This window comes from Astatotilapia calliptera, chromosome 6 (genome assembly GCF_964374335.1).
Source record: "Astatotilapia calliptera chromosome 6, fAstCal68.1, whole genome shotgun sequence".
Lineage (NCBI taxonomy): Eukaryota > Metazoa > Chordata > Actinopteri > Cichliformes > Cichlidae > Astatotilapia > Astatotilapia calliptera.
The window spans coordinates 7875254-8019432 of record NC_137427.1 but is presented as its reverse complement, the minus strand read 5'-3'; the positions used below and the strand labels follow the sequence as shown (position 1 = coordinate 8019432).

Below are 144179 nucleotides of genomic sequence, written 5' to 3'. Positions count from 1 at the left end.
TAAGATAGAAAGGGATATTCTGCAGGAGATCTCTTGAATAGACGAAGGATGAAGCAACAGAAAGGAGGACTGGGTTGAACTGCTTTTAAACCTGGCCTCAGAAAACACTAATAAAGCTAAACAGAAGTAGTGCGACACACGCGCCTGCAGCGGATCAAAGGGAGTGATTCACATGGCTCACCCTCAGTCCTGCTGACGGTGTCCATGAGGATGTTGTACTCGTGGATCTTGTCCTTGTGGTGCTGGAACTCCCTCTTCAAGTTCAGCAGCTCCTCATCAGAGAACTTCCCCGAGATCTTAGCCTGGTGGGGGAAGAGGCATTAGAGATATAGTTAGTTTCAAAGGCATCAGAAGAACGAGGATCTTTTGCATGGGAAAGAATTTACTATTACAAGTAGCAGTAAAAGAATCAACGCTTAGTACAGCAGGACTGTTTGGTAAGAGTCTGAGAAGGTTTAGGCTTATTAAGTGTAGTGATTTTAATGATTACATTTATATGAATATTTTAAAGCCAATCAACTATATTGGACATATAAAAATAGTCAGAGATTGCTCATTTTCACACAAAGACTTTAGAAAATTGGGGAGTTGGTGTCTACGGTGTGAATGCTGGGGTGGAAGAGAAGCTGAAACAGTGATGCAAGGCAGCAATCAGCACTTGCATTAGTGTTGTCAGTGTGTGATGCAGCTCGAATTTCCTTCTTGAACTAGCTCACGCTGCTCCCTTTGTGACTGGTTGGCCATTAAACAAGTTTAGATCTTACAGATTTGATGTAATTTGATCAATGAGTCTTGAAGTTCTGATTAGACTGAATGTATCTGTTGACTGTGTATGGAAGAATGTGGCAAAAATGTATTTGTCACGCAGTAGTGGATTTGCTGTGTTCAGTGAAAATGATGAAATCAGAGACTCACTAAACATTTTACAAGCTTGTTACCTTGTAAAGTGTTTAGTTCTCTTGTTCTTTGTTTCTTGGAAGCCGAGTGGCACTAAGCTGATCTGAAGTTCATGTCCATAAGTTTTTCTTTTTACTGGCTGTGATAAGGTTTTTAATGAGGAACAGCAACAGGGTTGGCATTGAAGTCTTACAGTTACACTACAAACAATGCAAGCATTAAATCAAAGCACCTTACATAAAGCAATACTTCAGCATTTTCAGAATTATGCACACAAACACAAACCTTGTTCCAGAGTTTGTCCAGTCTGGGATCCTCAAATGCATCTTCCTCCTTGATGTCGTGATCTTTCAGTGAGTTGCTCTCCAGTGGCCGTGTGTCCCTTTTCCCATCCATCCCATACTTGGCGAGGATCACTGCATAACACAACCACAAGACTTTAAACAAACGCTGTGTTGAATTATCCTGACATGAGCCTCTAAGGAACAACAACAGAGGCTGTATCTTGGGAGGAAGCGGGAGATAGGCAAGAGAATCTAAAGTGACTAAGACATGCATATTAATCATTTAACAAGACTCTAAACCCCTTGACAGTAACTCATAAATTTCAAAGGAAACATCAAGGGGAGTAGGATCCCTAATGAAGGTAACGAAGAAGTAGAGCCAGACCAATATTTTAGTCAGTCGATGTCGGACTATAGATATATTTTTAGTGGTTATTTTATTTTCCTGGGGCCTTTCTGTGTGGAGTCCAGCTTCTTCCTAAAATCCAAAGACATGCAGTTAGTAAGGTTAAGTTAACTGGTAATTCTAAATTGTCCATAGGTTTGAATGTGAGTGTGAATGGTTGTCTCTCTCTGTGTTAGCCCTGTGACAAGACTGGCAACCTGTCCAGGTGTGTACCCTGCCTCTCGCCCTATGGTAGCAGCGATAGGCTCCAGCTCCCCCGTGACCCTGACAAGGATAAGTGGAAGAGAATGGAATATGCATTTGTTGTCTAATATAAGCATATACTCTTTTCTTCCCCTGAAGAAAAGCAAAAAAGATGCTTGGTGTAATTTAAAAACTTTGTAATCACATAGTTGCTGCTGACTTAATGCATCACTGCACGTAATTTTCTCCCAAATGCGAAATTAATCACTTTCCACCAGCTTCATCCAGTTATGAGTTTGTCATAGTTTCTATCATATATCAGCCAAATCTACATAAACTGTGACTTAGCAGCAAAACACAGTCAGATGTTACCCTGACTGACATATGATGACAGCCTTCTCTGCTTTCTTTATAGCAACTAAATACCAGCCAAACAATAACTTGGTCAACTCTACTGAGTCAAAGACCTCTGGGAAATCATTTTGGGCCAGTAAGAATAAGTCTGTGCCTAAGTTAATATGGAAAAAGTGAGCAGTAAGTTCTGATCTATTATAAAGCTATAGCTCTTTGGGGGCAGGGGTGGGACATGGTAAATGGACTGGTTCTTATATAGCACCTTTCTACTCTGAGCTCTCAAGGCTACTTGTCTCACTCACCCATTCACACAAGCACTTTCTTCTATGTAAGTGCTTTCTATCTAACACTCACACGCATTCATACTCGGATGGATGCACTGGAGAGCAACTTGGGGTTAGTATGTTGCCCAGTGATATTTGGCATGCAGACTGGAGCAGATGGTGATCAAACAAACTTCTGATTAGTAGGTAACCTGCTCTGAGTGAGCTACAGCCACCCTGGACAAAGGCCAACTTCATTGGATTTATAGGTTTCCTTTCAGGATTGTTTGAGTGCCCATGTCTGCTGTATTATATTATATTTCTGTCTATATAGCACATGATAAGTAGGGGTGCAACAATACACAAAATTCTCGGTTCGGTTCGATACTTTGGTGTCACGGTTCGATATTTTTTCGATAAAAAAAAATGTTCATGCCTTTTTAATTTGTCATTTATTAAATTTTCACGGCACATTCCGCACCACATCTCTGTGCGTTCATCATTTGTTTGAAGCCAGCTCACCTCCTGCAACTACTTTTCCGAGAATACGTGCTTCTTTTGTGGTTCGGACTCCTTCTGACATTTCTTTGGAGGTGGAGGAACATCACAGCAATTGCTTAAAGGAGCTTGCTTCTTCGACATCTTTAAGAGTTCTAAACAAATGTCTGTCCTCCTTCTGAAAATCTTATGTATGTAAACACGCGTTGCAACTTCTTATCTTGTGCCCGTTTTTTATTTTGACAGCGAATGCGCACCTGCGGACCACTTATGTGCAGCCCTGGTTATTTCGCTTGTCATATTGCAGCCACAGAAATTCTTTTGTCCGTGAAACCATAAAGCTGCACTTTCTTTTTGCCTTATAGTCTGATTTGTCATAACTTTTCCGTTTTGTGGTAAGCTTTTCTTTGGCTGTCACTTCTTCACCCTGACCTGTCTTATTTGGCTCAGCAGAACTAAAATACTGTGGCGAGCTCAGACAAGGAGGAGACGGAGGTGTCGTTTGGTCTTGCTTCCCGTGAGCTAGCCAGGGAGCACAGCCGTTTGTTGACATCTGCAGAAGAACACTGCCGCTAGCTAACTGCTCAGCGCGGCAACAGCACAGCAACAACAACAACACCACACAGGGCGCCCTCTGACCCCGGAAGGACACACCGTCGCAGTGAGAGGGCGTCACCCGTCACTATGGCAACATAAACAAAACATAACTGTACAAACAGAACCCCGAACAGCCCTGACCCGCTACATAGTCCCCACCTAAGGGGTCAGTCGTCCCCGACGACCCCATTACCCCACACAAAGTCCTGCAAATGTCCAGGTGCCTTCTTTTGGCGCACCGGCCGGTCACGACCGGCGGGGGAAAAGTCACTCGGGTCAGAACATGGGGTGCCACCATCATCCCACTTCTGACACCAATGTGGCGAGCTCAGACAAGGAGGAGACGGAGGTGTCGTTTGGTCTTGCTTCCCGTGAGCTAGCCAGGGAGCACAGCCGTTTATTGACATCTGCAGAAGAACACTGCCGCTAGCTAACTGCTCAGCGCTGCAACAGCAGAGCAACAACAACAACAACAACACCACACAGGGCGCCCTCTGACCCCGGAAGGACACACCGTCGCAGCGAGAGGGCGTCACCCGTCACTATGGCAATAAAAACAAAACATAACTGTACAAACAGAACCCCGAACAGCCCTGACCCGCTACAATATATATCCTGCTGCTTTTACACACGCACTCACATAACGCTCAGCGATTCTCTGCGCGATCAACCTCTCACATGTCTAAGCTTGCTGCAGGAGATTTCACTTGTCATGTTTGCATAGTAAGCTAACGATTGATAAGACGATGTCAGAGGAATTGGTGCGCAAATTATCATCACTCACCAATCAGTGCTGTCGCTCTCTATACACAGTGCGCGATTGCAAAGTGATAGCAAAAAACAAGCGCAAATTCAAACGCGATTTCAATATGTCACATATTGGCAGTGGCTCACCGATGCCAATGACATAATTACCCAGCTACATTTCCGAAAGAATGCAAAAGCATTGACATATATTTTTCCTTCCTACGATAGGCCGACGGGCAGGGCAGAGATAAATTTTGGTAGCCCGAAAAATCGCTAGCCCAGGGACGTTGGGCAGGCGATTTTGCGAGCCCTGTATCTGATTGAGGAATCACTCATCTTTGGAAAAGAGAGTTTATTACAGAGAAATGGCTCTTTCCAAAATAAAAGCGATACTATACGCTTCTTCTGGGCTATATTCTCAGCAGCATATTAAACATATCAGGTCCCCATAAGGAGAATCATGTGCTAACGGCTGTCTAAATGACTCGGGTAAAGTTTGTAGCATGCTGCTTGTTGTTTTCTGCTTCCACTTGTCTTTGCACTAGGATGATGTCGGTGTAAATGTGCAGTCATATTCGTTGTGTTCCCACTGGTGCTGTCAGCGTAAATCTCATTGAAATGACCTTAACGCCACAACGGCAAATCTCCGTTAACGAGCTACCGCGGATCGCCCGTGCATGGGGCTGGACGGCCAACACGTTAACGAGCTAACTGCGCTAACACACTAGCTCCCACCCATGTAATTGAGCATTGCGTGGCACATCCAACATACTGTTTTACTTTAGTCCATGACACGCTTACCTTCAGGGTCATACGTCACATGAAAACCAAAATAGTTCCAAACGCCAGATCTGAATGAGGGTGGGGGAGGTTCAATTTGCCATGTTGCAAGGAGAGCGTAACTTCTGTCTCGCTAGCTTGCCCTGCCCTCAGTGAATCTGCGTTCGACTACTCCGCCTAGGCTGCACTGTCGAGCGCAGATCCACTGAGCGCTCAACACAGACAGCATCGTCAGAAGGAAAGTTGATAAAATAAATTAAAAATTTATTTTGTATTCGATACATATGCGTACCGAACCGAAAGCACTGTATCGAACAGTTCAATATCGATACGAGTATCGTTGCACCCCTAATGATAAGGCTGCCAATGGCTTTTAAAAACAACCTAGAATGAATATTTTTTCAAGACATTAAGTAGTATTTGTCAATTAATTAATTTAGTAGCAGTGGCATCGTGAACAACCCCACAATTTTGCAGAATGTCTACATCATAAAGTGAATAAGACAAGAGATAATAATAATAATAATAATAATAATAATAATAATAATAATAACGATAATAAGCACATTCAAAAACCTTCAGGAAAGATAACTATTATTATTGGCAAATAAAAAGGTAAATATTTGTCAGTGACTGTTAACCGGTCCAGGGTGTACCAGCCACGCTCCAGTTATTCTGTGACCCTGAACTGAATAAGTGGTCAAAAAAAAAATTTGATGAATTTGGCAAATTGAAAAACAAAGCATATAAAGATGGACTTGGGACTGAGAAATCTCTGCCCTCATTATTCTCCAGTAAACGTTTATTGTAGGTGCTGATTCAGCACCATCACAGCATTTTTGCAAATCACCAGTGTCATTTATTAACTTCAATAAGTGTGTTTACATATACAGCATGCTAGTTTAAAATCTTTATTAAGACCGTAGAAAATCTCTGTGGTGCTGGAGGAGTTAAACAGTTTACATTGCACACTTTCATCGTTGTGTGTTTACGTTCTCCGACTGACCGGTGTGAGGAGTGTCTTTTGACATATAAAATACATCAAGAACAAGCGCAGAGGAAATGAAGGTAATGAGGGAGACAAAATGACTGTGAAGCTCAATTAGAATGAGTTAAGGAGAAGGACAGGATTCAGCATGGAAAAGATGACTCGACATGCTCCTTAAAAAATTATATTTAGCCAGCTAAAGGAGGGACTGTGTTGCTCTGCCTGTAGCAGGAAGGTCACTGCACCACAGGGGAGCGAGGAAGGAGAGGAACCAGAGCAGGTGGACTGCTGGCCGAGCTCTCACAAGGAATAAAGGGAGATACAGTATGCCTATCCTTTAAAATCATACAATAGGACCTCAGTCTAAACACTGCTAAATACTACATAAAGAATATCTAAAGTGTAATTCAAAATACAGAAATATCTTTTTACCCACAGCCTGAATAGCACATAAAATAAAATTGGTATGCTTTTAGTAACTCATCTGCCAGGTGACAAGTGAACAGATTAAGTGAGATATGAAGAGTGCTACTGATAACAGCAGGAAGGAGCAGTGGGGGAATCACTACCACAGCTTAGAAGTATGACCTTCAGAGTTTATTTTAAATGACAAACCAGTACATCAGAATGTTTACTCCGGTTAAACTTTTACTTTTATGGTCAAGTATGCGATCCTTAAACTTTGCCATGTTTAGCACATATACTATAAAAAGTACATGTACTTAATCTATCATTAAACATTTTCTTTGTCTTTGTTCGATTGACATCTACAGTATATGCCTTGACTAAATTAGACCTACCTAAACAATCTGTCTTAACATGTCTCTTTTTAGCACTGGGTTTAAATGACATTGAAATTCAGAAAGTTTGTAAAAGTTAGATTCAAGATTATTATTATTTTCTTACACCACTAGCAAAGCAATTTAGGACCCGTTTCATGTCTACAGTGGCAAGAAAAATGGAGGATCTCAGACAGTTTTACAAGATAAAACTTCTGTAAAGTCTTTTGTTTGTGTTTTTGCATGAGAGGATTTCGTTTTATTATTTTCCAAGGTTTAAAACAAAAACTAAAGATGCTGTTCTCAAGCCAGGTGTCATTAACCTTCTGCTTTCCCATATTAGACAAAAAGAAAATTAAAAGGAATAACTTTAAATTCATTAACTCTAAAAATATCTGTCTTTTTGATGAGAGAAGATGGCTCTTACCAACGCATCGTGACCCACTGATTAGAGAGGCAAGATAAGATGCTGAAGATGGAACTACTATGCAGGAGAGAAGGAGGCAGATCACAGAGGGGGTTCATAAATGTAATTGAAGAGGACATACAGAGGGTTGCAGTGGCAGAGAGGATGGAAGATGATGCTAGGGATAGGCTAGATGATCTGCTGTGGTGGCCCCTAAAGGAAGCAGTGAAAGGAGAGGAAGAAGAAGAAATCCTGTGATACTCTCTGTTCCTGTTTTTTTGTTGGCTTTAGTGACTACCAGTGTGTTAGGATACGTTGCAGTCATTATTACTAATCAAACCCATAAAAAATGTCAGTACAGGGATTGTTAAAGATGGTGATTAAGGATCTAGAGGAAACTGACTCAGGACAAAGCTCTAACTACTGCTGATTGAAGCAGTCTGCAGTTTGTCTTACCATGGAAGTTGCGCCTGAGCTGGGCCTCCTTCTCCCCATTTTCATCGAATCCCTCCACCTTCATTTTTTTCCACTGCAGCTCATCTTTCTCCTGGATCTTCAGGTCACTGTGCAGCTCAGCCTGTCGGACTGGAGACAACTGCATCTGTTAAATCCAAAAGAGTAGAAAATGTTGGCTTTGTTAGACAGGCAGAGGGAGAAAGTTTGCAGAAACAGAAAAGTACACAGAGAGATATTTTTTTTTCCATAATCCTACTGGAGAATTTTGCTCACAATAACAGTCTATTAAATATTGACCAAAGGTCTGATGAGGCAGCTGAAGAGGCAGTTAAATGCTAAATGATGCTCACTGGGATTAGCCGCAGTAAAACGCATTTTTCAACAATTTTCCAATACCAAGCTTGGCCCACCGTCTTAGCTGTAAGTACCAACTTCACAATGAACAAAAGACGCCTGATTTTTTTTTCCAACTAAGGAAACGTCCACCTGATCCCCTGGGTCTGTGCATAGCTCAGTACGTCGATCATGTATCTCTTATTGCCCTGTCTTCATTGTTTCAGCATTTTCCTCAAATTATTTGTGCTACATGAATCGTGCTGTTGATCGTCTTAAATACATACCCTTTGAGCTTTCTCCCAGACCTGGTTTAGCTTAGCTATCCTGAACTCCACTGCCTGCCCATCTCTGTCATTCGGTTTGGGCTCATTCAGCTCCCGGGAGTATTTCCCGGCCATTACACCAACGCCGAGACACAAAGCTGCGAACAAACACTGCAGCCTCATTTTCAAAACAACTCTGCGCAACTAACGACAGAAAAACACCACCAAAATACTTAAATGAACCACACAGCACCACAAACGGGGTATTGTTGTGATTCACTGGAGTACCGAAAGTCATATGCTCAAAAGAGGCGGGCATTTCCGCGAGAAGTGCACTGTGGGATATGTATTTTCTTGGCGCAGCCTTTCTGTAGCTACTAAAGCGGAAAGAGCGTTCCTTGAACTACACTGGAAATGCCGCTCTGCGCTGTTACCTAGCAACAAGGCTGCAGACTCCGACAGCAAATAGAAAGCCTCCACGCGTTTACTGTACTAGTATGGATGCTGTCTCTATTTTCAAGTACCCGTTGAAAAGACCAAGTAACTTTAAAACACTGGGATGACGGAAACACCGCTTTCTTAAAGGAGATACCAAAGAAGATACCTGTTAACTGGATGCGAAGTTTTTCTAAAAGAAAACGAAAAGAATTTGATATCCATTATTATTATTATTATTATTATTATTATTATTGGATACTGTGTAAAATATAAGTAAAAACAAAAAGCAATGATTTGCAAATCTCATAAGCCCATATGTTATTCACAAAACTACACAGAAAACATATAAAATGCATAAGCTGAAAAATGTTTTTCAGCTTATGCATTTTAAGCTGAAAAACATTTTTTCAGCTTAAAATGAAAAATGTTCTCATTTGTTGTTGGTACCTACAGCTAAGAAGGTGGGCCATTAGTTAACACTTCAATAAAAATGTTAACTAATGTTAAACTTGATGGCAGCAACCTGTTTTACTACTTGTGTAGCATCGCCTCTTCTTTTAACTACAGTCTCTAAGCATCAGTCCTGGGTACTTTTTGTGTTTAATGATACAGCAAATGTTTTCAGTTGGTGAAAGAACTGAACTGCACACAGGCCAGTTTAGCATTGAAAGGCTACCTAAAGATTTGACTTTTTGTTTTATTACAATAAAAGGTAAAACATTTACAAAAATCAAGCCTGTACATGAGTGACACCACCTATTAACACGGTGTGGTAGAAAAAAAAGATAATATAATATAAAACCCATAAAAATAAGCCAGCAAACAAACAGAAACCCTGCAAATCAAACCAGAACAAACAAACAAACCAAAACAGGCAAACAGATAAAAAACTAAAAACTGTGTCATCCTTCAAAATTGATCTAAATGCCAAAAAATGTATAAGGAGAAAAGCTTTTATCGTTTGAAATCACTGAGAAACAGAAGAAAACTACTTTTACAGTTTGGGTCAGTGGTCAGTTACCTTATAAGTTTAAAGGAGTTAAAACACACACACACACACACACACACACACACACACACACACACACACACACACACACACACACACACACACACACACACACACACACACACACACACTATTATTAATAGTTGGTTTTGCTCACTACATATCAAAAAAAGCTGAGATAATCAAAATTATTGAGAGACAAAATACATTTTTTATTATTGATCCGACCTTGAGTATATTGTTTCTATAGCATTCATGCTTATATACCACAATAACTGAAGTGAATTCAGTTAGACTATATTAAACTGTGAGGACAAAAAAAGTGAGACAGAAACACATTATACTGCACTTCTTGATAAAATTGTTTCAGAACTTTATTGTCAATAAATCTGATCCAGCTGAAACTGAATTGAAGTGAAGTGAGGCTGGGAGAGAGAAAAACAATAATGGGTTTGTGGGCGCGTGCTATGCAGCATCTCACAGGCGGCATCAAAAGTCCAAAACAAATCACACAGTCATTTGATCAGAAATCTAACACAGTCCTTCAGGATGAATCCAGTCATATTCCCAACAGAATGTAGACATTAGTGTTTAAAAGTTAGTGGTCTGTGTCAATTTGATCATCTAAAAATGAAAAGATTTACATGTGCATATATTGAAATTTGAAGACACAGCCTGCCAAAAGCAAATAAACAGATGTTTCTGTGATTTTGCAGGGTTCAGTGCATAAAGTAAGAATCATTGCCACAACACAACAACAGAATATTCATGCAATAATGGATCAAACTTACAAGCAAAATTAGAGGGTGCATATAAAAAGAGGAACAGAGGCAGAAAGCTGAAGCATCTAATGTTTGATGAATGCTGATGTATTCATGCCTGGATTTAATTGCAATTTCCTACCCGGTTGTATAAAATGTGAAAAACAAAGTCAGACAAATGTTCAATAAATATCCTTTCAGGTTAAAACATTTTTAGCACCCATTTAGAGCACTGTTAATCAAACGGCGTTTCTACAAACTATGTACCCCTTTTGATGAACCAAATTAATTCATAGTTAGAATAATTTGGCTGTTATAACTCTTTACTTTCATCAGTTGGTGTTCATTTACATATGTAAGAAACTAAAAAAAGAATCAAAACGTTCTTGAAATTTTCAGCCCTTATTTCTCTCTCAGCATTTTTTTGTTTTTAATCTCTATTTACAGCTTCTACAGCTAACAGGCGTTGGTATTTAATGAGCAGAAATGTCCACCAGGAATCTGCTACTGATTGAGCCGCACTTAATTAATCTGTCTACCTGCCAATGGACAGCTGGCTAGCATGAAAGGTCAACACCACCCAGTAAAAATATCAGAAAATTGCAAAAAAAAGTATACTTTTCATTCTCTGTCCCATCACAGTGGTCTACCTCACCTGCAGCATCCCCTTATGCATCTGTGCACACTCAGTGAGCAATGTTTGAGTGAGTTAACTGATGAATAAATAACTAAACTTTCTCTTCCTTTCTATTTTGTTGGTAAATTTTTAGCAAGAACGGTTTGTGCTGTTGCACTGAAGTAAGAGTCTATGCCTTGTGCAAGTTTTATCTGAGTGTCTCTAGTTTCTTCCCATAATTCAAAGAGAAAATGTTCAATGATTATAACTGTTAGGCTGGCTATTGTAATTCGTTATTATTGATCCAAAATGCTGCAATGAGAATACTGACAGGGACTGGAAAAAGAGAGCCAATTTCTTCCATATTGGCTTCTCTTTAATGGCTCCCTGTTAAATCCAGAATCAATTTTAAAATCCTTGTGTTAAGGTCTTGTATAATCAGGTACCATCCATCTTAAAGATGTCATAGTACCATATTGCCCCAGTGGAGCACTTCCCGTGCAGACTTCTGGTTTACTTGTGGTTCCAGGATATTTAAAAGTAGAATGGGAGGCAGAGCCTTCACTTTCAGACTCCTTTTCTGTGAAACCAGCTCCCAGTTTGGATTCACTGAGACAGACACCCTCTCTACTTTAAAGATTAGGGTTAAAATGTTCCTTTTTGATAAAGCATATAGTCAGGGTTGGATCAAGTGAACCTGAATGAGTAATGCTGCAATAGGTCGTGGCTACTGAGGGCTTCCCATGATACAGTGGGTGGACCTTTTTCAGTCACTATGTGCTTCCACACCACACTGCATGTAATCATGAATCTCTGGCTCTGTTTACAGTCTGTCTGTTATTCTGGCTTCCTCATATCATCCACAGCCTGTCGTGCCAGATGACTGCCCCTCCCTTAGCCCAGTTCTGCAGGAGGATTCTTCCTATTGAAGTGGAGTTTTTCCTTCCCACTGTCGTCAAGTGCTTCCTCAAAGGGTCTCGTTTGATTGTTGGATTTTCTCCCTAATATTCTAGGATCTGTACCTTAAAGCATCTGGAGGTGACTGTTGTTGTGATTTGTCTCTCTCTCTCTCACTTTCTCTGTTGCTCTCTTTAATTGAACTGAAAATTGAATAATATGAAATCGGCCATATGGGCACAGGCATGTATGAATGGTCTCTGTTTCTCTCTGTGTGCAGCTTTGTGATAGTTTGGGGAAAAAAAGCATGTGTGCTCCTGTAAAAACGTGTCAAATGAGATGCACACAGGAGTATTGTAATTAAATAAGCAAGAAAATCAAGTTGCCAAAACTCTTAGTAAAGTCAACAGCAGTCACAAGAGAAAAATCAAATGAAAAATGATTCAAAATGTACTCTTGCCTTGACATTTTATCTTTTTTTTTAAACAGTGCACAAAGACAATATGTCTATAGATTAAAAAATATGACACTGGGCCAGAATTTCTGGCCCAACTCTGGCAAAAGTCCCTGGAGAGGTAACTCAAGAAGGGGAGAGAGACATTAGGCCAGTGGGAAGCTGTGTCACAACAAGGAGCGCCACAGTGGCACGACTGTTATATAAAGCATGCTTGATGATGGCATCATTTTGTCTCCCTTCAGCTTCCATTAGGTGGAAAGACAGAAATTGTTTGAGATGTTGTATGAAAGCAGTGAGACACAGGAGAAAAAGAAGAGTGAAACAAGTGAAGCACAAACTGAAAAATGGAGAAAGCAAAAAGGAGAAAGGAAACGACAAAAAAGGGAAAAACTCTCAGTTAGCAGACATTTGATCAGCAGGGCTCGATGTCTTGTGGGTGTTAAGGAAAGTCATAATGAAATAAAGAGTATATTCAATCAGTGACCTGAAACAAACACAGTCGTTAAGACCAAGCCACTGCAATAAACAGGCTTCGATTATCTTATTACTTGTGCTAATACAACCACAGAGAACAACAGGAGCAGGCATCGCATTAGTGTGGAGTATAGCTCTGCTTGGAAAAGCTCCTCATCAACAAAACTTTCAACATATTAAAATCTGTCGACAACTATTTCAAGGTTGTTTCAACAGAGCTGGCAATAATTTTCTTATATATGAACAATACCCAGTGTCCTATATAGTATGCTTTTCTAAATAACTCTTGGTGAAGTAAAAACTGTTGTTAAGTGTTAATGCATATTTAATGGCTACTGAAATTTCAACTACGTTTGCTGACAGAGAAAACAAATAGAGTTAATTCCCCCCGCTATTTGTTTTTAATTATATATTTTTCTTTTAATTATCACTCTATGCAAACCAGATGAACCCTTTGATTTAGCAGCTCTTTTCACATTCTCTGGAAAAGAAATTTACTTGGATTTTCATCTTTATTTTGAATCCTGTTGTAGGAGGTGAAAATGAAATAAAAAAAGAATCTTAACCTCAACGATGTCTAAATTAAAAGACTATATTGCTGAGTCAGTTTGTGCTACATAAAGATAACTTGCTGTGCTGTGCAAAACACTTGAGCCACGCTTCATTATGAAAATGGGAAAGAGGTGGAGAAATGTTTTAAAATATGTTCAAGCAATCACGGAAAAAAGTATATAAAGCAAAAAAAAAATTTGGCCAATTCTAATAAGCCTAAAAGTCGATATTTAGTATGACGGCCTTTATTCTTCAGCAAAGCCTGAACTTTAACCCTGTAAAGCTGAAACCATGAAATAATTGAAAATTGTGTTTATTGAAACCTCTGACAATTAAAAACAAAAAACAAGAAAACAAAACAACTTTGTGTTCATATCCTCCTGAGAACCAAGAAAACTGCCACTGTTACGTGAGGCTTTTCTCGCTGTTTCAGCCACCCTTCCACTGAGGCCATTTCTGATGAGACTTCAGCAAAGCACAGACGAATCAACTCAAGGTCCAGATGTATCGCTCACGTCTTGTGCCAGTTATTCCTATTTCTTAATAATATTCAGATACTGTTCATCTGCCACTACTTCTTTTGTCCCCCACTTGTCCAATTTCCTCAAAAGGACACACTACACACCATCCTGAGATATGCGAAGTTTTCAGTTAGTAGCTTTTTAGGAATCACCTTGTTGGTAGAAGACAAAATACGACTCTATGTCTGTCAAATGTGTTTTTTCTCTCTCTCTCTTTAAAAAAAAAAAAAAATTACTAAAGGAATGGGAATAAATAATATGTTTTTGTGACAGGCTGCCAGTAAAAAAGTGGCTAAAGACACAACTTAAAATTGGTTATTTGCTAGGTTGATAAATCACGGGTTCATCTCTTGAGTTAAGTGCCTTTATATGCTTGAATGATTAATAGAGCAGTTTTAAGTGGCTATACTATAAAGACACATCTCCTGGATGCACTGGTACGCATCTTCAGTGATGTATCCTAGGGTCATCAGGTGTTTCGGGTCTCACAACATCATACACCCTCGCCCAGGCAACCCAGCCGGTGGTGATCAGGCCCCGACTTGTGTACCAGTAGCTACCCACGGATCAGCCCTCTTGATCCACAGCCACCTTGTGGCTTTCTCTGCCGCTTCACTCACAGCCTGGATGGCTCTCTTCTTGGCTGCCCCAGCCACGCCCAGCCGGCCTAGGACTTTGCAGAGTGATCGTCCTGCAAAGCCCCTACAACCCACTTCTATGGGCTCATAGAAAGTCTTCCAGCCCCTTCCCCTGCACTCCTGCACTAGTTCCTGGTACTTTCCTCGTTTCCTTTCATTGGCCTCCTCAATCCGCTCTTCCCAGGGCACTGTGAGTTCCAGCATGATCAGCTGTTTTGAGGCCTCAGAAATAATTATCATGTCTGGCCGGAGTGATGTTTTTGCAATGTTCTGAGGGAACTTTAGTTGTTTACCCAGGTCAGCCTGTAGCTGCCAATCAGAGGCTGTGTTGAGGAGGCCAGTTGTCAAATGTGGGCGCACCTGGGGTTTCTCTCCAGCCTTAATAAAAGAGATTACCTTCCTCGGAGCATGATGATGCTTGCTGGTGCTGATTGCTGAGGCAATCTTTTCAGCAACTACTCTGAGCACCTGGTCGTGCCGCCAACGATACCAACCATCGGCCAGGGCCCTTGGGCAGCTGCTAAGGAGGTGTTCTAGGGTCCCTCTTCCAGAGCACAGGGGACAGGCAGGTGTCTCGCTCTTTCCCCACAGATGGAGGTTAGGGTTAGGGCTTAAGAAACAAACAAACAAACAAATAAAACACAAGTTAGAAAGCGGGCAACATCCAAAGAAAAACTTTGAAAGACCATCAGAAAACATGGAGAGCTAATAAATAAACTTGCAAGAAATTCTGGCTCTTTGGATGCAAGATATAATGAAAATAAAGGCAACTCAAGATTTTGCACAGCACTCTACATGAAGTTTAATGAATTTTATTTAGGTTCAACTGAAAAGAATGATTGAATTATTGTCATACAGTCCATACATGCACATCAGATGCATATTTAGTGAAACATGTTCAAAGTCAGCATTTGTCTTTCATCTGATTTTCTCTGTACCAGCCAAACCTGAGCTTTTGAAAAAGATGAGTAAGACAACCCAAAAGACAAAAAAGGGGAGTGCAAAACCCCCATCTTGGTTGGCATTTGCAGCAATCTTTGTACTATGAAGCAGATCTTGTGCAAATTTGCCAGATGTCTGTGTCCAAGCACAGCACCTGGTGCATTCTGTCTGAGCAGGACTCATGTTCAAAATGTTGTTGGACTGTCTCTTCTTCATCTGCATAGCTCCATATAAATGAGAGCTCTGTTGTAAAGCAACTGCAGCTAATTCAATGACATGAATCATGTATGGAACTATACCACATTATATTTTGGGCTTTTATTTTGTTTTTCATATATTTGTTACTATTTGAGCCATCATCATGTCCTCTTTCCTGTTACTTGTTGTTATTGCAGACTTCCTCTCCATTTCTACTGGTGCCTACTGCCTATTTATAGCAAATTGCATTAAAGTAATTCAGAAATGTCTGTGCTAACTTTAGACACTGGCTGATACATAAAATCTGCGATATGGATTTTTCCTCATGTCTGCAGTGCAGAGCTTTGTTTGTTCTCATTTTGAGTAAAATAAAACCTGTTTTGTTGGAATGTTCAGCTTGTCAGTGTTGGCCCGCGACCTCTGACATCATTGATGTAGTTTCCAGCCTGAAATGTCAGCGTGAAATTTAAAAATGGATGTGGTTGAGGTGCCACTAATAGCACATGTACTAACATGTAAAGTGCTGCCAGTAATGTGTCCTTCCACCATACAATCAGCTTCACTGATCTGAAAAACTCAATTCATTTACACCAGCAAATGCTGTTATTTAAGCCATATTTCACTTTTTAAATTTCAGCTCCAGCTTGGTACACTATTATGGATAAACTATTCCTGGAGCCATTGTAAGGGTAAAGTAATTGGTTAAGGACCAATGAAGGGAGAGTGGGAATTTTCTCAGAGTTTTAGGAGAGTTTTCTCTGTGATTGCAATAACTTTATGCCTCCATGTTATATACAGACATAAAATCTGTTTAGCAAGGCCTTGTTTGACGAATGAGTTGACAAAACTTCAGACATACAGTATAGGAAAGGATCAGTGTGACACCCAAATGAGCAAAAAGTTAAACTAACCATAAATGTAAGTGCTGATAAGGATGGTTTGTTATCCAGGTTTACAGACGGTGTATGTGCTGCAGACAAACACAACATGAAGAAAACATTTCCTCAAAAACAAATTACAAGATTAAGAATTAGCATACTAGTTATGAACGTTTGTTGATGGTTAACACTGATGTTATCAAAGATAGAAAGATAGAAAAAAAGCAAACTGCAGATAAAATAATTCGTAAAGGTTAGGTTTAAAGTTTTCATCAATATAAAGAATCTAAACCTCCACAATAAAATGGACATGGATGTCTACAATTCCAGGGTCAATCGGGTGTTTTGTTTTTAAATGTTATTATCTTTCCTATCTCTGTTGTTATGATTTCTCCTTTTTTCTTTCGTTCTTTCTTTTTAATAAGAATATAATGAGTAAACACAAGAATATGATTTTGTTCGCATAAAAGCTGTAATTGCCTTAATTTCTTTTTGATTGCATAATGATAATAAAAAGTCTGGAATGTTGAACCTTGAATCTTTTGATTCCAACCTTAATTAAATCCTTTGTCTGTTGTCTGTCAGTACAATTAGCAATCGAGACTTTGAGTTTTGATGTTTTGTTTTTTCCCCCTGACAACAAGAGAAAAAAGTTATATTACTATACAGTGAATAGAAAAGGGCCTGTCTGCTGAGAAACCACCCAGTGTATCTAAAAAACACAACAACAAAACTAACCTATTGAAATATTTAAATACATGAAGTATGCAACACCAGATCGTAGCAGAGGAATACCAAGAATGCATGCGGGAGGTCAAAGAATGGTTCCTGAGTAATTCCCTCGTTTTAAATGATAAGAAGACTGAGATTGTGGTGTTCAACAGTAAAATCCCTCGTGCCCAACTCTGTGCTGCCCTGGGTTCCTTTGCTAGTTTTTCTTGTGACTATGTCAGTAACTTGGGTGTACTGCTGGATAGCTCGCTCAAACTCGATAAGCAAGTGTCTGCTGTAGTGAGATCTAGCTTCCACCAACTGAGCCTTATCTCTAAGGCTAGGCATTATATTCCGCATGAGGACCTGGAGAAGCTTATTCACGCTTTTGTGACCTCCAGGTTGGATTATTGTAACTCCTTGTACTATGGTCTTCCCTCTTCTCTTCTTCTTAGACTGCAAACAGTCCAAAATGCAGCAGCCCGCCTTTTAACAGGTACCAGGAAATTTTGCCATATTACCCCTGTCCTAGCTAGCCTGCATTGGCTGCCCATAAAGTACCGTATTCAATTTAAAATATTACTTCTTACTTTCAAAACTATTAATAAATTAGCGCCAAGTTATCTTAGCGAACTTCTCAAACCACATACTCCTGCTAGAACACTCAGATCTGCCACTCAACTACTTCTGACCCAACCCAGATCTCGACTGAAGTCTCGGGGTGACCGTGCGTTTGCTCTGGCTGCCCCGGTACTGTGGAACACCATTCCTCTCGACCTCCGCGCATCTGATTCCATTGCACTGTTCAAATCACGATTAAAAACCCACTTATTCAATCTTGCCTTTCCCTCTAGTTAATATTTCTTTTATGATTTTATATCACACACTTTTATGCTCATTTAAATTCTTGTTTGCTCTGTACCTGTTGCTTTCCTATGTATTAGTGGCAGTTATCTGCTTGCATATTTAGTACTTGCTTTGGTCCTATTTCTATTATCCTCCTCATATACTCTATTTTACTTGTTAAGCACCTTGGCATACCCTTGGTTTTTAAGTGTGCTTTAGAAATAAAGTTTATTATTATTATTATTATATGGTATCTTAGTGAATTTTTTTTTTAAATTTCACACAGTGGGCCACAATTAATGAAAACTAATGCTACATCTGTAATGATGAAACAGAAAGAATAGCATGTGCTGTATCAGTTCTGCCTGTGAAGCCGATTAATATAAACACAGAGGGACTGCAGATGCTTAGATATTTTTTTACTGGTCAGATGTGTTCAGCCGTAAACATGACAGAAGTGGGATGATGTTAGGAGGCAGAACTATGACATATAGCATACAAAGTATTTCAGTTGTTATTGTCTTTTAAAAGTTTACATTCTTTCCCTGAATTTCAATAGTTAGCATTTTCTTTGCGATGATTTCACTGATGATGTGAAAGCCAGCAAGCATGACTCACAAGAGAACAATGTTTGTCATGTTTGTCAGAATAGATGTAAGAGTGCTTTTTGAGATGAGAAGATATCATAACAGTGAAAAAGATTGTGAACATTCTGATGCTGAATACATATCTTTACTTATATGCACGTGTTTTCCTGCCCCTATTTGTGTGTGTGTGTTTGTTAAAAAAAGAGAGAAAATGGTGGATTCAATATTCATTAAATGTTCTCAGTCTGCTGACCTTTTCCTTCCTCCCTGAGTCCATGCTTCATTTGATTCAATAAGAGACGTTAATTTTCAAAGCAAACCTTCACTTACAGATTTATTTCCTGGGGGCATTGCTTTGTGTACAGACAGGAGAGAAAGGAAGAAGGACAGTATAGATCAGCTGGAAAGGAGATGGATGACAGTTGATCGGGGAAAGGAAAAAGAAAGACAAAAGAGGCACGTAAATGACCCAGTTTATGTTGTAAGAGTATCCTTATTTTGTCATTTTGAGGGTTGGAGAGAGAAAAATCACAATAATTTATGTTCTGATAATTGTCTTAATTCTATACCAGTGTAGTTTTACAACTGCAGGCATGTACAATAAATGTACACTGTTTATGTTTAATCTTATTGTTGGATATATTTTTATTTTGGTTTTGTATTTTTCTTAATTGAGTAATTTTGCTAATGTAAATAATATAGCTCTTGTCTTGCTTTTGTGAAATGCTTTGCACACATATAATTTCTAATTATTATGTTGGTTTTATGGCCAATTTACTGAGTGTTTCAAAATTTTTCCACAACTATATAAGAAGTTGTTTTTTGCTCTCTTTCTGTGTGTGTGATGCCCGCTGACCAGTGCCAAATGTCTTTACTGCTGTGGACACGAGGATGCATTCAAAGCTGACACAACAAGCAGAGACAGCCAAACGCAGTAGACTATTGCTCGCAAAGAGCGTCTTTGTCCACAGCAATCTATTTCTCAAAGACCAGCTAAGGCCCGGGGCTACAGACCTAAGAGAGAAAATGTGATTTCTCTTGTTATCTGAGAGATCCTGCTGCTTGTGTTGAAACCAGCACAGACCCAGACAGACAGCCGAGAATATTTCTGTTGATCAGGGTGTTGATCCCACAACTGCTGTTTTTTAACACCTACAGTGTTTTGTTTTTATGATTTCGTTTTTCGTACTGATACACTGGACATAGTGTTAAAGATTCACATCCAAGTGTTGAATAAGAGCAAATAATAAGTGATAAGTTCTATTAAATCAGTGTGGATTAGAACAGTGGTTACCAAACGATGTGATATAAGGTAAGCCCAGGTGTGCCATAGGATGTTTTTGACACCATGCATATGTTATGGTTTGTAATTAAAATAAATCCTTCAAAAACTCTTTGGAGGATCCCAGTGCAGTCACACGGCTGCCAGCAGGGAAGTAGAACAATGTGACAGATGTCCTGACATTAATGACATTAAGTCAGCTCATAAGAGGAGAAAATTGATCAATTTCCTGGGTTTAAGCTATTAAAAGTACTTAATGCATAAAAATGGCTCTGTGTACACAAATCAGGCAAAACATTATGATCACTGACAGGTGAGTTGAATAACAAAGATTATCTCATCACAGCACCTGTCAGTGGGTGGGATATATTAGGAAGCAAGTAAAAATTTTGTTGGCAGATGTAATGTGTTAGAAAAAGGAAAAATGGGCAACCGCAAGGATTTGAGTGAGTTCGGCAAGAGCCAATTGTGATGGCTCGACGACTGAGGCAGAGCATCTCCAAAACTGCAGCTCTTCTGGGGTGTTCCCGGTCTGCAGTTGTCAGTATCTATTAACAGCGGTCCAAGCAAAGAACAATGGGCATATGAGCAATGAACAATGGAGTTTGATGAATCACATTTTCTTTTAAATCATGTGGATTTCCAGGTGCATGTGTGTTATTTCCCTGGGGAACACCTGGCACCAGGATGCAGTATGGAGAGATCACAATCCAGTCAGGGTAGTGTGATGGTTTGGGCGATGCTGTGCTAGGAAACTTTGGCCATCCATGTGGATGTTGCTTTGACAAGTATCACCTACCCGAATATTGCTGCAAACCATGTGCACCCTTTCATAGATATGATATTAACTGATGGCTGTGGCCTCTTTCAGCAACACAATGAGCCCTTCAACAGTGCAAAATGGTTCACAAACGGTTTGAGGAGAACATCAGTGAGTTTGAGGTGTTCCCCACATCTCATTCCAATGGAGCATCTGTGGGATGCGCTGGACAAACAAGTTCATTGAGGCCACGCCACCTACAGAACTGTTGCTAACATCTTGGTGCCAGATATCACAGCGCACCTTCAGGAGTCTAGTCGAGTCCATACCTTGACAGGTCAGGGCTGTTTTGGTGGTCAAGCACAATATTAGGAAGGCAATGTTAGGTGGTTAAATGCAATTCCTGATCAGTGGATATCATTATATAATTGATTTTACTATGAAAGTACATAGTATGTAAAAGTATGTCCTTAATGATTGTTATTTCTTTAAAAAACAAATCATGGACTAATCTGCTCATTATTTTCTCCAGTGACAAATAATAGCAGATTTACAAATAGTGAAAAATGTGGAATGATTTTTTCATTTGTCAGATTGATTACTTAAGCTAACATTTCAGCTTTGCTATAATAAACTATAAACTTTGTTTTATAAACTATAGGTTTTTTAATCCGCAACACAACATCATATTGTTTTTTTGTTTCCACATGTTTTTTGCACATAAATCTTAATTTTTAAAGTAATTAATAACAAAGCTGTTAGATAAATGAAATGCAGTGAAAAGTACAGTATTTCCCTCTAAAGAGTACTTTACTTTACTTAAGCACTATATTATATTGATCTTCTAACTTTATACATTGTGCAACCTGTTATCATTTCCTAAATAAATACTCTCTGCCAGTGTTACCCCTCAGCCTTCTAGTAGATGCCCCTATGGTATCATTCTGAAAATCCTACAGTACCTAATTCTAACATGTATTTACAAGATTTTCACAGAGCTTGACCTTTGACCTTGAATCTGAAGGCTTTTAAGGCTAAAGAGTGAAAATTTATGTCTTTTCAATAAATACTTTTATTTCTGATTTTACTCTAAATTTTTGGAGTAAACGCTTTCCTCTGTTTAGCCAGCTGAAAGCAACAGGGAGTTGGAAATATTTTGTCTTCATAGAAAATAGTTTCATACAGAGCTGATGTGAAAGGTTAATATTAGTGAGACACAGCTACAAACATTAATAGTGAAATACACACACATAATTAAAAATACTTGAATCCAGAACAGGAATGGGACACTCTGCCAATGACGGTCAATATTGTAGATACACGGTGGCCTGAACTACACTTCACTATAATTTGAAATTTTAATCTGTAACTACGCATCACATTTTACTTTATGTACTTTTTTGTTGGTTAATTTTAGTTTACCTTTTACTTTGTCCTAACTTTGATCGTGACATTTATTTGGGCTTCTGACTCTACATGCCATGTAAAACGAGCTATCTTCTATGTCTCAGTCTTTCTTATCTAGCAGACATCCCTAAACTCACCTTCAAGTCTCCTTAGGTGTTTTGCTGAATTTTGTCAGGTTATGTAAAAGCCTCATTCACCCTGTTGATGAAGAGAGATAGTGACTTTCTTAATAAATTATGTGCCTTTAAGTTGCAAATGGCACTATGCTTCCCACACTAAATGGTAAATGGCCTGTATTTGTATAGCGCTTTACTAGTCCCTAAGGACCCCAAAGTGCTTTACACATTCAGTCATCCACCCATTCACACACTGGTGATGGCAGCCACAGCCACCCTGGGGCGCACTGACAGAGGCGAGGCTGCCGAACACTGGCACCACCGGGCCCTCTGACCACCACCAGTAGGCAACGGGTGAAGTGTCTTGCCCAAGGACACAACGAGCAAGACTGTCCAAGCCGGGGCTCGAACCAGCAACCTTCCAATTACAAGGCAAACTCCCAACTCTTGAGCCACAATCGCCCCAACACATGACAAAATGCTTAAGTAGTAAAAACATTTTGTCTGTCTCTCACTTTGTTAAGATTTCTGTGATTATATTGCTGTAGGGAAAAACATTCTGTTCTATTAACGTGGTTTCAAACGTTGAGCAGTAAATTCAAGGACGCTACATTTTTTTTCTAAACATAACTCTCTGGGATCGTGTGCTAGAACGAGGTAATGAAAAGCCTCATTTTCACGACACGATTTTCAATTAAATACTGGCCTTCTGAAATTCATTTGGAACTTTTTTTTGGAATGTTTCAATAATTAATAATACTTGTAGCCTACAGTTAATACAATTAACCTGCATTTTCTTTTGCTTCAGAACAATTGACTAAGTGTTTATTTGAATAAATTACTTAATGAGTGCCAGTGGAAAACAATGTAAATTAGGCAAAAAGGCCAAGCCAAAAATGAGTAATTACAACAATGAATGTTTTTAAGCTTGTTCCTTATGCGATCGTGGCTCAAGAGTTGGCAGTTCGTCTTGTAATCTGTCGTTGTGTCCTTGGGCAAGATACTTCACCCATTGCCTACTGGTGGTGGTCAGAGGGCCCGGTGGCGCCAGTCTCCGGCAGCCTCGCCTCTGTCAGTGCGTCCCAGGGCAGCTGTGGCTACAATGTAGCTTGCCATCACCTGTGTGTGAATGTGTGTGTGAATGGGTGGATGACTGAATGTGTAAAGCGCTTTGGGGTCCTTAGGGACTAGTAAAGCGCTATACAAATACAAGCCATTTTAAGGCACCTCTGGGATGATTTTCTGAAAACATAATTTCAATCAGTAATACATCAGTCATAAATATTTGAATTAGCAGTTTTGGATTTGGCCACCTACACAAACAGATCCTTTTTACAAGGCTCGGGTTTCAATAAATCCCCAGCTCTCATGTACAGAGGAGAAGCATATTCACCCAATGCATGTAAAAGCATATAAGCCATGAACCTGCCCTTGGAATTTAAAAAGAGGAGACTAAGAATAAAGGTAGAAAAAAGGGATCCCGGTGTGTCGCCAGGTGCCAGAAAAACATAGGAATAAAACTGTGAAGTGGTTCTCTAGGGAGTCTGGCACTGAAAACAAAGGACTATGGGATTCCAGGTGGCCATGTAAATGGGAACAGAACAACATATACCACATACCACCACACAAAACCAAATACATTTGATATAGACACGACACTACAGACGCTGTAGACATTAAATGAGTGATATTGTCCTTCAAAGCTATTTTCTTGGATAGATGAGTGGGAGGATTCTTTTTCCTTTATCTACATTAATCATTCATTGCTTTTGAGCTAATCCTAATCAGATTAGGATAAATGTTCCTAAATAACACATGGAACCCAATCCAGGTCCACGGAGGAGCAGCATTCTGAATTACCACATTCATCCTGCTCAATTGTGAAGTTGGGCTCAAAGTATTTACAGATCCACCTGCTGTGATGGTATACACCCTGCTGTTTGCAACACATCAAAAGGCTCTTTAGAAAGCTTTAAATCTTCAGTTTGTGCTTTTTTCCAATAACATATAGTCCACTGGTTTAAAGGTGCACTTCATTAACTGCGGGACTGTAGTGTAAGGGTTATATTGTTAACTGGTAATTATGAGACCGCGTGTTTCAAGTAATGATGAAGTGATGCAACAAGCAGTGTAACAAATTACTTTCTCCCATGAGTACTCTATCTTTTTTTTTTTTTGAGTAATGACCTCAACACTGTTATTGACATAACTTATCACACATTCAGATTTGTTGTCTCCCTGGAAAATAAAACAACTGTACCTTTAGCTCATAGACAGACCGGAAAACTTGCAAAAGTTTTTGTAAAACTGCACACAAAGAGTTTTTGTGCTTGCTGATACTTGTTGAGTATCTGTACTGACATCTGGAATGACAAAGAAAAAACAATGTTTTGAATGTGTAACTGTAACTGTAGGGTGACATTACTGTTTAGAGCTGGAAGGAACACCTGGCTGCAGCGCAACTTGCTTTATACCACTAACATGTCCTCATTAAGCCTTGGTTGTATCTCAGTTTTTATGGCCCTGGAAGAACTCAAGTTTTAAAAAATTACCATAATTTTAAATCCTGCCATATCTCTAAACCACACAATCACTGTAACTGAGTGCATGAAACAGAAAGTCTTAAATCATGAACAATCTGTTTATGTAAATATATAGCCTAAATAAATTTTACACACTCCTGCTTAATTGTTCAGGATATGCCTCTTAAGTCTAATTCATCACTGTTTACAGCTCCAACCCCAGCTTCAAAACACAACCCTAACCTTTATTTCAAGAGAAAAGCAAAAACAGAAATGCAAATAGTTGTTGATGTGTTTCACTGAGACATTTATTACAGTTAAACAAATGTTAAATTACACATGAAAAGCGTGCTGCAAGTCATACTGTAGGACTCTGTCAGTGTCTTACCTATTTCTCCAAAGAAGCAGATGCTAGGCCTTCTGCTGGATTGATTTTCTTCTCTCCCCCTGTCAAGCTCTTCTCGTGTGGTCCATCTCTGCCACACTGTTGAAACTGCGTTGAGCCACAGCAAACTGTCTTGTAATGGCACAGATGGATGTGACTTCCTGGTGGAGCTGGACTACCTGTGCAATCAGATTGGTCTGCAGGTTTCACGTCATGCCACTGGTGACAAGGACACCAGAAAAATCAGAGAGAAAATCAGACGGAGGGTTTAAGGAGAAAGCAATGAACTGTGGCCACCGCAGATCGTCTCGTTGTTGCCTTTCCACTAAACATGTTGTCACTTACAAAGTGAAATAAAATGGTTTATGCTTCTTAACTTGACAGATTCATATTCCTGAAGTTTAACTGACTATATTATACTGTGATTACCAAGTGTTCCCTTTATCTTATTGAGCAGTTCAGATTATGTGGTATAATAAGGTACAACAAAGCACCCACAGCTTGTGTCTGCAATCATTTTGACTTTTCCTTGTTCAATCTCTGCGATTGTAACCAACACAGAACTCTGTCACTAATGTTCTGTATTCAAACCCTTTGTTAAGCCTGAAGCTATAAAAAACCATTTTGGAATTACATAAAAGCAGAATGTTGGGTTATGCATTATTCCAAACAAATGTAATTCACAATAAAATAAGACAAATACATCCCTCAGGTGAAAACACTGTATTTGTTCTCTTTAAGCATTCCCTTTAATGTCTGATTATTATGGTGTTTTTCTTGTTTTTTTTCTGTAATTTCTGTCTTGGGAGGTAACCGAAGTCACAGTTCATCCTTAAACTCTCTACAACAACAGGAAAAACACATCACTGAAGATTTACGTATATATAGGATACCAAGCACAGTGCTGCAGGCTATGCTGCCTGAGAGATGTGTGAATCAGCCTCGACATTATGTTCTTATTAACTTAACTACTACGATATCAGCTTCTGACGGCATCCGCTGTGAAGCAAAACATCAATGTGGCATCAAATCCCAAAATACATTTGCATTTATTATGGTTTGCACTCTGCTGTTAATCCTGTTCTGTATTTAAGATACGAATAAGAGAGTACAGTGAAATCAACAGAGAGCAGACAGCAATTAAAATATTTTCATAGGCCAGAATAATAGAAGTACAAGGAATCCATTGGTCCAGGGGGTTTGAGAGTCTAGGTAACTTTTAGACAAGATTGAGCAAATCTCCAAACCTAATGGGAATGAGAATGCAGGTGAACTAGGGACTAAGGCAGGGGTCCAAAATGGCAAGCCAAGGCAATCAAATGCAAGCTGAACACAAATACACTGAATATACAAAGCAACAGTCTTTACTGTAACAAATGACATCAGGAGATTAGCTGCTTTATACTTTATGGTTAGAGATAACCAACCATAATTTTGTTGTACATGTACAATGACAAAAGGGCAGCTCTGTTCTATTCTAACTGGTGCATCAGCAGAGACCAGACCACAACCCATGAGTATCACCCCCAGTTAACCAGCTGTGTAACTTTTATCTTTTCCATGGGCCACAAGACATTTTTATGCAACATCTATCTACAAAACTAACAATGGAACTGGAGAGAAAAAAATCAAATAAGCAATACATACACTAGCAGGCATGTAATAAAACAAAGGTCAACTTGATTCCAATTAAATTTGGATCCAGTTGTTATGAATACTCACTTAACCAAAATGAAAACCCAATGTGGAATTTTAGTTATTGCTATAAACAGTTTAAACCCACCTGAAGGTTTTAAATAGCCTTAAAAACCTTCAACAGCCCCCGCAGTCACTTTATAGCAGAAGCCTATTCTTGCTGCATTCTTGTGATAAAAAACGCGCATTTTATAAATGCTACTGCATTTTATTTGATTTGGAACCAGAAGGTCATGTCGGTTGAACAAGATTTTAAAACCTGAATATCATTCATCGCCCTACTAAAGGATGGGCAAAATCAGTTTAACAAACTTTGCAAACCTTGTTGTGTTGGAAGACTATTCAGTCAAATCTTTGTTAATAATGTGGGATTCATAATAAGTCAAAAAGATATGTACTTTCTAAATTATACATAATTGCTTTGGTTGTAGAAATGTTGTATTAGTAAAAAAACGTAGGAAGCATGAGAGCATGAGGGACACCCTATAACTGTAGTAAAGGAAGAGCGAGTGTGTTCATGTGTACAAAGCAGCTAGTGTTGGGAAGTCTGTATTTGAAATGTGACATATTACAGAAAATTATTAACCCTTTTAGTTTTTTGACATATTTGAAACTAGGCAATAAACCAGAAACATGTGATACAACCTGGATATCCACGGGTTTGAACATCAACCGTCTTGATGGTGACAGTATTTTCAACACCAGTGAACATGCTCCACTCTGCAGAGTAAATCTACAATCTCATTCTCATTTCAGAAGAGAGAGTGTTCTTGTCTGATGACACGGCCGCTTGTCTTGATGTACAGTTGTTGGTTAGTTGCACAGCAATGCACATTGATTTGACTGGGAGACATTAGAGGAGCAAATTCAAATAAGATGGTAGGTGCAAAAGGAAGCTAAAAATGTTTGTGCAACAAATTAACTGCTTGTTTGCTGAAATTGAATGGTGCATAAATAGCAGAAGGATATATGTTTCTAATATAGAAGTATAAGAACGTATTGGTACACGGGTAGAAAATGAAAAACAAAATAAATGTTATATTTTGCATTTAACTTTTGGCGAGCACACCATATTCATACATACCCTTTCTGAGTTAAGTAAATGTTACTTGCTGCAGTCACATTAGAGAAAATAGTGTTTGGAGGCCTTATCAAGATTAAAATTACAGCAACAACTTAAAAACAGCTGATTTCAAATGTTCTATGTCTTTGAAAACAGGGATGGTGATAAAATAGCAATATGACAGAATCAGCATGCGAGTCTGCTATCTGTTGTGAGCAGAGATGGGCAGTAATGAACGCTTTACTGTAATCTGATTACTTTTTCAAGTAACGAGTAAGGGATTACTATTGCAAAAACGGTAATTAGATTACCATTACTTTCCCGTAAGAATGCTGCGTTACTGCGTTACTAAAACCGTGATTTTTTTGCGAGAATGTCTCTTGACAGTGACGTAAGCGAGTGCAACGTTCGTGACAACAGCTGTGCGCTGATTAACAATGGATAATATATCGAGTGCGGGAGAGAGTATGAGCGTGCAGCGTTTAAAGCTGCACGCACTTTTTATGGAATTTGATTCCATAAAAAGTGACAAAAACATTAGCGTCCGTTGTGTGTGAGAAGAAAACTTCTTTGTACACCGAAAAAAAAAACTCTAAACAAGCACCGAGTGCGCTACGACGTAATGAGAAATTCACAGAGAAACTCGCGGATTCTTCAACTGACTGCTGCGGCACACCTGCACCAGAGCACACCCCCACCTACCCCACTCCTGCTTTACAGGTGAAAATAGAGCAACAGGACCGCTAGTCTTTGACTTTATTTATTTTCTGCTGTGTTTTACTTGCATCTATTTGAAAGAGTGAGTGTAAACACAAAAAATATTTTAATTGTATGTGCTGGAATGCGCAGAAAATAGTTTAAATGTTAAACTAATTTCTTCAAGTCAGAGAATGTTGCATATAATTAAATTTTTGCTTGATGCATAGAGTTAAAAGATTAAAACTGATAAAACAAGTTTTAAAAAAGAGACTTTTCCATTTGATTACATTTTGTATGATGGATATGCAGAAAAAGTAGAATTGGGCTGAAAGATATATCGCTTTATCACCTATTCAGGTTGTAAATCGTGTTTTTAAAAAGTAACTAAGCAACTAAGTAACTAAGTAATTAATTACTTTTGAAAATAAGTAATCAGTAAAGTAACGGGATTAATTTTTTTGGGAAGTAATCTGTAATTAGTTACTGATTACTTTTTTCAAGTAACTTGACCAACAGTGGTCGTGAGTCTGCTATCAGTCTGTCGTTAGTCTGCTATCACTGAATTAGATGGTGTCAAGTCAGTTTTTACATCCATTCTGTATGTGATAATAAAGTGATTAAGTGTGAGAAGTTGAAGAAAGTCACAAATCTGTCACTTTCTACATAGATAGAAATTCAGATTAACTACTTAGATAGTCCTCCACTAGTAAAATAGTTGCAGCAGAATGGCACTTTAACTCCAAAATCATAAAGGTGCTTGTAAACCTTACTTTTATACAAGCAAATAGCCAGTTGAGTCTGTAAAGAGATGCATTGATAAGTTACAGTCATCGGTGTAGACTGATTCAAAATGTGTTGGCAAGCTGTGTTTATAAATTAGACAACAAGCTGTTTGGGAGTGATTGCAGTCAGTTTGAGTTGGGCTCTCCCACCCGTCAACATGTGCAATCACCTTGAAATGGAAAGTTGTTGCCCGGATGTTGAGGGTTTTGCAGGACCAACCTCTGAGCGACTAGTCACCACAATTACTAGCAATGTGAAAAAATCCATTGGAATCCCTGGGCAATCACTGATTTTCCCAAGTCATAAGGAGGTTGTTAAACTATTTTTACTCTAATGTGATGGTGCTATTACCAGCCCTCTGAATATGTTTTTGTTCCAGTATAATTATGTTTTGTTTGTAGATTCTGTTTACACAGAATGACCTGCACAGGCATATTTAAAGCATATTTTCCATTTATAAATATAATACTAAGCGTGTTTTTGTTGAATTGCTGTAAAATAAAAGTAATCATTGCAATATTTCCCAATTGAATTTTCTTTGGATTTAATGCTTGTAGTCAGTTTGTCAGTTTGAACATCAGAAAGGGAAAAGAAAGTCAGTAAAAACACTGGACTTTCCTTGACCATTACTATCAGAAGATAATTCAGTACTGAATGAGGTAAAATGCATTTCATGTTTTGACAATGCACCACATCAGTGTCACTTCTTGCTATGACTTGTAATAAATGTGAAAAGAAATTACAATTGTGTACCCTTTTAAGAGCTGTTTTCCCTGCTTTTAGGATGAATGGATACTTTTATTCCATTGAAATAGTTATCTAGTCAACAACAAAGAAGAGGTTTGTGTCTTGAGGTAAAACAGCTTGTGACTGATATAAATATAGATATTATGCTGCACCTTCACATGCAAATTGACAGTGTTATAAACAGACAGACTGACAGAAAAGGAGAGTGGGAAATGTGAAGGACAGGATAAATGAGATAGGACATGCACTTACCAGCACTGATGTGACACAGGATGTTAGCTAAAATTTTATTTCAAATTTAGATGAAGTGATTTTTTTTTTAACAGAAGCACAGACAACTATAAATCTACTATTTGGTATTCTGGTCATAATTGTGAGACAGCCTGCTCCACTATAAAAAAAACCCACGTTGTTAAAGGTCAGAGTACAAAACTGTCGCCAGACAGAGCTAGTAAACAAATATTGGACACAGAAGTGACAGAATATTATGAACAAATTTCAATACATTTGAAAGTAGACACAGTATAGACTGCCATACTTAAATTAATATATATTATAAACACAAGTGGGTGAAAAGCTATTTCTTCACTTGGTGTTTTGATGATCGTTGTGGAGAGTGTTGTCTTAACACACTGGTCAAATATATCCCATAGGTGTACTGGGTTGACATCTGGTAAATCACACACCCATCAAAGCAATCACTGACACCTTATATACAGACAGTGTCATCCGGGAGGAGTCCAGCCTCATGAGGTGATCCCTCAAAACAAACATACAGCGATCTGTCCATCTAAAGATACAAACAGATCCAAAAATGCCAGCAAAATGTCCCCACAGGGTAACAGAGGGTAACTAACTGCTCACTTATCTGCATGTAAGGGTTCATGTCCTGCTGTCCACAGGTTAATAAACATTTCCTACCTGATAGTGGCCATATTGTGTGCTGTCTAATGTGTTTCAGATTCTCATTGAGGGATCAAATTGAAACAGATTAAAGGAGCCTGATCCTCTTATTAGACAACAGGAGACCTCATTACATCTTATCAAGGTTAAATAATGCAACAGAATCAAATGGCAAGCTCACAAATGTCAAATTAGTTCACAGGATGTCGCCCCTGAGAAATGTGTTCAGGGAATTTATCAGGACATGCTTTGATTAAACTCTTTAATGGGCCCAAGAGAAAACAATTTTAAATTAATAATTGCAATAATTATCATTTAGTCTTCACAATGCTGCATTCAGTTTTGACTCTCACATTAAATGACTGAGGATTTGCCTCCTATAAGCTCAGGATTTAGTCACAAATAAACAGTTTGTCTTTCAGATTAGAGATTTTGACGAACAGTATATAGTACTCAGAAGCTATTTGTCTGCTCTACACTAGCACAACTTCACCTTTTGTAAAGATAGTAGCAATATGAAATGTGATGTTAAATTGCTGCAGTAATTGTGTATTAAATCCTTGGGTTCCATCTCAAGAGAACGCTAAAACAGCAAAGAAACTCAGGGCCTCTCGTATCAGGGTTATGACACCTGGAAAGAGTGCATGCTTTACAGACTAATGACTTTAATCATTTGAGTAAATGAATAAGAATCTATAATGAGGGTGTGGATGTCAGGTGAGTTCCCAGTTAGATTATATAGATTATATATACTGCATGGTTGTTTAATGCTAATGTTATAACTACTGGACTCAAAATGGACTGGTTTAAAAAATGACCATTGATGGAATGCTGGAAAAAAAAAAGAGGAGATGTTGTTACTGTACTGGGTTCATCGTCCTTGTTGAATTATAAACCATCACACTGAAATTTTGCGGCCAGTCACATACAGAATAATATTATGTCTGAATTGGCTTTGATGATACCTGAAATGGCAACATCCTGACACGTTTCTAACATCATCTAATTGCTCTGTGTATTTCCACCCATCATCGGTTTCCACACTTGTCTGCCTCCCCCCCCCCCCCGAATACAATACAGCTCTGCCCATTTGCATGATTTCTTGGCACGGTGCACATGGCTTGAAATTGCCTTTGAGTATTCCTTAAAAATTCATTTGACTTGTGTGAGATGAAAGATGGAGGTGTGCAGCGACAGCATGTTTGGTAAAGCGTTTTCTAAAATGGGGATCATTCAGATTATCCTTTAACATCCATGCAAAGTTAATGACAGACTTTAAGTTGTGTGCCTGATTCACGTTTTATTGTCTTTATTAATATGCAGATTTGCTGTCTTACACCACAAAACTGATCGTGCTCAACAGAGGATAAAGGGAGGCACACTCTGCATCATGAGAATAAAATAATTTACTTAACACCTCTATTTCCATGTATTCATGTGCATAATGTAATTATAGAGCTGAAATTTGAGGATTAATCTGAAAAAACAAAAAAGGCTGAGAGGAGCTTAATATCTGAATTTGGCCCTATGGTTTGTTTGCATGCATTTGTGTGTCTCCAGCATGGTGCCATGTACTCCCACTGGCCATCTGTACCTGCTGCTCACTTTCTCTGGTTTGTACAGGTAGAACATGGTAACCAACTCTGTGCTTGCCAACAGAACATGGTTACCTGGCTAGGCTGTGCTTATTATGAACAGAAGCACATGTGCTTACAAATGTCACAAATGAGCATTTCACCAAGCCCAGACCATTAAAGTAACTTTTAATGGTCTGAGCACAATCCAGCCCTCTCACAAAGCCAGCTCATATTTATGATTTTTTTTTCATTGTGTTCTGTTTGGTTTTTGCTTTAGGCAGGTGTAATGTCAGGCAGCTTGCACAGCAGATGACAGATGCTCTCTTTCACTGAGAAATATTAACGATATGTCCTCCACCTGACAGGACAAATGCTCAAGTCTTACGGCTGGCACATGTCCTTCAGCCATAAATCTAGAAACATATACATACATACATATATATATATATATATATATATATATATATATGCACGAAGAACAATCAATGCCAAATGAACACATCATAAACCAGTTGTGTACCAGCTAATTGCTAGTTTTGTCTGCCTGGCGCTTGGAGCTGGGCAGGTAAAAAGGACATTTGGCTCTTAAACCCCCTTTTTCGCTGAAAACATTTTTGTTTGCTGAGTGTGGTTATAAATGATATTATGAAAATGGCTAGAGGGATGTTGTGAGCTAATGAACAAAATCAATGAGCTTAAACATAAGCTACAGCTTACAAGAGCTGAGAGGAGCCGCAGAGTAGGTCAATAACTTTCTGGGGCTTTCTATTTAGATGCAACCTCTTTCACATATAAGAAGTCATGTGGCCAATAAAACATTTGAGATGGTACAAGTTGTCATGGTCCTGAGTCTGAGGACTCAGCGTTTTGTGTTTCCTTATGCTTTTGTTCATTCCGAGTGTGTATTCTGTTGTGATTTTGCCATTTGTTAGGTTTCTGTTCTTTGCCTGCCTGCTCCCACTTCTCTGTGTTCCCTCTGTCTGTCCATGGTGTTGTGTCTGCTCATGAGTCTGCCTGTCAAGTTCAGTGTCCTGTCTGGTTCTCTGTGTCTGTTAGTTTCCTGTTTTATTCTGAAAGTTCATGTCTCATGTCAGTGTGTTCAGTTTTACCTCTCCCCTGTCTCGTTAGCCTAATTGCTCCCAGCTGTGTCTCCCTCCTGTGGCCCATTCCCTGATCACTCCCCGTGTATTTAAGCCCTGTGTTTTCCTGTGCTCTCTGTCGCGTCGTCTGTTTAACGCCATGTCTGTCTGCATCATTCTGTGTAACCCGGTGGTCAGTCTGTGTCTCTCCGCCATCTTTCATTGTGTATTTTGTTCCTCCTCCTGTGCGTGTTTGGTTTAAGTTGAGTTCTTTAGTTTTCCCCAGTTTAGGTTGGTTTACTCCCCGCTCTGCTCCTCCTGTTTTTGTCACCTTATCACCTCTGCAAATAAACATTCACTCGCACCCCAGTCAGTGCCTGCATCTTGGATCCTTTTCTCAATTCACCACACGACTGCTGTGCAGCCGTGACACAAGTCATGCCAATATTGAACACAGTTCAATTTCCTGATTGATCTGTCTTACTGTTTTCTGGATCAATTCATGCTTAGTGCTTGTTAAGCACTCAAAACTTAACGTCAGTATAAAAATTGATTTAAGCTATTTTGTGCATTGGAAATTTTCCTAATAATTGTTACAACCACTATGAGGTGGATGGAAAATTCTAGCTGTGCTCCCTTCGGTGTAATCTGATGTAAATAGAAGTGTGCATATTTCTCAGCTGAATTCGCTTCATTCACTCTCTCTGAACTGTGCTGAGTGCACAAAAAGTATATGTTGGTATGTTGTGTAATATGCACATGTGATTGATGGATGAAGAGATCTGTGGAACTGAGGGCAAGATGCATGAAAACATGACTAAATGCAATACAAGACCTTTAAAAAATATAGATGAAAACAGAGGATTCAGAGGGAAGAAAGAAAATAACATGGAACAAAAAATAGCAGGACGAGATATTTGGTAGTTGGAATTTCATCATTTAACCAAACCCGCCTACTTACTCATTCAATTCCCTTGCCTTTAGATGGTGCAAATCTAATTTAATGCTTTTCATTCTCAGGTCATTTACAGCAATCAACCCTACCGAGTCTTGCCAACTCTCTTGTGAATTCAACAGTAATTCATTATGTATGCACATTTCAGTGTATCTGTATTCCCCACGAGACACTTTGCATTTACGCTATGCTCCTTTTTCGCCATTTGTCCTTCAACATTTCATGCAATGTCTGCTATATCTTTTTGTGGGTATCTGCATATGGGAAAGATGCAGCAAACAGGAAAAACTGTGTATTGTACAATTGCAGGTTCACATCTTGACTCTACCCTAATGATATAATTACACAAATTATGTAACCTCTTTTAGTCTCTTAATGGAGGCAGATAAATGGATTCACATTTCAAGCCTGAATACTGGACTTCAAAGAAAGACATTAGTAGAAAAGATTTCAGTCAAATTTCAAAACTCATATATTCATTTATTTATTTATTTCTAGTGAACCAGTATCAAGCAACTGGGATTTATTTTCCCTCTTATTTTAAGTAAATACTTAAGATATATATTTTTTTAAATTAGGATCTCTGTATGACCTTTCTATGAAGAAGAGAATAGAAAGTGAAACTGGTTTGTTGGCTTTTCAAAATCTCCATGCTATAAAATATTCCTCCTCAAACGCAGGGTTTCGAGTGCCACTCCAGCCATGAATGTGCCCACAAAAGGAAGAGGAAGAGAAGGAAGCTGAGGAGCGATGGAGATGGCAGAGCTTTGACGAACTGAAAAGGTCAATGTGAGTGACTGGGCTCAGAAATAGAGGGTCACTGATGGGTTAGTGAGCTTCTGCAATACACTGAGTAACTGAAAATCTGTGATGCACATGTGGAAAGAAAGAAAGAAAGAAAGAAAGAAAGAAAGAAAGAAAGAAAGAAAGAAAGAAAGAAAGAAAGAAAGAAAGAAAGAAAGAAAGAGGACTTGTGGCCAGTAGATGACAGAGCCAGATTTCCCAGGGCCTGCTTACAACTATACTTGAATTTTTAAAAAAAGGTCTCTAAAGCAAGATCCCAGTAATAGAAAATAGCAGTTATTTATAATATACAGGTGTTAATCTGTATCTTTTATAGGGTAATAATGTTAAGGGTACTTTAAATCCTTTTAATGTTGAATTCTCAGATTCTGCAAAGCACTGATGTATTCATATACCCCAGTGGCTATGAATGCAAATTGCTTGCCCTCCATTACTAGGAAACAACATTGTGTCTTGGTATATGTGTCATCTGTATACAATGTCTGTGCTATGTTTTTGTAAGAATACACTGATTGCATGACCACAAGAAGTTGTAAGTGCTGGGGAAAAAAGAGTTGGGAAAATTTTTTTTTTGCCTTTGGAAAAATCTTTTTGGCATAATGCTCCTGGACTTGTAGCAAAGAAAGCAACATCAAATTGAGATTCCTCAAAGAGGAAATACACATAATTCTTAAGTTCTTAAAAAGAAACTTTATAATAACTTGGATAAGTATTTCTAGCCAAAAAGAAAGGACATTTACAATACAAATCCAAGGACTCGTAAAAGCAAAATGAGCTTGAAGGAGATGGTTGGGTTAAAACCAGTGTTGAAGGGGATTTGCATCATGTCATCTTTTATTCAACAACAGATTAATTTTTCAAATTATTTTAAATTGCATCATTTTAGAAAATATCAAATGTAGCATTAGCTCTGCTTACATTAGTGATGTAAATTTTATGCAAACTTGATCCTCAGAAAATCACATCTATTTAACACCTGCTCACTCTTTCCGCCTACAGTTACAAGATATATTGTTTGAATGTGTGCATAACAATTTATCAAGATCTCAAGGTTTTAATCTGTAATAATATCATATTATGACTCGTTACTGTCATTTTTGCAAGACAGTACATGCACGCTTTGTTTTGCTCACCACACAATTTTTTTGTGTTTCTGTGCATGAACTTCTTCATGCTGTTCTGTGTGCGCTCATGTGGTAAACATTGCGTGCGGTATTTGCCTGCATGATGCATTATTCCTATATGAAGTCTGGCCTCGGGACATACAGTAGAGTGCAAAGTTTCCACTTTAAACAGGCTGATGGCGGTCATGGAGAGAGATTCTTTTTATGTTTGTATTTTCACAAAGAAAGTTGTTTTGTATGGTTAATCTTGCACTAAACAGATATGTAGAAAGATTTCTAAGAAGATTGCTTTTGAAGCATTATCTGTACTATTAACTACCTACAGAGAAGAGATGCTAAAAAGCCACTCATCTTTATCCTTGAATCTATTTTTACAACATCTCACAAACTCCATAATTATTAATGATTTCCTGTTATTTCTTCCTGTCACCATAAATCAGTTTAATTAAAGTGTGGCTTTGTAGAATCACTCTACTGTAGTAATTGGAACATGGTTCTTCTGCATAATGAGATGCCATTTGATTCTGTTATATTATTAATCCTTGGTATGACGTTAATAAGGCTTTCTGTTGTCTGATGTCAAAATCAGGCTGTTTTAATCTGAGTTCACTTTATCACGCACTGAAAATCAGAATGGCTTTAGGAACCACAGGCAGTCTAATCTCTCAAGATTGTTGCAGGTTAATTATAGAAAACAAATAATTCAAACACTTTTAGACCATATATATCATATATGAGATAGAAGCGTGCAAAAGAATTGGGAAAAAGAGTGAAAGTTAAGACACCCAATCAAAGGAAAGAAGATAGTTGATGAACATTGAAGGAGAAGATTAAAAGAAAGAAGCTCACACAGAGAGAATGAGCCATGACAGCTCTATAAGACAAAGAAGAGCTGGAGGTCCCTGCCCTTAAAGGGAACTTTACCTTTTATCCCTGGAGGTTTGAGTAACTGTACAGTAGGTTGGAATGTGGGCACATCAACTATAACTGCAAGGCCACAGGTCCCTTTCCCTAAAGGAATTAAAGCTTAATACCTTATTAATAATCACTAGAGGCCAGCTAAGAGTGACATAGCAGCTGCGCTGTATATTTAAGTGAAAATGCAGTCTCTGCCTTGACATTTTTTCTATTTACACTGATTCAAAAAAAAAAAATCTGAAGAACTGTGCCATCTGTTAAATACCTGAGCTGCAGTAAACATTGATAGAATATGTCTTAATTAAATTTTCAGATTGGTGGATGTAAACAAAATGTCTAAACAGAACACAAAGATGCAGTTCTGTGTAGTTTAACGGAAATTGTTTTGCGTCTGGTGGATTCTTCGAAATTCAGATGAAAATCAAATAAACTATAAAAAACCCCAGAAAAAGACAATAAAGAAATGTTGTACAGAACACTTTCAGGTACAAGTTTTTATTTTCTGTTAATTCTCAAGCATAAAAAAAGCAAATAGATTGCTGTAATTTGGCAAGACTCTTTTTCCATTTTAAGTGTGGCAGTGAGAGAAGCACAGGTGTAATTAATAATGTTAATGATGGCTGCAAGGCTGTAATTAATTTCAGTGTTATAGTGGACTCTGGGACTTTGGTATTGCACCAACCGGCTGATATGGATTACTTGGGACACCTAAATGGATCAGAGCCATTAGCAATCTTTTTGCTTGCTATTACATGACAAGGGCTTTGTTAAAGTGATGCTATTCTGTCATTAGGTCACTTAAAGGTCACTTAAAAGTCAATCTCTCTCATTGCTTCTTCCTTTCAGTCCCACAGCAGTTTGCAGCTGTTTTTACACAGAGCAAAGTCACTTACTAAATTTTATGCAGTAATAGGAAGAAATACACAAATCAGCCTTTTTTTAAAAAAAGATAACCTGTTAGGCAGTTATTAAAAGGCAGTTTAAAAGCTCACGTCTGAAGTGCAGTGCATTTGCTGGCAGATCCTGATCGATCCAGTCTCTGTCAGGGATAATATATTTTGAATAATGAATAAAGTAACTGATGTTTGCCTGGTACATAAATACCTGCATGACAATGTTGTGTGTAAGTAAAGACTGAAAAAGACGGCGTCACAAATGTTTCTTTTTTGTCCTCATGATAATACTTTGGGAATTGTCCAAAGCAATCTTATATTTCTTTGTGAGCGGAAAAACTTAAAATGTAAGAAAGCATTGAAACCAATATATAAACGTAACTGTCAGGAAGATTTTGTCATTTTGCACCGTGGGCTATTTGTAAAAGTGACCAGGGGGCACTTTCATAAAATAAACCAGCACGTTTAGATGCTATTGGATTAAGGACAAGGAGTCCATGTTTGAAAGGGGCTAATGACACATTGTGAAAATGGCTGATGAAATTCTGGTACTGAAAGTTTAAAGTAAAAGCAATATGTTGTCTTTATACCTGCCTGTACCATGTTTAATATAAGATACTGTATACAATGCATGTGATAAAGCCAAGTTTCTCTGTGTTCACTCCATTGCAGTTTGTTTGGCATGCAGAGCGAGTGATAACAGTAGGATCATGTGGAAGTGGGACATCAACACATGCACTCAAAAAAATGAAACGTTGACTTTAATTAAAATTATTTTGTCAACAGGTTCCACGAAATTGAATTATGTTAGTTTAAAGCAAAAATCTTTAGTTCATCTAATTTAAAAAAAACTACTTAAGATTAACAAGACATATTTAAAACTAACTAAATCAAGTTATGTTGTATGAACATAGATGATATATTTTCAGGTTAGATAGTTTAGATTAGTTACTTCAACACATTTCTTATTTGTGGCAGTAAAATGTTAAATTTAAGTTAGATTAATTCAAATATTATATTTTCAGCCACCTTGTGCTTTATTAATTAGTTTTACATAAATCTATTTTGTCAACAGGTTCCACACAAATGAATTAAGTACATCCAACTTATTTTTTTAAATTTATTTTATTGCCAACACATTCAGTGAGCATTTGTGTAAACCCAGTCCAAAATAAAACACAACAGCTCATTAGGGTTAGTAATTAACAGTATGTAGACAGATGCAACATCAAGACTTTAAATTAAATGTCTGTATCTACCAGAAATAGAAGAGAAAAAAAACGCATTGAAGATCACATAACACATTGATAAGATGACACTTGAGTTATGCACATGTGATGCTAGTAAGGTCTGTGAGTGTTTTTTTCTTTTAGTGTCTAAAATGGATAGCAAAGTTGCTATTTGCAATGATTGCTTAGGGTCAGTCCAGTAACACAATGCCAATGAAGTGCTTTCCTTTAACAATGCAAAGTGAAGTGTCCACCTCAACAGCCACAATTAAAAAAAAAAAAAATAATGTAACAACAACAACAACAATAATAATAATAATAATAATGATAATAATAATAAATAGTCCACTGATATTAGCAATCAAAGAAAATTACATCACCATCCCAAATAAAACTTTAACAAAACATGCCAACATTATGGTCTAACAATAAAACAGCTTGTCAGCGTTCAGTTTTTTTGCAACAGCACAGCAGTAACCATTTAACAATCGCCACTGTCAACATTTATTTTACCAGTGTTTGGGCAAAAAACTTCAGATGTAAACATTTTAACATGGAAACAATTGTTCGTCTTTAAAAGTCCACAAAATATACATTCATCCTGCATTCCCAACTTGGATGATCTGATATCCTCGTGTTGGTGTTGTTCCCAGACCATCATGAAAATGTTGTTCCAGGTTCAACATTGCAAGTGACCAATCACATTGTTGTGACGTTATTCTATTCCAAGCCATTCGTGCATTTATGAAATTCCAATGTTGCAAGGACAATATCAATTCTGCTTACTGTTTATTAAAGGGTTACGGTTAGGGTTAGGGTCAGTTGATCGGCGGACAGAGGCGGTTTCACGCAGCTTAAGTACAGTTTTTTGTTTTACGCCGGTTTTTCCCGAAGTCGCAAAAGTATGACGTCACAACATTCTGATTGGTCACTTGCAATGTTGATCCTGGAACAACATTTAGTATGATAATCTGGGAACAACACCAACACGAGGATATCAGATCAACCTCCTAACTTACCCTTATTTTTAGTATGTATTGCAATTACCTTTACAATGCACACAATGTAACACAAACTGAATATGAACATATTTCCACCTCATAACAATATGCCTTGAACGCTAATATACACACCACCCTTCAACATTTCTGGTGCAGTATCATCTCTCAATTAAATCCTTTAAATCTCAATACTTTTGATTGTCTCTTAGCTTTCAGTCTTGAGGTTAACTGAGATTCAGTGCATATATCCCACCCATTAAGAGTGCACATGCAGAGGCCAGGTCTTCCAGGTCATGCAGGACACACTAGATGGTTATACCCACATCGGCTGGAGGAGTGCTGGCATCAGCTCTTTCGATGGTAAAGATAGCAAGGGTAATTTGTTCCAGCTCCCTCTGAACAGCTGTAGCTTAGACACAAAAACATAGAAAAATGGCATCCAGTTTTAAAAAAAGAAAGAAAAAGGGCCAAAGCTACCCTTTAATGACGTAAACACAATATTAGGAACATGCACCCCAGTGCGCCACTATTTTAGACTACAGATTCAACGATAAATATAAATAGTTTGGGTATACAAGAAGATTTCCCAAAACATTTAAACAGGTTCCATGCAAATTACAACAACAACAACATTACAACATGCAACAACATTAGTTATTCAAAATTTGGTTTAATACAGATAAAAAACTAAACTAAAATTACCAACCAATTATTCTTTGAAGAGGATGCTTGGGTCTTCATTCAGGTAAAAAGGTAGTGCCCTGAGGACACACTCCCTCCCCTTTTCAATGGTTTCCTTCTGTAGAGAGTGGCAGAGATACAGGAAGAGAAAACAGATATACTTTAGGATGACAGAAACTCACATTATACGCAAAATGAATGACATATCCACTGCACAGATAGACATGTACACAAGACCAACTAATCATCACATGGACATGAATAGTTAACCTGTTGGGCAGGGTTTCCACCACATTATATATGTCCATAATGGAGGTAAAGACAAACTAATACATCATCTTTTTTGCATTCAAAACATAACATAAAAACATTCACTTCTGGTTTAACCTAAATCAAGGGATCAGATTTTACATATGTTTAGGTAATTTAAATTTTCCAACGTTTTGAGTACCAAACTTTGTCTTGCTTAATATAAATGTAAGTGCACTGTGCAGCTACCATACACTAGCTGTTTAAATTTGAAAATGATCTTATTAGCCATAATATTTTGCTACCAACAGAATAAACACCTGTGTGGCTGGGGCCAAAGTTTGTCTAATTTTCTTCCCTGCAACGCCTCCTTTTTTCTTGAAGACTTTTATGAGCTGGTCAGTGTATTGGTCAAGTTGTGTAAAAAGCCTTGGAACATGTGCAGCAGTAGTAATCCTCACATATTCTGCTTCCACCTGAAAATATGTCAACAAACACAACATACTGTACTGTAAATATACATACTATATGTACACATATACAAACTAAAACTAATGTAGTAAGACCTCATTAAAGCTATAATTTTAACACAAACATTTACACAAAATGCTAATGGAGCCATTACAGCTTTTATTGTTATTTATCAAGTTCCAAAAAATATTGATCACAGCTGATCTGAAAAGAATTTCATGCCTCAGGCCCTTGAACTGCAACCATGGTTCAGATGTGGAGAAGAAATAACAGGGGCATGGGATGGGTCACAAAAGAAAACTTAACTTATAAAACAGTTTTGTTTTTAAAAGTATAACAGTTCACATACCACATACAAGCTCAGCAATACCACATACACCACATCAGTATAGGAGGGAGCAGGTAAAGGCAGGATCTGAGATTTATAAAGAAAAAAAAAAATTAATTCCTTAATTTCAAGAAGCAAATTATTGTTTGAATTACAACTAAATAAAATACTACTCAGAAGAAAAGCAAGAGATTGACACTGCCATGTGCTAACTTTCTATAGAAGCAATTATCACCAGGTCTGTCGACCTCCATTGTCTGTCCACTCATATGTCTTGAATAATTTTATTAAAAAAAGTAAGTGTGTACTTTCACAAACTGTAATTTATAACTACATTGATATGTATAACTCCGCTAGGAAACATGCTGTATTTACAGACCATTTTTACATAATACAGATTACTGATAGAGCAGAACAATGGTGTCACAGTGGCTTTCGCCCTTGACTTTTTGGATTTTAAATGTCACTTTATGCTATCCTTGCTATCCTATTCGATATTTCCGACTCTCGGACTACAGAAAAGGAATCCCAAGAAAGCAAATGGAAAAATAACCCCTTGAAAGAATAACCCCATGAACCCCTGTAGCTAATCCCTTAATAAAACAAAAAACAATAAAAATGTTTCTTACACAGTCCACAAAATAAGCATGTCCAGGACCCAGTAAAACTAATGTAAAACAAGCGCACGCAAACGATATAACATGTCTTGTAAGACAAACGCAAAATATAACCATGCTGGACATATAGATACTACACAACATAGTCAAAGAAAAAAGTGGTCTTACCTCTCAAAGAAACAGTAGCTTGGCGCCAAAACAGCCTTTTTCAGTTAAATTTGAAGTCTTGTGCATGAGCAGGCACAAGCCGTGAAACCTTCTTGTTCTGCGCGGTTTCATTACAACTGTTTTTGCATTACTGCCACCTTGTGGATATACAAGGTATATCGATCCTAATTGACTTAACTTAAATGTTATGCGATCAAGTAACACATTAGTATTATGTACGTTGAATAATAGACACAATTACGTAGACTTGATTAGAAAAACATATGTTAACTTAACAAAAACATATATTTTAAGTAAAATGAAAATAAATAATTAATATACACTGAACAATCCACCTCATTCATTTTTTTGAGTGTGAGGCAAAAGACGTTATATATCAGTCACACAGTGTGTGTGTCTTATAATTGCACTACAGTAGCTATCTGTTAAAATACACCAAAAATGTATTCTCTAGTTCTGGTTTCATGGTTTTCTACTCGCTTTCTGTTCGCTGATGTTGGGTTTTTCTGTTTACGGTACAATTATTTGTGTATTATTTATGAGAGACTGTTAACCCCCTCGTGTATTTCTACTATGTTCCTTCTCTCTGGTCTCCATGCCTAGGGTTCTGTCTCCAACAAGCTTGTGTTTCTTAGTCCGGGTCTCAGTGTCCATCATTTCCTGTTTTATTTTGGTGTCTGTTCTTCCCTTTAATCTTAGTCTAATTTTACTTCCTCACTAGTCATTATTTTAGCTACAGCTGTGTTCCCACCTGTTTCCTATCCTCTCATTATCCCATGTTTGTATATATTACCTGAGTCGTTGTCACGTTCTCCCTTGCAGTATGTTTTTCCTGTTGATTTCTAGGTTTGTGTGTACTTGTTTTTTTTTGGATTCACATAATTTTGTGCTTAATTTAGTTTATCCCTCATGTTTCTTGTGAGTCTTGCATTTAGGTCCAACTCTGTCAGCCACAGTGATGTTAGTCCTGTGTAGTGGTTAGTTTTTAGCATTGTGGTGAAGTTTACAGTATGTGGAACTAGTGCAGAGCAGGTTGTGAAATACACGAGCAGTGTTACATTAATGTCTCTTTAATGTAATCTATGTATTTAACATGATAATGCTGCTTAGATTTACTCATCAAAAGGTTTTAGTATCTATGGGTTGGAAGTCAGCCATGATAGTACCTAAAATATCTGCTTATATCGTATTGAATTAAATTGAATAAATCTGCAAAGCGCAATGAACACCAGCAGCAAAAGTCAGCTGATCACAACATGTAGAAAAATTAAAATCTAATACAAATTGTTATGTGACTTATTTAGTGTTTCCCCCCTTAGACTGCAATGCTACACCTTAGGGTCTTAGGGTTCTCTCACCTGCCAAATGCAATTTATCCCCTGCCTGTACTAGCTTTTGCTTTAACTTAACTTCAGTAAGCTTACCTCTAACATCCCGAAGGGAAAAGAAGTCACGATTCAATACAGGAGAGTCAGAAAATAAGTATTAAAACTTGAGCAGGTGAGCAGCACAATAAGTTTGCAAAACTGAATGAGCTGGGCTCCAAGGCCGTTTATGATCTGCACAACAGTCTTTCATTGTCAGGCAGTAATTATGACGCCAACTCCTAAAAATACTTGCAATGACCTCTGGGTGAATGAGTGATAAGACAAACAGAAAAACAATTTTATACAAATTAATGCAAAGATTGCTGCTCTATTCGCATCAGATGAAAGATAACGATCTTTGCTCCTGCAAAGTATGAAAAATATTCCGCAATGCCCACACATCACCACCTACCATTGAGAGTTAAAGGCTTGCATTTATATAAAAAAGAGAGAATTATAAACTACCCAAAATATGGTTCTTTAAGATTTTACCTTTATTTTTTAAAATTAGATTTGTATAATAAACCAGTTTTGTATACAGTAATATTAAGTAAGACTCAAATATGTAAAATGAAAACTATAGGCATCTAGCAATGGATAGTTAAACCAAAAGTGAACTAGACATATGATCTGATGCGTAAGTACATATGCACACACCCATCCACATCATCGCCCAGCTGTTATCTCATCTCTTGCCATACCTCCTGTTTATTCAGTCATTGAGTTTCCCTTGTGAGCAACTTTCACTCGCCTCTATCGCTATCTCTCCTGTTGTTTACACTGATGCTCATTATTGCTGTTTTTGTCAAATAGAAGTGTTGCACTGGAACATCTGCCCCTGTCTTGTCGACTTGTTTTTCCTGCATTCTTTTCTCTTTCTGTTGATCTGTATGGAGAGCTTCTGAGAACAAGGACATTAAACTAGAGGTGTAATGTAGTCTACTGTATAAAGTGGATGGGGGGATTTCCCTCCCAGCTTTACAAACATTGGTTCCACAGAGAAATCCAGTGTGGACCATTACATTCACCACTGCATCTTGAAACAATGATCACTAAGCAATACACAGGAATTCTTTAGATCAATGCATCAGTTTTAAGAACTCAGCCAATAGATTTCATTGAATTATGTATGCTGGTTCTCCCAACATGACATTAAAATAAACAAGATTTCAATGAACAAAATTGACTCAGAGGAAAAATATGAACCTTAACCCTGTATGATGCAAATCCTTCAATTTAAAAAAAAAAAACAAAAAACTACTTTTAAATGTAAAAGTAGTGAATTAGCTAATAACCACTAGTTGCCAATGACTTGTGATGTCTGCCTGCTTCTCAGCGAACTCATACAAAATGTGCTTAAGACATCTAGTTTAAAATCTATGGAACATGGCATATAGATAATTTATAGGCAACATAAGTCAATTTATTTTTAGTTCTATAGTGGCAAATTACATTAATCGTCCCCTCAAAATATTTGGCATTAATGGGAAGGAAAAACTTCATTTTAACAGGAAGAAACCTCTGGCAGAACCAGGATCAGGGAGGGACAGCGATCTGCTGTGACCGGCTGGTGGTCAGGGGAGGATGATGGGATTAAAGAAAAGATGCACTGTGGAAGAAAGTCACAGATTAATAACAACCGCCGAGTGGCGTACAATTTTTAATTCAGTGTATATACATATCAAATGACAACAGTGGTTGCCTCTTAATACAAAGAAAACATATATTAATTATAAATGCATAGTGAGTGAAGAAATGCATCATCGAAAGCCCTCAGCAGTCTAGGCCTATTGCAATGTAAGGAAGGGAGGATTCAGGGAAGATATGTATGTATACAATAAACAACAGTAAAGCAAAATGGTAGCTGTGTGTAGTAGAATGCACTGAAAGTGTTTTAAGAGCCGTAACAAAAGCAGATGCAATATACATGCAGTGAAAATGTCCATGAATATTTCGAGAAAAATTGTCAGCATTCTAAAAACTTAATAAAGTAAATATAGAAAAATATATTTAATGCCACATGGGTAAGAAATTATGACCTTAAGTGTAATTTCATATTAAAACCACCTGGCTGATCTGTGCTGTTGTATTTGGAGAATTATGGTTGATATGTAAAATCCATCTGCTAAATTCAGCTATTATACAAATCTCTGATGGCTGCAAATGGCTGTAAAGAACCTCTCAAATACAACAGACGAGGTATTTGGATCCACAATAAACCGCTGAAATGCGTCATTTCAGAACAAAGCAGCGAGCATGCTTGTTGCTAGTGGACTTAGAGTTGTGTGTACAGCATCATTAGGTTCCTGGTGCTTATATAAGTGTGGGTGATTGCTATAATAGTAAGGCGTAGCGGTCATAAAAGCGTGAAGAGGCAACACTGCCACCTTCTTTGTAAACACCTAATATCTCATAATTAGCAGCTTCATATTTAGCTTCATTAAATGGGATACAACTTTGATAAAGTTAACTTGGTGGTTTTGTAGACTCAACACAAGCTCCTCTGAAGTGAGCTCTGCATAAAAAGGAAACAATTTTTATGCTTTTCCACTGTTATGAAAGCCGTGCACAGGGGACAATAATGCACAATAACACTACAGGCAGTATGCTTTGTTGACATTTACAGCTGCACTTTAGACTCTTGAATATAATCATTAGGATGCACTCACGGTGTTTCACTGAATCCCCAAAGTCATTTTGCCATTTTTGTAACATTATACAAAACAAGCTAATATTGACAATGGCAAAACTCCTCTTTTAATACTTCTTCAAACAGCTCTATTATTGGTTCTGATTTGCTCACACATTTCCAAATCGGGAAGAAAGAAACACATAATACTAAAAATACCTTTATGATGACAGCAACACTAATACACAAAGACACTTTGAAACTGCAGAAGTATAAATTTAGCATGGGTCAGCCTTTGACGACATAAGCACTGCAGTTTAATTCAGATAAAATCTGTCATTTATTACTGCTGACCCCCTGAACTCGAGAGGCATCTTGCACAGAACCAGTTAGGCTAAAGCAGCCCAAGGTGATCATGAAAACTAATTACTACACATCTAAGAGAGGTCATGGGTTAAAAGCTGGGTCAAAGGGCTCTTGCATCATTGACAGGTGGAGCTATTCTATCAGCCAAACACAATTTCAGACTTTTACCACCTTTCCACTGTGAATACACTTCAATTACAGAAGCTACACTGGAAGGCGCTGTGATGTTACATTTTTCAAATCTTTATCTGAATATTTCTTCCCCATAACATCAATAACCATCAAGCCCCATCAGCTAGCTTTTTGACATCCCATGATTCTGACCCACCTTATCCATCAAATGTTTGATGGCAGAAAGTCTGCCCTCAGACATTCTACTATACTTTTCTACTTTTCTCCTTGTTTTTGAATACTGTATTTTTCAGACGATAAGGCGCACCGGATTATAAGGTGCATTGTCAATGAACAGGTCTGTTTTCATACATAAGGCGTATTAAGCGGAACAAAACAGTCAGATAAGTCAAACTCAACTCATTCTTCTTGCTTCCTCCACTTCCATACCATTAATTCATTAATGTTGAATTCTCTCGCAGCTGCTCTATTCCTATGTTGTTGCAGTATATTAATGACTAACCTTGTATTGTGGATGGATTATCTCAGTTGTTCTCCTGACTAAAGTTTGGTCCATTTACAGCATCCTGTCATGCGATTGCATTTGTCCCTAACCATTGGGAACCCCCACGCTACCTTTTATCAAGTGTTATGCTAACATAGTTGTGTTGCTAGCAATCACGTAGCACATCATTATATACCAGCTAGTCCAACTTCAGTAACCCTACAAATTTCACTGCCATTTAGTTTTCTGTCTTCATTTATGTCAGAAGTGATAGCAGAGCTGTACATTTTAATATTTTTAGAAATTTCTCAGTCAGAACATGCTATATCATGTTTAGGTGGAAACTAGCAAGCTAACTTCCTGCTAACTTCAAACTCCGTTAAATTTAATAAATTCTGTTTTCATGGATGTGAAGGATATAAAAAAAACAACAACAGCAATAGAATAATATTAAACACAAAGTGAACCCGTCTTCCTTCATTAAATAGGTTCTTTTAGATGTTAAGGAGGAATTGACTTAACCAGGCTGGCGGAGAATGAAGACAACCGGACACCTGCAGCAGATGGGGGAATCAGTGAACTTTTATTGAGACAGAGACAACCTCTCAAAAACAGCTCACATCAAGAGATTCCTAATATTTTCTGTGAGGATGGGTATATATTCTCTAAAACCTAAGGAGGGGGTTGTGAGGAAAGTGCTGCATTAGCAGAAAAACAACTCCATAAAAGGAAAGCGGCCTTGAGTGTTCTAGTCTCTTCGCTTGCAGATATCTTTCGCCTGCAGGATGAGGCGATCGCTTCTTATCGCTCTCAAGGCCAAAGTCGTGAGCACACAGTTGCACAGTAACTTTAAAGCTGTGAGCACATTTTTATTACACAGTTGCACAGTAACTTTAAAGCTGAACAATATTTAAAGCTGAATAATGTTTGATCAGATTATATTTTCTTCAAATCCCCCTTTTGACCCATCTTAAATGGGTCAACACACAAAAATAAGTAACATTCAAAGGAACACAGAGACGTGTCGAAGCCTGGCTCGAAAAACTCCTCGGGTCTTATCATTTGTATTTATCTGTCATTGCAGATGAGGAGAAAAGAGTCCAGGCACCACCCTGCCCAGGGGTCGGCTGCAAGCAGTCTCGGTTCCCGATGAAAGCAGTAACAGCTGTCCTGCACACACGGATACAACGAGTTAGTGCAACCAGGGTAGTGACACAAAATTAACAGTTCCTGTAACTCAGCAACCAAAAAGCATAAGTAATGATAAAAATGTGGAGAGTACAGAGTATACTATAATAATGAGAGATATAAACGTGAAAATGTGAAAGAATAAATCAATCGTAAAATAAACTCAGAACGGTAACTGCTAAGGACATTCAAAAGTGAATATGTTAAAAAGTGAGGAAGGGGTGTGGAATAAAACAATTTATATCCAGTGGTGGGAGTACACATTCGCTCAGGCTTAAGTCCGGAGACCCTGAGAACATCGCTTAACCCTCACAACCCGACCAGACACAGTTCAACCAGATATATCCTTCAAGAGGAAGTGGGTGAGGGAAACAATTAATAACAAGCCTAATACAAAACACCACAGAGAAACAACCATTCTAGAAGCATTTAAACAAGAGAAAGACGATAATGTTCGTCACCCTCACGATCAGAGTTTTCATCATCCGTTGGCGAGGAGGTGGGAAGTTGACTAGCCAATAAAGGCATCTGCCGGGCGAGATCCTTATCCTCAGGAGTGAAAGCTGTAACAATCAGTCTCTGGAAGAGGGATCGAATGCATGGAATACAACAGCAACCGCAGGTGACTAGGATAGCAACAAAAACTGAGATGGAAACTAGGATGGAAGCTACAAGGGCCTTATATTTGCCAAACATGTTAAGCCAAGAGTCCCACATGGCAGTATCAACGCCCGAGTGTTCCTTCATTTTGACAGTAAGAGCTGTGAGACCAGTAATAGCTTTAGTGAGGGAACCATCAGGAGCTGTGTTATTGGGGATATAGGTACAGCACTCCTGACCAAAAAGGCTGCAGACTCCGCCTTTTTCTGCGAGGAGAAAATCCGTTGCGACCCTGTTTTGGAAAGCCATTAGGGAAGTGGCAGATAACTGTGCATGCACAGCTTCAAAACCATCTCGAGTGTAATTAGCCAACAGTTGCACATTAAAGTGAATGTAGTTAATTCTGTCTACATTCGCATTTATTTCAACCATCCAAAGTATCGAGGCCCATCCTGCTTTAACCTGGTCTCGCAGTTTATATTCATCGGGGACCCCACGGGGTATACCTACAGCATCAATATAGGTTGGATTATGAGCTGAACCTGGGATTAGAGAACGTTTAGAGCGGCGTTCAGAGGAGGATGGGAGGCTAACTTCGTGTACTTCTATAGAGAGATCCACTGGAGTGACTAAAACAGGTAAAATAAGAGTTATGAGAGCGCAAAGACCTGACGCATCCCGAGGGAAACCATCATATAACTTGTTATTGCCACACCACCACCACAAATCAGCCCTAGCCGTAGGTCGGAAGTTTGGTTTCATAACAGTCATCTCAGTGCACCAAGAAGAGTTCAAGCTACCTAGTTTTACTGCATTGCCAGTCAGGTTAATACAAGTGAAATTGTTCACAGCTACATCTGAAGAAAAGAAAGGTGGTTTATTAGAGACTGAGCGTTGAGTTTTAGGAAAGTGATTTTCCAGATATGAGCAATGACCTCGTTTTGTATTGTTCATAAGATGCAGGAGGCATGCACTATTGACTGGCGCCGGTACAACTCGTAAAGTGGGGCGGGCTCCCATACATACTATGCAGTCGGAAGCCGTCGTGTCAGCAGCTTGTTCAGCTAGTAGTAACCAGTTGTTTGTTGCTCCAGAAATACCGGTTAGAATTTGGAAGAGGTCATCTTTAGACATTTTATTTGTGTCTACAATGCGTATTCGGCCATTTCTCCCCCCGTTTGTATATGTCACCGGAGGGCCATTAAAGGTGGGATTATCATCTTTAACTACAGAGCTTGGAACTGCAGCAACGCTAGGGCATATTTCCATTTGCCAATACAGGGCGGTGCGATCAGTCCAAGGGGCAATTATAAATTGTTGACAGGAGGTCAAGGCCAGATCCTTTAGGGTAAAAATTAAGCCTGAAAGATCCGGTTTTTTTGCTATTCTGAGCATATTTTGGTTTCTCCAGTGCAAAGCCTGACCCCTAGAGTACTTTGACCAATCCAGGTCCGTTTCTGACACTAAACTGGACCACTTCCACTGATGCCAACCTCCCAGGGTTATATACCACACTGAGGAGGAGAGATGTACTGCCAGGTTAAAAAGATCCCCCCCTTGGTCTTTGGTGACGGGAGTGACTGGGAAGCTAGCGAAATCTATTTCAACTACCCAACTTTTATTGTTGGGGACACAAAGAGTAATCATTCTAGTCGTGCTTGGGGTACAGGAGGTAACCGTGTCTCGTTTCTTTCTAACTGGATCGGGCGTGGGCAAAACTGGAGAGGAAGTGGTGGGCAAGACCCTAGGGGCTACATTTGTCAGATTGGGACTTTCAGAAAGGGGCGAAGCTTTTGAACTTGAAGGTGTCAGAAGTGTCGGGGGCCCTTCACAGATCAGGATTATGCCAATGGGAATGAGACCCAGGGCCAGGAAGGAAACAAAGACGCAACATCTTTGCCTGCCTGTCATTTCAGGGGGAAAGGGCCAAGACATGTTTACTTAGCTTGGATGTCGTCCAATAGAGGATGATGGGGCAGAGAAAGGTGGTCCAGTTTCCCCCACCTCGCCAAGGGCGTGTTCTAGGAGTTAAAGAGCAACAAAAAGTATCAGTGACACAACTTTAAATGAGCTTTCAGCGGTTAAAACTATTGCAATGTAAAATGTAAATCTTAAAAACTCAAGCCAATATAAAAGCAAAGTCATAAAAGATGTTAAAAATAAAAAATAAAAATGTTTAGTTCAGTGTGAAGAACACCCCCTTTTGTAACCAGCCGGCTTGTAGGTTGAGCTTTGGCTCCCTCAAGTGGTTGGTGATGCTGTTGCAGCTCCTTCTGACAGGTCCTTCTGCACCTCTCTCAAGGTTCTTCCTGGTTCGGTGGCAGCAGCGCACTGTGTGTAATGAAACCAGGTGTCACCTTTACCTTCGAGCCTGACAGCGTGGGAGGTCCGCTCTGTTATGCGGTAAGGGCCTGTCCAGCGAGGCTCAGCCCACTTTCTCTTTGTGACTTTCAGGAGGACGTAGTCCATTCCAGGTGTAGCCGCCTCTTTCAGCTCTTGCTGGTTTCTTTCAGCGACCTGTGAGGAATACTGGGCAACAAAACTGCGGAGCATGTTATAATATGTCCTCGGATCGAGGTCTGAATCAGCTTCATCCGACAGTAACAGGCGAGAGGAGGGGCCAGGAAAAGGCCTGCCATGCTCCAACTCAAATGGAGTGTAACCAGAGGTTTGATTTACTGAGCATCTTATGGACATTAATGCAAGAGGCAATGCTTTAACCCAATCTAATTTGGTCTGTGCACAGATTTTAGCCAATTTAGTTTTTAGAGTTTGATTCATCCTTTCCACTTTCCCCTGGGACTGGGGGTGGTAAACTGAGCCAAACTTATGTTTCAAACCTAATGCGGCTTCAACCCTCTGCAGATCGTGGTTCCTGAAATGTGAACCATTGTCCGACCTTATGACCTCGGGAAACCCATGCTGTGGTATATAATGATTAATCAGACACTTCACCACAGTTCTACTGTTTTCACTTGCTGTCGGCCAGGCTTCTGGCCAACCTGAAAATGCATCCACAGCCACCAGCAGGTACCTGTAACTACCTACTCTGTCCACCATGTCTGTGTAATCAATGATTATTTCTTTCCCTGGGCAAAGTGGGATGGGGAAGTACCCTGCTATTGGCTTGAAGGCGGGCTTGATTCCAAATTGGTTGCACTCCTTACAGGTTTTAACCATGTATTTTGTCATGTCTTTTAAATAAGGGTGCCACCAGACGGCTAAATTTCTCATCATTTGTGCAGGTCCCACATGCCCCACTCCATGTGCCTCTTCCATTGCTGTCTGTCTGACCCCTGGCGGTAGAATGGGCCTTCCATCTGGGCCACGCCAGACGTCTGTGTTTGTGGCCCCTCTTGTTACCCATAATGATTTTTCCTGGGGGCTGGCTTTGTCCTGTAACTCTCTGATTGTGGCTAGGCCTAGTTGTATGGGTGGTCTTTCTGGAGGGGGTGTGGCTTCTGGGTCCATTACCATAATCAGGGAGGGTAAGTAACCAGCTGTCTGCTTAGCTACTAAGTCGGCCTGTTTGTTACCTAATGCCACTAAATCCAATCCGGCACTGTGTCCTTTGCATTTTACCACTGCCACCTTAACAGGTAACAACAGTGCTTCCGCTAATTCCCTCATTTCCATCTCATGTTTAATAGGCTTTCCGCTGGCTGTCAAAAAACCAGCTCTTAGCCACTGCTTGAGCTCCACATGCACTGCTCCCACAGCATAAGCTGAATCACTGTATATATTCACTTTCTGTCCCTTTCCCATCCTTAAGGCTTCAATCACCGCTCTCAGTTCAGCTCTCTGTGCAGACTGTTGTCCTGTCAACTGCTCTGCCTTCACTGTTTTCCATCTCATGTCTGTCTGTTCCACTATTGCCCATGCAGCCTTCAACATTCCACTTTCAGTTCTGAAACAACATCCATCTGTGAACCAATCTTTTTCTGCATCCATTAGAGGTTCTGCCTGCAAATCTGGCCTGATTTTCTCCTGTACCTGCACAACCTCTTCACACATATGTGGTTCTCCTGATCCCATGTGATCAGCCATGTTTATGCCTTCATGTGAGTAGGTGATGTGTGGTGCTTCCAAAATGGTACTGAGGCGTCTCTGCCTGAGTGACGTGAGTGTGAAGGCCTGTGAAGAGACGTAGGCCACCACACTGTGTGATGTCAAAATTTTTAGTGGGTGGTTCATTACTATGTGTGCTGTTTTCTGAATGATTTTTGCAAGTCCAGAAACGTGTTGTGTGCACGGTGGGTGGCGTTTTTCAGTGTTGTCAAGCATTACGCTTACATATGTCAACACTTTTCTCTCTCCCCCTTTTTTCTGGAACAGGATACCATTGATATGGGTTCCAGTTCCAGAAACATCAAGATGAAAAGGCAAAGCATAATCTGGCACAGCAAGGTCAGAGGCGACAGAAAGCTGTTGTTTTAACTTTATAAACGCCTGTTCTGTTTCTGTAGTCCATGAGAGGGGAGCGGAGAGGTTTCTCATGCCTTGTTCATTTACCAAAGCGCGCAAAGGGGAAGTAAGGCCAACATAGTCTGGGACATAGGTCCTGCTGTAACCAGTCAGGCCCAAAAATGACAACATGTCTTTTACAGTTAGAGGTTTTGGATGGTGCAAAATGGAGTTCCTGTGTTCTGGGGACAAGGAAATACCGGACTGTGAGACCATGCGGCCTAGAAAAGAAACCTGTTTTCTTGCAATCTGTAGTTTGGTTTTGCTCACTTTAAAACCTGTGTTGGCCAGGTGTTGAAGTACCACTCTGGTGGCCTCCAAACAGATGTCAGCCGTGGGAGCAGACAGCAAAAGGTCATCCACATATTGTATTAACATACAGTCAGATGGTAGTGGGCAGGTTTGTAAAAGTTCTTTCAAACACTGATTAAACAGACCTGGGGAGAGGGCAAATCCCTGTGGTAAGCGAGTGTAACGCCATTGTCGGCCTCTAAATGTAAATGAGAAAATGTCACGCAGTGACTCACGAAGTGGGAGGCAGAAAAAGGCATTAGCCAAGTCAATGCAGGTGAACCAGGCATGAGATGGTGGGAGGTTGGTCAAGGCAACATAAGGATTAGGCACAGGCAAAGTAGGAGTGCCAAGTAAGGCATTAATCCTTCTCAAATCATGTGCCATTCTGAACTTCCCCGTGCCTTTTTTCTCAACGGGTAGGATGGGCGTGTTCCACTTAGAGCAGGAGGGCTCCAGGACACCGGCAGTGACCAAACCAGAAATTGTTTCTGCAATCCCAGCCTCAGCCTCCGGTTTGTGTGGGTACTGAGGCTGCCACAAAGGGGTAGCAGATGACAGTTGAAAAGAGACTGGCTCCACATCAACTAAACCTACATCTGTGGGTCCAAGGGACCACAAACAATCTGGAAGAGAGTCGAGTAAAGGCGCAGCATCACAGTGGTCTGTGTGTTCTCTGCCATGTGACCCGCTGACCACTCTATGTTGCAGTGTTGAGGAATTAAAGCAATCATTTAAAATTTGGTATGTGTTGGTAGATGGAGAAAACAAAACCTGTGGGAGTTTTGTAGGTGTCCAGTCAGTGGCCGCAAGGGAACGTTTAACCATTCCACCCAGCTCCTTAGCCTGGTGTCCAGGATGTAAGGCCAGTGACACATGGGGAGCTGCCTCATCAGACATCATGTACCACTGTAATTGATCTGTTGTAAAAGTAACCGCTGCTGCCACTCCCTCCGGTGCCGCAAAAATGCATGACATGTTCAAAGACCAAGCCCGCCCCTCACACTGCTCTTGGAACATGTGCTGGTACCAGGTGGTGTCATGCCTGTCATAAAACAGTGTAACATGAGGTGGGTCAGGGGGAGGGACATAAGGATGCAGGAGTGAGAGCCACGGCCGCCATTGCTGAAAAGCAGTCCAAACTCCTGGTTCAGCAGGTGTTTCAACTTCCAATAATGCCCAGTAGATGTCAGCAGAGTCCGCTAAACAGGAGGAGGGTTGCAGCAGAAACTGACCACCTCCCTCTGGCCCATTAGAACAGGGAAGCACAACACCAGTAGGGAGAGTCACAGTTAGGCCTTGTGAAGAGCAGAGTATTGTGGCTCCTAATTTAATCAACAAGTCTCTTCCCAGTAAATTCACAGGCGCCTGTTTTGAACAAACATAGCTGTGTAACAAAGTCTGATCTCCAACCGTTGTGGGGAGAGGCACGGTGTAAGGCAGAGTTTTAGGTTCCCCAGATATGCCCACCACTGTAGTCACTCTGTCAGTAAGTCTTTCACGAGCAACATCCTTAATGGTGGAGTACGTAGCTCCAGTGTCCACTAAAAAGCTGCTTCTTCTTTTATCTACAGTTACGGACAGCATAGGGTCCGCCGTTGTCCCTTCACTGTCCTGGGCAGTCTGTGGGGTGTCCTATAGCTGGGGACCACCCTCGTAGTACTCCCACCCCATCACAGGCATCTGTGGGGCCGGGGGCACTTCAACTAAAGCACCACGAGGTCCACCTCTGTGGCCAGGATGCTGATAGGGCCCACCACGGGCTCCCCTGCCTCTTCCAGCAGCCGGGTTCAAAGGGCACGCTTTAGCCCAGTGTCCAGGTTGTCCACACCGGAAACAAACATACATCTGGCCTCCCCTACCACCTCCCATCTGACCTCTTCCCCTGAAACCACCTCTGTTTCCTCCAAATGGGGAACCTCTCTGCCCATAAGGGGCCGGTGAGTGATAAGCACCATACTGGGGGGGCTGTGGATCAGCTGGCCACGGGTTCGGATACAAATCAGGGGCAACTGGACCAGGAGGGGGAGCCGCAGCGGCCACAAGCTGCTTTTTAGGCTTGTCACCTTTTCCACCCAGGTCGTTTTTCGCTTTCTGCAGCTGAACCTTCAACAGTTGCAACTGTAAATCTTCGACGCTCTCCGCTTTATCATCAGACTTAATCTGCACTTTGTTAAGATTAAAAATCAAATGTTTCTTCCAGATTGCAAAGTCACAGTCCTGCAAATCAGGATTATCCTCCATTTTCTGGCTTACTGACTCCGGAATGCCCCTCAGCACCGCCCTTCTAAACCACATGCTCTGTGAACAAGTCCTACTGGGGTGATGACCTGTATGGTTCACCCAGTCTTCAACAGCCTGATTTAGATAATGGGTGGGATTTTGCTTTTCCTCCCATTTAAATTTCTGTAAGGTGCCTTGATTTTTGGGTGGGAATTGTTTGCGCAGGGCCGGTCCAATAAACCTCAAGGCCTGCATTAGTGGCACCTCGTTCTCATGCGTGGTAGTACCCGCATTTTGTTCCAGATCCGCTGCCTGAGATCGGGATGTGCACCTAGTTATAATAGCTCTAAAATCTCCCAGTGCGAGGTCCTGTCCAGCTGTGTATTTATCCAAACCAGCTAACCAGGCATTCCCTCCCTCCATTATGTCAGGGAGTTTGTCCACTAGGGCCTGGACATCTCCGAATGAATAAGGTTGATACACTGGTCTACGTTGCGCTTTAGTCTGGACCAGGGGAAACATGCCTGGAGGCTGAGGCACAGGGCCCTTAGATCTAGTCTGATATCCTAAACTGTGAGGGGTAGAGGGGGGTGTATTGTTAAGGTCACTGAGTTCATCATCAGTATCCTCAGTTTTTCCCCCGCCTGGTGGGGTAGCAGTGTCAGCAAAAACGTGGGCTAAACTCATCTGTGTTTCCGGATCCTGACGGCCCACCAAAGACATGTTAACTGTGACATTTGGTGAAGTGCCAGGCTCAGTTTTTGCAGTAGCGGTCAGATCTCCTTTAACAGCGACGGGAGTGCTGGCAAATGGGTTGGACCGGGAAAGAGGGGCTGACGCAACACGATTATTCACCTGGACCACTGACCTACGTTCATTTAAGCAGCTGCGTAATGCTGCTTCTAGATCAGTTAATTGTTGTTCAGTGGGTTCCTGTCTGTTCATTCGAACCGCAAATGGTGCGCTCGCAAATGGGTCAGTTAGGCCCTCAGATCCGGTTCCAGAACAATGGGAGATGGAAGAGGGGGCTCTACTACTAGCTGAGGGTGTCGCCGACAGAGAGGAGCTTCCTGGGCAAAAATGCTTGGTATCTATGGGAGTTGGAGCTACGGGCGGTTCTTCTCCAATAGTCATTATTCCACCAGAGATATTAAGTACCGGATATATGCCTGCCGAGGGAGGAGTCTGGACTGAGGCAGAATAGGGAGGTGGCTGAGACCTATTTTTCTTCATGTGTGGTTTTGCAGTTTCCCATAAACACACCCAGTGATTAAATTTAGCTTTGCGGCCTGCGTGCTTATCTGCTTCCTTTCTGTGTCTCACCCCGCTTATCACACCTGCACCTGCTGCTGCTGAGTTGGCTTCTTCCTCTTTCTCTTTTGCCTGCATAGCCTTATTCTGCCAAATTATTCCCCAATTACCACTACTCCCCTCATTCTTTCCCTTTTCTTTCATTAACCTTTCAGCTGTTTTCCTCAATGACTCTTTCTGCTTTTTTGCTTCTTTAGGCTGGTGTGTGGAGTTGATGACTGTCTCAACACATGTTAATTGTTCTCCCAATGTGCTAAGAATAACACCGGGACCCCAACCATCATCATTAGTTTGTCGATCTAATTCTCCATCCATTTTTCTGTCAATGGAGGAGTGTTCTTTTATTGATTTTAAAGGAGAATTTGGGCCAGCTGGGTTTCTGCCTCTGTTAGGCACTAATCAGCTGGGGCGCTGCTTTAAAGGTGAGTCAGCACTGAAATATCCCTTCAGGTGTTACCAAGCTTCTACCAAACCGGAGTCTGGCGGGTAACCTTGCCTAGAGCTTCCTGATAGGGGTGCTAGTTGGTTGTCACCTTGTTCACACGTCTCATTCACACTTCATACATTACCTGCAGTCACTCATTACCCTCCTTATGTATGTAATAAATGTGTAAAAAAAATTCTATGTGTGGTGTATTATTTTAACCAAAAGAGGAACCTAGTTCCTTTAATTGTGTAATCTGTGAACACGGAGAACCAAACTGTCCTGCCCAGTGTTCCACAGCAAGCATTCAGCGTGTATTTATGTGTGTCCAATATCAAACAGAACATCAAAACATTTAAAACACTAAAATCATCGGGGTTTTAAGAAGAGATCCGTTTTCTCCTATTGATCAAAGGGACCTCTCCTTTTGGACTCCAACCAGTACTTCTCTTTTTTAAGTTTTAGAGGATCTTTTCTAATAAAGTCCTCTGGGCCTTCCTAACCCTTCTGTAGTTTAGAGAATATTACTAAAAAATATTCTCAAGGCCTTTAACCTTTTAATTTGTTTAGAAAGGCGTTACTAATAAACCCTTTCAAGGTCCCAGACCTGCTGAGGTATTTATCCGACACCGGAGAGCGACCCGTCGGCCGCAACCGTGGTCAGACCTCAGTTCACTCTTATCTTTATTCACTTATTCACTTATTTCTTATTCACTTATCTCTTATTCACTTGTCTGATTCTCAGCAAGCCTTAAGTAAGCCAGACAATTTTGGTTATGAATTACTAGGAGTTTGGACACTAAGTATTTTTATAATGTTCAATATAGCAGAAATAAAAGGTCTGCTTACCTTGTTTTTGTGTGCACACAGCTTTTGTCCAAACTCCGTTCACTCAGACCACGGCCGATGTCCTCCCCCCCGTTCCAGTTTGGCCTGGAGCGGATCCTGTTCGTGACGCCAATTGAAGGATATAAAAAAAACAACAACAGCAATAGAATAATATTAAACACAAAGTGAACCCGTCTTCCTTCATTAAATAGGTTCTTTTAGATGTTAAGGAGGAATTGACTTAACCAGGCTGGCGGAGAATGAAGACAACCGGACACCTGCAGCAGATGGGGGAATCAGTGAACTTTTATTGAGACAGAGACAACCTCTCAAAAACAGCTCACATCAAGAGATTCCTAATATTTTCTGTGAGGATGGGTATATATTCTCTAAAACCTAAGGAGGGGGTTGTGAGGAAAGTGCTGCATTAGCAGAAAAACAACTCCATAAAAGGAAAGCGGCCTTGAGTGTTCTAGTCTCTTCGCTTGCAGATATCTTTCGCCTGCAGGATGAGGCGATCGCTTCTTATCGCTCTCAAGGCCAAAGTCGTGAGCACACAGTTGCACAGTAACTTTAAAGCTGTGAGCACATTTTTATTACACAGTTGCACAGTAACTTTAAAGCTGAACAATATTTAAAGCTGAATAATGTTTGATCAGATTATATTTTCTTCAGATGCAAGGATGTTAAACTTAATTGTTACAGCTGGTAAAGCAGCAACACTGATCAATTATTATTAAATATGAAAGACAGCTTTAAACTCTCAGTGATGCCGCAGTGTTCGTTTGACTTTGGGCCCTGAAGCGGAGTTTTGGACCCAGATTACTCTGCGATTCTCCTGACTACGGTAGCTGTAATGCTCTGACAATCCATCAAGCAGTGCGGCTTCATAGCTTACCAAAGTTGTGCTAAAACATTTTTTTGACAGATTTCTGCGCGCTGTGTACCACATAAAATTGGTTCAAGGTCAGTAAACACAACCAGAATTCATATGTTTGATTAAAAGGCGCACTGTTGATTTTTGAGAAAATTAAAGGATTTTAAGTGTGCCTTATAGTGCGGAAAATACGGTAGTGTCTAAATTCGCAGATACTTGGCATTAGTGTAGTGACAATTATTTCCCTTGACTAAGGTACAGTGAAATAAGTAAACTAAGTTGTAACTGAACTGGAGTAACCCCACCGTTCCCTTATTTTTATTTTAAACATAAATATGTGGGAGGCATATCTGAAATTGGGCATAAAGAAAAAGTAGGCTGCAATCTTTGTTCATTCAAAATAAGTCAGCTATTTTCTGTCTACCCCATTGGCAACTGCAGTCCCATGGGGTGTGCTCAGTTGGAAATCACTGATCTAAATAAAATTCATGTGGTGATTAATTGTTGGTTTAGTTCCTTTACTAAACACAAAACAAATAATCTCCAGCAGAGCTGATGAGTGATCGAAGCAGAAGGCTGTAGTTGGCATGCACATGTATGTTCCTGAGAATCTTGTTACATCTTACTGTGCTCCTCTGCCTTATTAGCAAACATAGATTGCAATGTAGCCTCGTCAATGTTTTCAGTGATCACTGTGCTTAGGAACTACACATCTTTCAGCAGCTCTGCTGCTGCGTTCTTTCTCTCTCTGGAAATCAAAAATAACTTCCTTTGTTTAATTGACATTTAAGATCAGATTGTTGTCTTTAACAGCTTGTTACAGCCTTTTCTGCTGTACTTTCTCCCTGTAGCATAGCTCATCTTGACAGATTCAGGTCTTACTTTTGTAATGGGGAGGCTTCAGTCTGGGTGAGCATGACTTTGGAAGTGAGCTCCTCTTTCTGGACAGTCTGTGATTGGTGAGTCTGACATCCAGTTGTGTGTAGTTCCATGAAGTTTGCAGAGTCTGTGGTGAGATGTATTCAGAAGGTGTTAGCAGCAGTGTAGAGCCAAAGTGTGATGATCCAGCAACCCATCATCAAAGTGCCCAAAGTTCCTCAACATTGAATACTGGATCAAATTAACGCAGATTAGAGAGTCAGTGCTGATAAACCTGTTTAAAGTGACTTAATACAACCCCTGTTTATATAGTTTGCATTGTTTACAAGCTTTTAAGTTAAGCGTGTGGGTTCTCTGAGTGATTATTCAGGTTTTTTTTAGGTTATTCCACGACTCACATAACAAGACAAGAAAATAAGCCATAAAGAACCTGTACAAAATACAGGATAAGACTTGTAAATGTGAGGGAATAACAACAACTCAATAAACAGAAAAATAAATAGTGACCAACCTAGATACACAGAACCGCAATCCAAGGATAACTTCAAATGAATGACTTCTAGCAATAAGCAAAATACAAACAGAGACCGCTGGAAGAGTGTAATAAATGACACCAATAAAAAATATAATAATATTAAATTACAAGAGATATAAAACCAACAACAGAACTTGAACACAAATCACTTAACAAAAGCCCAAAGGAATAATGAACTAACAAAAAACTCAATCTAGTGTCTGACACCCCCGATTTAGGAACATGCAAACTAAAAAGCAACTGACTCCTCACTCTGCACATCAAAATGCAGGCTGCACTTTACTTTTGTTTTTCTGATTGTTATGTCCCATGAGCCTAGACTGTCTGGATGAAGGAGAACTGTGGTAGACAGATGGCTCATCCAATCACCTGCCAAGTATTGTTTGTATTACTTATTTTGAAATTGCACATGTTGTTTTTTCTCAGTTTCAGAGAATGACTTCCCAGATAGTTTAGTGTGGTAAATTATCTGGAGCATAAGGTTAGTGCTCACCAATCCCTCCAGCAATTCACTGTAATCCACTCAGCATTTGTATCACAGTGCTGTACATTGGTTCCAGCTGTCACTTTTTATATCCCTCTTCTTTTTCTTCTTTTGGCTGCTCACTCTAGGGGTTACCATATTTGATCCTCTGCCTCCATTTCATCCTACCCCTTGCATCCTTTTTTGTTACACCAACACTATCCATTCATTCACTCCATGAATCTTCTCTCACTCCTCTTTTCCTCCTTATTGGCAGCTTCATCTTAGCATCCTTTACTTAGTATGTCCACTACATGCACATGTCCTCAGCCTTGTCTCTCTTTGGCTCCACACTGTTCAACCTGAGCTGATGTAATCATTCCTAATCCTGTTCACCCAGGTCACTCCCAGCAGAACTCTTAGCATCTTCAACTCTGACACTTCTAGCCCCACCTTTTCTCTTTTTGCCAGTGCCATTGTCTCCAAACATACATCATGGCATAATGTCTTGTAAACTTTCACTTTTGTTGCCATCTTCTGTCACAAATCATCCCTGACACTTGAATCCACCCACTCCACCCTCCCTACACTCTCTTCCTAACTGCTATTCTGCATTGTCCATTGCTTTGGATGGTTGACCCCCAGGTATATTGTTTATTTAAATTAAAAAACAAAACAAAACAACGGAGAGAAAATTATATTACATTTGTATAGTGTTTTCTAAGAAGCCAGGGTCACATTTCCCTTTTGGTCAATTGGTGAAATACAGATTAGTTTTCAAAAAAATTGCATTTAAGCTTTTCAAGATTCACCTGTTGAGGACAGATTAAGCAGAGGGGAAGGCAGAAAAGTTTGAAAGGCAGAAAAGTCATGATGATGCTGTAAACTACTGCACCAACAGCAAAACAGGAAGAAAACTTCATTTCAAAGGCCAGTGCACTCAGCAGAGTAAAGTCGTGTTTGCTGTTGTAGAAGACGTAAAGGAAATCATACTTTCCATCAATAATCCGCTAACCGCAGATGATATTCAGCTCCACATTTTCTTTTAATACTTTATTACTTTTTATTCATTCTGTTTTGCAATTGCTGCAGAAAAGACACAAATATTAATATTTGAGGAGGATATGTAAGCATTTATGCTTAATAAATTAAACATTATCAGTTATAATTACTTTTGCTAATATATTTTCATACGTGCATCTTTCAAATAACTAATTAACGGATTCGGCAGTTACTGAAATGCTTCTGCTCACATATGTTGATCACTGTTTTTGATTTAGTCTCTGTGATTGCTGTTTCTCAACAAGAGCCTGCCTTCATTTGCCCTCTGTGAACAACCTGAGCTCTTTGAACTGTGCTTACCAAGGTATAATTCTGCTGTGTTAGCACAAGCACAGGGGGTTCGACAAAATACTTCTTCTGAATCCCCTCCAAGCTTATTTACGCTGAGTATGCTGGCAGTATAAGCACACCCAAACAAACACTCAGTGAGAAACCCCGATGACAGGTGATCCCTCAGTGCAGGAGAAGGTGTTGTTTGCTGAATGGGCAAATCCATCACAGACCGAAAAGTGAAAGAGATGTCAAAAAGAAGGAGGGTTGAAAAAAGATGCATGTTTGGCAGGTTGGCGTAGAAGTAATCAGGAAAGCTTAGGTAGGGTTGTGAGGTTGTTAGAGTTCAGAACCTCAAATTAGTACCCATCCCTAGTCATGACAAATTGCTTCTGCCCTCATGGATTCACCTTCTTTCTTCTCTTTTCCAAATAATAGTTTTAGAAATTTAGATGGATGGATTCTGTACATTGCACAGTACAAAAGGTGGAAAGCATCTCTCTATGAATCCTGTCAAGGAAAGCTGATAAGTGGGGACATTCCAGTTACACACAGATAAAACCTGCAGTATAAACTACTGCTCATTTGAGCACAATGGGTGATATAAAAAGCAGGGTCTCAATTCGAACCCATGCTTCATGATTATTAAATGCATGACCTGAATATGAGTACATTGTGCAGCTGTTGAATAGTCTGACTACCCATATGGAAAAGAAATAGTAAAAACTTATATGTGATTACTCATGAAAGTGGCCACTTCCTCATTACTTTCATATATTGTTTTAGTAAGTATCCAAAACATACAAGTTTCATTATATAATTTTTCAAGGGATCTTATATCTGTTTTCACTCTTATATGCTTTTCATACAAGTTTCACACAAGACAGATACAAACTTTATAAGATTTATATATATCTTTTCCATATGGGATACACTTGTGAAAGTGCTCACTGACAGCATCACTGTTACTCCAAGTCAAACGACAAATATAATCAATGTTCTTCACAGCTTAGTGGTGTTATTCTGAGTCAAACACAGAGCTAAATTGAAGCCTAGTTGTTGCACGCGCAAACACACACACACACACACACACACACACACACACACACACACACACACACACACACACACACACACACACACACACACACACACACACAGTACAGTCATTAATTTGTGATGCAAGTGCAATTAAATCATAAAACGACTCCCCACCACAGTCTGTCCTGTTAAAATGGCGCCAAAGTGATGAACTTAATCTACTGACCTCTATTGTTTCTTTTTCAAAGCGCTTGAACAGATTTTATACTGTGGGAATAAAACGAATCTTTCCTGTCGACATTTGAAGAGTCTGATACACAGGAAATGAACTATTATTCTATAGCTGGGTTTTTCCTGCTGTGGTCTGTTGTCAGAGATGTTAAGTGTAATTAGAGGTGTGATTACAAGAGCAACAGATTACTCTTCCAGCCAACCATAGCCACTGTAGCCATGTTTTTCCTCTTCCTAAATCCAAATATAGAAACCCACTCTGTTCTTGCAGTCATGTTGTCAGTCTGTATCACAGTGTAAAATTCTTGCAGGAATTCTAAGATGTGCTTAACTCCAACAGCACTCAGTATGAAGCCAGGTTTGTTGCTTATTTGGCCAGATGTGAGTTTTTATTGTCTACCTACCACCTCTGGCTTGTATATCAATTTAAAAGCTGTAATACACTAAAGGTTCACTAACGCAATGAATAATCTTTATTTAATTTTATGATTTTTGTTTTATTTTTTATTTTCTGACACACTACATAAGATTATGTTCTCAAAATCTTACACATAACTTCATCCATACTGTCAAATGTCTGAGCCATTTGGTCATCTCTGCCCTATGTTGCTGTTCTTCCTTTCTTTTAAACAAAATATCATTTATGTAGACAATCTGGGTCAATGGCACACAGTTAGGTTGTGGAATTTGTACTATTGCAATTTTTAGAAGGATTTTGATATTTCTTTACCTTAAGAAATAGAAGCTTAAAGTTTTGCGTTTAACTGCCTGTAATATTCCATAACAGATGTTCAGAATCAAATATTTATGATTAGTCAGCCATGTTGGACTTGGGAAGCTACTATGAATGACTGTGAGCTGAAACTATTTTAAAAAAATTATTACAATTACCAACAGAAACAGCAGCTATCTGTTAGCAAGCTAACCAGATAAAGCTAACCTCCTCTCTTTAAAACCTGAAGAGGTGATAGTGGGTCAGTGTGGTGGGTAGTGTGCCCTCATTTCATCTTTAGAGTAAGACGTAGTGCTCTCCAGGTATAATTCATATTCTACTTGACATTTAACGGGCATCAGAGTAATTGGTGTTGCATCAACCATTGTCTGATAGCAATCGTAGGAATCGTCAGCAACCAACTTGCAAGATGATCTGCTGGAGAAGCTATGTAAACTTACTATTTACAGGCATCAGACTTCCAGTCCTCGGCATAACCTGCTGTTCATGGTTGGAGGACAATGCATCACAAGATAGCAAGAAATGAGAGGCATGGGGAAGGGATTAGGCTAAAAGGTTCCAGGTTGCAAACACACTGTAGCCAAATGGATTTTAAGTCAGTATTCTTCTCTATCATTGTCATACTAAATGTTAAACTGGAATATACCTTACTACAGATTGCAGACTGCTGCAGCTATACACATTTCAACCTGATATTACGGCATGGCGTAAAATAGACATGCATGTCAGTTTAGCATCTTGCCTCTCCAGTGTGAAATGGATAGTAATTAATAGTTTCATTAGTTTCAGTGTGGGATTGTGTCTGTGTATTTTAAATTGTGTAAAGACTGGTGCTTAGTTACTTCTGATTGTTGGTGGAGTAGTGAATCAAATCCACAGCTCCTGCTTTTCACTGGGCTATATATGATTATGGAATATTGCCAGTTTATAAATATAGAATATTTATTTAATATATTTATTTATTTAAAATATAAAAATGAATTATTAGAAATAGTGGTTGAAGAATAGGCGAGGCTACACAGTGGTAAACATGCCTCTTGTCTAAAAATCCCTTCAGTCAGTGTTAAAACAAAGAGAAAACGCATCACGATGAAAGTGACTCAAGTACAGCTTGGAGAAAATTCAAATTGCCCCTGATTTCAGTTGCAATTTGACATACCTCAACTATTTCTCCCTGTTTCCTATCTTATGAATGGCTTCTTGACAGTCGTCCTTCAAATGAGACAATTTTTGAGGAGACTTCAGTGAACGGATGAATCAACTCTTTGTCAGCTCCTAAAAGTTCAGCTGCTGGACTTTTTCCGATTCTTAACGTCATGACTTTTAGACACTGTTCATCTGCTACAGATAGTTTTGTATGTTTCAACTTTGTTGTTCACTTGTCTAGACATACTAAGCCAACATATGCCAAGTCTTCTGCTAGTAACAAAGTGCCTTAGGATACAATTTGAAATTAGTTCTTTTCTAAGTTGTCTATTATGTGTAGACACGATGCTGATTCATTCCTTTTTTAATGCCTGAATGACTTATAGGTTAGTGTTAAGTAGCTAAACAAAGAAAATATTTCTTTTGAAACTGTCAGGTATAAGAACTGCACTGAAAATGAGTGAAAAGCAGCTGATATTCAGAGAAAACTGGTTGAAAACTCCTCAAGCTGCTGTTTATTTTGAGCATTCAGTTTCAGTTCTGTTGTAACTTATATATGGGAAATAAAAGTAATGAACAACTGCACGCTTGTCTGGACCAGTGTTGGTCAAGTTACTTGAAAAAACGAATCAGTAACTAATTACTGATTACTTCCCCAAAAAAGTAATCCCGTTACTTTACTGATTACTTATTTTCAAAAGTAATTAATTACTTAGTTACTTAGTTACTTTTTAAAAACACGATTTACAACCTGAAGAGGTGATAAAGCGATATATCTTTCAGCCCAATTCTACTTTTTCTACATAATCCATCATACAAAATGTAATCAAATGGAAAAGTCTCTTTTTTAAATTTGTTTTATCAGTTTTAATCTTTTAACTTTATGCATCAAGCAAAAATGTAATTATATGCAACATTCTCTGAGTTGAATAAATTAGTTTAACATTTAAACCTATTTTCTGCACATTCCAGCACATAAAATAAAATATTTTTTTTGTTTACACTCACTCTTTCAAATAGATGCAAGTGAAACACAGCAGAACATAAATAAAGTCAAAGACTCAGCGGTCCTGTTGCTCTATTTTCACCTGTAAAGCAGGACTGCGGTAGGCAGAGGTTTACCCTGGTGCAGGTGTGCAGCGGTCAGTGGAAGGATACGGCAGTGTCTCTGTGAGTTTCCCATTACGTCGTTACGCTCTCGGTGCTTGCTTGGAAGTTTAGGGGTTTTTTTCGCTGTAAAAATAAGTTTTCTTCCCACGCACGATGGACACTAATGTTTTTGTCACTTTTTATGGAATCGAACTCAAAGTAAGGTCAGTACTTCCACGCTGCACGCTCACACTCTCTCCCACAATCGATATGTGATCCATTGTTGATCTGCACACAGCTGTTGTCACTAACGGCGCACTCGCTTACGTCACTGTCGTGAGACACGGTTCACGGTTTTAGTAACGCAGCGTTCCTACGGGAAAGTAACGGTAATCTAATTACCGTTTTTGCAATAGTAATCCCTTACTTTACTCGTTACTCGAAAAAAGTAATCAGATTACAGTAACGCGTTATAAGTAACGCATTACTGCCCATCTCTGGTCTGGACCATCTGTATAAATCTCTCTGTCAACTCGTGGAAAGGAAAGTATCAAACCCTATCAGGGTTAATTATGATAGACCACATCTTGACCGAGCTTAGGCATGCTGCAGTTATGAAAACCAGTTCTCCTCCATCTGTTTTCCTAACGACTCTTCTAGCTTCACTTGGAGACTACTGGGAAAAAAAAGAATATCCACAACTTAAATTTTTCTGGTAAACTTTCCAACCTCAAACTAAACATTGATCTAGTCAATAGTAACATAGTTTCTACATTTTTCAAAACAATAATCTTAAAATAACAATCAATACAGGCTGACTTATAAGAGTGACCTAGTTAAATTGGTATGTTATGAAAAAAATAGCAGATAATGATGGCGCATTTTTGCAGTCCAGATAATGACTAAATACCAAATGTTGTCATTTAGAGAAGACGGCGCTCCTAAATTTAACCAGATTTATGAGATTGATTCGATTTTCTTTTCATATTGTTATATGAGTAAACAAACCTTCTTGTTATATTGTTATAACTGGATGTCAGAGCGATCAATGTTTATATCACTAAATACAACATAGAGAATGAGTAAAGGATAATAAACAAAATACCATGTAAGGCTGAAACAGCACTGGGGCACAATTTATTCTTGACCTTTTTAACACTTCTCAAATTCAAGCTTGAATTAGTCTCTTTTTTTTGGAGAGAAAGTATGAAATTCCTTTCTTAATGATGAAGATTCTGGGGTCACCTTGCTGCTCCGATACAAATTACCACCGTCTTCTCCTCTCTGACAAACACACTCACAGCAGGATGACGAAACAGTCTTTGAATCCCAGAGGAGATGGTGCATTTTAAGCAGGTCAGAGGTCAGTGTGGAGGAAGAAGAGGAGACTGCGAATGATTTAACCAAACTCACTCTGAATGATGAACAGCCACCACAGCTTGACTTGGGTGGGAAATCAAAATAAGACAAACTCGCAATTTAACCAAAGTTTATAAAATGTAGCCCGCCCTGCAGACACATGAGCAGGTTCATTATGTAGCTTGGACTTTGTTCCTGTGTATGCCCTCTGCCTGGAAACATATCTGAAATTTAGTAATTTTTGTTACCCGATGGGAGTAATATGTAGAACATAATGATTCATCTGAATATTCCATCTTGATGCGATTTGAAAAATATCACATTTGCTGCTGAGAACTGCATGCAAAGTGGTTTCACATACTCAAGATCAATTTAAACCACAGCACAATGACATGTCTAGAGCAATTGTGCTGAGATGCATTATTGATCTGACAACAGGTGACGAATCGACAGTCTGTGGATGACTGGAAGATCAAACAAAGAGAGGATGAGGATGCAGAAATAAATTCAGTAATTAATTTGTAACTAGTGTCACCTATGGTGCTACCAAGTTTCTCTTATTTAAAAAAAACAAACTTTTTCACCGGTGCCCGGTGAAAAAAACAGAAGCAAGAAAAGGGAGAGAATGAAAAGGTGCAGGGGTCAAAACAGAGGCAGTAGGAGGAGTGGGTGAACCCAGGCTGAAATTAAAAAGTGATGACAAGAGAAAGACAAGTGTGACAGATTAGAGAGGAGACGAAGTGATCAGGAGGTTAGATGGAGAAGCGTGAGCTGAGAAGACAGGGAGAGGTAGATGGTGCAGGGAGGGACACAGCTGCAGCACAGTCCTAGTTGTAATTCTTCACAAGGCACCAACGTTTTGTTTTTTTTGAGTGAAAACTTACAGAAAGTTTTTCTCTTATTTCTTTATAGTGTCAATTTGAATTCTGAAGAAGCACAGCAGTCGCCACAGAATTTGGCAGTATATTGCATCATGCTGAGAGTCTGCACAGATAGCCTCCCTCTGTTTTTTTTAGAATACTATAACTGATAAGACAGACTCAGAATTTAATATATCAATTACTAGTTCCCAGTATAAAAAATAAATTCAAATTGCCACAGGCTATATGTAAACCTGTATCTTTGAGTATGAATTTAATTAGTATTAATTAATAGGAATCCAGATGTGTGAGAAAATGAGGTGCAAGATTCATGTTAATAGAGTGTTTTTCTTCCCACTGTAGCTTGCTCATATGGGGTCATCTGACTGCAGGGTTTTTCTCTGTAGTACTGTAGAGTCTTTACCTTACAATATAATGCACCTTGAGGCTACTGTTGTTGTTTGGCACAATTTAAATAAAGTTAAATTTAATGAAATTGAAAATAATCCAAAAGGGCTAAAAATAAATGAATAAAAGTGAACTGCCATTTATTGGATTCACCAAGTCAGAAGCACATTCCAGTCTGCATTTTCCTTTCTTTGTGTTAGTTTGATAAAGTCATACTACAGTGAAATCTACACACCTTCTGACTTTGTTGTAATGTTCTCAGATGAGTGTAGCAGAGACAGCAAAATATGTAAGATGCTTACCAACTCTTTAGATATAATCATAGCCTTCCCTCATTTAACAAGCTTCGTAAGCATGTAAGCTTGTTCCCTGACATGTTTACTTGTTTGTTACGAAACAGTTTATGATAACGTCACCTAGAAGTTATAGAAAGACTCATTTAATGACAGAAGTCCAATGTGCACTCTCTTTGAGATCTGTCGCTAATAACGCCAAAGAGAAGTATGTGTCTTTTACTGCCTAACTACATTATACTCACTCAATAGCCACTATGTGCTATTTCCATCCTGAGCAGCTACTGTATTATACAATAGGCTTTTAGAGATGTTTTTCCACAGGAAACCAGCTGCCTACTGTTAGAAACATTTCTGTGAGAGCTGTGAAAGTCGAAAACAGAATAGAGATACTGATTTGCAAATAATCATAACTTTGCATCAGAAATTGGATGCTGAGTTTAGATAATATTTATGACAGCTTTTTTTTTAAAATGGTACTGAACCTACCAGAAGTATTCAGACTTTTTCTCTAACCTCTGGAAATCTCGTGCCCATTTCCCCTTACCTTTCATGTGCTTGATTGTGCTTTTGGAGAGTCTGAAACATTTGATTAGATTTTTTAGAAACCTAATTCTTCCAAATGCATCTTTGCATTATTCTGCACACTTCCACTTCAATAAAAAAGTAGCTGCACTTGTCATAAATGCTATTTTGTAATAAAAAAAATGTCTATACTGTCTATACATCTAAAGGAATTTAACTGGCTATTACTGTAAACCTCTGTATGTTTGTCCGGTCTGTTATGAGTGAAACTCATTATAATAGGTTATATTTTTATAACAACTTATATTTACATGTATAAGGTGACTGCTATGTAAGTATGCTACTGTCTCTGCATACCAGCTACTGTAAAATTATGCCTCTTATGCATTAACTGTGGTACATAATAATTTCATATTTAGATGCTCCAAGGATATAATTTCAGAGTTTCTGTTCTAACCCAGTAAGTTTAATGTCTTCATTAGTGATATGCTATTGTTTGACTTAATGCTTCAGTAAACAGTGTGAATAGAAGATATTTATTTCTCCTCTCTCAAAGACAAATCATTGCAAGATTTTATAATTAATTTAAATTCTTTAATTCTTTTCTCAGCAGGTTTTATAGAAAATGCTTTCTAATTGAATCTAACTGCTTCTCCACATCTAATCACAAAAGCTTTGCTTCTGTTAAACCTTGAGAATTCACATATTTATATATATACATTCTGTTCATAATTTTTATGGACAGGATTTCTAGGCGCAGCCAAGTGGCGGAGGGCTTTCACTTTGGTGGCCTCAGAATCTCATCTCTGATTTTTGCAGATGATGTGGTTCTGTTGGCTTCATCGGGTGAGGGCCTCCAGCTCGCACTGGAACGGTTCGCAGCCGAGTGTGAAGCAGCGGGAATGAAGATCAGCACCTCCAAATCTGAGGCCATGGTTCTCAGCCGGAAAAGGGTGGAGTGCCCACTCCGGGTCGGGGATGAGTTCCTGCCCCAAGTGGAGGAGTTCAAGTATCTCGGGGTCTTGTTCGCGAGTGATGGGAGAAGGGAGCCGGAGATCGACAGACGGATTGGGGCTGCAGCTGCAGTAATGCGGACGCTGCACCGGTCCGTCGTGGTGAAGAGGGAGCTGAGTGTAAAAGCGAGGCTCTCAATTTACCGGTCGATCTACGTCCCTACCCTCACCTATGGCCACGAGCTGTGGGTAGTGACCGAAAGAACGAGATCGCGGATACAAGCGGCAGAAATGAGCTTCCTCCGAAGGGTGGCTGGCCTCTCCCTTAGAGATAGGGTGAGAGGTTCGGCCATCCGGGAGGGGCTCAGAGTAGAGCAGCTGCTGCTCCACATCGAAAGGAGCCAGCTGAGGTGGTTCGGGCATCTGACAAGGATGCCCCCTGGGCGCCTCCTGGGTGAGGTGTTCTAGGCATGTCCCACCGGGAGGAGGCCCCGGGGCAGACCCAGGACACGCTGGAGAGATTATATCTCTCGGCTGGCCTGGGAACGCCTTGGTATTCCCCCGGATAAGCTGGAGGAGGTGGCTGGGGAGAGGGAGGTCTGGGCCTCTTTGCTTAGGCTGCTGCCCCCGCGACCCGGCCCCGGACAAAGCGGATGAGGATGGATGGATGGATGGATGGATGGATATATATATACATTTTTCTGTTGTTGAATATACCCATTTGTGTTAAAATGGATATGATTCATTTATAGCACATTTTTGCAAACTGCATGGCCAATAGTTCTTAAGTCCATCAAATTCAATCCTTGAAATAAATGGACTGAATGCCCTCTTCTGGGTCACATCAAAAGCCTTCAGTATTTCTTGGATTAGTCGTGACCTCAAAGAGTCAGTTCACTCCAATGTAAGAAAAGAAAAAAAATGATCTTCTGCTTTGAGACCTAGTGCATTTCTTATTCTACTAAAACACTGAGTTTGAAGATAGCTGAGTGCTTTCAGCTAAATGCACATGACAACGTAAGTGACTGCAAATGCATTTTAACATAATATGCAAGAAAACTGTATGTAGGAAGCACTTGTCACAGAAGCATCAAGGGACAGTTTGTATTACCAAGTAAAATTTTCTCAGGGGGATGCAGCTGCAGTCAGTTTGGTTTGGGCGAAAGACAGATAGAGCTGAGTATGAGCAGACCTAAAGAGCATGATGTTGCATCAAGGAGATCAGGTTAACTGCTTAAACTCTCTGAGATATCATTGGCTTATCAACCAAATCCAATATGAATCCAAGGCCCTGTCCAAAGGAAAGAAGCCTTTAGGAAAGGTAACCAATAGTACCCTATTTCATAGAAGCAACAAAACACAGCTGTCACGCAAGATGGTATGTGTGAAATGCTTTGACAAAAATCGTAGCTGCAAGTTCTTTACTAGGAAAAACAAGAAGAAGAGAGAAAGAGAAAGCGGTCTATCACTTTGAGTCCTTATCAGTTCTCATTGGCTCCATATTGAGAGTCACCACCATCTCTAAACAGCATGTCAAAGACATTACATTCATGCAAATTAATTACATGCTGCCTGGTCAAATGTTTGTGGATGTTTGAGGTGTTTACCCTCTTTGTTTTGATCAGTGTTAGGGTCATTATTCAAAAAAAGTAATTATAGCGCATATTACACAAAGTTTTTCATAAAAGTAAAGCAGTACGTTACACCTATACATTAAATTACATTTTCTACAAATAACCATTGATATTCACAAATAAACCGCTAACGTCCTACCTGTGGGCCAGACCACCCAGCCTACCTCAGAAGACACTCGTTTTTACATGAAATCTCACGCACGCTTTGCTTATCTAAGCAGCCACACACAATGAAACACACTCACACACACAAACGAGTTCGGACTCCTGTGGCAGTGAGGCAGGTTTCCCCTGAAACTGGTCTTTTTTTTCTTTTTTCTTTCTTCTGAATCTGAACTTTACTTCTGAACTTTACTTAATTACTCCCAGGAATAGTAATTATACTACTATACTATTATGTTACTTTCATGTTACTCTGTAAAATTATCTGAAACACACTGTCTCATAATGACCAGTTAACACTAGAAACATACAGGCTACAGCCCCACACACCAACACAAATCTCTATCCTAATGAGGACACACGTGGTCTTTCTCTTAGTATTTAGTTATGAACACAAAGCCGAAAACACAAATCAAAGATTAAAACCAGCACAAAGAGACAAAGAGATCGTCACAGTGATTCTACTTTAGAAACATGAACAGGTAGAAACGGACTCCTCAGCCCGACTGTTCATCCATTTGTTACCACTTGAAGTTTAGCAGCGGCTTCACTGCAGATGACGACTCACTTTATCACGGTGCTGGGCTGGGGTCAGCATCTAACATCACTCTGGGCTGTGGGCTAGCTTAGCGTTAGCATGCTATCTGTGCAGGTGCTTGCAAAGAGCCGAAGTTATGTTATCTGTGTAATGCAGTTGTTTCTGTCCTGGAGCAGTCTCCGCTCTACCATCGTGCTCTCATAGTTTTGTGCAATAAAAATAAATGATCATTGCGAGAACCGATAAGCAGGCTCTAAAGGGCAGGCAGACTAACGACTCCAAGAATTTTGACTACTAGAACTGGTTCTTGATTCCCATCCCAATTAGGATGTCCCCTTACTTGTAAATGCTAAAATGAATTGTAATAGATCAGATGGAAGTGAGAATATTTTATTCAGCTGGCCACTCCTTCACCTAATACAACCTTTCACTGTCAGAATACGCTTATATTCCAGTGACTTGATGTGTTTCTGAGCAACAAATATGGGCTAGCCTACACACAGTACAGCCCAGTGGAAAACCCTTTTGTGATGTACCCTTCCATCAGAAAATGAATAATGCATAAAAATGTACGATAGTGCTTTCAGTATAGCATAAAATCAAAGTGCTACACTTGTTGGGCTCTTCATTATTACATGATCACAGATGGTTCCTTTTTGTAGAATGTCAGCTAATCAATAGCCTCTAATTGAAGGAGTGTAGGCTGGATTAATATGATTTGGAGGAGAGGATAGTGGGAAGCACTAATAAGGCAGGCAACAACACTGCACTGCTCGAGCCTTCATTTACATGGCACTGTATAGCTGTGAACATACACCTACATCCCCATTACATAATCCCCTAATGTACCCAACAACTCTTCCATAGCATACAGTACATATAAAAAGATGGTTCATGTTAGCAGATATAACCACTGCATACTGACAGGAATGATATTTTACAGCAGTAACACCCAAGGGGCATGCTGTAATGTGACTGGGAAAAGAACAATGATCCACCATATGCACAAATCCTATCAAAAGAACTGGATTGGGATTACTTTCTTAGTCGCTTCAGGGTTTTTATAACTTACTGGTTAACATTAAAATCAGCAAATGGTTATTATGGTAGTTGATCATAGCAACTATGATTATAATCCACAGGCCAACTACTACACTAGTCAAAAGCAAACAGAATTCATATGACTTGCAACATGTTACTTGTTCAGAATATAGCTCAACAAAGCTATTGCAAAGTGAAAACAGTGTATCAGTGGTGCTGCTTCAGTAAAGTCATCCCCCTCTCATGATCACAGAAACACACATGTGCACACCTAAACCACAAAGAATTGGTTTCTCTGTTGCCTCTCCTCCTTCTCTCCTATGCACACAGTAACTGTTTGCTTTGGTGCTGAGCTGGTCACCACAGCAAACCAATTGTTCTATACTCTTGATTTGGTTCGGCTTTGGTTAGTACATACCAACCTACCCCTGAGCCCTTGTCCTTGTCCTTATGATTTGCTCCCTTTCTACATTCTCCCCGCTGGACAGATTTTGGCCATCATAACCTGCAGTTTCTTGTCTATGATGATAAAAAAAAGCCCAGCAGTCAACTTTCTGCACAAAACCTAGATGCTGTTCAGTATATTAAAAATAAACAGCATTAACAGTGATGTCATGGTTTGTGATATTTTTAAAGTGGACATCTGCTCTGTTTGCTCATCCTCTGAAGTCTGTGATCATAAACTCCACCCTCTTATTCCATATTACACCTCAGTCCACCATCAAATCTGTTTTCCATCACCTCATAAAGCGCTGCAAGAGTCTGTTCATCCCTGTCAGACTGAATGCACACTTTCAATGCCTCTCATCTGGACCCTTAATGGACTACCCAACAAAGCCCAGCACAAGCTTCAGTGTCTGCACAACTGCTCCCCACCATCAGATCTTAAATATCTTACTGGCTGTCACTTGTTGCCACTGCCTATGTCCTGAGTTCATAATTCTCTATTTTTGTCTTTTCATATATTGAAATTTCCCAGAAAGGTGTTATATTAATGTAAGATTATTAAACAATAATAATCATAGTTTATTATTAAAATATACAGACATGTGACATAGCACATGTACTAGAAAAGAGGGGTGTGTTCGGCATATCAGAGTGTCTCCAGGGTCTGGCCATAAACTGACTGACAGGGACAGAAAAAGAGTCTGTTCTACCTGCTCTGATGAAACAGTAACCAAAAGCTCTCTCTCCTTATCTCGCTTTGTTCATAGAAACAAATCTATTATATTACATTTCTACATTTTGTATCTCTCACTGCATGCGCGCGCGCGCGCGCGCGCACACACACACACACACACACACACACACACACACACACACACACACACACACACACACACGAATGCCAACAATTATTTATGACATCCCTAATTCCCCTCTGCACATAGACTGCCATTAACCCAAGGAAAAAAGCAGTTTCCTTGCTTATAAATCTAATGTAATGTGTTGTGGCTACACATGTGTGTGTGCTATAGAAAATTAGTTGTCTTGTGTCCTTCAAACAGCAACTCCGTATGACATCAGTGGTCTTTGGTGTGTGTTAAGGACCTAGATCCACATATTACCATACCTAGTTATTATCCTTTGAAGCTATTAGCCAAATCCATATTAAAAAGCCCATCACACTGCCATTTTAAAAATTTGATGTAGTTATTATATTTATATTATTTCAGCTATATTTCAAGATGCATTCCCACTTTCCTTAAAGTGGTTCTTTCAAAACTCGCAGTAAAACTTTAACTTTATATACAGAAGCAGTGGGCAAGCATGCATATTATTTGTTTAGGCTGTCACTCTGCTTTGTGCTGTCACTAGTGTTAACATAAAAGACAAGTATGACAAGAATTACTGTTCTTCTCCTTGTTCTTGTCTTATGTCAACCTAATATATTCATGTTGAAAAGAAGGGGCTGTGCTTTAGGTTGCTGAAAAACTGAAAGTGTTGTGGAATTGAATGGAAGTATTCATCAAGTGCACAATAAAACACACACTGCAAAAGAAATGAGAGGAGTGCACAGTCCATGTCAAGTTAGTGGACACATTATTACACACACTAGTACACACACACAAACTCATATACCCAAGGTTTTTTTTTTCTGCCTGCATTGACTGGTAAGGTTAGAGAGTCGCTGTCAGTCAGCCTCTCTCTGCTTATTGGGTTAAAGCTAACACAGAAGACCAGGTGGCCAATGAGCTGCAGGCAGTCCACTTCTGGGAAAGGCACTCACACACGTGCATATGCAGAGATCTGCAAATACAGATCCACAGAGAGGGATAACAGCCGTTTGCATATAGTACACTGAAGCTACCGCAGACTACAAAGCAGGATTTGAACCATTGGTAATTTTTGGTCAGATCTCGCTCCTGTTGCCTTCGGTGTACTCCTTAATATATCAGAGGCATGTGGAGAATGGAAATGAGGAAAGGGCAACATCAGTTAAGTTAAATGACGACAGCCCTGTTGAATGATTCCCCGTTTCCCCATACAGCTTTGCTTGATTAAACTAATATGTCACCAAGGCAATCAGAACCACACTCTCCATGTCTCACTACGTGTGTCACACTCTCTTGTGTTATTTTGGCCATTTCTCTCCATCTGTCTTAATATTGTCTTCCAATTTTTATGTTCCTCTCCCCTATGGCTATCTTCCTCATTTCCTCTTTTCTAGTCCCTTGCAATGTAAAAAACAATGTAGGTGTATTTGCTTAAACTCTTATACCTTATGAATATTATTAAGTATGAATATATGATCGTGGCAGTGCTGAAAACTGGTATTCCTTGCTAAAATAGATCTCTTCATTTTTGTCTTTTGTTGTTTTTATTTGGAAGACACATTTCTCCTTAAATAAAATAATCTAATATTTGTCACTACAGACTATAGCAGTAAATAAAAAACATTTTAAATCTTCTACACTGAATTTAGTACTGCTCTGTACAGCTGACAGGTGGGTTGTAAATTATTAAACATACTGTAGATGTGACCACGTTGTTTTAATTTTTCATGAGTTCTGAATGTGCCATGAGGGAAACAGTGTTATCCTACCTTCCTGTTTAACCCGTTTAAAGTGTTTAAAGTGGAAATCTCTGGGGGTGAAAAATTAAGCCAAGATAAAAGAGCCAAAAACATTTCCTTTAGTGGCAAGTCAACCCACATCTTACACTGTTAAGATTATGGCATTAAAAACACCTGGTTCAAAAGTGGTTTGGTCGCTTTGGATAGTTCCCCCTTACATCCTGCATGCATTCATTTCCCCCAGGTCTATTGGGGGGTGGGGGTGGGGTGGGGTTATAACCCTTTCATTTGGGTTAGGGTCATGGCTGCTTTGACTGACAGGTGTACCTACAGCAGTGGGTTACAAGTGCATTTGTTGTAGCCTGGTAGTCTGATAGGCATCATCTCTATTAATTGGAGTCACTGAAGTGGACCTCTGACAACCAGTATGTCCTCCTCTGGGGTCCAGATTAATCAATGTCTGCTTCAGTGTAGTGAGTGAAATTCTAGTTTTCTCGCTACACCACACTAAATTAGCAGATATGTGTGTCTATGATCTGCACCCATACAATTTGTGCACGCTAACGCAGCAGGCTAGTTGGTAGCTTCTTTCAAATATGCTAACGTTTGGCCAGCATAGACGGAGAAAATGCGAACCTCAAGAATTCAATGTACACTTTTCAACTCTGTAGTAGGCTACCTCACTTTCTTGAATTCTACTACTTTCATTTAATTCCAGGCTGTATTTTTTGTTTTCTCTCTCGTTCTTTCTTCGCCCAGGTGGCATTATAGTTGAATTAAGTAGCTTATCACCAGCTGGTAACTGAGCAGGGAATATATTTTCCCAACTCAGTCTCAGAGAGGCATTAGACTTGAAGAAATGGACAAAGCGGATTACAGTTTTAAAAATATAGGGAAAGCTAGATATCAAATACATTAGAACTGGATTTATTTATTACCAGTAGTTATGCTTCTAGAGTAATCAGATGTTACATCATCATAAAACCTCCACCATCTGGTGCTGCTAATGGCTCCTCTGCTTCTCTTCCCTTCCTTAATGCCCATCGAGATGAATTGTCAGCTTGTCAGACAGACATTAGGCACCAAAGCTGCTGAATCCAGCCTCTGTAGGTAAGCTCTGTGCTCTGAGACTTCCTGTTCTGCATTCAATGATTAGCACCATGTACTTGGCAAGTTTCCTTTTGAAGAGTCAGTGATCTTCCCTGGAGGTTTTCAGTGCTTAAAGGACAGCTTTGGGTGGTGGATTAAGACAAGACAACAATTCCTGATTGCAACATACTGAAAGGATTTACGGCTTCAGATGAGCAGGTCATTGATATTTCCTGCCACTAATGAAGGTGATAGCATGTTTGCAATGCAGTGCAATGATACCTGAGCCTTGACTTTTAAAATTAACCTCAGTGACTTGTTCACATCCATCTCCAGCTCTGTGGAGCAGCTGCTCAGTAGGTCTTTCAGACCTTCATATTACGAGAACATAGTGGACTGTTAATCCTCATATAAAAGGTTTACAAGCAGAAGGTAACACAGTGTCATTTCTTCTGTAACCCTTTATCTACTGGCAAGCATCATGTTGAGTCCTGGCTTCATGCTCATCTCTTTGTTTGTGATTCTTTTGGGGCATTTACTGCTTTCATTAGATAGTGATAATAGAGAGGCGAAAGAAAATGAAACAAAACACGACACCCACAAAGAGCTAATTGACATGTTGTATCCAGTATGGCTGTATAGGGCACTCTCATCACATCATCAATGTTTAAATAATTTATTAACTAACAGGAATCAGCCACTGTCAAATGTTGAGGGTATGTGGTTATCCAATCCACGTTCCTACTGCTGTGCATAAGCAGACACACAGACATATGCTCTCTTTACTTTGTTCACTGGTAACGATCGAAACAAATTCTGTTAGGATGAGTAGATTCACAAGGTTCACGTGGTTGCCTGTAGGTAGCATAACAGAAGTGGCTGCAGTAACTCATGACAAGCTCACAAAACTATGAGAGGGGTTTGACTATTGTTTGATTTATGCCGTGCATCTGGAGCATTTGTGAACCCTTTACGGTTTGTATGAAAAACTTTATATTCAGACATGTTTTTAAAAATGTCCATTTCATGTCCATTACTTTAAAAATATAGGCTTTTGAAATAGAATGATTCTTTTTGATACACCCTGTATAATATAAATCTGCCTTAAGACCCATGTGGTTAATTTTAAGGTAGAAGTGTTAATTGGGGCCTTGAGTTGTGTGTCCCTGTGCTCATTAGGATTATGAGCTCATGAGGATTTTGACTATGAAGACTAATGCAGTTGTTTTTTGTTTCATATTACATACATTTTGAATACCATGATCATTTTTTGAGGGTTGTATTCATCCAGACAGAAAAGAGGTAATGAATCGTGAAATGCCCTTAGGAGGCAGTTTGCCAAGTGTTTGACAGCCTCCATTTATTTGTGATGTGCTAATGTGTGTCTTTGTCTTAATGTCCTTTTTTCTCCTTCCTCTTCTGTGCTCCTCCTCTCCCACAAGATGGGACATGACACTGGTTGACCAGATAGTGTACTGAACTAATGTCAAAAAAGCAGAACACCAGAGGTCAAGTAGTGTTTGGGAAGAATATACAGCTCTGTCTTTTTCTTGGCTGGCACTTCTATTGCCAATCTGAATTAAAGGACTGGTCAGAGCTCAAACAAAGTGTGTGGTCAGCCTAGCCTTTATGAAATCACAAAATAGACTCTGTTGGCTCATGCAGGAATTTATAGGAGAAAAGCAGAACAGTCATATATGAGCTAATTTTATCTCCTCCATTCCAGTTTGACACAGTATACACCACCAAGGCACAAACCAAATACAGTAAGAATCTGTGGGACCAGAGTGTGGTTATCACTTTGTATCAGCTGACGAAAGACTTCTGATAAATGGAAAACAGAGCAGGAGGTGCTAGGACACACGTCCTTGAAGTGGACTGTAGCTTTGCCAGAATTTGTTATTACCCCTGGAAAGTCTGTGTCTGAGTATTGGCATCGCAAATTGGAGAAACAGTAGGCAGAGAAGGGAGGATGTGGTCTTGGATAAATGCCATGGTGGAAAAAGAGAAAAAAGAGAAGAGGATGGTGAATTTGTAAACAGATGGGAAAAAAAACAGAGGAGCTGTAAAGCTTTGGTACTACTTCAGAGTCTATTTCATGGACCCACAATGCAGATACAAGGGGAAGACATGTTACAGCTCTTTTAAAGATCCTATTAAATTGATAGTTGTCCAAACTGTTTCAATTAAAAATGTACCTTCAGAGATTTTTAAAAAAAAAAGTTGTATTGTATGTTATTTTTATTATTTGAATTCCTAAGTGTTTTATTTGTTCATTGCATTGATGTTTTAAAAATGTCCTATTTCCTGTAATGAATTTTATTTGATCTTATCGAGAGTTATCTGTTATTTATAACTGGTATTCAAATTCAAATTCAATTCAAATTCAAATTTTTATTTGTCACATACACAGTCATACACAGTACGATATGCAGTGAAATGCTTACACAACTGCTCGTGACCTAAAAAAAAAAGAAAGTAAAAGTTATGAATAAGATAGGAAATAAATATGAAAATTAAAAAGGGTAAATTTAACTAGGAAGGAATAAAATAAAATAAAATATAAAAATTAAAGTTAAAAATGAAATAACTGTACAACACAAATTAGAATGAAGGGTAAATTTAACTGGGAAAGAATAAGATAAAATATATAAGTTAAAGTTGAAAATAAAATAACTGTACAACAAAATACACCAATACACAATATAGAACTATGTAAGAATGTATGAGAAATATAAATATATATATACAATAACAGCAGCTGTACAAGTATTAAATGGAAATGAAGAATATAATGTCCAGTGTTGTGCAATCCACATTTGTAAGTGTCTTGTGCAGTGCAAATATGCTTAAAGTGATTTAAGTGATGAAGTGAAAACAATGTCCAGAATGTCCAGTGTGTGTGTAAGAACTGTATGTGTGGGTCAGGACTGTGTGGTGGTGTGAAGAAGCTCCTCCTCAGTCTCTCTGTGTTGGTCTTCAGGGAGCGGAATCGCTTTCCTGACCTCAACAGAGAGAACAGTCTGTTGTTGGGATGGCTGAGGTCCTTCATGATCTTCCTGGCCTTGGTCCAGCACCGCCTGCTGTAGATTGAGTGCAGGTCAGGGAGCTCGGAGCGGATGGTGCGCTCAGCTGACCGCACAACCCTCTGTAGAGCTCGTCTGTCCTGCATGGTGCTGTTCCCGAACCAGGTTAAGATGTTTCCCGCCAGGATGCTCTCTATGGTGCAGGAGTAAAAGTTCCTGAGCACCTTGGAGGGCAGTTGGAAGTCTCTCAAGCGTCTGAGGTGGTAGAGACGCTGACGGGCCTTTTTCACCACGGTGTTGATGTGACAGGACCATGACAGGTCCTGCGTGATGTGAACTCCGAGGTATTTGAAGCTGTCCACTCTCTCCACTGGGCACTCGTTGATGACGGGGGTCTGGTAGTTCTTCTCCTGCTTAGTGCTGAAGTTCACTATCAACTCCTTTGTCTTACTGACGTTTAGAAGGAGGTTGTTCCTCTGGCACCAGTTCTCCAGATTCCTAATCTCCTTCAGGTTGGCTGCCTCGTTGTTGTCAGAGATCAGGCCCACCACGACGGTGTCGTCAGCAAACTTGATGATGGTGGTGGAGCTGGTAGTGGCCACACAGTCATATGTGTATTTCACAACCTGACTTTCCAATTGTCCACTGACCTACATATAGGGTGTTTTAAAGTTTGACTGGTTAAATAGATGTACTGTCTACTGGTTTAGATGGTTTTAATATTCCTACAGTCTTCCTTTTATTCCCTGTTCTGCCATGATCTTTGACAAATTCGCTTGAGAGAGAAAAAGGTTTACACAGTTAATGCCTTTGTGAACACGCCACTTTAGAATTTGTTGCATAGAAACAAATCTTTTTTTCCCCTCTTGTTGTTTTTATTAAATAACTTCAGTCAGTACCTTCAAGGAATATTTTATAGAAAAGCTTCCTAAAGCTGGATAATGTTAGCACATCAGTAAGAAGCCAGTCCTTGGCGTTTGCAGTCCTGCCTGCTGTTAAAGTCTTTCTAAAACCAAGTAGGGGTGGGACATCTGCCATCTTTCCCTTTACAACACTATTCAATGCAGTCTGGCCCTAAAGGGACATATGCATGAGTAACAGTGTTACTAAGGATGTGTGAAAGTCTTGCGACATTATAAATGCACACAATCTATTTTTTTTTTTTTTTTTTTTTTTTTTGCACACAATCTAAAGCGATCCAGCACATTTTATTTTATTTTTTACCAACATGCATTATTCAAACTGCCCATCCTTTTAATATACATACATACTTCTTTGCATTTAAATATTTGATTCGATGCGAGATTCAGGATGGATTTGTTACATATATCTCTTCACCACTGTCATCCAAACACCATATGAAGTAATATCTTCATATAATAGAAAATTGTGTTTCATTCTCCAGAAGCCTGCCAGAGACTTTCAGAATCAATGAAAAAGTGCACCAACTGTTCTGGTGGCCCACCAGCTTACTAATCCACTTTAGGTTATTTTTTTCTTGTCAACAGTCTCTATATGCAGTGGCTGGGAAAACAAAGCCTTGGTATAACAATGCGGTGTCTAATTCCCTTGTGTATATTTGTGTAAATTTTGCGTTTGTCAAAAATCAATCAACAAATAGACAAAAATGACAACAAAGGATTAAGCTGCTGCCGCAGTCAAATTTAAGGCCTGTGCATATTAAATATGGACTCACTGAATCAAAAACAGATTCAAAGTGTGATATTTTTTTTCTAGGGAAAACCCTTAAAATTCCTCAACTTCATTATACATGAAAAGCCTGTTGTCTGTGAAGTGCTCGCCTCATATAGTAGGTACCGCAAGTTAAGTGCAAACTTCAGCTGATTTTCCCATGGAGAACACTAACCTTGAAGCAGTTCCTCTGACAGCAATATCCACATTCATTGCACAGTCTCTTTCAACTGAATGTCACTGCACTTGCAAACTGTTTTTATATGTATTTTCAGCAGTCAGCAATTCCTATTTTTTGGATGCAAAAAGCTTTTAGATTATAAGTATTTAAATGGCCAGAAAAAAAAATGAACGTGCTATAAGCTGGCTGGCTAATATTAAGGAAATGATTCAGCTCTGCAATTCTCTACCTGCCCTTCTTTCACATTAAGTATTTAAGATGTCACAGAGCAGTTGCACAGTTACTGGGGGAAATGGTAATTGCATGTGGTCACCAAGAAGTCCACAATGCCAGTTATACTGAGCATTCATGTCTATGCTCATAGGTGAATACATACAAGGACATATATACCTGCGTGCTTCTGTGTCTCACTATTGCAAAACATTTAGTTTTTTCTAAAATACATATTTATCTCCACATTGAATAAAACCTTCACTACATCTAATTTACCAGGTGTGAAATAAAATAATTAAGTAAATCAAGTAAAACAAAAGCAAATTAATATTTGCTTCTTCATGTAAAAACAATTCTATATTTGAGGGAACCAGTGAAACCCATTAGCTGATTGTTATCTCATTTTTAAACCTACACTTGCATCAATCAGAGAATCAGATGAGAAATGGCTTTTTTTTGGCTCAACTTCATTTTATAGAAGCTTTATAGGTTTTTCTCCATAACCCAGATGAGTATGAAAAAAAAGAATCAAAATAATAATATTCCCCTGCAGCTGGGATCAGAGCTATTATAATCTATATCTATTTGCGTTTGGGCTGTCTACCTCTCCCTTTCAATCTCAGCATCTTCAGTGCAACACCAATATAAAAAGAAATAGAGAAAGAATTGTGACTTGTGAAAAACAACCAGAGCTGGATCACATTTGAAGGAATTTATAAAGCTCTAAATGTACTGTGACAATCAGCACCCTGGCCTTCAACCATTCTGTTGAACAATATGACAGTCAAGGAAACGTCCATCATGACCACAGAAATCTGGGTGGTGAGGTTTAAAGATTTTTTTCTTCCTTTATCTTGAAAATCTTTTGTTACTTTTCTTTAGCAGTTTCTGTTGTTCAGATGTCATCAGGGAGAAAATGTACACATGTAACTTCTATTTAACTACTCTGATGCATAAGTCGTACCATTTTATCTTTAAATTAAACTGATGGATTTAAATTAACCTCCTGAGAACCGAACTCTTCCACGGCATGCATTTTTAATTTCTCTTTGATATTTGGGCTGATTGGGACCTGATGAATGTAAAAACAAAGAATTACCAGATTTATTTATTTATTTTTACCTTATTTTTGTTTCTAAGAAAAATGAGAGCCACATATGAGGATATTTGATTAAAATTTTGATAGAACATTAGCAGTATAATGTCCTTGTAAGTGGATATCAGGCCCTCATAGAGCAAAATTAAGTATTTTGGTCTAAATAACCCAAAACGTGATGCCCACATATGTGTACGCCAGGTCCTTGGAGGTTAAATATTTTCAACACAGAACACTTTTTGGCAAGATGGGAAAATGAGATATTTTCTTCATAAACCTCATGTTAGTATGACCCAAATCAAAAAACAATACTGTGACTCACATTTATCCTACATATAAGGACAACAATAGTTGAATAACATCCTACACCAGCAGTGTTCACCACATTTTCCTATTTATCTAATTAAATAAACGCATCATTAAAAGTGGCACACTGACCCTCTATTAGGTCATTCTTTCAAAGATCCTATATCTATCCTATATTTGCCGATAAATGGGAAAAAACTCTGAACCATATGTTTGGCAAATAGAGCTGATTACTATAAGGCTCCCCTCAACATATTTTATCTGATTTACCAGGTGGGAATTTATCCATGTTTAATTTGCCCTCCGTATAGAGCTAAGATCAAAAGAAATCTGTTTTCACATCCCTACAGTTAAAAGAAATTCAAAATTAAAAGCTAAATGTACTGTTGAAATGCCCATGCCAGCTAGTATATGCAGGGGAAACTAAATAAGATCTAAAAATCTGGATCTCCAAACATAAAAGAAAACACAAGGAACAAAGATGAAAGATCTTAAATGCCTAGGCATTTAATTCAGCTTGCTATCATGTGCTCCCATACAGTATGTTCCAAGGAATAGAAGTGATTCCTCTTCCTAAAAGAGGGGGTGATTGAGACAGGAAAGAATTTTAGGTCTGAAAGTTTAATCAGATTTTTGTAATCAATTGTAATTCCCAAATTACTAGTACATACATTTTTTCCCTAAGTTTGTGTCATGTTATTATATTTAAATTATATTGTTCTCAGTTTAAATGAGCAGACTTTATATGATACATAATATGATTTACAGCATCTATGAGACAGGTGCTGCTGGCGTCCCTGAGATGGCATCAGTGACTTAACACACTGGATATGGCAATAACGGGTGATGAAATAATGTCCCACCTATAACTAGTCCCAGAGTTTGCACTGGGGGCAGTGGCTGATGGGAGGATGAGTACGTTTTTCAACAAGAAGACCACAGTCCTGTCTGGAAGCTTTGTTTTCTTTGGTTTTCACTTCCTTCTTTCTTTTTCTTTTATTTGTTGGTTAGATTTTGGCACCAAAAACTTGAGAAAGTATAGGAAAAGATTGTGGTTTGGGTCAAAACTACTTGATAACATTATATGCCTTGAAAAACTAAGCATTTAAATTCAATGCTAATGGATCCTTTAAGAGTCTCAACTCAGTATTGCTATTACCTGGTGTGTCATGATAATGACACTAAAGAAAATATCGCATGTGCCTGTGAGATGACAGCAGCTTTGAGAAAATGACAGTATTTGACACCCTGGGAATAAGAACAGCCTTGTCGTAACAAATTTAAAAAAAATGGACACAGCAGATAAGAGTCCTGACATTGTCAACAGTTTTCTCGTGACAAATTATCCCTTCCAGTAATATCCTGCATATATCTCCTGAAGGAGTATTTGGACAAAACCCACAGAGAAAGCAGTGAGTTAAAACAGATGCTGATGATATATCACAGTGGCACATCCTGTTCATTAAAAAGGGATAAAAACACATTTGAATAATGTCATCAACATTTCTAAAGAGACATCATTTAACATTCCCTGTTAGTTCTTCCTCAAATGCACCCATATGAATTTTCTATTTCTTAACTTTTCTTCTTAGAAAACATTAACATACAATTGTAAAGCTTATACTGGATGGTTCTGAGTACTAAATGATAACAGTTGACTCTATAATGACCTCAGGTTCATATATTTATTTTCTTAGTAAAATAAAAAGTAAACTAATCCTGGATGGCATACTTGTTTAGTGTGTTTGGGGATGTATTTGGCAGCAAACGTCTGGGTTTCATTATAAACCCATAGTGGTAACAAGCTTCTGTCTCCTCTTCTCTCCCATATTCTTGACTTACTTCATTATGCTACTGCAAAACATGGTGAATCGCTGTGGGATGTTAATTTTAATTTAAGTATTCTTGTGAACCTGATTTTCATGGTTAATATCTCATTTAGACCTTTTGGGACTGAATAAGAATCTGAGAACTTGCTCTGATCACTGTACACATTACTGCTGTGTCTCTCATTGCATACTTCTATACTAACGCTCACTGTTTTGAGTGCGCAAGTGCATTAATACGAACAACAATGGCTACATGAAGAGCAACACGAGTGGTTAAGTGCCGACTACTATAAACCTCTCATCACAGTGGTTGCCATCTTAGCTAAATAGGGAAAAGGGTGGAAACACTAACCTCTTTTCAGGCAGCGTGAGACTGTACCTGTAATCTATTGAAGTTGCACAGGTAGTCTAGCTCCTACAGGAAGGCATGTCTATGCCTGCTGACACTAGAAGGTTTTCTTTGTCTCTCAGCACAGTCTCAAGAGTTGGGAGGAAATACCAGAAGGTGGGCCGTTACACACAGAGAGGTGGTCAGGGCCATAGAAAGGCCTCAACCCGCCAGAAGGATGCATATTTGCTATTTTGTCTGAGAAGGAAGAGGAGCACTGCCAATGACCTACAAAATGCTCTCCAAAACTACTCATGTGCATGTTTCTGACCAAACAAGTACAGACTTCATGCGCTTTTATTATATGATGTCCTACAACGTCACAATGATGCCATAGCATTTCGCACAACCACACTGCATGAATCTATGTTAACAACTGTATAAATAAAATTGAAAAATTGGACAAGTTGATCAAGTTTTTCTGCTCCAATCATATAGACAAAGATAATAAAATACAAGATTTTAGTATGTAATGCAAAGATCAGACATCAGAGTGAACCTTATGACCCAGGTTTACATGCACAATGAGACCTTGGGCAGCACTATTCCTACATTTCAGTAGTAGGGACAGTGCCAAAGCATTCTTCTTTAAGAGAATGGAAGAGAGATGCATGTTGGGAAATGACGAGGAGCAGGGCCATCTAGAAGACAGAAGGTGCAAAAAAATAAAGTACACAAGTTTTGGACCGTCCTCTCCAGCTAGCATCGGCACAGCACATGACTTTCCTGTGAAGAACCAGTTTATTTATTGTCGTGTTTTCTTATTCTACTGTGGACTTTCATGTTGTACTTTTATGCTTTGTCGTACATTGTCTGATGGTGTGTTATTTTTGTCATTTATTGTTTGTGTTTGACTGAATGCGGAATTCTTGGGTAATCTTTGTTAATATTTCAAAATATATGTCAGCATATGTAAACAAATGAAGTAGAAAAAACACAAGAACAAAAATAAAAAGTGTCTTATGCAGGTGAACTGGCCACCTGCACTGCTAAAGCAGTTCCAGTACACCGTGGCTTACTAAAACACTGTCTCTCTAATGTGCTGTTGTTTCATACATTCTCTCCTGAACGGTGAAGACAAATGGAGTATTTCCCTCCAGTTGTATACAGTACTGTGCCTCTGATTCAGAGCCTGAGGCTGTGCTTGCCCCACTATAATGGGCAACACTATGGAAAAGAATAAGAAAGTGTTGACACAGTTTACACACACCCTGGTATTCTTAACTGCCAGTGTCATAGTATCTTCTTTGTTCCTCATGCCTTAACTTTATATCACACATAGAAGTGTGGGATAAGCATTTCAGTTCATTCCTTTCCACCCAATATGCCTCTTAGTCTTTTGTAACTGAAATACCATTTATATCTCAACATGACTAATCTGCTGATCTATTTCCACGTATGAAACTGAAGAGGCTGCGTTTTCTCTAACTTTCTAATCTCCGGCCCCTCTCTTGCCATTCTATTTCCCATAAGATCAACAGGCTAATATTAGGAGAAGGATGATCCTTCTGTCTCTGTTCAGATGGGTGCCCTTTTGTCATCACTAAATTTGAGCTAATTCACTTGCTGTGGTGTCTCTCTTCCTGTACAGGACCTTAGAGAGATCGCCCTTTATATGTCTGCTACGCCCACCTTTCAGTTTATCGCTCTCCCTCTTTCTCTCTCACTTTCTTTTCTCTGGCCTTTCCCTATCACATGCTCTGATGATCTGTGCCCATTTAAAACAGCTCATGGATGAAGAAGGAATACAAATATTCCACACCCAGTTCCTCCCTACTTTGCAACTTTCCTTGCAGTCAGTCTTGTTGTCACTCACCCTGACTTATCACACGCTCTGCTGATCCATACTGTAGGACCAAACGGACAGATGTGATAATGTTGCAAGCTGCTGAGGTGCATAATGTGAGCTATCCAGGTGAGCTCAGGCCATAAATTAGCAAATCAGGATGCAGACAGAGTGAGGAAGCAGCTTTTCCTGAGCCTGTTTGTGCCACACCATTGTCTTGTGACTCTTGTGTGTGTGGGTGCATGTGTGTGTCTGATATGGATGGACAGAGCACATGGATGGTGATGCATGTGTGACTGCTTTGAGTGACAACTCTGTTTCCCTGCATTATGTATAGGGGTGGCTGATGGTCTACTCTGTGATTGATAGGGACACCAAAGGGATGATAAGAGAGTCTGATGGTGGTGTTCTAACAACATTAAGCACAGACAAGCTCTCTGTCCATTTCATCTTTTCCCACATGTGCTTCTCCTTTCTCAGAAAATGGCTTCTTTTCCGCCTAATAAATTTCATTTTATCCCAGCTTCTCTATGCTTTCCTTTCAGTGTAGATCTGCACAAATTCAATGTTTTTACACAGGCTACGCATGTTTCCTACGATACCATGAAATGAACAAAACAAAATTATCTGAGAGTAATCTGAACTAATACAGAAAATGAAATTGATTTAGAGCAACAGAAGGCAAATGCAAGCAGAAAATAAAGGTGAGAAGGCAAAATATGGAGATGTGACTATGAGGGTTTCTACTTTAATTGCGTAACGACGAGTGAGAACCCTGGGAGACAAGAATGAACCAGGACAGAATGAGATGGCGAGATAGAGACATGTGGGTGGATAAGAGAAAAGACAATAGTAACTGCATTAGAAGCCCTGCAGCCCTAGGCACTGGCAATATTGCATTTCCTGCTGAGAAAAACAACATGAAAACAGGCCCACAAAGGAGAGGGGATTCACTGCTGTGCCTGATACGGAGCTGCTATTCACCGTTAACACATCAAGACGAGCATGCAGCCAAGCAAACACCCACAACTATACAACCACACACTTGCACGTGCAGAAACTTCCAGAAGTTAGAAAAACAAAAAACGGAAACTGAATCTATAGCTATGCTAACAGTTCTCACAGGGTTTACTGGTAATTTTAAAGAAGTACAATATAATGAATGATTTTTAAAGCTGAGAATAATCTGTCTGTCATCAGTTTTGGAGGTAATACACTGAAATCATGCCAGTCTAGGATCCCATTATTTAATCTTCTTAGTCAGTCTATGGGGAAGAGGTCTCAGGGCTTCGGGTATATCCAGAAACTGCACAGAAAGCAGACAGGGAATATCTAGTTTAAGACTTCCTGTTCCGTCCTCTAGTGATCGATTGCAAAGCCAAAAATGAGTAATTACAAGTTATATTTGTGCATTTCAATTGCTTTTTTTGCCCTTTAGATTGATTATTTGCCAGTGACTGACCATACTAGGCTTCTCGTATAAAAAATCTTTTCCCTTTGCCACACATTCTGCATTTTAGATGCCTTTATGATTTATACTGACCGAAGTATCAATGACAAGCAATCTTTTTTTTGTTTTTGTTTTGTAGTTATTTTCCCTTTACTTAGCAGAGAATGAAGATAAAAACAACATCAGAAAGGAAAGGGGAGTGACAGGAGTATAATATGCAACACAGGCCCTCTGCCAGAGACTAAACTGCAGACATTTCTGTTATTGAAAGTGCCTTAAACATCAGACATCAAACTCAAGGAGATCAGTCTCGTAACTATTTTGTAAAATGACTCCCCATGAAAATTTCATCCATCTATTATTAGATGATGTACAGTTTTTTGTACATCATCTAATAATAAATGCCTGCATTAAATATTTGGTCAGTCCAGAAGCACAAGTATTTCATAGCATAGGTGAAACATTTGAAGCCGTAATGGGCAGATTATCAGCTTTTTAAAAAAAAAAAAAAAAAAATCAATGGCAATTCATCCAACTGTCGTTCACCACTAGAGGTCAAATAGTCAATCACACCATGAAAAATGAACCATGTTGCTTTCATGGTAAGAAGAATGCAAGAATCCCATCTTCAAGTACTTATGATGTAGAAATAGAAAACAAAGTAAGAGTAAGACAATGCTGTATATTTATCTTACTTAATATACTTTTATATGCGCGCATGTGTGAGTGTGGGTGTAGCGTCGAATGCTGACCTTTAACTACTGATTACACTCATGGGCTTGCATGAGCTGTCTTTGGTCATGGGGGGGAGACTGCTTTCATCAATCACAGTCTGAGTGTGTGTGCATGCCTGTGTATACACACTTCACATGCATTCTTTTATATTACACTTAATGATGAAAATAATTTCAAATGTATGTTACATTGACTCATTATGCACAAGAGTTTGAGCATGTAACTACGGAGAGGTCCTCTGAATGTGTATCTCTAGTACATTGTGCAATGTGAAGACACATCCAGAGATGCTGCTGACTGCATGTAAACTAAAGCACAGCTGCATTAAATTCTATCCAAGCACATCTGTCTGGGAGATTTCAGAGATTGTCTTTTCAAACTGCACAAAGCACAAAGGAATAGCTCTCATTGGATTTCTCTGATTTGTATGTGTGCAGTGATTTCTATACTATTCTGTACTCTACATTCCAGTTTAAATATAGTTGCATTATATAATATTAAAAATTACAAGTCCCTGTGACAGCTGGAGCATAAATAAAAGAGAGAAATCTAAAACAGATATGTTATTGCCCAGTAGGAGCTCAGAAGAGCAGCATACATGATAAGCTGAGAATGTCTGCTAACATATAGCATGCACAGCTGCAGCAGTGGGTATTTTCCCATCTTACAACTCAAACGAATCCAATATATTTGCATGGATTTGAGAGGGGTGTTAATCAGTGCAAGTGCAAGTTACTTTACAAGGGTATGCAACTTTTGGCTTTCACACCTCATTTTACAACATGTGCTCTGTGTTGGCATATAAATACAAGCCCACAGTAATTTCAGGACGGTCCAACTCTCTCCCACTCACATTTCTGCAGAGCATTTATAAAAATGTTATTATTATTATTATTATGCTGCCCACAGCTACTACCATGATATGAGATCAAGCAGGCAGGGAAGCAAATCATCACTTCCATCAGAACCAGTGATAAGCCTGAAAGGGTGGGGCTTCTCAGGGTTCAAGATTTGCTCCCTATACTGTTGCTGGGAGACCTATCTTATAAAAAGCTGTGTATAAGAACACATAAGAGCTGAGATGAAGGTGTTCTAGGGTGTGCAAAGCTAAAACTCGAGTTGTATTTACCCAGAGGTGCAATTAAAAGGTTTTGTAGGGTAATTTCTTAATATAATCCGGAAGCTAAAACATGCTTCTCTGGGCTCTAAATATGCAAATATGCATACTTATGTATGTATATATAATGTATATATAATATGTATCTACAGCTCTTTATTCTGCAGCTGCAGGTAAATCAAGCATATGGTCATTTTTTTTCCAAAAAAAGAAAAAACCCTCAAGTATAATTTTCCTGGACAATTAAATAAATACTGTACACCTAATCACTGAATTTAGTCTCCAATAAAAAGAGGCATAATTACCACTAACACCTCATTTTAATGGAGGTAATGAAAATCTCAGTTGAATGAATTGTAAACCATATTTTAGAAACAAAGAAACAAACCTGCTAATGCAGTTTTGGTCTCCCCTCCACTTCGGGTAATTTCCCTGCCTAATCTATCTGCTGTTAAATGAGATGAGGGTAGTGGGTGAAGGCAATGGCTTAGCTTTTTATCTATAGTACACCAATAACACCAGTGAGGGTCCAAATTCCCATGAATGCCCTGTTTTAATGAACTGTGCCACAATGTGCGAGTGTGAAAATGCTGTGAATATGTGAGCAGTCTGCTAATTGATATCCCCAGCAGATCTAAGTCATAAAGCTCTATTGTTATTGTCATTGTCATTGTCTGCAGGTTAAGGACACATGCATGCCAAGAAGGAAAACCTAATCCAAGGCAGAAAGGCAACACAGAACTCATGAACTCAATGAATACAGACAGTAACTGAAACTAAGACTAAAAAAAAGTAATGAAATAAGTAAAAAATGTAAACAATAAGGAAAGTAAGAATCAAATAGAAAATATTTGAGGACAAACAGAATTTTAAAGTCCAAAAACTTCAAAAATCTGGATCTAAGACCCAGGACCATGACAGTTCTATTTTTCCAGTTACCAAAAATCTTACTGTTGTGATCACTTTTACCTCAAGCTTTACAGACTTTTTGCTTAAGAAAAGAGCTGTTTGCACCTCCATTAAGATTAGCCACAGAAATGATCCAAGCACCATCTAACCTATGGCATTTCATTAGCATCTGAATACTTCTAACACCTATTTATATTTCTACCATTTTCTTTGTTCTATTTTTATGTTAAACAGACACTTCAGCCTCTTAAAAGTCCTCTTTACTGATAACAGTTTTCCACATTATGACCTCTTTTGAGGGAGAAGTTGCTTTGTTAATAATTCTGATCATTAAACAGATTAATTCTTAACTTTAGGAAAAAATTATTAGAAAACTTTTCTTCAAATTTTGTCACTGGTAGACACTCGTTGTTCTAGACAGCTTTATCGATATAAGATTCAAATCTTTTGTTCTATTTTAAACACATTTTAGAGAAACAAATAATTTACAGGGTCTAGGAAGGTGTGCTGTAGGTGCTAGTTACCTGGTTTATAATGAAAAGTGACAAAAGAACAGTGGTTCAAGTGGACTGGGCAAGAACTAGTGAGGGAGTGGAGTCCATGTGGCTAATCATTACTCCCCTAGTACCACCTTATTGCCTTTTCACTCTATATAAAAATATGCATTGATTAGTGCTTTTAAACATCAAGAAGTGATACAGCCAGGAGTTTCTGAAACTCACACAAACACCAGCAACATTTTTATTTTAAATGTATGTGAATGACAGAAGCATGTTTATTGTCTTTTTACTCTCCTCACTTACTGTTTATGGGATCCTGAAGCAAAAAACAGCAACGATGCAAAACTCTCCCAATGAGAAGCTATCCATCTGGTTTCACACTGCTGAGTGAAGAGTGGGAACAACACCGCAATGGAGGTGTTAATGTTCCATGCCACTCTCGGAGTTTCTCCATGGGAAGAAGGGATGAGAGGCACAGCCTGAAAGTACTTTATGTACAACAACAGAGTCTTTAGTGTGACCAGCTGAAACTGATTCAATTCTAGATAGACTATCAGAGGATTACACTCCATAGTCTGTAAGCCTTCAATAGCAGTAAAAGATACCAAATCACACTAAAATACTGCTTTTTATAAAATAAAATATGATAAGACTATGGACGTCCTTTTGCACTATTTCCTTTCAACAAAACACTCAATAGATCATTAGGCAACATGTGCTCTATTGTATTCTTTTTTCCATTTGTTCAATTGTATTTTGGCCTCACCTTCTTGGCCTTTCTGTGGCAGTACGTAAAAAAAAGAAAAACATACATAAAATTAAGAAACAAACAAAAAACTAGCAGGATATGATTGCAGACAAGCTCCTCGGGGTAGGCTGAAAGATAGACGCAATCTGAGTAAAGCTGATGTAAACAGGGCATGGTGAAGGATGGTGGAAACAACAATATATCACAAAGTTTCTGCATGAAAAAAACCTAGTTAACTATGGAATCCTATGCAAAAGTATCTGTGAGATTAACAGTTTTAATCTTGTCAGAATCGAGACATCATCACCCCGTTGGGTGGACAGTTGAACCACCAGTTTGGTTATTGATAATGAATAACGATTAATGAATGGAGTGCTAGAAAATGTTGTATTGTTTTTCCTCTGTTGAATCCTACTGATTCTGGTGGTCATCTTGCGCTCTCCTCCAGCATAACTGTGAGAATACAATTAGCAACCTGGGAGACATTTCCTTCACCTCTGGAAAATATCTGTGCCCAAGACAACTTTTCCACATGCTCTCCTTTCCGTTAATTTGACAGCATCTAAACATGTTGCCCTTATGTGTGAATGAGAACCCCGGTCACTTTCCTTGCAAGTCACCATGGCAATCTTATGAGGTTGAACTTAGTATCCTGATTCATTTTCAACACCATCCAAGTCTGATATGCACGTGGCCATGCACAAGAATACACCTACACCTGTCTCCCTTATCAGATCAACTCAGTTTCTAATCTCCACTAAGATAAAAACCTAATATATATATATATATATATATTTTTAAATATGAGACTGCAGCATGCTGAGATAGTTTACTCCCTTTTTTTCAAGTAAGAGACAGCTGCCTCGGTAGAATGTGCAGAAGGTACAGGACATCTACTCACTACCTCGCAGTGATTTCTGTGGACAGTTACTTATGGGCACAACTGGACATTACATGAACTTTGTACTAGAAAGCTGGAATGTTAAAACCTGAGTAAAAACAGCTTATATTTTAGGGGGTTTTGGAGCACAACATACAGTGCAAGTACAAAAGGAGTTTCAACCCTGGTTTACAAAGCAAGGTCGGAACGCAAAATGAAAGTCACAGAAAAAAACAGGGGGGAAAAGTCACATTGGGCGGGTCCCTAACGGTCTGTGATGCCTTTTAGTTATTTTCAGTGTGGGAAAAATGTGTGGGAAAAAAATAAAAGTGAAAAGAAGAGACAAGAGCAGAATATTGAAAGTTGAAAGTTACCCTTTATGGCAGCTGATAGCTGATGCAGCTAACCCCTGTCACAAATATATCAAGACTTTGGAACATGTGGTGAATGTCATGGATTTCTAACATAAAAGTGATCCATGTGTCAAAATGTATTTAAGTGATTTCATCTGTTCACAATTCCACATTACATTAAGAATAACGATTAAATGTTACACAAGGGTGCATAAGTGTGCCACTGTGCATCTCATTAATCTCATTTAAATTTTACTTTACTCATCTTTTGATAGGCTTTACATGTCTTTTGTACATGACATGCTTACTTAGTGAACTTCATCTTTGACAGCATATACTTTGCATATAAGGTGTACGGCCAGAGAGAGTTTGAATGTAGTATCCACCCGGAAATTCTGATCTTATATGAGTATTTTTTCAATGTGAATTGTCTACAATACATAGGCAACTATTTACACATACAGTTACTCAAAATTAAAATCCAGAAAAAGAGAAACCAAAATCACGTACTTGCAATCATGGTAAAACTTGTCTGACGTTCAAAGGTTTGCCTTCAGTCATTTGCAGTATATTAAAACTGGAAAGACAGTAGGATTAACTCACACACAGACAAAATAACCACTAATAACGCTACCACAGCACTGACTGCATGAGTATAAGCAATTCAAGGTCAGTAATTAAATTACTAAATTACTAGTTAAATATAACATTTGTCTGGGCATCTGCTGCATTGGAAAAACTGGTGAGTTTATTTAAATTGGTGAAAGAAACTCTGTGACCTCTGCCATCAAATTGAGCTGGGAAACAGCAGGTCAAGGGTTTATATATCTTTTTCTAAAGCTTTGAACAGTATCAGCAGCACAGTGGTTTCAATCATGGGAGAAAAAAGGAATAAATATAGAATCAACAGCTCCTATGTTGGCTGACAAGCCAAATGGAAAATTCAAACTGTCGGTCAGAAAGGTGACCAACAATGTAATGGTCTCTCTAACTGAATTCCCCTGTAGAGTTTAGACAACCTGCCAGATGTTACAAGCACTTTATAAGCCTGACCAATAGAGGCTCGGGGCTAGAGTGCAGTAGACAGTAGCCACTTTAAGTAACCAGTACATAACAGTCATACTGGAAGTTGTAAAACTGAATCTGGAAGATTGTTTGTTCTTATGAAACAAAACTAGGGTGGCTACTGAGATAGCTGCTGGGGCCTCAGCTGGACCACAATTGTGCCGGTAGTACTGTTCCCCAAACCAACTGCTCCACTTATCCCCTGCTGTTCAGAAGGCACATGTTTGACCTTTTCATGTACAGTCATCACTAGTGATAACCACTGGGTTGTTGCTTATGACCCAGCAGTTTTCAGCAGTTTTCAATCTAAGAGCCCATAATCTCCAAGCCCAAAGGCAAGTTCTGCTGTTATGTCATGAGGAGACCTAAGGAAGAGCATTTGGCACACAGGGCTTGAACTTTAGAACACTGAAAATGGATATTAAAGTAGAAGGATTGTTGTTTTAAACCTCTATGTACATCTAGCATGAATGATGGAGGTACAAGCACAAGTGGATATAAAGAGACTTCTACTGAGTGATCTAAAAAAAGCAGCTGTTGTGAAGCCAGCTGCTGAGAAGTTGGTCTTGAATGGGGATGTCAGTCAACTTGAAATCAGGTAAGATAAGGTTTCAGTTTTTTAAATTGCCATTACCAGCACTTGTTGGCCAAAAATTCTCTGTTAAGCATAACAGTAAACTAATACATACAGACAATGCTAGTTGGCTCAGCGAAAAGTCTCTGTCCCTGAATGGATCAGGAAAAGCCAAGCGTAACTTTATAAAACATCCGTGGAGAAACAATACATCGTAGTCCACAGATGCATTCTGTTCAGTCTGATAGAACAATTTTGTATAAACTTCCCAAATTCATATGGGCAAAACTTGGAACTGCTGCCAACAGCACTTATACTGAACATCTGGAGTGAAACCTTTTAAAAATTCGATTTCAAGCTCCTGATTTTTAATAAAGTTGCTAAATCTTCAGTTGATTGAAAAAAGAACATATTTTCTTAATTTTGAAATTATTTTATGTATTTAAAAAACAAAGGGGTCCTGCAGTCTGGAAAATCACCTGACCCCGACGGGTATCCTTCTGATTTTTTAAAGAAGTTTTCTAACCAATTGAATCCACTGTTAAAATCGACTTTTGAAGAATCTTTCCTCTCACAATCCTTACCTCCAACAATACGTCAAGCAGTGATCTCCCTAATTCTAAAAAAGGATAAGGATCATTTAGATTGTGGCTCATACCGTCCAATATCTTTGCTGAACACGGACACCAAAATCCTTGCTAAAGTGTTGGCCCGCCGTTTAGAGAAACATCTTCCCCCCATTATCTCACCTGATCAGACAGGCTTTATCAAAAACAGGTACTCGTTTTTTAATATTAGACATTTATTAAATATAATCTATAGCCATGTCAAAGGTAATGTATTGGAAACTGTTATTTCGCTTGATGCTGAGAAAGCGTTTGATCGGGTGAGATGGGACTTTCTTTTCCGTACGCTTGAAAAATTTGGCCTCGGGAGTAATTTTGTATCCTGGATAAAAGTATTGTACTGTGACCCTGTAGCGGCCAACAATAGTCTGTCCCCCTTTTTTCAGCTTCAGCGTGGCACACGACAGGCGTGCCCTTTGTCACCTCTCCTTTTTGCCATCGCAATTGAACCGCTAGCTATTGCTCTGAGACACTGTGTTGAGGTTGAGGGAATACGTCGAGCATAAAGTCTCTCTTTATGCCGACGACATGCTCTTGTTTATTTCCAACCCTTCAAATAGCCTCTCATCCTTTAGATGTACTTAAGGAATTCGGGACAATTTCCGGATATAAGGTGAATTTCGGGAAAAGCGAGGCAATGCCTTTAGGTACAATAACCGGGGAACTTTCGTCTATTCTAGCACCTTTCAAACTCAGCTATAACAAGTTTAAATACTTAGGCATTTGGATTACGCAGAACCATAGAGACTTGTATAAAACTAATTATCTTCCTTTATTGTCTAAGCTAAAGGAGGATTTTGGAAAGTGGGAGTCCTTGCCTCTTTCGCTGGGTGGTAGATTAAATATCATTAAGATGACTATATTTCCTAAATTTCTATATCTTTTTCAGTGTCTTCCAATTTTTTTAACTAAGTCATTTTTTAATAATCTAAATAGTCAATCTCCTCCTTCATTTGGAACAAAAAACCACCTAGGCTGAAACAGAGTGTATTACAAAGACCGCAGAGCGTAAGAGGCTCCCAAATTTTTTGTTTTATTACTGGGCAGCTAATATAAGGGCATTATTGTACTGGATAAAAGACCATGATAATTTATCATCATCATGGGTAACACTGGAGCGGCTATCGGCTATCTGGCTGGGTTTTAGTTACACTGTTCTGGATGGGGGGGGGGGGGGGGGGACTGTTTGTTAATATTGCCGTAATTGTTGTTGGAAGCAATTCTTTGTTCAATAAAAAGACCTTGATCAAAAAAAACAAAACAAAAAAAACAAAGGGGTCCAAATACTTATACATACTTGTATATAAGGATTCCTCTTTCTGGACTGTACAGCTTCATTCTTGCCTTTCTTGTTTTATCAGTAACAGGTTTGCTGAAAACCACCAAGCAACACAAGAGGTGAGAACATAAGAGTATTTTTTTTATATACCCATCTGCCAGACAAACAGTACTGTGGAGACATACTTTGATTAAGAGACAGATATTTCTGGATACAGACAAGCATGCAGAGAAAGAATGGAGGGGCTTCAAAGGCTGTGTCTGTGATATGGTGCCTCTGTGAGCTGAGAACCACCACTCACATCCAGCATGCATTACAGAGGTGATTTTAGATTGTAATCACTGGGGATAAACTGAGGCACAAATACACCCCATCACGACCAGCATAACAATGACCCCTACACATACATGCTCGTGAGGCAAGGGTGGGCATCAGCGTGTGAATGTGAATGTATGAAAGAAACCAAAAGGGTGTAAAGAAACTGAAAGTAGAAATAAAGAAAGAGCAAGTGAGCTACACATGGACATTCACAGTGGAAGGAGTCCAGAGAGCTCACAGGGTTTATAAGGCAGCAGATGGGCAATTTCAACACCATTAAGGATGGAAGAAGCAATTACCGAGCCAACAATCTTCACATATAAATGCATGCTTGCGTGTGTGTTTGTGCTGTAACCCACATGTGTAAATATGTAAGTAAAAGCCGTGTTTTCACCCCTTTCTTTGCTTTTATCTTTAAGGATCTTTTAGGATTTCTTTACAAATCCTACCATGTGGATTCATGGATTTTTTTTTTCACATTCTGTCTCTCACAGTTGAAGTGTACCTCTGGTGCAAATTACTGACCTCTGTCATCATTTTAAGTGGGGGAACTTGCACAATCGGTGGCTGACTAAAAACTTTTTTGCCCCACTGTATACACACATATTGTCCCCGTTTCCCCTCCCTCTCCCCTCCAGCGAGGAGTTAAACAGTTTGATGGCATGTGGGACAAAGGACTTTTTAAGTCTGCCTGTCCTTGACTTTGGGAAAAGTCAAGGACCATGGTCCATAATGTCCATATTCCATCTTAATTTGTTTTTATATAAGTGCGGGGAATGAGTCTTCAGTTGACTGTTTTTTAATAGGCAAAAAATAAGTAAATGGCGAGTAGAATTTTTTTCTTTTTTTTCTATTTTTGCTGATCCGAAAATTGATCCGATCCGTGACTTAAAACCGTGATCCAATCCAAACGGTGAGATTTTTGATCCGTTGCACCACTAGTCAGCAATGGTGAATTTCAAACTGAAATTATTATTTGGATACTGATCCTAAAAGCTTTTAAGACACTGACTTTAACTACAGTCCAAACTATGTGACCCAGACACAAAATCATCAGAAAGCAAAGTTTTTGTTTATTTACAAGAAAACTTCACAGAGAACCTTTAATATAAATCGAATTAAGTCGATATGAAAGACAGCTTTTGAGTTGAAATAATAAGACAAATAACAGAGGTGGGAGGTTTGTGACACCAAGACAGTAGCTGTCAATCATGAGCAGCCTCCATATAACTGCCATCTGTTGTTTGAAATAACAATGTGATGATTCACTGATTGGGAAAACTTAAAAACTGTCAACTAAATTAATCCAAACCATCTTTAAGCCTAATATTCATCCACTTGCTGGATTCATAGCTTGTGTTGCTCTTAAATCACCAAAGACTCACATCTGGTTTTAACCTACACACACACACACACACACACACACACACACCACACAACTTACATACCCTAAGGATTTGTTTTCTGACTGCACGGTCTGGCAAGGTTATAAAGCTGCTGTCACTCAGTCTCAGGCTGCTTATTCTGGGTGCACGAGATTAGGCCTGCACAATAAATCAAAAATTTATTGTCATTATGATATCAGTTTAGGAGTTTTGTCTTTTGGTGAACCAGTTTTTGTCTGAGTGTGTTGCTGGGTCTGAAGTACACTGGGATGTCGTGCTTGGAGAGAACCCTCCTGAGTTTCTCTGATACACCGGCTACATAGGGGATGACAATGTTGTTGCATCTGTCTTTCTTATCCTCCCTACCTGGTGTTAAGCACACTTATGGACACCCTTACCCTCAAAAATGGAGTTTGTAATGGAAAGGCTCTTATGAGAGAGCATGTTGTTCTTTTCTCAGTAAGGATTTCTGGTGTTAAAATCAATCAGAAATTCTTTGCTCTCTTTCTGCAATCGATTTAGAATATATAAGTTTCAACCTTCTGTCAGTTATTAGTGATGGTGTGCTAGAATCCTGTTTTGCCTCATTTCTTTTAATTGATCAAGGCCTGTACTTGGAGATAAACGTCTTCCTATTTACTTGGGCAACCACATGTTTGTGTCTGTAGCTGCTCTTGTGTGTCTGTGTGACAAAATTATCAAAAGAGTGTGTGAGAGGTCACTTTTACTTGCTGGAATCAGGATACATGCGTAAGGAACAAAAATTAGTGAACTCTCCTCACTTATGTGGAAGTGGCAGTCTCTGTGTGCATGTGATTGATTATGGGTGTGCATGTGCATGTTTTGTAAAATCTTCACTTCATTATGTGCATCTGTAATTGAATTAGTCATTCCATGCTCATATCCAGCATCGACAGGAGCAGACTATGGCCGCGGTTACATTCTGTCAGGATGGTGGCAGTTTTTTTTTATGTGTGTGGGGAATTTTTTCTCAGTTTTTTTCTCTTTCTCTTTTTTTCTCCATGATAGAGTTAAGGGGGGAATTTTCCACAGGGTCACATTATATGGTGGTTAAAAAAAAGCCAGTCTTGGTCTCATTTAGTCTCACAAATTAGACTTTGAAGAGGCTCTGTCCACCCATAGCTGTATTTACATATAATGTGAAAAGTATCAAAACAGTACACTCATGAATCATTTATAAGAGCACTTTCTTTGAAACAGCTGCTGAAGCATGGTAATTCCTGGCTGTTCTTAAATTATACTCCACTATGACTACTGCTTCTACTGGCTTTGACCGTCTTTTGCTTTCAGACCTGTCCTTATTCTTTGTGGCAAATATTCAACAACATGCTGGTAACCCCTTTGGTGCCAGCTGTGGGCTCAAGGCTGGAGCCGAACAAAAACTCCCTGATAACGACTGTGTTGAGTCTGTCCCTTCCCATTCCATGCAAGGCCACCTGGGTTGGCTGGAAGACTGTTTACTTAGCCTAGCAGGGCGAAGGACACTGTCTCAGCTGAACTATGGACGCGCAAACACATACATATACTGATACTGATAAGCACTCACTGACGCATCACCCTCCCTACCCTGGATCCAACGCCACCTCAAACGCTTACCTCCCCTCTGATGTGGACATCGGGTCAGCTGGAGGCGCAGTCGAAGATTGCAGCGGTCCCAGATCAGATGTACACACTGGAACACTTTCCCATGTTGCTTGTCTGTGTTTATTGTGCTATGGTGTGTTGATATCTGTTCATTCCTGTATTATCCTTTTGTGTTACACATTTCGATGTTTTTTTCCTCATTACCTAGCCTGACCTCTCTCCCCAATGTGATGTTTGTGTATTGTATGTACGGTCGGCAAGGTCTGTCATCTCGGTTGTGGGCAAAAGACCTGCAACTGACAAATAAAGGCTATCTCATCTCCTCATCTCATCTCTCATAACTTTTCTCAGAGATTTCTGTCCATTTTAACATGTTAGCATCATGCAGTTGCTACAGATTTCTTTGCTACACATATGTGATGCAAATTCCCATTCTACCACATCCTACCACAAACTTTGAGATGACTGTGGCGTGTGAATTATCCTGCTACAAGCAACATTTAGAAGATAGTTACATTATAGTAATAAAGACACAGTGAGTTGGAACATTCCATTTACCAGTGTTCCACTGGTAGAGGCCAAAATGTACTAATAAAATATCTCCCAAACTGTTACAACACCACTACCAGATGCATGAACCATTGATACAAGGCAGGACAGATGCCATGCTTTCATACTGTTTAAAACAATTCCTGATCACAGCAAAAATCAAGACTCATCAGGCCGTTTACAAATCTTCTATTTGTCATATTTTGGGTAGCTTGTGCAAATTGCAGGCTAAACATCCTGTTGTTAACTGACAGTAGTGAACCCAAAGCAGTCTGGCTATTTTCCTCTGACCTCTGACATCAGCAAGAAATTTTCACACAACCCTAGAGATGGTTGTGTGGAAAAGTAACAATAGATCAGCAGTTTCTAGAATACTCAGACCACCCCGTCTATCACCAGCAACCATATAAGGTTCAAAGTAATGTAAAACACCTTCATTCTCCATTCTGGGGTTTTGTTTGATCTTTATCAGGTTTTGACCATTTCTACATGTGCTAAATGTGCTCAATTGTTGCCATATGATTCAGTGATACTAATGATGAAGAGGTGTGCTCATAAGGTGTTGGTACGCGTATCATGTAAAGACATGCGCTGTAATTTTTATAAGAAGAACATTTTACTAAGGTCTTATTTTCTCTTCAGTATGAAAGCATGTTTGACTTAAAAAACCAAACAAATAGTTAAATGTTGTGCTTTTGCATGCCCTGTCTTTTGGCTAAGCCTGCCTTTGAGTGCAAGGATTAAAGATGTAAAGTTGGCAAAGGTTAAGCAAAATCAAAGCTTAATGAGTGCCAGAATCCACACACAAGTAGGAAAATGCAATATGAAAGGCTGCAAAGTCGAGGCTGTTAGTTAATGGCCCTGTCTGATAGTTTTGACTGATAATTCAATAATATAAAGTGGGTATTTTAGATTTTCCATCAAGATAGCCAAAGAGAACTTTCTTGCTTGCTTGCTTTTCCCCCCCATTGTGCCAGAATCTCAATTTAGCACAAAAACATGCTCTGCTTTGCAGGAAGATTGCAATCTTTGGTTCAACATTTTCCCCTTGCTTGACACCCATTCAAAATGCTGAAATTAAACCTCCCCCTGTCACTACTTACAGGTACAAAACAGCACTGCTGCACTGTTCAAATAGCAGAATACAAAAAGAAATGAGCATGAAAAATCAGAGCAGAGAGGGAAAGATTGGAAAGATTGTGTGTCCGGAGAATTAATGAATAAAAAACACAGCAAATTTTCAAATTCAAATTTCAAATTTTTATTTGTCATGTACACAGTGAAATGCTTACACAACTGCTCGTGACCTAAAGAAAAATAAAAGGAAAAGGCTATGAATAAGATAGGAAATAAATATGAAAAATTAAAAAGTGTAAATTTAACTAGGAAGGAATAAAATATAAAAAATTAAGGTTAAAAATGAAATAACTGTACAACACAAATTAGAATGAAGGGTAAATTTAACTGGGAAAGAATAAGATAAAATATATAAATTAAAGTTGAAAATAAAATAACTGTACAACAAAATACACAATACACAGTATAGAACTATATAAGAATGTATGAAGAAATATAAATAAATAAATAAATATATACACAATAACAGCAGCTGTACAAGTATTAAATGGAAATGAAGAATATAGTGACCAGTGTTGTGCAATCCACATTATGTCTTGTGCAGTGCAAATATGCTTAAAGTGATTTAAGTGATGAAGTGAAAACAATGTCCAGAATGTCCAGTGTGTGTAAGAACCATATGTGTGGGTCAGTACTGTGTGGTGGTGTGATTGAGAGACCGTATCGCCTGCGGGAAGAAGCTCCTCCTCAGTCTCTCTGTGTTGGTCTTCAGGGAGCGGAATCGCTTTCCTGACCTCAGCAGAGAGAACAGTCCGTTGTTGGGATGGCTGAGGTCCTTCACGATCTTCCTGGCCTTGGTCCAGCACCGCCTGCTGTAGATTGAGTGGAGGTCAGGGAGCTCGGAGCGGATGGTGCGCTCAGCTGACCGCACAACCCTCTGTAGAGCTCGTCTGTCCTGCATGGTGCTGTTCCCGAACCAGGTTAAGATGTTTCCCGTCAGGATGCTCTCTATGGTGCAGGAGCAAAAGTTCCTGAGCACCTTGGAGGGCAGTTGGAAGTCTCTCAAGCGTCTGAGGTGGTAGAGATGCTGACGGGCCTTTTTCACCATGGTGTTGATGTGACAGGACCATGACAGGTCCTGCGTGATGTGAACTCCGAGGTATTTGAAGCTGTCCACTCTCTCCACTGGGAACTCGTTGATGATGGGGGTCTGGTAGTTCCTCTCCTGCTTAGTGCTGAAGTCCACTATCAGCTCCTTTGTCTTACTGACGTTTAGAAGGAGGTTGTTCCTCTGGCACCAGTTCTCCAGATTCCTAATCTCCTTCAGGTAGGCCGTCTCGTTCTTATCAGAGATCAGGCCCACCACGACGGTGTCGTCAGCAAACTTGATGATGGTGGTGGAGCTGGTAGTGGCCACACAGTCATATGTGTACAGAGAGTACAGAAGGGGGCTCAGAACACACCCCTGGGGGGCTCCAGTGCTGAGAGTGGTGGAGGCTGAGATATGTCCGTCCATTTTTACTGTCTGTGGTCTGCCAGTTAGGAAGTTGGAGATCCACTGAGACATAGATGAGCTGAGTCCCAGATGCTCCAGCTTGGTGGTGAGTGTGGAGGGAATTATGGTATTAAATGCAGAGCTGTAGTCTATGAAGAGCATTTTAACATAATTCCCCCTTCTAGTGTCCAAGTGAGTGAGTGATGTGTGGAGGAGATGAGAGATGGCATCGTCTGTGGAACGATTTGGACGGTAAGCGAACTGTAGTGGGTCCAGTGTGTCTGGTAGTGAAGAAATGATGAAGTCTCTGACCAGGCGTTCAAAACACTTCATCACTACTGAGGTGAGGGCTACAGGGTGATAGTCATTGAGAGAAGCAGGGTGGGGTTTCTTCGGGACAGGAACAATGATGGACTCTTTGAAGCATGTGGGGATCACCAACTGAGATAAAGAGATGTTGAATATCTCAGTGAACACAGGAGCTAGCTGGTATGCGCAGTCTCTGAGGATACGACCGGGGATGCCGTCTGGTCCTGCTGCTTTCCTGGTGTTCACTCTCTTGAAGGCTCTCCTTACTTCATGCTCGGAGATGATGAGCACGTTTCCGGTGCTGGCAGTATCTTCCTGTCTGCAGCCGTTAGCACCGCTAGCACTAGCATTGTTGGAGTCCTTAGCTGCAGCCTCGAAGCGAGCATAGAAAGTGTTCAGCTCGTCTGCCAGAGTCACGGCCGCGTTCGTCATACCGGTTGTTGGTGCTTTATAGTCCGTTATTGTCCTTAGTCCCCGCCATAGGCTCTGTTAAAGATATTCTATTTTAACAAGTACTCAGATGCAATGAAATATCACTCAGACACTTAGAGCAGTTTTAAACGTGCACGGGTGAGAGACTCAGGGAGAGACTCACACACCTCCTTGGTGCAGTCTGGCTTTATTTATACACATCATGAAGCATACAAAAAAGGAAATATCATCCTTATCTTGTCAAGAACGCAGGTGTGGTTTCTCAAAAAACTTCGTGTTCTCTACAAGGTTGTTTCTTACTCGTGGGTGGCGGTTTCCTGCTAGTGTGAAGGCAAACAGTGACAATGTGAAGGCAAAAGAGTGATTATGTGAAAGCAAACAGTTTCCGTTATAAAGTAGGGAGCCAGCAATTAAAATATACAGCTGGTTGAGTACAGAAGAGAAATATAAACACTCTTAGTTGATTATTATATGAATAATAAAACCTTTAAAAACAAAAATACTCTGACAGGCTCCTAGAGTCACTCTGTTGGAGTTGTGACTCTAGTTTCCTCCCGTAGCGCTGCTTCGCCTCTTTCACCGCCCTCCGCACGTTATATGACGCGGCTTTGTACGGGTCCATGTCCCCCGTCGTGAGTCCCGTGTTGTAGGCAGCGGTGCGGGATCTCAGAGTGTCGCGGATGGTTTTATCCACCCACGGCTTCTGGTTGGGAAACGTTGTGATAGTCGTTGTCTCCACGGTATCATCCGCTAATTTCCCGATGAATCCCACAACCGCTTCCGTAAACACGTTGACATCATCATCGGAGCTGTTTCTGAACATGCCCCAGTCTGCGTCATCGAGTGCGTCCTTTAACGCGGCCACCGATTGATCAGTCCAGCGCGCGATCTTCCTCTGAACCGGAACTTCCTGTTTCAGCCTTTGTTTGTATTTTGGCATGAGGAAGATGGCGGCGTGATCGGATTTGCCAAACGGAGGGCGGGATTGTACCTTGTAGCCGTCCTTGACCGTAGTGTAGCAGTGGTCCAGTGTCCTTTCACCCCTGGTGGTGTCATGGTCCTGGGCCATGTGGGCCCAGTATTCTTAGTTTCTTGTATTTTTGTATTTCGTTCCTTATTTAGGTCATGTTTCCTGAGTTGTCCTGTTATGTTGTTCCTTATTTGACTTCCCCTTGTGACTCTTATCCCCTGTGTGCCCCTCTATGTATCTGTGAGCCCTCATCTCCCCTCCTTGTGTTTCATTCCATGTTTCCCCAGCCCACTATGCCCGTGCTCTCTCTCTCCTCCTGTTTGCACCTCTGTGTACTTCCTGTTTTACTTTGACAGTCTCCCGTCAGTGTTGTTTACTCCTGCCTTGTCTTGTTATGTTTATCTGTGTCAGCTGTGTTCCCATGTGTGGCCACTTCCCCTGATCATCCCTCTTGTGTATTTAGTCTCTGTGTTTCATGTAGTCTGTGTCGCGTCGTCTGTGTTACCACCCCCTGTGTTCCGTATCTCCAGCCATAGCTTTTCCTTAGTTTATGTCCAGTTTAGGTTTCTGTTTAACTATTACTCTTATGCTGCACTCACTCTGTTTTGTTCCTTTCATCAGCCAGAATAAAAGGCTCGCTTTTGTTTAACTCCACTCCTGCATCCTCGCTTGTGTTCGCTCCTGGGTCCACCACACACATTTCCGCACGGTCTGCCTCCGCAGACCGTGACAGGTGGGGCAGGTGATGTGTTGATAAAAGTTCGGCGCTGCGCGTTTGAGGTTGGCACTATTAAAGTCCCCCGTCACAATAAGCGCAGCGTCCCGGTGTTGTGTCTGGTGCTGTGTGAGTGCCTCATGCAGCTCGCATAAGGCGGTGACCGTGTCCGCTTGTGGTGGAATATAAACAGCACTTACAATGACCGATGTAAATTCCCGAGGTAGATAAAAAGGACGACACATGATGGACAGTAGTTCCAGATTTGGTGTGCAGGAGCGTGTGAGAGGAACAACGTTCGCACTGTTGCACCAGTTGTTGTTCCACATTAAACACACGCCGCCTCCCCTTGACTTCCCCGAGTCCCGTGTCCTGTCTATGCGGTGAACCGAGAAGAACTCGGCCGGCTGGATGGCGTGGTCCGGCACCGCTGGGTTCAGCCATGTCTCGGTGAAGCAGAGAAGATTGCAGCCCCGAATGTCTCTCTGGAACTTTATCCTGGCCCTGAGGTCATCAAGCTTGTTCTCCAGTGACTGGACGTTGGCGAGCAGGATGCTAGGCAGAGGTGTGCGGTGTGCACGAGCTCTCAGCCTGTTCCTGACGCCGGCTCGCTTCCCTCTAGGCCGCCGCCGCTTCCCTTTGTTCTCCCTCAAGATCTCACTCGGCCAGCTCGGATCCGGAGTTAAAAACTTCGAATTGTGAGTGGATCTCGAGTGAATCTCAAACGGACATTTCACAACCTTCACCAGCACATCAACTGCCCCACCCGGGGCACGAGGACATTAGACCACTGCTACACCCCGTTCAAGAACTGTTACAAGGCTCAGCCCCTGCCGGCATTTGGAAAATCTGACCATTCCGCCATCTTCCTCATGCCTGCCTACAAACAAAGGCTAAAGCAGCAACCACCAATCAGGAGGGAGGTCGCTCGCTGGACAGACCAATCGGTGGCCGCGCTGCAGGACGCACTGGATGACGCACTGGATGACGCAGACTGGGACATGTTTCGGCGCAGCTCTGATGACATCAACATGTTTACGGAAGCGGTTGTGGGATTTATCGGGAAACTAGCGGACGACACAGCAGAAAGAACTATCATCCGAACGTTTCCCAACCAGAAGCCGTGGGTGGATAAAAACATCCGCGACGCTCTGAGATCACGCACCGCTGCCTACAATGAAGGGCTTGTCTCCGGTAATATGGACCTATACAAGGCTGCGTCCTACAACGTGCGCAGCGCGGTCCGAAAGGCAAAGCGGAGCTACGGGGAAAAACTAGAGTCACAGCTACGACAGTGCGACTCTAGGAGCCTGTGGAAAGGACTGCGGACTATAACGGACCAGCTTCTTCAATGATGAATGCAGATGCTTCACTGGCTGATGAGCTGAACACGTTTTATGCTCGCTTCGACGCCGCAGCAATTAAAACAACAAACGGCTGCGCGCGCTCGGAGTGCACCAGTGAAGAAAATGCATTCGTCATCACAGAGCATGCCGTGAGGAACACCTTCAGGAGGGTGAACACCAGGAAGGCAGCAGGACCAGATGCAATCCCTGGCCGGGTCCTTAGAGCCTGCGCTGATCAACTAGCACCGGTGTTCACGGAGATCTTCAACCTCTCCCTGGCCCAAGCTGTGGTTCCCACGTGCTTCAAACAGTCCATTATTGTCCCTGTTCCAAAGAAACAACAGCCCGCTTGCCACAATGACTACCGTCCAGTAGCACTGACTTCAATTGTGATGAAGTGTTTTGAAAGACTGATGAGAGATCACATCACTTCTTCACTTCCTGCCACCATCGACTCACTTCAGTTTGCTTACCGGACTAATCATTCCACAGATGATGCCATATCTCACCTGCTCCACACATCCCTGAGTCACCTGGACACTGGCAGAGGGAATTATGTTAGGATGCTGTTCGTGGACTACAGTTCAGCATTCAACACAATAATTCCCTCTAAGCTTTTCACCAAGTTGACGGATCTAGGACTCAGCTCATCACTGTGTCAGTGGATCCTCAACTTCCTCACAGACAGACCCCAATCAGTGAGGGTGGGAAAACAAGTCTCCCCCTCCATCTCACTCAGCACTGGAGTGCCTCAGGGCTGTGTTTTAAGCCCCCTGCTGTACTCACTGTACACTTATGACTGTGTAGCCACATCAGACACCACCTCCATTGTCAAGTTTGCTGACGACACTGCTGTTGTGGGCCTGATCTCCGACAACATCGAGACGGCCTACCTGGAGGAGATTAGGAACCTGGAGACCTGGTGCCAGGAGAATAACCTCCTCCTAAACATCAGCAAGACTAAGGAGCTGATCGTGGACTTCACTACAAAGCAGGCGAGGAATTACAAACCCCTCATCATCAGTGGCACGCCAGTGGAGAGAGTGGACAGTTTCCGATACCTGGGTGTCCACATCACTCAGGACCTGTCATGGTCCTGTCACATCAACAACCTGGTTAAGAAAGCCCGTCAGCATCTCTTCTTCCTCAGAAGACTTAGAGACTTCCATCTGCCACTGAAGGTGCTCAAGAACTTCTACTCCTGCACCATCAAGAGCGTCCTGACGGCAAACATCTGCACCTGGTTTGGGAACAGCACCAAGCAGGACAGACGAGATCTGCAAAGGGTGGTGCGCTCGGCAGAACGCATCATTCAATCAGAGCTCCCTGACCTGCTGTCCATCTACACCAAGCGGTGCAAGTCCAAAGCTAGGAAGATTATGATGGACCTCTCCCATCCCAACAATGGACTCTTCTCACTGTTGAGGTCTGGGAAGCGCTTCCGCTCCCTTAAGGCCAAAACAGAGAGAATGAGGAGGAGCTTCTTCCCCCAGGCTATTCGGGGCCTGAACCGGGTGTAGGACTGGACTCTCCCAAACACGTCACTATAAGACTGGACTCTCACACACGTCACCACACGCACCACCACACATTTCCTATAATCCTATAATTCCTATAATTTATAATCCTTATCTTTATAACCTCTTCTGCTATTTGCAATTCTTTACTGTAAATTCCTAAGTTAATTTGTAAATTTTTGTAGTAAACTGTAAATTGTAAATATTGTAAAACTTTTCTTCTGTCATTTAATGGTCGGGCATTGTACAGCTACAAGCATTTCACCCCCATGTCATACTGTGTATGGTTGTGTGTGTGTGACAAATAAAATTTGAATTTGAATTTGAATTTGACATTGTATACCAATAGAAACGAGAGTGTCACTGTCATACCTAATGTACCCAATGGTGATGATTTTGCCGATTTAGAAACGCTGAAAACTAACTTAAAAAACAAAGACAAAGAAAAAGTGGTCGGAGCAGTCGTGATGGCAGCCGACCTCACTGGCGCCATCTATTCTCACAGAGGCAGAGAAGGAGATGAGAGAAAACACCGGTGAGGAGTATGAGAACATTTTGTGATCTGTACTTCAAAAGATTTTATATCAGTTTTATTCTGATGCAGGCTGATGATATCAAAGTTGTCCAGTTGAGTCCATTCAGCGTTAACTAGTTTGTCCAAGGCTCACAATCCCCCCCAATCATTATGTGCTCGGTATAACTCAAACTATTGTAAACATGGATACACATTCATACACACATTTGAGAACAACCATATAAAAAGTGTTGAGTGTGATAGAAAAAGAAACACCCACACAAGATGAAACCAACACATCTTCTTTGACACAATTTGTTTAACACTTTGTCTCGCTCCCTCTATGGTATCATTCAACTACACAATGCAAATTCTCATGGACGCATACACACATGCATCACTCTATTATTCACAGTGAAGGGGAACAGGCATGATCGGGCAGTGAAGCTGAGATGTCACTGCTCCAGCTGAAAAACCACACTGACACCACAAAGGCAAAGTCTGTATTCAAATTAGCAAGCACTGCCGGTGCCTGTCCACAGCGCAGAATTAACAGGCTTAGAAGCAGGCAGTCTGCAGATAGGGAGTATTTCCAAACCTAAAGAAGATTCAGCTGCTTTGATTTTCTGTTGACAAAAGCATGTTTCCAGTGAGACTACGATAACAGGAAGGTTAGTGGAGAACAGCAAACCCCCCCCACAAGCACATACAAACACACAGCAAGAAACACCATCGAGCCATAACTTTCACAGCACTGTAAAGCAGATGACAGTCCAGGACCAAGACAGGATGGGAATGAATGGTTTCATCACGTAATGTCCTGAGACACTAGAAAAGTGGAAGTGAAACGGCATGACAGTGTGTCAGGAAAGTTTCCCCAGAACTCATCAAATGTAAATGTATTTTCTACATCACAAGGAACGATACAAAGTGCAGGAGATACCGATGAAAGAGGGAAGAGAGCTTCGAGACAAACCTCCCTCTTGAAGAGGTTTACTACATCAGATCAAGCAACAATAGGGTACGGGCCGTTTGTCAGCCGGCCAATAAAACTGCACTCTTCCACTGAAAAGCAGAATAAAACACACTGATAAAATCGCTGAACATCCTCACCACTGGACACAGTGAGATCACCCACAGAATAAATCCCTTTTATGTCACCAACTGTCGTAATGTGTTCATTTGGTAACATCTGACCATCTGGCCCTAACTACACTACCCATGAAATGACTCTAATTCAGAGAAATAACATGAGCCTCCCTAAGTAGCCATTCACCAGCACATGCTTAAGACTGCGCGTGTGCTAATGCAGACCTGTGAGTGTGACGGAATAAAAAAAGAAAGGGAAAAATAGTGAGCGTGAACTCGCCAACTAAATCCCTGGATACAGCAGAACGATGTGACAACAGGACAAGGAGGAAGATGAAAAGTGAAATACGCTTTGCCACTCAATTCCCAAAGTGCGAAGAATACCTTTATAACCTAGCGCTAATTAACCGAGGAGGAACAAGAAGCTTTGTTCTTTCCGCCCTCTTCTTTTTTCCTGCCTTTTCATGTTTCCTAAACTTTTCACACTGGTTTAAGCTTTAAGCTCTCAAGCACATGCATCTGAACTGATTGCACTAGAGAACCGGGAATCTCATAGAAGCCTGAAAACATTTGACAAAATGCCTTGTGGACATCGGAGGCTGTGAACATATCTGTTGACCAGGGTTTAAATGGAAGAGGTATTGTAATGAAAAAACAGGTTGACTTAAAGATGGTACATTACACTCTTCACCCATGTTTGATTGTATTTAGTCGTACTCCTATTGCAGCGGACACATTTGGGACTGGAAACTTTTGCACTGGTATCGAGAGGGCCCTGAAGGTGATATTTATATTTGCATTAGAATATGTTACTTCTCCAATCAGTAACCACTGACTCAATGAATAATTTACTCGAAATCCATCAGCTACATGTTAGTGTATTATTAGCTGATTACCCTTTACTCCCCCCTTTCTCCAGCCTAAAATTTGATTTCTACATGAATTCTTTTAACATTTCTGGGCCAATCTGTGATCTCTTTGCCAGTGACACTTCACAGATGGTCATTTTTCACCAACATCAAGTCAATCTGGTGTACAGATCATGATGCAACTCCTAGTCAACTGGTGCTCGTCTATGTCTGGGTGTCACGTTTCTAACACATTCAGGCTGTGCATAATTCTCGACTTGCCTGCGGATCAGCAAGTTTGGCCCAACTGTCCCTCAGATGGACAGTAATGACTTTGCTAGGCCAGACACTGCACAGCCACTCATCTTACAATTGGACAGTCAACCTTTCTCGGGACAGTTGAGTAATCTTATCTGCAGTGCAACAGTCTGTTGTGCCACAGCAAATATCCAAATGCTTTATGAGGTTGAAATACTATTATAGTGTCCATTGTGGAGAATCAGTTTTGGAAAAGCTATTTGATTTGTGTTGTAGTCATATCTGGTAATTATAACTGGAGTTTTGGAGACTTCTTTGGAAAAGACACAGGCCGTTAATAAAAGATGACAAAAGCGACACGAAAAAAGACCTTGAGTCTTGTATGAGTATGAAATGATGAAGTCTTTCTTTTCTGCCTAGTAACTTATATATAGCTGAAGGTCAACTTTAATATTAGCACGATCTGACAATGAAATCCAAACATGAGAGAAAAAATATAAATTGTTTTACAGTGTCACAATATCCGTATAACGTTTGGCTTTTCAATCTCTCAGCTGACTCTTTGTAATGCCTATGAACCCAAAAGCTTAACAGAAAAGGAAAAAGATACATCTCTTGATGCTAAATACAGAGTTAATATCTTTACTGCTGATTTTGCATTGTGTAATAGGAAGAAAGCCATTTGCCTTAGTGACAGCACACAAACCTTTTCCCAAAAGAGCGATGGAGTAATGCACTTTCTACTCGGCAGGAACACACAAAGACAAACACCCCCGACATTTTGTCCTTTTCAATTCAAAGCTGTGGGTTTTTGAACAAGAGTCCCTTACGCTGACAACCTGCAGTGTTTGAAAGGGGCTTACAGTTATTTTCACAATACATGCTTTTGCCTGATATTTTACTTCTCTTCAGACGGTCCTTACTCTATAAAATCCTCAATGCCAGATAATGCCGTAGCACCGATAAAAGTGCAACACATCTGTCCTCTTATAACATCCAATCTCTGCTGCTAAATGTCTACATATCCTTCAGCTTAAACTGAATTTTAAAATGCCAAATACTTTATACACTCATAGTCTACACAGGTTTCATTAGTTTTTATTTACTGACTACATGATTATTTTTGAGCTGAATGTCAGCCACATTTTTAAGGCTGCACGCCAAACTATTCATTAAGTTCTTTGCACAATGTCTCTTCACACCCAATACTCCTTATGCTGCTTCATTCAAGCTGTAACAGAGGAGTTCTATATGGACAACAACTGATTAAGCACAAAAATGTGAATGAAAAGAGAAATATTTGTTTCAGAGATGGAAATATAATAAGATTTTTCTGAAACTGGGGAATAATAAAGCATTCAGAGATTTTAAATTTCATAATCAAAAGACTTAGCTGTTAACTAGACTGTGCATATTATTGTGCAAATCTACTGATTTGACAGCTCACACAGAGGGCAGTTTGCACAGAGTCAAAACGCATCCCTGAATTTCTTTCTTTTTTCTTAATTCCCCAGAGTTACAAGAGAGAAGCTAACAAATCTCTTACCTGCTCTTTTTAAAATGCATCCTGCTTGACATCCAGCCACAGGCTTCACAGTGACAACTACTTCATCTTGGATTTGCTGACAATCTTTAGGGGAAGCAAAATTTGAAAAAGACACCAGTTTAAGATATGGTTCATACAATGAAAATGTGTTTTTCTAAAAATCTCTGTGAGCTCCAGTAGCTCTGACAATCCCACAGAAACTGCCACAAATGATGAAGAGAGTAACTGAGCGGTTGGGATCATTTGGCCACATATGCAATTTTTCCGAAGGAGATATGTGAGCTTAGAAACACTGACAACTTTACTTTTTTTATTATGCAGGTCTACCCAAAAAAAACTCCTTCCATGTGAAAAAAAAAATCAATTTCAGATCAATCTAAATTCCTAATGGGTAATTTGTCAAAGGCAAGGTGGTAGATAAGAAGCAGACCCTGCTTTGTGCGGTGATGCTAGCAGAAGAGAAACTCCCCTAGGCTGAATGTTTCTCTGTTGAACTATTTGTTCTAGGCTCTATAGTCATCTGCCCGAGTTACACTGCCATTTGTCACTGTCATCAGCTGGTACCTCAGTTTACAGAGGAGCCAATATGGAAACCACCTCACATTAGAGAGGGTGGAAATTAGAGGTTACTGGTAACAGCTTTGATTTCTTTGGGGAATTACGATTTGCAAACACGTGCCTTACTAGAGTATTTAGTATTTGGATATTTGGTTTAAACACTGATGTGCTTGCTGAACATTTATACTTGCAGGGAGATGATCAGAGATCATAAGCAGGACGTGGCCATCTTTGGAATAATGTCTTCTGGCTATAATGAGGCTCTGATTGTGTGATAAAGGCCAGTGACTCGAGCAGTCACTTTAATGGGTCACAAAGGGCTTGTCATGTAACCTTGTGAGAGCATATCAGGTGTTATTATATTTTTGAAAGTCTGAGAGGCTCATTATACTTTTCTCTGCTGTAAAGCTCTGGGTACTGTCTCTGCTTTCAGTTCCACAAATGCTGCCTTGTAGCATTTAAATAAAAATGCGGATTTCTCGTCCAGGAGCGACTCTGTATCACAAAAAAAAAAAAAAAGAACAGAGCTGTAGTTTATGATTATACTGGAATAAAAAAGAATGAAACAGAACAAAAAGCACAGTAATTCGAAGCACACAAGTACGTATCCTTGGTTTAAAGAGATAAAAATAATCAGCTAAGTTTCTTTGACAGCTCAAAGCTGTCTCCTGGCTAGTTGCAGAAAGTGCCAACTTATTCCCTCTGAGGAAGACTCAACATTGAAAACAAGAAAAGGCTTGGTAATAGCTGAGATCCCTCACCGATGCCCCAGTTATATATAGATGAGCTGTGGCCCCAGGACACAACTTAATGACCATAATAAGACTTGACTGTTTGTTCAAAATCAGCTTAGAGTGCATCTACACTGACCTACAGCATCACTCTAGCCTAGGTTGAATTTAAAAAGGCAGCATGAGAAGGAACACTCTGTTTTTTGGATGGGTGCAGGGGGAAGGTTAGTGACTGTGATTCCACACAGGCAGATGGACCATGAGCTCCTGAGCCCTCCTCATTCCACCTCATAGTCTTGATGCAGATCAATTTGGACTTAAGCATTTCTTGCGGCTGTGGCTGCTCTTTAATTCAGCATGGCTGCGTGCTCTACTGATTAATGGCAGGTACTTAGCCGGTAGACACGGTCAATAAACGCACTGGCCAAGGAACTTAATACCCAGCTATATGCCAAAGGCAAGAAAGGGTTTCTCCAGGAGGATAGGGATAACAGGAGCAGAGGAAGTCCACAAAGGAAGTCCAAAAACTTATCACAGGCTTTTTTGGGGATTGACCTACCAAAGTGAACTTGGATTTAATTTAAAGAACCTGGACTGTGCTGCTGCACCATGTGTGCAAGAGAAAAAGATACAGAGATAAGGAGAGAAAAAGAAATAGAAGTAAGTGTCCCTTGTGGCTAAAGTTTGCATGCACGTGTCCCAAGGAGAGAATGGATAAAAAAACATAAAGCCAGGATAACCTGGATGTCATGCTAGAGACATATTCCGCCCATTAGGCTAATGCATCCAAGGTAAGGGGATGAACTCGTGACTTTAAGATGTCTCCTCATTAATCATATTTCATGCACGCCCTATTTTGTTCTCTAGCTTATGTATTTACAGGGCTTTCTACGCCGAAGATTTTGCGCCTTTGGAATCCCCTAAAGGCGCGTGCGTCTCACTTTCCATCAGGACACACAACTGCGTCATGTAATCCTGTAATCCTTTTGATTACCACCATGCAAACACATGAAATATAACGGCAGTAGAGTGCAAAAAAGAGGGGACATTATTTCCATTATGTGTTTACACGTGTTCTTCTTATATTCATAAACCAGGGCGAAAGTTAAATGATGGGCCACATAGCTTAATAATAATAATAATAATAATAATAATAATAATAATAATAATAATAATAATAATAATAATAATAATAACAACATTTATATTCAGTTTGTTTAAGAAAACTATCGCTAATGTTTGTATGAATCGTATGTGTTGGCCAATTTGTCCCTCCGGAGCTGACTGTTACAATACTGACCTCCAGTGTGTGCACAGAAGGACAAAGCAGAGCGTGCCTTGCTTGGTGCGGGACTTCGCCGCTGTCAGTTTGACAGCAATGTGACCTCCAACGAGCAGCTCCTGCACACAGGCGCTCGGCGTGAGCGCACTCTAAAATAGATCTTCAAGAGTCAAATAAGAAAAGAGATTGTCTGATCGACTGTCCAATTTGTTACTGTCAGCCACTTTACACCGACAATGCAGCGAAACTGGACTCACATTAAGCAAGAGCTCCCCCAGCAGTAGCCAACACTGATCTTACCGACTATTCCCGTATAACTTGTAAAAAAAAAAAATTAAAAAAATGTTTGCTTGCTTATTTGCTTCCTCTCCTCCAATAATCGCTCCCATCTCTTCTCCGGGGCGGAGCACGTCCCTGCTAGTTCTTTCTGAAAAAAAGAAAAAAGAAAAAAAAAGACACGTGGTTCTTACAAACCTCTCTCAGGACACAGCGGGGAGGCGGAGGTGGAGAGATGCGGGCGCAGTCGGGGTGGGAGAGGACACGGTGAGGAAGGAGTCCGCTTTCTAACCATGGAAATTTTGCTGCTGAGCAGCGTGCGCTCTTGGAATAAGGACTTAAAAGACTTGTATATCTCATGCTCTTTCTCCTCCTCCCCTTTTCTCTCTGTTTTCATATGCATAAGAGAGACTTATATGGAGGATGTGGAACATTGCGGAGAGAAGAAAAATGCAATTTCATGTATATTTTTTATTGTGAAAAGTGCGCTCAAGTCTTAATTGGATATTTCTTTTTTCGGATTATTTCCGCACATTAATTTTTTTGTAAAAATCAAAACTGGACTTAAAAATGGATTTCTTTAATATCTCCAGCCTGGACGACAGGGTAGAGGCAGAAAATATCTCCTCTAATTTAACCTCTGAGAGCCAGTATACCCTGCTCGCTATCTGGTGTCTTGCTGGACTTGTCAGCTTCCTGATTTTGTTTACAATAGTCGGGAACGTTTTGGTTGTTATCGCCGTTTTAACGAGCAGAGCTCTAAAACCACCCCAGAACCTCTTTCTCGTCTCCTTGGCCAGTGCGGACATACTGGTAGCCACTCTGGTCATGCCCTTTTCACTGGCAAATGAACTTATGGGTTTCTGGTTTTTTGGCAAAATTTGGTGTGACATCTATCTAGCTCTGGATGTTTTGTTCTGCACCTCTTCTATTGTTCACCTGTGCGCTATTAGTTTGGACAGGTACTGGTCTGTGACACAGGCTGTAGAGTACAACTTAAAGAGAACACCTAAACGAGTTAAAGGCATGATTGTTGTGGTCTGGTTGATCTCAGCCATAATATCCTTCCCTCCACTGATATCAATGGACAGAAGCAGCAGCGAGGCCAGTCCCCAGTGTATGCTGAATGATGAGACCTGGTACATCCTCTACTCCAGCATAGGATCATTCTTTGCTCCCTGTGTTATTATGATCCTGGTCTATATTCGGATCTACCAAGTGGCAAAAACCAGGACCAGAACATTGTCAGAGAAGAAAAGGGATGTGGATTCACCGCTGGAGAATGGGATGGACCAAGCTGAACCGGGCATAGGTGGGTCTTTAAAGTCCAACAGGGGCGGGAGCATGAAAAATCAGGAACGCCAGAATGGGCATTGCCATGAGCAAGCGGTTCGAACACCCCTACCAAACGAGCCAAAACATCCAACAGACAACGATGACGACTTTGAAGATAGTAGCTCGTCAGACGAGAAACTTAAAAAAAGTTCTTGCTCCTCAAAACATCATCATGAAGACAGAAAAGACAGGAAGGCTAGCCGAAAGAGCAGCTCCGCCTCTAAATACTCCAGCAGGAAGTCGCGTGCCAGTTCCAAATCCATAGACTTATTTTCATCTCGTCGCAAACGTCGGAGCACTGTCAATCGGAAGAAAGTCTCAGCTGCTCGGGAGAAACGCTTCACCTTCGTCCTTGCTGTGGTCATGGGCGTATTTGTTGTCTGCTGGTTCCCATTCTTCTTCTCCTACAGTCTGTATGGAATCTGCCGTGAACCATGCCAGATCCCTCTAACACTTTTCAAGTTCTTTTTTTGGATCGGCTACTGCAACAGCTCACTAAACCCAGTAATCTACACTATCTTCAACCAGGACTTCCGCAGAGCCTTCCAGAAAATCCTTTGTAAGTCATGGAAACGCTCTTTTTGAAGGATACAGCACGGCTGGGTGTGTAAGACCTTTTACTTTGCAGACAATAAGCTATGCTGTTCTGAACCGTTTGATAATGTGCTGGCCTCGGGTGTTTTCACATCTGTACTTTCAGGGACTGCATTAGAAATGAAGGCGTGATTAAAAGACCTAACAAAATGCACAAAGAAGGGGCTTAAACTACAGGTTCTCTGATAATATTCACATAGGAGGCTTATTTGATGACTTTTAGGCGGTTTTTCCCTGATGTGGGCTTTGGTTCACCCTATACTGCTTTTCTCTTCACCTAAATAACATAAATGGTTTCCTAACAGGTACTGATGCATGCCTGCCACAGTGGCTGCACTTCATGAACTTCCCAGGAGGCAAAGGGTTTACAGAGACAGAGCCAATTTACAATGTGACCTCATTCACTGAATATAATGCGAAAGCCATGACAATCTCTTCACAACTGTTGTTTGTGACTTTAGATAATAGTATGTATCTTTTCTCTCTATCTATAAATCTGTTTTTCTTTAACTTCCTATGTCACACTCTCGACAGGAGGACCAATGGGACGAAGGGGCTCTTTGCTTACTGTTAAAGTAGCAAAAGTGTTTCACACAAAAAACTAACAAAAGAAAACAAACAAAAAAAAAAAGACATCTTGAAAAACAACAAATTCATATTTCTGCCTCAGTGTTTTGTGTGAACTTAAAAATGCCTAAACTGTGTGCTGCAGTGGAAACTTTTGTCATGTTATGGTGGACTTTGATTGGACGACACGTGCAGTACAGTGGTATCACAGACAGGCATGTTCACCTTCCTCACACTGCCGAGGAAAGCTGATGGAATACTGAGGTAGTACTGAAGCAGATGGGCATCTACTGAGGCATTCACTGTTTGTGCATATTTGTGTGTGTGTATGTGTGTGTGCGTGTGTGTGTCTGTGTGTGCAGTCTGGGGGGTTTACCGCATCTTATCCCACCTGCCTGTTAGTGAATGTGTGTGCATGTCTGAATGTTTGCGTGTAAGCCTACTTTTCCAAATGGCCTGATTCTTTCTGGTCAAATGTGTATCTATTCTTCTGCTTCTTATTTTTGTCATTCAACTTCTCTCCCTTATAGCCACAGTTAAAACCAAACACCTTATTGCTGTTTCAGTGTATGCTGCTCACACCCGTATTTAGTAAGAACACTCAAGCATTTGTAGCCAGAAGGGCAGATGCTTTGTTCAAGTGTAAATAATTAAGATGATACAGTATTATTGTGTGGTGCCTCATAATCACACGTGTAAAGGATAACAATATTTTGTTTGTAAAATGAACAACACTCTGCGAGATTTCTATGTTACACCAACCTCTGTCCTTTTCTAAAAGAACAAGTGTTCACTTCTCTGCTTTGAACACATCTGAAAAGATCAAATAAAGAAATCTCTTAAGCTATCTTCTGAAGACTACAAGAGTGCATTAGTGCATTTGTTGTTACTGTATGGGATTTTTTGCCGCTCTGCCACTGTTGGTATAAAATGCACACCATCTGAGTGATCCATTGATTTACTTCCTCAAATTTCTGATTGCACCTTGACTTCTCACTGCAGCTACATGCTAATCCAGTTTGTTACCAGTCTTGATTTTGCTTTGTACAAAGAGGGAAGACTTGCCATCACATACACTCCCCTCCTTCACTAACAGCCAGGCTGACTAAGTGAAATGGTGAATAGGTCAAAACCAGCAGGCAGCTATCTAGCAAATCCCCGGGATACTGGTAATGTCATGCTACATGCTTAAATACTTGATTCTGATTTCACTCGATTTTAACCGATATATAATTTAGTCAATATTGGCAGATATGACAGATATATATCCAATATATGTGTTACCCAATAGGAAACGAATTGCTTTTTTTTCTTTTTTTCTTTTTAACAAATTTGTGCAGAAAATAAGGGCCAGTGTAATTTAGAACTGATGTTATCACATAATTTGTCCAGTGCAGCAGCTCTGACTCCATTATTTACAATACTGTCAACACATGTAACAGAGTACGTGTCAAGGCCAAGCAGATTGTGGTGCAGTCAAGCAGTGTCTTCATGGTACGCGACATAGTGGAGTGCACTGCTGGTAAGTTCATAAAAAATGATCTCATTGTTTTACCTTTTGAGTTGAACATGTTGCATCTTAAAACTTATTTATGAATATGTATCAATAAATAATCTTGGACATTATGTTATTGCCATGTCTCCCTGTTTTTGTTAATGGCCCCAAAAAATCAGTATCAGCCAGGCTAAAGATCTGACACAGTATGTGGATAAATGCACTGATTAAAAAAAATAAAAAACTACACTGAATCTCAGAAATGAAATGTGGAAATATCTTGTATTTTTCAACTATTCAGCAGGGCCAGACTACAGGAGAAGGGTCAGAGTGACTGATGGAAAGGATGACAGCATAAGACACCTGAACAAGAGACACACAGGATTGAACAGATCATTTAAGATCATTCTGTTTGTGCATCCAGTCGTGGTGACAGTGTGGCAGCTACCTTTGCTGCTTTGTCCATAGGAGCACCAGCAGTTGTTTCAATCAGACACATCTGGCTGTGACTGCTTGTTATAAGTGCAGTCCTCCACATGTGAGTTATACAGATGTGGAGGATTGAATACATCTGAAATGATTTTCCTTTTACTTTAACAACAGTGTGCTGGGTTCCTTTGTTTTTCTCTTTGACTGTCCTGTTTCTCCCAAATCCCCATTTAAATTGTCAAAATTTTTTTAGGTAAAATACATTCAGGTCAAACAATTCAGAAATAGTTACTAATGAGAACTCAAAATGTAGTGCTGAAAAACAAAGCCTTCGCAAAAGTGCAAAAAAAAAAAAACTTCCACGAAAAGCCACGAGAGGCCCCATAGATTACAATTAAAACCCAACCTCAGAGAAGAAATTGACAAATTTACATCCTGGTTTTTACAGCCTTTTTATGATTAATCCTCTTAGATTTTTTTTTTATAAAGGCTTAAAGTTGCCCTGATTTACAGCAGTGCAGACACAACCAACTGTCACAGTCTGCTAGGCCTCATCTCTACCCATTCAAGTCACTGACCTGGACCTCTTAACTGTTTTCTTGTGCTGTTATTGTGTATTTTTGAGCACTTTTTAAAATCACTTTTTAGAAAATCAAATTATTCGGCAACTAGTATGGACATTCCAGCAGGCAAAAATAATGCCGAGATGATGTTGTTTTATTTTTAACCACTTATCCAATTTAGATTCATTGGGCCTAACCTAACATTTCAGGTTACACATGAATTGTGGAATGAAGATGGAGTACCTGGAAGAAACCAGTGCAGGCAGATCATATCATGCATACTCCACAGAGAAAGGCTCCAGCGAACCTGGAACTATGAATCAGAACCTTCTTACTGGGGGGTTACAGTGCTCACAGCAAGAAGCACTGTTTGTGGCTGTTAGTCCTGCTGCAAGAAATGAGACAAATATGAAAAGTGCCTGTTCTAAATGACTGTAGATTACTGGACAAATCTGTTCTTGTCAATGCCTGAATCACAGCAGATGCTGAAGAATCATACTACTGCTGTTATTCTTGCAAATTTAATGAATAAGATACACAACAAATAAGTGTGTACTTTAGCTAAGCAAAGCAGACAGTGTGCCTTTAGTGGAACTGAAGATTGAGGACAGCAATATCTAACCATGCTGAACTAACATTTTCAGGTTTATTTAGATGCTGTTTGCATTTTATTTGGGGAGGCAAGAGCTGTTTCTCCTGAATGTTTGCTCTCTGGCTCAGTCAAGGCAAGGTGCAGAAGATGCATGTTCATATTCAAAGTTAGATAAGCTAGATACTTCAACAAGAAAGCCAGTGTGGGTTGTTGTTCGGTCTGTGGCTCATGTTGTGTAGCAGCCGACTGTCTGGCTCAGTTTTACCATCTGCTCTGCCTGTGATGAAATGTCGACATTACTGCTTCACCAATATTTGACTTGCTAAAACAAAATAAAATCTCTAGTCACATAAATTGAAACCAGAACTACTTTATTCAGATTCAGGACAAAACAAGGGGTTAAATTGTGAATCCAGGTACTAAAAGGTACTAGTTTATATGTAAAGCACACAAATTTGCTTTGTAGATGTTCATTTTTATCAATAAGATGCCCAGAGAAGTCAACGTTCTGGCTAATAAAGGGGTGTGGACCTCATATTATAGTTCATATACTTAATATCAAAATCAGTAAAAAATATCTCACCAATGTAAACATTTTTGATCACAGAAGGCACAAAAATGGACTTGTGTTTGTCTGGATGTCTTTATAATCATCTCCACTATTTGAAAGTTTCAAAAACAGCGCTTTCCTTTATAGTACTTTATTGTTTTATGGGGTCCGGCTTACGAAGACCCCATTTAACGAAAAATTCAATTTACGAAGGCACTTAACGACAATATTTTTGCCCGTGGTACGACAAAATGCCCATGTAACAAAATCCGTTTGCGAAATGCGTTTCTCTGTTCCACGTGAAAGACGTATTGTTGTTGCAGTGCGCTATTCCGCGTGCTTTTCGTTTGCAATTAGCCTATCGTTCATTCATAATGGGGCCGGCATAAGGCATAAATATGAGCGAGTTTAAAAAAATGTTAAAAAAATATCATTGCACAGTGTACGTACGTACATTAATTAACGTAAATGTAAGTTTTAGTTTTAGAATTAAATTCCATAATGTTATGTACATGTACACGTACGTATGTATGCATAGATATACTTCCTTCAGCCTCCACCAAGAACTTCGTCTTCAGCCAGCATCTCCTCACTCAAAAGGCGATGGAAAAAGGTGCTTCGACTTACGAAAATTTTGACTTACGAAAGACCCTCTGGAACAAATTAATTTCGTAAGTCCACTGTATATATACATATATGTATCTACTGATTGCATATTGAATTTCTTTACTCAGTTTAGTCAGACCCAGACTGATTTCAGAGAAAAGAAGAAGCATACTATGCAGGAGCTCTGGAAACAGATTGTGGGTAAGAGTACTGTAAGAAAAAAAAAATCACTACCATAAATTTCTGAAGGCCATATAGTTGTAAATATGCTAGAGCCATGTCTTATAAACACAAACACGTTAATGACTGATGAGGCAGGCAATAGTGAAACCTAAGTCAGAGGTTTAGTTTTTAATTAATTCCATGCCCCATGGTATACTGCACCTGATGCATTAAAGCATTGCAAGGATGCATGCATGTACATGTACATAATGTCACAGACACAAAAGTGGCAGCAGTCGCGTTTTGGCCTTCAAAGATAAGCAAGACTTTATTTGAAATTGCAGACTGGATCACAGAGTCCTGATAAGTAGTCACAGATGAAAGATTCAGAGGCTTTGATGAGAAGATCACAAGTTTTGTTTTGGCAGCACTTACATCAGGTTCTGGCTGAATTTTCAAATTACAACCAGTTGCAGCAGTGCTGTCACCAAGTGTGTAGTGCTTGCTGGGTTTTACGCTCTGATACTGTGAAGCGTTTAACTTACAATCAAAAGCAACTCGAGACAACTGTTCTTGTGAGCTGATGCTATATAAATAACACTGAAACTGAAAGATTACAACTTATAGTGTAATTGTTGAAAACCTTGATCATGAAATTATCTCAATTAAATATCTAAAGGTACAACAGACTTGTAGAATTAACAACTGGATGTTTTAAAACATAAAGTATTTGCAACAGTAGCCTTGTTTATTCATTATTGCAACTTTTTTTTAATGAAACTTTAATGATAACATTACTTACACATTAGATTTAATAGAATTAATAAGGCTGGCTGCTTCAGTAACAGATTGAACAGACAAAGCTTCACGTTGTCTCCATTAATCTTAATCAAAACAAATACTTTTGCAGTATCTGTAGGTTTGATTTTTCTATACATGTTTGTTTCACTGCATCCCTCATGGTTCAGAAAAGATATCACAAATGTTGTATTGTTTGAAGAGACTTTGATTTTCCAAAGATGTGTTCTGTTTGAAAGAAACTGCAGAACAAAATTCCCCCTTTTTTGAAGGCCGCTGTAACTCTCCAGCTGTCTGAGACCACGTAACAAAACAATATCTCTTCTGTTTCTTAGTACAACATTTAGCACATCTTCCAGACATGCGGTGCTTTTGTGTACTGTGTAAAGATTTCTACACTGTGAAGGGCCAACGACTGCTTCAACAAATCCTTGCGGGTGGTTACATTATTTATCATTGTATAAGATAAGATGACCTTTATTAGTCCCACAGGTGGGAAATTTGTTTTGTTACAGCAAAAGTGCAAAGTTATGTAGCAGAAATTAGAAAACACTGGAATGTAATAAAATAAAATAAAATAAAATACTATATACAATTGTCAGTGCGCCCCAGGGTGGCTGTGGCTACAATGTAGCTTGCCATCACCAGTGTGTGAATGTGTGTGTGAATGGGTGGATGACTGGATATGTAAAGTGCTTTGGGGTCCTTAGGGACTAGTAAAGCGCTATATAAATACAGGCCATTTACCAATAGAATAAAATAGAAATACAAATGCTATATACAACTGAGTAAGAAAATACAAAAGTACAACTTCGTCAAAAGAAGAATTATATCAAATTAAATCAAACACTATGTAAAATGAAGATGTTTTCTCTCTCCAGGGGCCAGGTGGTTACATTGCCAGGTATGAGCAAAACCTCTGCTTGAGCCATCAGTAGAGGTCAGCTTTTACTAGAATGTGTATGTGCAATTATGCACTTTGTGCCTGCAGCTAAACAGTACTCACCAGAGACCCTGTAATCTAACCAGACATCAAATTTGGGTCAGAGTTTGCCATGAAGCTGGTATCATTTCTGCTGGCCCTTTAAGCCTACCTCATGTTTATTTATTTATTCATCTCCTGAAAGCTGGCTAGCATAGCCTAAACGACCAAGTAGAATATATTCTGTCATCGCTGCGCCTGCCTCGTAGTGTTTATGAATTGCTGTATCAGCAGGGCACATCGTCACACTGTTGGTGGCTTGCTCCTGCCAGCAGACCTGAAGCAGAACTCAAAAGATCCATAATCACGTACATACAGTATAGAGATACTAACGCTTGTCTAGACATGTGCGTTGCTATATTTGATCATGTTCACAATCTAGTTACTATAGGAGAATTGTATTACCTAGGAAAAAGACATCCTTTCCTTTGTCCAGTGATGCTTGATTTTAAAGCTTGTGCTGCTCAGATCAGGCAGGACATGTCCTAATAATAAAAGAACACATATGCAATAGCTGAGCATCAACAGTATCAATCCATAAATATTTAAAATCTTTATGTAGCCTTCCTCTGGTGGGCGACAATCATGTCTTCAGTTCACCCTAAGCTTCTAAATCCCAATTGTCTCTGCTTCCCTCTCACTCATTTCAAAACTGATTTCAGCTGATTTGCACGAAGTCTCAGTGGATAGGAAGTCAAGGATTGAGAAGTATTAAATGTTTATACAGTGTGCTGCAAATTGAAAGCTAAATAATCTAACATAAAATGCTAAAGGTTTTTTGTGTGTAAGGGACAACTTTAAAATATAAAGTCAATAAGTCTTATGAGTTCATGAAAAAACTGATAATGCCGCCTGCTTCTCTGCCCATTTCTAGTGGCAGGCTCTACCAGCCATTCCCCTTTTTCATTTTTGTGCATACTGCATAGTCTTTTCCCCTTATGCTATGCTGGAGATGTAATACACACAGCATTACAGTGTAGCAATCAATACCAGACTGCCGTCCACATTTGTCAGTGAGATAGGGATCTGGCTTAAAAACAGCCCTGGGTGATTTTTTGATAATCTCCAGGTGGTAAGCATGAAAGTTCAATCTAACTCTGCTATGACTGCATGGCACAGACGGTTACTAACAGCACTGTGAAGTTGAATGATTTTGCAAGCCCTGGAAAAGTGAAAACAGGCATTTATCCCTGAATGTCATTGAGACAAAGGAGGTCATTGTGAAGAAATTGCAGAAAAAGGGAGTCACTCATCTCTCAGTGATCATAAATAATGCAGTGGTGGAAAAAGTGGACACCTTTAAATACCTTACACAAAGACTCGACATGAGCTACGCCTTTCAACTGTTGTTTTTAAAAAAGCCTCTGTGGTCTCAGATGTTTAAAAATCTTTTGCCTAAGAACTCAAATCCTTACTGCTTTTTGACCAGAAAAAGATGTAGAGAGACTTCTGACTACACCAGTAAAGATCTGAAAGTCCTTAAGAGACTGGTGTGCATTGCTGAGCACATTATTGGGTCTAAGCTGCCCAATCTACCAGAAAGAACTATACACACAGCTAGGAAGGCCCTTAAATTTTAAAGGACACAACACATCCACACAACAGCCTGTTCTCCATGATAGTATCAGGGGGTAACAGAGGGTATCAGGGTAAAGGAGCCACAAATCCCACACCAGCAGACTAAAGAACAAATTTCTCCCACAAGCTATACATTACTGAATATAACACATGAGCAATACATACCGTACTGCAAAAGTGTATGTCAGGTCTCAACAGTGTACAGTACCAGAACCTATTGCATTGTTGCCTTTTATGTTGTTTTTATACTATGTACTATAGTATTTTTCCTTACTTTAAAGCTTATTTTTTATCTGATAATGCTACATGGGACCCGTAAGTATTTCACTCAATAGCCTTTGGATAATAAAGTGACAAAAATTGTCTAGAATCTTAAATCTAGTGAAAAGAAAGACTGCAAATACGGAAAAGGGGATGCTATAAGATCATATACTGGCAATACTCATGATACTAAGCCAAGTATTCCATCCATCCATCCATCCATCCGTCCATTCATCCATCTTCTTCCACTCCAGGGTTACAGGGGCCAGAGCCTATCCCAGCTGTGATAGAGCAGGACGTGGACTACATCCTGGACAGACTGTCAATCTGCCGCAGGGCTGACACATTTAGATCGACAACCGTTCATGCTCATGTTTACACTTACAATCAATTTGGAATCCAGAGTGCATTAACACAATCCACACAGACAGGCAGAGGGAGAAGATGCAAACTCCACACAGACAGGCCCCAAAATGGATCTGAACCTTCTTGCTGTGAGACTGCACCACAAATTCGCCTGCCGGTAGTCCATAAGTTATTTTCATAAGAAAAGTTTTCCAGTTTTTCATAGGGGGCACCTGAGGTGCTCCTAGGAGAGACTAGTTTACTCCACATTATAAAGGAGGACACAAAGGAGCAGTAAATACAATCTGAGCTCCAAATTATCAAACTATTCCCTGAAACTAATGTATTCCAGCAGATGTTGCACCAATCTGCCAGTCTGTCTCATGGTTCACCTTTCAGTTACCTGTGAAGATAGAAAAGATTCTGCTATACTTTAACTTGCTGACTTGGGGTAAAAACCCTCTCCAACCATGAGGGAAAAAATCCACCACTTCCTAAAAAGAATCAATGGCTCAGATCTTGACTATTTAAAACTGAAATGTTGAGTCAGCAATTCATATACAAGTCATATAAGATATAAATAATTAGCTCACAGGTCTTTGAGTACTCTTTAGTACATTTCTTTATCATTTTGAGGTTAAATACAGTAAACAAAGACACAGATAAAAATGACAATAACATTATGCCTGTTTTCCCCCACGTTTTCTGTAGATATATGTAAGGCAAGGCAAGGCAAGTTTATTTATATAGCACAATTCAACAGCAAGGTGATTCAAAGTGCTTTACATAGACATTAAAAAATAAAAAACAATTAAAAAGCATGATTTAAAAAGAAAAAGAAAAAAAGGAACAGTAGATAGAATCGGTAGTCAAAACGTAAGTTTTGAAATGTAAGCTTCAAAGTAAAACAGTGCAGATTTGATGCTTTATTCAAATGCAGCTGAGAATAGGTGATTCTTCAACCTGGATTTAACGATGTAACAATGCCACTTTTGTGATTGTTTTCTTTTTACCTATTAAATATTTTTTTAATTAATATTTTGACTATTACAATGTGAACTGAAAATCTGACATCATGACCAATGTTCCCTCTAAGCTGCCCGCGCGCAATTGCGCACTGCTGGCACGGTCTCTGCGCACAGAAAATCTGCGTTGTGCACAAAAAATCTGCGTTGCGCACAAAAAAATCTAACATGAATTGAAATTAAAATTAATACTTTAACAATTCTGTTTTGCAGTGTTAGTCAGTAAGTGCCTGGCTGTATCAGCTGCTAGGATTAGAACGATGCCACCTTATCCCATAGTCCAGCCAATCACGCGATTCACATTCGTATATACGCAGCTAATCAACGTCGTTGACAGGCTATGACAGCGTCCTTATGTGCCAACACAGGTGTTTTAGCTAGCAAAGCGGCGTGGCTGATGTGGAGTGATGCCACGTTAATGACAACGTGGACAACCACTGGAGATGTGAGCAGGACAGATGGAACAATTGACGGAAAAAGTGTGGACTTTATACCAGTTTTTAAATTGTGTTGATAGGCCACATAAAACCAGAGTTATGATAAAAATATCTGCAATGTTTGGTTTTCTTCCTGAATACTATCGTTGTTTATATTTACTGCAGGAAGAAACGGTAAAAACGGTATTTTATAAGGAAAACGCTGGAAAGCACTCTCCACCTGTGAGCAAAAACAAAACCAAAAAACCTCCACCCTTTCCTATTGGTTGAAAAATGTAGCATGTCGACCAATCAAAAAATAATATGGCAACATGGCATTTAGTGGTTTAGGAAGGGGGAAGTTTTAGGAGTGACGGCGGTGTTTTGAGATGTGAGAGATTTTCGACGTTTAGCACACATCTTGTGTAGTTAGTGTAGTCAATAGTTTTGTTGTGTGTGTCAGAACAAAGAGGCGACTGCTGAATGTTACAGCTGTTACAGGAGTGATACATCTCCTGTTGTCACAACTGCAGGTATCAGGCTGTTGTTCTCCTTTATCTCATAGTGGACAGAAATTATTTTTGGAGTGGCACAAATAATTTGTGTGGCATTAGATTTGATGCAGAACAGCTGATTGTTCTGTAAATAGTTTGAAATGTTTATTTAAAAAACGCCTTGGCTGCATTTTTAGGTAAACAGCTGCAAAAAACTTTGTTTGCATAACTCAGTAACTATTTTGAAGAAGTAACTATATAATTAATTGCCCAACATTGGTCATTATATACTGTATATTGCAGACAGAGAGTTACAGGACTCTCTCCCAGACCACAGACTCATAATACAAGTCAGAGCTTTATAAAAAAAAAAAAGAAAGTTGTGTTTTCAAAATTCAAAAAAGTCCAAGTTATTTTTACTTCCAATAGTGTTAACATACTACACAGGTCATGAACAAGATTTTTTTTAATTTTCATTGTAAGTGGGCTAAAGCAGTTAATTAAAAGTAGTCTAACATAAATGTAAATGCTGTGATTTGATTATTTTAATAAACCATGTAACTTGGATGGATTCGATGCTGGCGTGACCACAGTGCACACGTCTGCTGTTGCTCACAGTGGTCCAAACAGGGATCGCTCAGGGAGTTTGTGTGTTCGCTCAGACACATGAAAAATTAGAGGGAACATTGATCATGACCTCCTTGAATATTCACAAACTAACATGAGCTTGAAACTGGTGAGCAACAGGCATGCACTGCATTCCATTAGAGTAATGTTGACATTCCTGTATCTTTATAAGGAGACAATACAGGGGCTCACATTAAAACTGAGTGGGTGGAATAATTCTCATTATATTAAACATTGTCATTGTGAGTTTTAACAGGCAGTAACTGCCAGTGAATGTCCACAAATAACACCACCATGTAACCCTATAATAAAACTAAATTATCATTTTTTTGTGAATTAAAAAAAGGATAAATCTAAGCATTAGAAATGCTAGTGTCTGTATGTTTAAACTTTGGAACAAGTCACAATTCTGTTTTTCTTGCTGTCAGATTTCATTACAACCTAAGCTAGCCTCTATGTACCCACTCAACTATTGTTCTCAGTTGCAGGGAATATCCCCTGTGTTAATAACACTTTTTTTAAACTTATGCAAACAAATATTTGAGTCTAATTCCAGCTGAAAAAGAAAAATGGTTTAACCCTCAACAACAAATGTCTTTTTTTTATTTAGAATTAGCCAAAAACGAAAATATACAATATAATAAAAAAAATGAACATAAATAAACCACAACTTGTATAAACAAGAATAAAAAAAAACAAAACAAGCGGTGTACCTACTAGTTAACATATGTATATAACAATTCAAAAATATAAGATGCTGGATTACGGTTCATACAAATTCGGGATGCCTTGACAAAATGTAATGTTTCCATTTGTCCCAAATCTCAACAAATGTGTCATATTGGAATCTGTTAGGGAATGTAATTTTTCACCATTTTAAACAACCCATAGACAACCTCATGCCAGTCATTTAGTGATGGAATTTTTACACTTAGCCATTTCTTATTGACAGTCTTTCAGGCAGCCAGACTCAAAATGCCATATAACAGCTTGGTCACTTTATCCACGTTTACTGAGCGAAAACATCCAAACAACAGTTCATCCGAATGAAAAAGAAGTTGCATACTGAAAATCATCTGTAACTCAGAGTGAATAAAAACCCAAAAAGTGTTTATCAATGGAGAGGACCAAAACAAGTGGAGGTGCTTTACTCCTTGGGCCTCACAGCTTCTCCAGCAGCTGGAGGAGTTGGAATAATGTTTACTTTGTGCAGGTGTAATAAAAAAAATCTACAAACACTCTTCCAAGCAAAACACCTGCATATATTAGAGCTAGAGATTCTCCACTGAAAAGCACATTGCTGATACCAAGTGTCATTTGAAATTACCATATATTTGTTTCCCTTTCCCATTTTTGTTTGATGTCAATTGGATTCAAATTCTTAACCTCCTGTAAACCCTTGTACAGTCTAGAAATCACTTGGATCCACATGGTATGCCTTAACAAATATATTCAGAACAGGAAGAGAGAAAAGATCTGTTCTCTTGGGTATAAAGTTATGTAGATGGTGCCGGATTTGGAGAAACCTGAAAAAAAACCCCGCATTGTTAACTGGTATTGATCTTTTATTGACTGGAAGTTCCTAAGAGTTTCCTTATCATAAAACGTACGGTATACCGTTAAGCCTTGTCCTGCCCACTTTTTATATCTCGCATCTAATTTACTGGGTAAAAAAATCAAGATCATAAGTGCACCATTATAAGATCCTAGCCTCTTCATTCCAATCATTCTTGTTAAGAAATTGTAACCAGAGTTTTAAAGCCAAGTTATTGCATTGGTTTCCTTGATTGATTAGTTTTTTAATAAGTGTCCCCTAAGCTTGCCTGAATTGGAAAATTTTTCTTTCTTTCCATCTCGCTTGGTAATCTACATTACACCAACACACTAGGGTCCTTAGTTGAGCTGAAACATAATAATCTTTCATTCATGGCAACGCTAACCCCCCTTTATCCTTAGCCAGCTGCATAGTTTGGTACTTAATTGGTGGTCTTTTCCCCTGCTATATAAACCTGGAAATGAATTTGTCCCACTCCTGAAATTGTTTATCAGTTATTTCAACTGGCAGTGTTTGGAACAAATAAAGCATCCTAGGCAAAGCATTCATTTTGACCGTACCAATATGTTACTCGAAATTTAGGATTTGTATTAAGTAACAAAACAACAAGTGTCTAAAAATATAAAACCTTACATCCATCCTCTCCCAGCCTATCCAAGCTGCCTTGGGCAAGTGGCAGTACACACCCTGGACACGTCAACAATCTATCACAATATAAAACTAATACTTTAAAAAAAATTAAAAATTAAGGACAGCTCATCCTGCCAACAGCTAATGCTCTTTCCTTTAGATAATTCCTAAGAACCACACGAAGACCTGCAGTCACACAGTTAAAATCACCTAAGGCTATCAGCATGAATTTAAATGCAGGCAACAGCCCATCTTGTAAAGGAAGGATAAAAGGTTATGGATTTTCACTTACCATCATGTCAATGCTCTTTAAGCAAACTGTGTTGCACTCTGCTATTTGACAAGGTTTCCAGCGGTGTATCTGATATGCTATAAGATTCGTGTTGTAGTGGCTGGTAGGTAATTACAATGCAAAGATAGGAATTAATATAACAAATTTGATTAATAGGATATTTTTTTTCTGAAAAGGTTATATTTCAGAAATGATAGACTCGGTCAAAATGCAGTAGAAATACAGAAGAATTAATAATAATAATAATAACAATGGCATTATTATTATTTCTTCAGAGTTCATCTTCATTCCACTTCTACTCCCCCTACGAGAGTGGAAAGAGGAGCAGAGGACTCCACCTCTTGCAAACCATCTGTTATCAGTCTCACACCTCTCACACTGTCTCAACCCGTGTCTTTCACTCTCTTTCTCTCTCCACCACTATCAATCTAGCTCTTCTACTCCATCTGACAGCAGCCATCCATCCTGTGAAGCAGCTTCTGCTCCACTTGCATTACAGAGAAGGAGCGACGCACATGCAGGGAAACTCACACTCTCACAGCTTGGAGTAAATACACCTCCACTGGTCGGTTCAATAAGATGCTTTAAATTAAGGAAAAGGGCAAGTCGTTTCTCTAGGGTGCATTTTAATAGCGGAGCTGCTGATTTTTCACCTTCTACTTCTTCTGCTTCTATTCTCTAGAGGTCTGATTGTTTTACTCTCGTTGTTTTAGCATTTAGCAGCTGCTTCCCTTCCTGAAACCAAACTTCCAACCTTCATTTATTAATCCATACAGTATATAATGGATATTTTTCCACTCAATAAAATAGTGTCATTTAAGTGGAGACATCTGTCAAAACGTGTCAAAATGCCCATAAATATTTGTCCAGAATTATTTTGTGAACTGAACAGCACTAAAAACCAAGTTGTGGTTCAAGTACAAAGTGAGTACTCTAATCCAAACAGTGGTAGATTAGAAAAGAGTATGGATCTCTGACAATGCAGTTAGGAGAAAAGCTGATGGAGGGGAGCAGTCATCTTTATTTGCAGATCCATTCTCATTTGTAAATGTATTTGTTATGAAAAAAAGTGTTGTAGCTGTCATCTCAGTATGCTAATAAGCATGCTAACCTGCTCACAATGACAATGTTGATTTTCAAATGTTTAGCAAAGGCATTGTTACATATCCATTCTACAGCCCTTGAAATGGGAACTACCCTGTGGTGTGTTATCATCAAGAATATCTCTTTAAGTTGCCTCAGATAAGAGCAGTGACAACAATCTTTTTACACAAGGTCAAAGAGAGGGTCTGTAAGTGTATCCTGTGTTGATATTTTTACCGAATGGTGATCCCACTTCTAGAAACTGTTTATTGACTGGCCAGCTGACCTGACGAGACAGCGTGCCCAAGGTGTTATGGAACCATCCATCCACCCATTCATTGATTTTCTGATGCTTATGTCAAGTTGCATTGGTAGAAAAATAAAAATGGTAAATGGCCTGTATTTGTATAGCGCTTTTCTAGTCCCTAAGGACCCCAAAGTGCTTTACACAACCTGTCATCCACCCATTCACACACACATTCACACACTAGAAGGCTAAGAAAGGTTGTTTAGACATCCCCTGTCCCTTGAATATTTTTTTCAGCTCCTCCTAGGGGATCACTTTCAGTTAACAGGCTAGAATTGTCAACAGAAATAATATATATTGTAAAATAAAATGACAGTGAGGCTGCAACTCTAACTCTAACTCTGAAAACAGAAGCTGTGAGATGGACCTTTAAAAAGGTAAATCCTCACAAAGCTCCAGGACCAGACGGCATCCCAGGCCAGCTACTCAGAGTGTGTGCAGACGAGCTGGCAGAGGTGTTCACCAACATCTTCAACCTCTCCCTGAGGCAGTCAGTGGTCCCCACGTCCCTCAAAGCATTCACCATTTCCTGTCTGAATGACTACCGTCCTGTTGCACTGACATCCGTCATCATGAAGTGCCTGGAGCGGCTGGTCAAAGGTCATATCTGCTCCTCCCTCCCTGACACACTGGACCCTCTTCAGTTTGCCTATCGGACAAACAGAGCCACAGAGGATTCCATCGCCCTGGCAACGCACACCACCCTCACTCACCTGGAGAAAGGGAATACATATGCAAGGATGCTCTTCATCGACTACAGCTCGGCATTTAACACCATCATCCCCTCAAAACTTGCCACGAAGCTCGTCGACCTTGGACTGGGAACACCGATCTGCAGATGGATTCTAAACTTCCTCACAAACAGGCCCCAGGTGTTGAGAGTTGGTAAGCACACCTCCTCATCACTCATCCTAAACACAGGTACGCCACAGGGTTGTGTGCTTAGCCCCCTCCTATATTCCCTGTTCACACACGACTGTGTTGCTAAACAAGAGTCCATGCATCATCATCAAGTTTGCGGATGACACAACCATCATAGGCCTCATCACAGACAACGATGAGACGGCCTATAGAGAGGAGGTGATGGCGCTGTACGAGTGGTGCCTGGAAAATAACCTGACTCTCAACATCAGCAAAACTAGAGAGATGATAGTGGACTACCGGAAACGACCAGTCAGAGAACACCAGCCCATCTACATCAACGGTGTCAAGGTCGAAAGGGTCAGCAGATTCAAGTTCCTTGGAGTCAACATCACTGAGGACTTCTCCTGGACCCTTCACACAGACACTGCTATCAGGAAAGCTCGCCAGCGGCTTTACTTCCTGAGGAGGCTGAGGAAGTTCAGCATGAATGCCAACATCACCTCAAATTTTTACAGGTGTGCAATTGAGAGCTTGCTGACGAGCTGCATCACAGTTTGGTACGGAAGCTGCTCTGCCAGCAGCCGTAAATCACTACAGAGGGTGGTGAAGGCAGCAGAGCACATCACTGGCACGAGGCTTCCTGCCATTCAGGACATTTATCTCCAGCGATGCCTCCATAAAGCACACAGCATCATCAAGGACCACAGCCACCCAGCACATCAGCGGTTCTCCTTGTTACCATCTGGCAGACGTTACAGGAGCCTGTCTGCTCGGACTACAAAACTTAAAAACAGTTTTTACCACCAAGCCATACGACACCTCAATCACAACACTTAAACACACACAACACAGCACTCAGAAGCTACCTGCAGCTTCACAAGTACTCTGTTTAATCTGCACTGGTCACTCCACTTTAATGTCATTGATATTTATATTTAAAAGTGCAATACTGTAATTTTCTGCTGCTCATTCCTGTGCAATATCCCATCTGCCCTCCCGTCATATTTCTTTTCAAGATTTTCTTATTTAATCACTAGTGTACATATATTTATATTTATAGATACATATATATTTAGTCATCTTTTCTCTTTTACCATGTCTCTCTAATATTTTGCTCCTTACTATTTTTCTATTTTCTTTATTATTTTATTTTATTATATTTTCTCCTACTGTATCATGCTGCTGAGTGACTGCTGCTCGTCAAACACATTTCATTGCAATGTTGACCCTGTGCTAACTTGCATATGACAAATAAAACTGAAAACTGAAAACTGATTCATTGTGTTGTTTGTACTTTTGCTGCTCCAGCTACAGAGCAGTCCTTCAGAGAGAGGCAAGGACTATTTTTTCTCACCACAAAAGTAAAAAATTATTATTAACAGGGAAACTGAATGTCACAGAACATTCTTCAGATATTAGGTGCATATTCTAAAACTCTTTATTATGACAGAATGCCCAATTTAGGTTTGATAAATAATTACTGTAGGCTACCATAGTTTCTACTAGTGTTGGTATCACACTTGTCTAGTAATTGGTCCCTAAATCCCATCTGAAATAAACAGCTGTGTTAACCAAGATGGTAGATCCCAAGATCTCATATCTCCATCCCTCCTTCTACATATAGTCTGCCTTTTGTTAACCTGTTAAGCTGATGTTGTTCAGCTCTCTGTGATGACATTCTTGTGCAACACTGCATGAAACTCACACCAGGGTCTCCGAGTTGGCAGACTAGCTTCATTGAGTGGTGGTCTCCAGCTCGCACTGTGGTGGTCTGAAGCCTAATTGAGCAGATAGAATGAACAATATAACCTCCAAACTGAAGCCATAGTTGTCAGACAGAAGAAGGTAAGTCGCCCAGTTGGGCTTAGAACTGAGTTACTACTTTAAGTGGCGTTTTCAAATACTCAGGGGGCTTCACTAGCAGTGAAAAAATGAAGTCTGAGACTGGCAGTGTATTGTTGCTATGGCTTTGGTGAGGTAATAAAAGGAGAGTTAAGCCCAATTACTGGTCAATCAACACTTGACTCTCGGGCATAACTCTGAAACGCGCACCTTAAAGTTGATAACTCGTAACCTGGAGAGGAAATTGAGTTTCACTATATATCTATATCTATCGATCGATCGATCGATCGATCGATCGATCGATATATATATATATATATATATATATATATATATATATATATATATATATATATATAGATATATATATATATAGATATATAGATATATATATATATAGATAGATAGATAGATAGATAGATAGATAGATAGATATATTAGGGGTGCAACGATACACAAAATTCACGGTTCGGTTCGGTTCGATACTTTGGTGTCACGGTTCGATATTTTTTCAATACAAAAAAAATGTTCATGCCTTTTTAATTTGTCATTTATTAAAATTATAAATATATATTTTAACTCAAAAGTACAGTTTTTAAATTTAACCCTAACCCTTGTGCGTGTTTTTTATTTTGACAGCGAATGCGCACCTGCGGACCACTTATGTGCAGCCCTGGTTATTTAGCTCATCATATCGCAGCCACAGAAATTCTTTTGTCCATGAAACCATAAAGCTGCACTTTCTTTTTGCCTTATAGTCTGATTTGTCATAACTTCTCCGTTTTGTGGTAAGCTTTTCTTTGGCTGTCACTTCTTCACCCTGACCTGTCTTATTTGGCTCAGCAGAACTAAAATATATATCTGTCTGTGAAGGTTCTCAGTCATCCAGGTCATCGTAGTCAAATATATATCCTGCTGCTTTTACACACGCACTCACATAAGCTCAGCGATTCTCTGCGCGATCAACCTCTCACATGTTTAAGCTTGCTGCAGGAGATTTCACTTGTCATGTTTGCATAGTAAGCTAACAATTAATAAGACGATGTCAGAGGAATTGGTGCACAAATTATCATCACTCACAGATCAGTGCTGTCGCTCTCTATACACCGTTCGCACCATTGCAAAGTGAAAGCAAAAAAACAAGCGCAAATTCAAACGCGATTTCAATATGTCACATATTGACAGTGGCTCACCGATGCCAATGACATAATTACCCAGCTACATTTCTGAAAGAATGCAAAAGCATTGACATATATTTTTCCTTCCTACGATAGGCCGACGGGCAGGGCAGAGATAAATTTTGGTAGTCCGACTGAAAAAAATCGCTAGCCCCGGGACGTCGGGCTAGCAATATTGCGAGCCCTGTATCTGATTGAGGAATCAGAGAAATGGCTCTTTCCAAAATAAAAGCTATACTATCCGCTTCTTCTGGGCTATATTCTCAGCAGCATATTAAACAGCTGTCTAAATGACTCGGCTAAAGTTAGTAGCATGTTTGCTTGTTTTTTTTCTGCTTCCACTTGTCTTTGCACTAGGATGATGTCGGCGTAAATGTGCAGTCATATTCGTTGTGTTCCCACTAGTGCTTTCAGGTTAGTCTCGTTGAAATGACCTTAAAGCCACAACATGGCAAATCTCCCCGTGCATGGGGCTAGACGGCCAACACGTTAACGAGCTAACTGCGCTAACACACTAGTTCCCACCCATGTAATTGAGCATTGCATGGCACATCCAACATACTGTTTTACTTTAGTCCATGACTCGCTTACCTTCAGGGTCATACGTCACATGAAAACCAAAATAATTCCAAACGCCAGATCTGAATGAGGGTGGGGGAGGTCCATGTTGCAAGGAGAGCTTAACTTCTGTCTCGCTAGCTTGCCCTGCGCTCTTCCTTCTGACGATGCTGTCTGTGTTGAGTGCTCAGTGAATCTGCATTCGACTACTCCGCCTAGGCTGCACTGTCGAGCCTAGGCGGAGTAGTCGAACGCAGATTCACCGAGCGCTCAACACAGACAGCATCGTCAGAAGGAAAGTTGATAAAATAAATTACAAATTTTGTATTGTTCGATACATATGCATACCGAACCGAAAGCACTGTATCGAACGGTTCAATATCGATACGAATATCGTTGCACCCCTAATATATATATAAAAAAAACACCCAGCACGCCCCTGCGGGCGGTTTATCCTTCAAGCTCGGGTCCTCTACCAGAGGCCTGGGAGCTTGAGGGTCCTGCGCAGTATCTTAGCTGTTCCCAGGACTGCGCTCTTCTGGACAGAGATCTCCGATGTTATTCCCGGGATCTGCTGGAGCCACTCGCCTAGCTTGGGAGTCACCGCACCTAGTGCTCCGATTACCACGGGGACCACCGTTACCTTCACCCTCCACATCCTCTCGAGCTCTTCTCTGAGCCCTTGGTATTTCTCCAGCTTCTCGTGTTCCTTCTTCCTGATATTGCTGTCATTCGGAACCGCTACATCGATCACTACGGCCGTCTTCTTCTGTTTGTCTACCACCACTATGTCCGGTTGGTTAGCCACCACCATTTTGTCCGTCTGTATCTGGAAGTCCCACAGGATCTTAGCTCGGTCATTCTCCACCACCCTTGGGGGCATCTCCCATTTTGACCTCGGGACTTCCAGGTTATACTCGGCACAGATGTTCCTGTACACTATGCCGGCCACTTGGTTATGGCGTTCCATGTATGCCTTGCCTGCTAGCATCTTGCACCCTGCTGTTATGTGCTGGATTGTCTCTGGGGCATCTTTACACAGCCTGCACCTGGGGTCTTGCCTGGTGTGATAGACCCCAGCCTCTATGGATCTTGTACTCAGAGCTTGTTCTTGTGCTGCCATGATTAGTGCCTCTGTGCTGTCTTTCAGTCCAGCTTTGTCCAGCCACTGGTAGGATTTCTGGATATCAGCCACCTCCTCTATCTGCCGGTGGTACATACCGTGCAGGGCTCTGTCCTTCCATGATGGTTCCTCGTCTCCCTCCTCTTTCTTGGGTTTCTGCTGCCTGAGGTATTCACTGAGCACTCGGTCAGTTGGGGCCATCTTCCCAATGTATTCTTGGATGTTCGTTGTCTCATCCTGGACTGTGGTGCTGACACTCACCAGTCCCCGGCCCCCTTCCTTCCGCTTAGCGTACAGCCTCAGGGTGCTGGACTTGGGGTGAAACCCTCCATGCATGGTCAGGAGCTTTCTTGTCTTTATGTCAGTGGCTTCTATCTCCTCCTTTGGCCAGCCTATTACCCCAGCAGGGTACCTGATCACGGGCAGGGCGTACGTGTTGATGGCCCGGATCTTGTTCTTACCATTCAGCTGACTCCTCAGGACTTGCCTGACCCTCTGCAGGTACTTGGTGGTTGCAGCCTTTCTAGCGGCCTCTTCATGGTTCCCATTTGCCTGCGGGATCCCCAGGTACTTGTAACTGTCCTCTATGTCTGCAATGTTGCCTTCTGGTAGTTCAATCCCCTCAGTTCTGACTACCTTCCCTCTCTTTGTTACCATCCGACTACACTTCTCCAGTCCGAACGACATTCCAATGTCATTGCTGTATAGCCTGGTAGTGTGGATCAGTGAATCGATGTCTCGTTCACTCTTGGCATACAGCTTGATGTCATCCATGTACAGGAGGTGGCTGACAACTGCTCCGTTCCGTAATCGGTATCCGTAGCCAGTCTTGTTAATGATCTCACTGAGGGGGTTCAGGCCTATGCAGAACAGCAGTGGGGATAGAGCATCTCCTTGGTAGATCCCGCACTTGATGGTAACTTGTGCTATGGGCTTGGAGTTGGCCTCTAGTGTTGTACGCCACATCCCCATTGAGTTCCTGATGAAGGCTCTTAGGGTCCCATTGATCTTGTACAATTCTAGGCATTCCAGTATCCAGCTGTGGGGCATTGAGTCATAGGCCTTCTTGTAATCAATCCAGGCAGTGCACAGGTTGGTCAGTCTGGTCTTGCAGTCTCGGCTGATTGTTCTGTCTACCAGTAGCTGGTGTTTTGCACCTCTGGTATTCTTGCCAATTCCTTTCTGTGTCCCGCTCATGTATTGACCCATGTGCCTGTTCATCTTAGCCGATATGATGCCTGACAGGAGCTTCCATGTAGTACTGAGGCAGGTTATTGGTCGGTAGTTGGAGGGGACCGGTCCCTTCTTGGGGTCCTTGGGGATCAGGACCGTCCGGCCTTCAGTTAGCCATTCCGGGTGTCTCTCGTTAACTAGCAGCTGGTTCATTTGTGCTGCCAGACGCTCGTGGAGTGCAGTCAGCTTCTTCAGCCAGTAGGCGTGAACCATGTCGGGCCCTGGTGCTGTCCAACTCTTCATACTGGAGACCCTTTCTTGGATATCTGCCACTGTGATGGTTACTGGACCCTGTTCAGGGAGGTCGCTGTGGTCTGCCCTCAGATCCACTAGCCACTGAGCATTGCCGTTATGGGTTGCATCCTTCTCCCATATGCTCTTCCAGTATTGCTCCGTCTCCAGCCTTGGTGGTGCTGTTCTCTTATTGTTCCCTTGCCACTGAGAGTACACCTTTGCTGGTTCTGTGGAGAACAGCTGGTTTATTCTCCTGCCTTTTATCTCTCTGGTGTACCTCCTCAAGCGGCTGGCCAAGGCTGTGAGTCTTTGCTTGGCAGTTTCCACGGCCTCAGGTATGGACAGCTTGCTGTATTTCTTAGGCACCTTATTTGTCGCACCTTTCTGCAACTCTGTTAGTTGGCTAACCTCCCTCCGTGCTACTTTGATCTTGCCCTCTAGCCTCCTTCTCCATGGAGGGTACTGCCCCTTGTGGCTGTTCAACTTGTAGCCAAGCATCTCACTGATCACTGCTGCCGTATTGTAGATCAGCTTGTTAGTGTCGGTAATCGTGGTTGTA

At 39.9% G+C, this 144179-nt stretch overlaps 3 protein-coding genes and 2 long non-coding RNA genes across 6 annotated transcripts in view; 1 reads left to right on the top strand and 4 right to left on the bottom strand.

Moving 5' to 3' along the window:
- Window positions 1-8562, bottom strand: part of lrpap1 (low density lipoprotein receptor-related protein associated protein 1) — a 12686-nt gene extending 4124 nt beyond the window's left edge. The window contains exons 1-4 of the mRNA XM_026169949.2: window positions 8259-8562; window positions 7639-7783; window positions 1183-1313; window positions 182-302 (exon numbers count right to left, since the gene is read on the bottom strand). Coding sequence (XP_026025734.1) covers window positions 182-302; window positions 1183-1313; window positions 7639-7783; window positions 8259-8420 — 559 coding nt within the window. The 5' untranslated portion in view covers window positions 8421-8562. The remainder of the gene's footprint in view (window positions 1-181; window positions 303-1182; window positions 1314-7638; window positions 7784-8258) is intronic.
- Window positions 8563-39435: 30873 nt separating this feature from the next.
- Window positions 39436-43306, bottom strand: LOC113025504 (uncharacterized). Of its 2 annotated transcripts, none has more exons than XR_013909607.1 (5): window positions 43219-43306; window positions 42455-42520; window positions 41955-42110; window positions 41411-41503; window positions 39436-41113 (listed from the first exon to the last, which is right to left on the bottom strand). It is a non-coding gene; the product is annotated as an uncharacterized LOC113025504 (long non-coding RNA). The 2 variants fall into 2 exon arrangements; XR_013909608.1 differs by lacking the exon at window positions 43219-43306 and adding an exon at window positions 43063-43190.
- A 5454-nt stretch (window positions 43307-48760) lies between these two features.
- LOC113016404 (uncharacterized) lies at window positions 48761-60199 on the bottom strand. Its single transcript, XM_080302700.1, has 2 exons — window positions 59772-60199; window positions 48761-59642 (listed from the first exon to the last, which is right to left on the bottom strand). The coding sequence occupies exon 2, from the start codon at window positions 58586-58588 to the stop codon at window positions 56375-56377; it is 2214 nt and encodes a 737-aa protein (XP_080158826.1). The 5' UTR covers window positions 58589-59642; window positions 59772-60199; the 3' UTR covers window positions 48761-56374.
- A 21907-nt stretch (window positions 60200-82106) lies between these two features.
- On the bottom strand, window positions 82107-105899 carry LOC145429375 (uncharacterized). The gene is made up of 2 exons (XR_013909609.1): window positions 105647-105899; window positions 82107-82191 (listed from the first exon to the last, which is right to left on the bottom strand). It is a non-coding gene; the product is annotated as an uncharacterized LOC145429375 (long non-coding RNA).
- Window positions 105900-119537: 13638 nt separating this feature from the next.
- Window positions 119538-121369, top strand: adra2c (adrenoceptor alpha 2C). Its single transcript, XM_026169940.2, has one exon. The coding sequence runs from the start codon at window positions 119873-119875 to the stop codon at window positions 121220-121222; it is 1350 nt and encodes a 449-aa protein (XP_026025725.2). The 5' UTR covers window positions 119538-119872; the 3' UTR covers window positions 121223-121369.
- Window positions 121370-144179: the final 22810 nt, after the last annotated feature.

Coding starts and splice junctions, on each gene's coding strand:
- LOC113016404 (XM_080302700.1), bottom strand. CDS start 58,588: ATGGATGGAGAATTAGATCGACAAACTAATGATGATGGTTGGGGTCCC.
- adra2c (XM_026169940.2), top strand. CDS start 119,873: ATGGATTTCTTTAATATCTCCAGCCTGGACGACAGGGTAGAGGCAGAA.